Source organism: Ipomoea nil, unplaced genomic scaffold (genome assembly GCF_001879475.1).
Source record: "Ipomoea nil cultivar Tokyo-kokei standard unplaced genomic scaffold, Asagao_1.1 scaffold1421, whole genome shotgun sequence".
Lineage (NCBI taxonomy): Eukaryota > Viridiplantae > Streptophyta > Magnoliopsida > Solanales > Convolvulaceae > Ipomoea > Ipomoea nil.
The window spans coordinates 959,720-1,081,773 of record NW_017617849.1 but is presented as its reverse complement, the minus strand read 5'-3'; the positions used below and the strand labels follow the sequence as shown (position 1 = coordinate 1,081,773).

The 122,054-nt window shown below is 36.3% G+C and overlaps 11 protein-coding genes, 1 long non-coding RNA gene and 3 other non-coding genes across 19 annotated transcripts; 5 read left to right on the top strand and 10 right to left on the bottom strand.

The window, feature by feature from the left end:
- Positions 1–3,739: 3,739 nt before the first annotated feature.
- LOC109187871 (trihelix transcription factor ASIL2-like) lies at positions 3,740–5,363 on the bottom strand. Its single transcript, XM_019338240.1, has one exon. The coding sequence runs from the start codon at positions 5,163–5,165 to the stop codon at positions 4,002–4,004; it is 1,164 nt and encodes a 387-aa protein (XP_019193785.1). The 5' UTR covers positions 5,166–5,363; the 3' UTR covers positions 3,740–4,001.
- Positions 5,364–9,514: 4,151 nt separating this feature from the next.
- Positions 9,515–28,556, bottom strand: LOC109187868 (UPF0505 protein). 4 transcript variants are annotated; one of them, XM_019338233.1, is made up of 23 exons: positions 28,229–28,555; positions 26,783–26,989; positions 26,677–26,707; positions 26,331–26,515; positions 18,386–18,545; positions 17,748–17,844; positions 17,063–17,232; positions 16,541–16,704; positions 15,452–15,640; positions 15,248–15,337; positions 14,795–14,875; positions 14,500–14,643; positions 14,174–14,256; positions 13,874–14,018; positions 13,685–13,768; positions 12,967–13,128; positions 12,805–12,892; positions 11,874–11,951; positions 11,126–11,192; positions 10,937–11,036; positions 10,286–10,399; positions 10,082–10,138; positions 9,515–9,924 (listed from the first exon to the last, which is right to left on the bottom strand). In XM_019338233.1, the coding sequence occupies exons 1-23, from the start codon at positions 28,340–28,342 to the stop codon at positions 9,781–9,783; spliced, it is 2,754 nt and encodes a 917-aa protein (XP_019193778.1). In that variant the 5' UTR covers positions 28,343–28,555; the 3' UTR covers positions 9,515–9,780. The 4 variants fall into 4 exon arrangements, with proteins under 4 accessions (XP_019193778.1, XP_019193780.1, XP_019193779.1 ...); XM_019338235.1 differs by lacking the exon at positions 16,541–16,704 and adding an exon at positions 15,969–16,030; XM_019338234.1 differs by lacking the exon at positions 11,874–11,951 and having other exon boundaries at positions 28,229–28,556.
- Positions 28,557–33,494: 4,938 nt separating this feature from the next.
- Positions 33,495–35,332, top strand: LOC109187870 (cytochrome b561 and DOMON domain-containing protein At2g04850-like). The gene is made up of 3 exons (XM_019338239.1): positions 33,495–34,209; positions 34,425–34,679; positions 34,790–35,332. The coding sequence occupies exons 1-3, from the start codon at positions 33,547–33,549 to the stop codon at positions 35,141–35,143; spliced, it is 1,272 nt and encodes a 423-aa protein (XP_019193784.1). The 5' UTR covers positions 33,495–33,546; the 3' UTR covers positions 35,144–35,332.
- A 2,396-nt stretch (positions 35,333–37,728) lies between these two features.
- On the bottom strand, positions 37,729–38,428 carry LOC109187365. Its single transcript, XM_019337554.1, has 3 exons — positions 38,215–38,428; positions 37,972–38,095; positions 37,729–37,887 (listed from the first exon to the last, which is right to left on the bottom strand). Exons 1-3 carry the CDS (start codon positions 38,421–38,423, stop codon positions 37,729–37,731), a joined length of 492 nt encoding a protein of 163 aa, XP_019193099.1. The 5' UTR covers positions 38,424–38,428.
- A 10,746-nt stretch (positions 38,429–49,174) lies between these two features.
- On the top strand, positions 49,175–58,371 carry LOC109187872 (cell differentiation protein RCD1 homolog). Its single transcript, XM_019338241.1, has 9 exons — positions 49,175–49,524; positions 50,585–50,656; positions 55,451–55,540; positions 56,057–56,099; positions 56,379–56,485; positions 56,710–56,805; positions 57,199–57,389; positions 57,486–57,558; positions 57,764–58,371. The coding sequence occupies exons 1-9, from the start codon at positions 49,336–49,338 to the stop codon at positions 57,869–57,871; spliced, it is 969 nt and encodes a 322-aa protein (XP_019193786.1). The 5' UTR covers positions 49,175–49,335; the 3' UTR covers positions 57,872–58,371.
- Positions 58,372–64,660: 6,289 nt separating this feature from the next.
- Positions 64,661–88,050, top strand: LOC109188254. Its single transcript, XR_002055373.1, has 3 exons — positions 64,661–64,671; positions 65,351–65,354; positions 87,920–88,050. It is a non-coding gene; the product is annotated as an uncharacterized LOC109188254 (long non-coding RNA).
- LOC109188251 (ribonuclease 3-like protein 2) lies at positions 73,941–77,276 on the top strand. 2 transcript variants are annotated; one of them, XM_019338841.1, is made up of 5 exons: positions 73,941–73,956; positions 74,179–74,548; positions 74,651–74,803; positions 75,738–76,099; positions 76,793–77,018. In XM_019338841.1, the coding sequence occupies exons 2-5, from the start codon at positions 74,228–74,230 to the stop codon at positions 77,001–77,003; spliced, it is 1,047 nt and encodes a 348-aa protein (XP_019194386.1). In that variant the 5' UTR covers positions 73,941–73,956; positions 74,179–74,227; the 3' UTR covers positions 77,004–77,018. The 2 variants fall into 2 exon arrangements, with proteins under 2 accessions (XP_019194386.1, XP_019194385.1); XM_019338840.1 differs by lacking the exon at positions 73,941–73,956 and having other exon boundaries at positions 74,111–74,548; positions 76,793–77,276.
- LOC109188253 (ethylene-responsive transcription factor 3-like) lies at positions 83,535–84,672 on the top strand. Its single transcript, XM_019338842.1, has one exon. It carries the CDS (start codon positions 83,754–83,756, stop codon positions 84,393–84,395), a length of 642 nt encoding a protein of 213 aa, XP_019194387.1. The 5' UTR covers positions 83,535–83,753; the 3' UTR covers positions 84,396–84,672.
- On the bottom strand, positions 88,014–88,084 carry TRNAG-GCC. Its single transcript has one exon. It is a non-coding gene; the product is annotated as a tRNA-Gly (tRNA).
- A 3,474-nt stretch (positions 88,085–91,558) lies between these two features.
- On the bottom strand, positions 91,559–91,629 carry TRNAG-GCC. Its single transcript has one exon. It is a non-coding gene; the product is annotated as a tRNA-Gly (tRNA).
- A 5,537-nt stretch (positions 91,630–97,166) lies between these two features.
- On the bottom strand, positions 97,167–97,236 carry TRNAN-GUU. Its single transcript has one exon. It is a non-coding gene; the product is annotated as a tRNA-Asn (tRNA).
- Positions 97,237–97,416: 180 nt separating this feature from the next.
- Positions 97,417–101,125, bottom strand: LOC109187556 (phosphatidate cytidylyltransferase 1-like). Its single transcript, XM_019337783.1, has 11 exons — positions 100,678–101,125; positions 100,185–100,438; positions 99,916–100,067; positions 99,659–99,800; positions 99,358–99,514; positions 99,213–99,260; positions 99,050–99,136; positions 98,481–98,609; positions 98,340–98,396; positions 98,061–98,144; positions 97,417–97,743 (listed from the first exon to the last, which is right to left on the bottom strand). Exons 1-11 carry the CDS (start codon positions 100,906–100,908, stop codon positions 97,648–97,650), a joined length of 1,437 nt encoding a protein of 478 aa, XP_019193328.1. The 5' UTR covers positions 100,909–101,125; the 3' UTR covers positions 97,417–97,647.
- Positions 101,126–102,525: 1,400 nt separating this feature from the next.
- Positions 102,526–105,412, bottom strand: LOC109187364 (indole-3-acetate O-methyltransferase 1-like). The gene is made up of 4 exons (XM_019337553.1): positions 105,296–105,412; positions 104,601–105,038; positions 103,007–103,282; positions 102,526–102,879 (listed from the first exon to the last, which is right to left on the bottom strand). Exons 1-4 carry the CDS (start codon positions 105,410–105,412, stop codon positions 102,526–102,528), a joined length of 1,185 nt encoding a protein of 394 aa, XP_019193098.1.
- A 3,205-nt stretch (positions 105,413–108,617) lies between these two features.
- LOC109188332 (putative BPI/LBP family protein At1g04970) lies at positions 108,618–112,145 on the bottom strand. Its single transcript, XM_019338963.1, has 6 exons — positions 111,601–112,145; positions 110,469–110,608; positions 109,941–110,313; positions 109,558–109,806; positions 109,268–109,393; positions 108,618–109,111 (listed from the first exon to the last, which is right to left on the bottom strand). The coding sequence occupies exons 1-6, from the start codon at positions 112,123–112,125 to the stop codon at positions 108,908–108,910; spliced, it is 1,617 nt and encodes a 538-aa protein (XP_019194508.1). The 5' UTR covers positions 112,126–112,145; the 3' UTR covers positions 108,618–108,907.
- Positions 112,146–114,138: 1,993 nt separating this feature from the next.
- LOC109188333 (serine/threonine-protein phosphatase PP-X isozyme 2) lies at positions 114,139–118,295 on the bottom strand. Its single transcript, XM_019338964.1, has 8 exons — positions 117,902–118,295; positions 116,532–116,684; positions 115,946–116,008; positions 115,792–115,877; positions 115,210–115,285; positions 114,865–115,133; positions 114,697–114,775; positions 114,139–114,591 (listed from the first exon to the last, which is right to left on the bottom strand). The coding sequence occupies exons 1-8, from the start codon at positions 118,040–118,042 to the stop codon at positions 114,541–114,543; spliced, it is 918 nt and encodes a 305-aa protein (XP_019194509.1). The 5' UTR covers positions 118,043–118,295; the 3' UTR covers positions 114,139–114,540.
- Between the last annotated feature and the right edge of the window lie 3,759 nt (positions 118,296–122,054).

Below are 122,054 nucleotides of genomic sequence, written 5' to 3'. Positions count from 1 at the left end.
TGTTGGTCACCATTTTTTTGCCGGAAAATTCGCTGGAAGGTGGCCTGAACCCTAATGACCTGTAATAGCAGGCCATTAACTTGTTTTTGGGCTTTATTGCACCTAAATGAATTGTTGATGGGTGTAATTGCACCTTTAAAAAGTTTAGGGGCCTAATTGACTTTTAAGCTAAAGTTCGAGGGCCTATTTGACCCTTTGTGTATTATGTTAAGAATTTATGTGTATTATGTTAAGAATTTATGTGTATTGCATTAAGAGTTTATGTGTATTATGTTAAGAGTTTATATATATTATGTATTATGTTAAGATTATGTACATTATGTTAAGAATTTATGTATTATATTATATAATTATGTACATATGAAATAGGAGATGTTTAGGACGCATAATGCATTGTGCGCCCTGGTGCACGATATAACAATTAGGGTGGGCATTTCACAATCGTTATATCGTACACCAGGGCGCACAATCTCTAAAAATTGTTTGTTTCATATGTACAGAATTGTATATTAAAATACACTTAAACTCTTAACATAATACATAATACACATAAACTCTTAACATAATACACATAAACTCTTAACATAATACACATGAACTCTGATTTTCAAACAAAAAACACATGAACTCTTAACATAATACATATGAAGAAAAAAAAACTGTAACGGGATTGGACAGACGAAATGGTGTCCGTCGCGTCAACTCCCCCAACTTATAAACACGATGTCCTTTTGAAGCAGGGCGTATAATGCATTGTGCGCCCTAGTGCACTTGTGCGTCCTGGTGCACAATACAATTTGCCGACATTTCAGATTTCCGTTCATTGAAACATATAAAGGAGATGTCATTAAACCATAACAAAGTCAAATATGCAAGAAGAGAATATCCTTTCACATCACTCAAAGCTCAAAATTCGTGCTAAGGCATGAGCTACATGGTTTGTTGATCGTTGGACATGACAAAAAATAATATTCCTAAAACAAATAACTGAGACTTTATATATTGATTAATAACTGGATCCAAATAAGAAAAGTCACTAGTTTTACAGTTGAAACCCAAGAAAAGTGCAAGTTATCGAATTCGAATATGACATTGCTAGCATCCCTATTCCCTACCTTTCACCCAAGATAGTGCTTTCCTACTAGGGGTAGCACCCGAACCAATGTCTAAGCAATGGGTGATAGCAAGTTGTGGGCTACGACAAGGGTTTCATCACTCGTTTAAGGTATCTTGATTCGTCGATTGGTTGTGGAGGCTGGCCAGCAATGGTGTCTAAGCGACAAAAGCTACCGCCGATGGTGTTAAGTTTCAAGTTAGGCTTTTGAGTTCACAGTGTTATGCAAATTGGGGCGACGAGTGAAACCTTACAACCCTTTCGATTATGAGTAAATTTCGTGTTGTGACCTTAGTTACCAAAGAACTATAATGAAAAAATCAGCTTAAGTTAAGCATAATTGATCGGCTCAAATCAAGAGGCAATGGTTTAAACTCGTGGCCTTGTCATTACAAGCATAAATCTCTTGTCATTTTGATTGTGATTACCTTGATAATACGCAATATAATATAGAATTTCATAACACAAACACAAAAACTCACAATATAAAACACATACATATGCACCAGGGTCCACAATGCATTGAACCCTAATCCATAGTATAAGGATTGTACTCTGCATGATACCGTGTTTGGTTCAAGAAAGAACGAAAATACAATCATATACAGATTATTTCAAGAATTTAAAAATAATGTCAAAAATATTTTTTTGAATACTACCAACTCTCTATTACAATGCAGTATTTGTTTATAACTACTTTTTCAATCTAATGAAGTACAAAGAGTCAATATCGCATCTACTGAGCATCGATCCCACACAATTAGATTGAAACGCAATTTCATACAAATTTTGCTCATTTTTGTCGAACTTTTTAAAAATGAGTATCTATTATTGTGCATTCTGTCCAAATCTGCCTATTAGGCTATTACAGTTAATTTCCCTAACATCAAATTGTCCTTACATTTTGGGAGCAACTCCCAACCAAATTAGCCCACAATTGGCTTGATAATCACGAAATGTCATTCTTAGTTTAAATCGATCATCTATGAACAACCTAGACTGATCAACTATGAACAACTAAGGTCACAAGATGGACTTCAATCAAAATACACCTCAGGTAGCAGGGCTTTTCCATTAAAAAAAAAGTTGTCCTTACATTTTCGAAAAAAGAAAACATGTCAAGCACCTTGTGTTCAGATGGCATGTAGTGACCTCTCCCATGTTGACTCTTTGGGCATGTTTGAACAGATACTACAGCATAGTATTCAAAAAAGAAAAGAACACAAAAACTGAACGGACTTCACTAACACAAGCCTAATACAGGGAGAAAATTTGTTTGCAGTCCAATAGCTGGCTACTAATTACCTTCAAAGCATGAAGTCTGAAGCTTTTTCTTCCTCAAATTTCATCAAAATCATTTTGTTCATGGGTCAGCAATCTCCTCAATTTGTTCATCCTCTGAAGCCTTTCTTGCATAGTTGCATACAGCAATGGAAGAAAACTGAGAAGGGAGATTCTCTAGGCCTTTGCTTTCTCCTGTAAACACACAAAATATGCCCTAAAGATTCTATGGAACTTATATTGTTGCATAGAGCCAATAAAACCCTCCTCCCTCACTAATTTTGTGAATGTACATCGCATTGAAAGGAAAAATGCACCATTAATCAATAATCATTGATATTATGTGCACATAATTGATTGTGTTTCCCAAACTCGAAGAAAGATGGGATAACACATGCACCCAGTATTTCATTTCATCAAGAACCTGAAATCACAACACTGCTTCTGTTTTAGTAAGATTCAAAAAAGACAAAGACAAGTATATTGCATGCATACATAGATGGAAAGATGTTTAACTGTTTAAGATCAAGGTCCAACAAGTCATGATGATTGATGATCACACCCTCATGGCCTCATCTGTTGTAGGCCAAGGCCAGTATGAACTTCATCTAACTATCAACTTGTTTCCTAGACGAAAATGCACACCTCCTTCCTACTTGCACTTTCTTCTTTCCATTTTTCAAAGTTACTAACTCAGGTTCCCATGCATCAAGATCAAGGATCTCAACTATGGCCTTCTGAAATTACTATAAGGTAAGACAAGTTTTATTTCACTGGTCCATCATTACACACTAATGTTAAAAGATAATACTTCTCAGTTGTGAAATTACTCAAATTACTCCTTTATTTGTATGCAGCAGATGTAGTTTACATCAGAACTAGGTTAGGATTTTTCTTTAAATAATTTCAGAAGACCACATATGGGAAAACCAGAATATTGAAACACGTTTATAAGGTTCTAGTTTTTGAGTCAAGAATATTACCTGTAACTCAAACTTGTCCAAAGGACATGCCTTCATCAAGCAAATGTATCAAGGAGGCCTAGCTCACTGTACATGTTGCAATATAAAGATGCTTTAAGATTAGTAAGATCAAGAATTATAGAAAGCTAGGTAATTTCCTGGAAATAGAAACACAAGACGCAAAATTGAGATAAGTAATAAGTTCACAGGAAGGAAATGATTGTCCATGTTAACCTCCCCTACCTTCGAGTTGCAATGTGAAACTTTGCAGCTGAGGAAGACAGCAATGAAAATGGAGAAATTTCTTCACATGTCAATAAAATAACACACAAATTGTTAATGTATCAAGGACAACATGCAGAAGATAATCTTGCATACCATATACAGTAGAAAGCATGGTGAAAGTACTAAATTTCACTTGATCACTAAGGAACTACAATTTTTTCTCATCATTCTACACGAGTTGCAGTTTCACAAGTAAAATAATGATACAACAATGTTCAGCATTGACCATAGATCTGCCAAACTAAAATGATCCTACAGATTTCTATTCAACAACATGAACATTCATAATGAGTAAAAGAAACATGAGCATTAGTCATTTGCCTAAAATGCACACTAACCAACCTAATTTAAAAAGCTTCCTAGTTACTGCTAAAGCTGTTGTTGTTGTTGTTGTTGTTATTGTTGGTGGCTGTGGTGGTGGTGTTATTGCTATGGTGATTACTGCTCCCAACCCTCCTATTCTTCAATTGTGACAGCTCCAACTGTGTTTTCATAAAGAACTGCATTCTCTGCAACTCCAGCTCCTTTGCAAACTTCATTCTCTGCTTTTCCATCTCCACCATCTGCTGCAGCTTTGCATTCTCTGCTTGCTCGTAAGCTTCTCCGAATTTCAGAATTGCTTGAGTCAACTCTCTCACTGAATTCGCCCAATTCCTATCTCTCTCGCTGCCGCTTGCGTTGGCGGCGCCACCGTCTCTTCCTCTAGGCATTGCGTGTCTAACTACACTGGAATTCATCAGCTCCCTCTGCTGAATCCTTGGCCGCTTTTTCTCATAAGTGGGAGGTGGAGAGCTATCAGTTGAATCAGGGGAAGGCTCCGGCTCTGACTCAGACGTGTCTGAATCGATAGGAGGCCTTCTCCGAAATGCCTGTTTATGCTTCTGCTGCATCTGCAATGGCGGCTGGTGTTGCCGGAGCTGAGGAGCCGATCTAGCTCCCATAGGTATACCCATAGGAACCTTCTGGTTACTCGCGGAAGGTCCAGCAAAGCCACCGCTGCCGCTGGTATTGTTGCCCTTAGCTGTTGGGCCAATCAAGTGTTCCAGCTTCTCGAAGAATGTCCACCTGCTGGGCCCTTGGCCAGCCGCGATCTTCGCCTTCTCAAGCTTGTACTTCTTCTTCACGGTGTCGATCCTATTCTTACACTGAATATCAGTTTTTGGGGGTTTGGAATAATCTTCACGGCTGCTAACAATGTCTGCAACATCTTTCCAGTGCTGCTGTTTCAAATTTCCCCTACTCAGCTCCAGGTACCTTTCACCCCAGGCTTCAATTAGCACCGCCGTAGCACCTTCGCTCCAGCAATCCTCTCTGCCGCCGCCTCCTCCTCCGCCGCCGCCGCCGCCTCCTCCGGAGGTCTTCGACTGCTGTTGTATGGGTAAAGCCAAGGTCAAGGTATTTGTGTTCTGAGGTGGAGGAGCGGCGGCGACCGTCACCGTTATCCTCCCGTTGGATCGAGGAGAACCAGGAGATCCTGTCCCTTCCGAAGCCTGCGACTGCACCTCTTCGTCGTCTTCCATCATCAAAGCCGTATCTATATCCGCCGGAGATAAAGATTATCGCCGATCTGATGGTTGGTTGTAGAGAGAGAAAGTAAGAGAGGAGAGATAAAGAGAGAGAAGGGTATGGGCGTAGCCTGAGACGGGCCTGGGATAAACTAGGGTTTAGTTTGCTCGCCGGAAATTAGTGATCCATCAACGCTGGGAGCCAAAAACCGGCTTAAATTATTAATTATTTATATTACACATTTTGAAATGGATAAAATGAAAGTTTGAATTCGAACAAACTTAAATTAATGGTCTCTTGATTTGAATATTTAATAATTAAATTTAAATATCACAACAAATGAGAAATGAAAAATTGAAAACAAAATATGAAACTCGAGAAATGATAAAATTTAAAAATGTAAGACACTGAATATGAAAAAGAATGTATAAATAAAAAAAAGGTATATTTATAAATATTTTTCTTTAGAGAAAATTACAGTTTTAGTTTTTTTTTTTTTTTTGAAATAGAGTTATATTCATATTGTAAATTTAGTTCATGAATTATTACCACACACAAATTTTTTCTTTAATTATGTATAAAGTGATAATTTTTGTTCACTGCTAACAAATTATGTTAATATTAATAATGTATTTTAAATTTTTAAATTATTGAGGGATACTTTAGTCATTTTTTATTTATATCAATTTATATTAAATAATTAATTAATTGTTGAGTTTGACAGTCGCATTCTTTTTTCTTTTTTTCTTTTTTTGTCATTGGAGTGTAACTAAAATTTCGAAATTGTTTTGGTTTTCAAATTTACTAAATATTACTAGTTGAAATAAATATTATTAACTTTGTTGTTTTTATGTTGATCAGGTGAAGTGAGTCATCAATCTATAAGCACTTTCAATTCATATGTCATTTTCTTTTTTCTTTTTTTAAGAGTGATTCTACTACAATTGCAATTTTTATTTTCCATTTGCAATAAGACATCACAAAAAATAAACATATTGGATTATTAAAAGATATTTTAAAAAATATATTATGAAATACTTTGCTCACATAAAGAAATGAGCATTCATTTTGTATAAATGCTTTACAAAAATCTATGTAAACAAATAAAAATATTACAAATAAGACATATTGATCATATTTCACTAGTATAGAAATATGAAATCAAGCATATAAATATCACCTTGATTATTTAAAAAGATAAATTAACTTTTAACCAATAAATTGACATTTAACCTTGGAACTAGATAATGTTTATAAATATTAGAAAATTCTATGAAATGACTAATATGTCTTTCAATAATTTGAGAATTTGAAGTGCAATGTTAATTTTAATAGAATTTGTTAGTATGGATTAAAATTGTCACTTTACACATAATTAAAGGAGAAAAATATATATATGGTAATAATTAATGGACTGAATTTACAATATAGGTATAATTAATCATTTTCCTTTTTCTTTAAATATGAAATTTTTTTATTATCTTTGCACCTTGAATCCTTGATACATGTTGTCAATGTATAGAACTTCATCCTCTTCCCTTAGTGCTTAGCAAACCTTGAAACTTAAGTCCACCTTTTTGAAATTAGTTGCTCCCACTGTTACTTACATTGTCATCGTAGTAATTGTCGTTCTCATTACAATTTATTTGCATTTATAGATGAAAAGAAACTTTTCTTATTTCAACGAGTTTATGACTACAAATTCAACACTAACACCCAATTCAATTACGACAATAATGTAGTTAGTGGTGGTGATAATCTCCCCGCCCCCACTTAAAATTCATCATAACATGACTTATAACAATTGGATGTCATTAATTGAAAATTCACTAACTTATTATCAAAGACTAAATCATCAAATAAAAAATGTCATACACAGAAACAACGATGGATGCAGAAAACTGTACACAGTAAATAGGTTAACATTGGAGAGCCCTAAGTTAGTTCCTAAACTGAGAAAGGTCATTCTTGAACTAAGAGGGCAAGAACGCTTTTGAGAATTGAAGTTGATGTTTTGTCAAGAAGAAGGGGGGAATCAACATTCTACCATGCCATTACAACCCTCAAACTTACTTGGATATAGGATATTTCTCTTAGTTATGGCAAAGACCCTTGGGCTATATGTGATAAATCTTACTGTTGAACCTCATGTGATAGTGATTAAGGGGTTAATTAGATACAAGAGAAGGCTATATGTGGGCTCTACCAGTAAACTAAGGGGAAAATTGCTAGAAGAACTATACAACTCTGTTATAGGGGGACATTCTAATTTCTAGATCATTGGCTACTTATAAGATAATCAAGTCCATTTTCTATTGGCCTGCTATCAAAATGATGGTTAAAAATTATGTTAAAAACTATGAATGTGCCAAAGGAACAAGGAGGAGAATGTAGCCTGCCCCGGGTTAGGAACTAGTAGTCAGGAAAGTACAGAAGACACTAATTCAGGGCTCTTCAATGTTACAAGGAAAATTACTATCATGTAAGATGCTTGTACTCCATATAAGAGAGCTGCCACCTACTGCACCTGTTATTTTCAATTTTGTTGTTATTTCAAATGTGTCTGGTCTTAATTTGTATGCATTTGTCTATACATGATGAAGACAGTTGTATTTTGAAGATTATGGATGAATGAATTTCAATTTCTCTTTTCTCACTCTACTCTCTCTCTCTCTCTTTTCACCTCCCCTACAACCTTTGCTTTCTTCTGCTACTCTTAATATTTTTCTTGCTCTAAGGCTAAACCAGTATATGATGTTTGATTCAAAGAATAAAAATAAAAGAAATAGAATAGAATTCCAACCGAAATGGAATAAGAAAGAAATATAATAGAAATATTATCTTATTGCTTGGTTCACAATGAGTCAAAAAAATGAAATTATAAGAGGAGTCATATTCTTGTATTTGGTTGGACTAGGAAATTGAAAAAGAATATTATTTAAATAACTGAAGTATCCGGGTTGGACTTCCATTTGGAAGGTTGTGAGTTCAAGCCTCAGTGGAGGCGTTATTGGTTCTTTGTGTTTCAGTAGGTTGAGAAAGTATATGAACAGATACTACAATGTAATAGGGCCAGTAACATTCAAAAAAAATAAATAAATAACTGAAGTATCCATATTCAAAATAAAAACACAAACAAATATATATATATACATTCTCACAATCTCACCCACCATAAAATAACAAAATACAGTACAAAATATAATAAAAATTATTGTATTTTTTTTTTTTAAAAGAGATCGATAACAAAATAATATATTGAGTTAATTATCGAAATGGTCCCTTGACTATAGTGAAGTTATCAATTTGATCCTTGACTATTTTTTTTGACCAATTAAGTCCCTCAACTTTAAAACTCTTAACTAATTTGGTCCTCCGTTTGTTTGACCGTTAGTCAACCGTAAACTTGGGACCAAATTGGTAATTAGTTATAGTCAAGGGACCATTTTGGTAATTAACTTTAAGGGTGGGCAATTCGGTTCAGTTTTCTTCAGCCGAACCGTACCAAACTAGTTAGATTCGGTAATATACCGAACAACCGAATGGTAATAGATTCTTGTATACCGAACGGTTCGGTAAAAACTCGAACCGAACTGAACCGAATACCGTTTGAATTTTGGATTGCTATTTTGTTATATATTAGACTTTAGATATGGACTATGTAAACATCATACACATAATATAGAACTTTTGATAACAAACCATAAAGAAATCAAAAACATCATAACACATAATATAGAACTTTTGATAACAAACCATAAAGAAATCAAATAAAACATTTACGAGAGATACCCGTGAGAATATGAGCTGAACAACTGAGCCAACAGCAAGGGACTTGGATTTACTTTTTATTTATTTATTTATTATTATTATTATTTTTTTAAAAAAAATCAAATGATATTCGGTTCAGTTCAATTTTGCACCGAACAATTCGGATCGGTTCGGATCAATTTTTTTATCGAACCGTTTGGTATACAAGAATCCAATACCGTTCGGTATATTATCGAACCAAACTAGTTCAGTTCGATTTGGTACGGTTCGATTTGAGAAAACTAAACCGAATTGCCCACCCCTAAAGTTAATTACCAAAATGGTCCCTTGACTATAGCAAAATTATCAATTTGGTCCCAAGTTAACGGTTGACTAACGGTCAAACAAACGGAGAACTAAATTGGTTAAAAATTTTAAAATTGAAGAACTTAATTGATTAAAAAAGAATAATCAAAGACCAAATTAGTAATTTCGCTATAGTCGAGTGACCATTTCGGTAATTAATTCTTAGCTTAGCGAATAGTGATAATAGGATTAATCGTAAGACTTTGAAAGAGACTTGGAAACATTTTATGTAGGGTTTAAGAGTATTTTTAAAATTAAAAAAAAAATGTTATTCCTAATGGACTACTGGACTAGAAATAGCTAATACCAAAGAAGGCTTTGTGAATGACTATTCCTATGGCAAAGGAAATAACCCATTCGGTGAGATTCTATTCTTTGATGTAAAAACCAAACCAAACCAAACCAAACCAAACAACGAAATAGATCTATTCCACAAAATGACATTCCATTCCCATGTATTCCACAAACCAAACGTCACGTTAGTGTTATTCTATCACATCAAAAGCAAGCAAATCTCTACTTCGTGTGAACCTCCCTTGGAAGAAGTTGGCATTCATTAAGAAATTTCACGGTAGACTCGAGATACTTGTTGTCCACGCTCACAGCTAATTTGGCAGTATTTAAGAGTTGGAAACACATTTCTGATATTTCATCACACACCTGTTTAGAAATCAATACAGAATTAGACATAAAGGAGGAATTGTACTCTTAATAAGAAATGTAATGCAAAAATTGTGTGCAAATATGTTTTTCATTCAGACATCTCACAAGTTCAGCACACAATCCGTAGGACTAAGAAAGGCAGCCGATGGCTTACACTGAATGTTGATGCAATACAATTGCAGGCATCAAGTGCAAGATATCCACGAGCAGCCTAGAAGAGAATATCCAAAGTAAGACATATTCATTGGTCTTTTGAAGGTGTAAGAGTAACTAAAAAACAAATTTTGCCAAGTCAAAGGGGTAAAACAAATTTTGAAACTTTTTTAGTGTGGAAAAATCTAAGGGTTAAACAAGATACCTGATTTGACTCTAGTAAAACAATATTGTTAATGCTCTGAAGAATAACAGCAGATACTTGCAGAAGTTCTTCCTTATATGTTGGATCACCATAGAATAAACAGACATTATTCATCTGCATATACAAAAGAGTCAATAGAGAAAATATATGACTTACACTTCTGAAAATGTGCCTGATATTCCCATTCGATAAACAAACATTTGAGACCAGTTGGATATCTTGGTTGAGAAAATCAATTAGCACTGATGCTTAATAGCAATAAAGGAAGCTTCCATGCTCAGGAGGCTAGCAATGAAGCTAAGTGAGAGTACAATGTCTATGATGTGTGTCTAGGGTGAGTACAAGTAGTTGCAAGTGGTAAAATTCAACATACATTTGCAGTGCGTAAGATGTAGGTGCCTAGGTGGGGCCGGGGGAGTGCAATGGAGTAGCAGGCAGATAAATAGAACATGCTGTTAAAAGGGTGGTGCAGAGCAGAATGGAGCTCTGGTCACACTGCCCATCCATAAAATGTTGTCTTGTCAGTTTCAGACAAATCACCATTTAAAAAGTTGTTCTATAAAATTTGAGCTCTTCCATAGAACAAGCATATCTGATTAAATGTTGATAATTATCAGAAGTAGACTTCACAGCATAAGACAAAAGGAGTACCTTCTTGTGGAGTTCATGGTATGGAGGTGTATTCTGGCCCAAAGCAGCAGATGACTGGATAAGTCCACATAACACTTTTATCTTCATCCCTACTGTCAGCCTACAATATCGTGATAAAGGATGAGGGAAAAGACTAAATGGAGGCGCGGGGGGGGCAATTAAAACTAGTTATGAGGACTGAAGGTTCACCCAGATTGGGAGTTGAGGAAAGATAATATATTCTTGTGGATGCTTGTGACTCCTTGATCAGGATTACCTTCAATGAGAAACTGGAACATCAGACAATGCCATTACATGCAGGGAATCAAATCACACAATGCTAATGGCAACTCACACCATCAGGATACAAGCTTCTCAGATGACATAGATAAAGAAAACATATGCAGCACATATTATGAGTCAAACATACGAAGCCTCCTTGCCAAAAGCAGTAATCATTTGCTTTATAAGAGCACTAAAATTTTTCTTTTGTTTCTTAATCCAATTGAAACAGCGCTAAGAATTTTGGAGACTACTATTATTGTAGTACTTTCATTAGGGAAGTTTCAGGCAGCAATTTTCAGAATTCTAGAATCTGAATGGAAGGGTGCACAGAATACATACAAACGGAGATGACATAAGTCTTCAAGTTTTAAAATATTTTTGTGGATATGTATGACAAATGTAGAATTATGATAACAATCACCGAGTTTAATCTAAACATGTAATTCCTGATAAGAACAAGTCTATTCCAATCATCTTTTGCATGCGCATGTGGCAATTATTCTTCTACTTGTTCTAATACATGGGTCTCAAGCCCAGGATTAAAGTGAACCTTCCCCAAGGGATGCATCTTGGCATGCTCAAGAGCTTGAGTAGTAAGGCTAAGAGTTACTTTTCTATGAGGAAAAAAAAGGAACAAATATACATACAATGAAGAAGAAATGACATATCAGACCTGGAAGCATAACAAGAAGACTGCATAATTTGCATAATAAGTTAGTAACTCTATCGCCATAACTCAGGATCTGCAACTCTACAGATACAGTTAAGAACAAAGCAATCAGAAGGTATGCAGCAGAAAGAATTCTTCAAAGACATTGCTTAGTGGCGGACAAATAAATAATACAATTGAAATGCATTATGCATACTCATGCATAGTTGTAATTTAGTTTAAGTTTTCTTTCACTATCTACCAAAGTGGAAAATGGTATAAATACTGCATTAGAAAGTATGCAACAGGCTACCCACTATAACAAATTGTTACTATGAAAATAGTTTCCTTTCTCTACCAAATCCAGAATGCATTAGGTGCTGTGAATTGTGATCTTTTATATTACTATGCAAGGACCTGATACTAGATGAGATAAACATTTTTGCTATCTTTGAGTAGCATTTGTAGCTTTTGATTGACTAAAAATTAATTGATCATGAATTCATGGTGTCAATGAGTTACTTCAGGATTTTGCGAATTGATAGATGTTCAATTACATGACCTGCCACCTGCACAAGGAGCTTTCAAGTTTAATGCATTGAAGGCCATTGGAATGCAACTCTGGTTTGTGAGAGGGTTCTTGTCATGATTTTAGCATCAGACTTGGGTAGTTATTTCAATGGAAGCACGGATCTCCTTTTCAGGCTCTGGAGTAGTCTCAAGAATACAAGGATTCTTGTCATGATTTAACATCGGAATTAGGTATTGATTTCATTGGAAACAAAGGGATCTCTTTTTGTGAATCTGGTTTAGTCTCTATGATTCTAGGATATGAAATACAAACAGGCTCATTTATTTAGAAACCTGTCATGTTACTCAAATTGACTCTAGGACACTCAAAATTTAGAGAAGGGGCAATCTAAGTTGTCTACAGAAAAAGTTATAACCACCAAACCTTCTAATTGGTCAACATTGTGCAAGCATGTAAATACTGAATCTAAGAGTCCTTCTGAGTGCAAAACTAAACCAGCCATCAGTGCAACCTGAAACAGAAGATCTTCAGGAATATACCATAAAAATTGGTTGCCTAAGAAAAAAGCAAAACTAGAAATTTTACCTCAGCAGTTTCTAGATACAGGTTTAACTGTTTCAGACATGATGAAATAGATGGTACTGTAACTTCACAATACGCTACACAAGATTTGACAAAGCTTGGATGTTTGTTGTCATTTCTCATAGATTTAATTGCTAGGTGATTGCAGGAGTGTACCAAGGTTTCCTGCAAGTGCAATAAGATATTTTAACTGTCATTAGTAAGAGTTAATTGCTTTAAACAAATAAACAGGGTGGGGTTAATTGCTTTAAACAAATAAACAGCATTCACCCTTCGCTAGATGCTTTTTTCCTTGTTTGGGTTATTGAGAATGATTCTAATTTGACAAGATTTAATTGGTTAGCAGGTAGTCTTTAATAAGCACAACCAACCAACTGTATGAAACCAAAAAATCCCAGATGCAAAAGATCATAGAGACCAAAGCATTACCACCTCATCAACAACAACGAACTTCTGAATTCCTAAGGTCATATGTTTATAAACAGTGATAACAATAAAAAAGATTATTCAAGAAAAGTTGAGCCCGTCGCATAGGGTCTTCTTAGTATGGTTTGCTGGCTATTATACAGGACGACAGGAGTGGAGTTTACCCTGTGTACACCCTCGGGTAGTGGCTACGGGTTTTACTCGTCACTCCAAAAAGAGTTTTTTTTTTTTTTTTTTTTTTTTTTTTTTTTTTTTTTTTAAGTCATAAAAAGACTATGCAAGTTCGAACACTGACCTTGACTTCATTCATGCAGCCAAAAGCTCCACGGCTCTCAAGTAGAAATTCTAAATGGTGTTCAACTTCAGGTCCATAGTCAACCTGAATAACACAATCAGGATGTGCCTTAAAACATTCATGATATGTAACTTAGATCTAAGGATTTACTATTATGGGAAAATGTACTTCAGGGAAGCAATACTTTACCATGTTTACAAAACGAGAAATTAGACAAGCTGCTTCTCGATTTTCATCATCTCTTTTACTGAGAAGATTAATTTCATCATGCAAAGCCCGAGAAACTTCAAACAGAAACTGAATGGTCGTAGGATCTCGAATAGAAGCATTTTCACTAGATAAAAGAGAACTTCGATGAATATTCATATAGTAACTGTAAACAGCTTATAACATCTCTTTTTTTGAAATCCTGATTAAAAGAAATTTAAGTATAAAATGCCCACAACCAATAGTAGACACCAAGAAAAAACAGCAGCTCTCAGAATATACCCAGTGGCTATGCTAAGGATCTTCATATTAACAGTGTTCCTTGAGCTTCCATACATCGCATCTAAGATGTCAATAAAATGATTCTGCAAAAGAGTATAATAGATTCAGTCTACTTTATAACCAACAATTCATTGTGATCGCCCACCCGCCTACCCTGGAGGATCATTCATATTATAAACTATAACAGACTTAGTTATGATTAAAAATAAATTCTCTTTAGGTTCCCTATAAGGCTATAATACCAGATGGGTGTAGCGGACAAAGAAGAAAGGGAAGGAAAAGGAAGTAAATGTGATACAGTTACACCATTACTTCAGGCAGCATACCATATTCAATATGTTATCAATGTTGCCAAAATGATTAAGAAGCTTCATAAGTATCGATTGCAAACTTGTCAATTCAATGTCCCTAATCTCTTCACTGGAAGCTCGATCAAATATGCCATCCAATATTACATTCAGATAACTGTCCTGCATAATGGAATTGGATTAGACAAAAGGAATCCGCATAGCTAATATGAAGATTTTCTCATGTCATGTAGCAAAACCCCAGCATTGCTGAAATCAAAGGTTTAAACACATTGGGCCATACAATTGCGTGGTAAGAATTCAGTTAACTTACCATCTGCTTCTGAAGTATAATTTCTGCAAAAGCATCTACAACTTTAATGTACTCATCAAGGCTATCATAACGAGAAACAACCTGAAATCGTAGTAATAAGCAAAATGTTTTGCTGATCAGTACCAATCCTTTGAGAGCTAATTTAAAAAAGCCTTAATGCCAATGTTAAAAAACTAACTGAATTTAAGTCTAACATAATATGTAAATATAAATAAATCCTTAATTGGTAATCAAAGTTGTTTTCTGAAATTTTTTAGATAGCTCCTTCCCCATAAGAGATGACAAATCAGAGAATAAAATGATGAAACGTTCTCTCCTCAAGCTGAGCATTATTCCAATCAAATTTCCTCTACATGTGCAGCAAATCTCCCACAAACAAAGAATACAGAAATACTAGCTACCATAACTAAGTACAAAGGTGCCATGAAAAATGCAATGAAAAAGGAGTATTACCTGAATAACCTTCTTTATAACAATATCAACCTCGCTAACTTGGGATGTATTTTCACACAATCGCAGTCCAAGTAACTTATAATTCAAAGACTGCAAATTAAAAATGTTTAACTGTCTAGAGCAATACTCTTAAAACCCAAGGGAAAAGCAGATTAAGTGTTAGACATGATAAATACAACCACATCAGAATTCCACATAATATACCTGATCAAAAGAGTAATCATTGCTGCACTCAATAAGATGAAGAATGTCTAGGGCATTTAAGCAAATAATTCCTACAGGGAGTTCCTTTAATAAATGATGGAGAATAATTGAGCTGCAAGAAGAATTTCCAAACAGTTTTGATTGGCTCCTTCCCAGTCCAAGCCCCACAAGTATGTCACCAACCTGCAACTGTTTCACACAAAGAGTACGTGTGTGTATATCCAAAACACAGACTGAAAGCTAGTGTAACAATCTGAAACTATAATTTCTTAAACCACTAAGAAACATGTATAAAATCAATACCAACCCCATTTTAATCAGGAAACCTGAAGTTTCCTCAAATATGTTGTGATAAATAACCATGTTTAATAAGAACATAGTTTTTCCATGTAACCTATCATCCAAAAAGAAAGGGAAAAACAGTTTCCAAGCAGCACCAAACACTAGATTAGACAAACCTAATCAGTTCAAAAAGAATTTTTTTTGAAAGAGAGATTGTATTCATAGGGAAAAACACCTGGGGTAGAAAGGATGCACAACAAGAGCCAACAGCAAATGGAACTCCAAACAAGTTTAAACCTGTCCAAAAAGTGAGGTTTAAAAGGGGTCTTTCCTTGAGTCCAAGAAAAGATCCTTGAAATTATCCACAGATGAGAGTTGACCTTCAAAACAGTGACTATTCCTTTCATTTCTTATAGGAAAAGAAGGGTGAGGTTCCATTACTTATAGTCAGTTCAAAATTATTCTGACAGCATGAAATATCCAAAATTATACTTCAGCACACACTTTTAGACAAAAAATGGTAGCATCCAAAATAATAATCCCACCAACCTATATAACAGTTGAATGAAGTTTTTTTTGTTGTAAATACAAAGCCCTTCAGATATGAATTAAGTTTCAGGCAAACAGATAACTGATGTGGTCAAACACCAGATGCAAAAGAAGGTCCAGTTGTCAAAACCAGCAAAGAAATGATTTTTTGGTTTTCCTTTTTGTGAATAAACAGAGACCAGGAAAACATACACTACCCCCTCCCCCACCTTTCTCAAAAAAGGCGAGTACAAAAGTACCTTAACTAGTTTTACTAACCGGATTACAGTCTTTGAATAAGCATTTCATGATGTACTCGACAGCTGGTTCAACTAATCCCATGAGCATCTTTTTTTCTGAAAGACTCTGATATTTGGATTTTTCCATAGATGCGATATCCATGAAAAGAGTTTTCATGTCATTAATACAATTTACCAGATACCCTGTAATGAAGGAAATTCTATAATTTAGGAAGAACAATATCATGAAAATTTACTGCCAACTAATGCACCGGATTTGAATTTTCACAGAAGCATGAATAGAAAAGGACCCAGGCTAAAACAACACCTCCCTAGATAGCCCAGTGAAAAATGTTTCAAGTTGTATAAAAGGTCTCTAAATTCATAAGATAAACAAGGGTAGAGACAGTCAGCCACCCTGAGGTCAAGGGTACAAACCGCAACATATTCCTTGACAACTTAGCAACAAAATAAGAAATGAAAATTTAAGTATATAATAGTACCTACTGAATACCTTGGTAGTTTTTCATACATTAAGCTAAATAAATATACAACAAGATACCTATAGAATGATCTGGTAGCTTTTGCGCACAGTGGACCAAATATAAGCGACAATAAAATGATGCTAAAGGATCTGAAATGCCCCTTATCATCATAACTAATCGATGAATGCAATCCATGGGTTTGTCAAGAAGGAAACGCCAGCAAGGCAACAAGGCAAGCTCCAAATAACTGCAAAAAACATTTCAGACGACAAATAGATCTCTAAATTTTGTTCAAAACATATAACTAAAAAAGACAAACCATAGTCTCAAATAAAGCTCAACTTAAAGATGATCAAAGGATGGGAAATTACAAATAAAAAATTAAGCACTCTTTGATCATGTTTCAAATGGGAAAATTCAAATATGCTGTATTGCTGTCTTTAAATTATTGCCAAAAAAGTCAAGTGCAACTTTCACATCCACAAAGATACAAGTCCCATAAAATCCCCACAAAATGGAAGAAATAATAGGCTGCAGCAACTCATTATTTATTATCTATCCCAAATGAATTGGTCCATACCATAATTTTTTCTCCTATTCTTGATTTTATATAAAGGGCTAGGTAGAATGCAAGGCAACCTAGTCCAGATTTTGCTCCACTGAATTATTTTAGATAAAATTAAACAGCCTGCTGTTGTAAACAAGTACACAGAATCAACAAAAATGATGTGATAATATAATGGGCCCAATAATTTGATTTACATGCGTGGAAGAAGCTCACGGACGGAAGCAACTTTGCAGAACCAATTATAGCAAGTCTCTTTAGCATCAGTGCAGATATCACTAGCCCGAAAATTATCTGCCAAAAATGAAATGTAGGTTTTAGGTAAAAAAGGAACTTCAGAGAATCCAGATAACAAGTCTAAAAGACTCATCAAGATTGCTAAAATACAGAAGATAAAATGGGGGATGAATATAGCATGTCATTCTGTCACCAAGCTGCCTCCTATGATAACGATCAAAATTACTTCCAAAAAGAATCAAAGATTCCTGAAGTAATGGTGTTGAGTTTATCAATAAAATAATTCGCATAAGCCCAACACTACAAAATCATTGATTTGAGTTCAAGATCCACGTTGTATTTTTTATTCAACATTTTGAATTCATTTTGCAGCAGAATATAAAATAGGATGACACTTGTACAGTAAAGCATTTCCTAAGAATTCCTAAGTGAATGAAAAATAATCAACTAAGCAAGCAATAACCAACTGAAGAAAAAGTTTAATTGTCTTAACTGTTGGAAAAACCTAGAGACATTTATGTAAGAAACTGCAGAAAAGGTCGGTAAATGAATTAGTAAGTGAGCAAAATTATTGAGTAGGAGGATGTAAAATACAAACCAGGCAAAGAGTGAATAACCTTTCCATCTTCACCATATTTGGCTTTTTGAATGATGCGTTCCCAGACTAGATGCCCAAGCATATCAATTACATCTGTAGCTAGAACAAATAGAGTTGGATAAAATTGTGTGCCAGATGTGTCCATTAGTAGCCTAGCAACCTGTTGAAGAGAAGCAATATACAAATCTAAGACTCACAAAGAGTAGAAAATGTTGGCCAGCTGCCTAAAGTCACATCAAGTTCTCTTCAATTTTAATGATCTTTGTTAGAAGAATAAGGGTGTTAGTTAGAACTCTCCTCCCTACCTAGTATTTCTCTAGTTTGAATTGTGTGGTAGTGTTTTGCATATCTCTGTATATAAATAGTCTCCTGTACAGTAGCAGTATGAGTGAATATATACACAGTACGATTATTCTTCCTTCCTACCTTCAACAATCTTAATGCTCATAATTATGCATTCATTTAAATATAGAATTATATTTGAGTAACATATTATGCAACATTGTTAGAACAGAAAGAATTCTTTATTATTCATTTATTCATATGTGAAACATGTGTACACCACCCCTATCTATACATACATAACGTATAGGCCTGCCCCATTACTCAAACCCTACTAGGGTAAGGGTTACATTCCACACTCCCCCTCAAGTTAGAGCATAGATATTGATCATGCCTAATATTTTACAAATATAATGAACTGTGTTTCTATTTAGCCTTTTATAAATATATTTGTTAATTGCTTCCTGTTTGTACGCACAATGTAAAAATTAATCCCAATGGAACCTTTTCTTATATCATTATATGAAATGATGACCAATCTCAATATATTTTGTTTGTTCATGGAAAATTGGATTGTTAGAAATACAAATTGTGAAAGTGTGAAGGGTTTCATCTATTTTCCACACATAGAACTGTACAGATTACAATAATTTATACTGGAAACTAGCTATAACCTAATGGACCCACTATAACGGGCCTAGGGTTTCAACACTCCCCCTCAAGCTGGAGAGTATAGATCATAAGCTCCAAGCTTGTTACAAATATATTCAACTCTAGGAGCTCTAAGGGATTTCGTCAAGATATCAGCTAACTGATCTGCAGAATTGACAAAGCTAGTTTTAATACACCCTGACACAATCTTCTCTCTAATGAAGTGGCAGTCAACCTCAATGTGTTTAGTTCTTTCATGATAAACAGGATTTGACGCGATGTGTAGAGCTGCTTGATTGTCACATATCAACGTCATTTGGGCAACATTGCCACATTGCAATTCTTGTAGTAGGTGTTTAAGCCACATAAGCTCACATGTGGCAAGCGCCATGGCTCGATATTCTGCTTCAGCACTGGACCTAGCGACCACATCCTGCTTCTTACTTTTCCAAGATATGAGATTACCTCCAATGAAAATACAATAACCTGAAGTAGAGCGTCTGTCAAATGGGCAACCAGCCCAATCTGCATCACAATACCCAACAACTTGTGAATGTCCTCTATCTTCATATAATAAGCCTTGTCCCGGTGCTCTCTTGATATACCTTAGAACACGAACAGCAGCATCCCAATGAGAATCACAAGGCGTCTCAAGAAACTGACTCAACACACTAACTGCGAAGGAGATATCCGGTCGTGTGATCGTGAGATAATTCAGTTTTCCAATTAATCTCCTATATCGCTCTCGGTCAGGCAATGGCTCCCCCTGTCCTGGTAGGAGTTTAACATTCGGATCCATTGGATTATCAACTGGTCTACTGTCCAACATGCCAGTTTCTTCTAAAATATCCAAGGCATACTTCCTTTGAGAAATAACAACACCACTGCTAGATTGAGCCACTTCAATTCCAAGAAAGTATTTCAGCTTACCCAAATCCTTAGTCTGGAACCGACTAAAAAGATACTCCTTCAACTGAAATATGCCTTCTTGATCACTCCCTGTAATAACAATGTCATCCACATATACTACAAGGTATATGCATTTCTCATTAGAATGACGATAGAAAACAGAATGATCAACCGCACTTCTAGTCATACCAAACTCACATACCACAGAACTAAACCTTCCAAACCAAGCTTGTGGAGATTGCTTTAAACCGTATAAAGAACGGCGAAGTTTACATACCAGACCAGACTCCCCCTGAGCAACAAACCCAGGTGGTTGCTCCATATAAACCTCCTCGTGAAGATCACCATGAAGAAAGGCATTCTTGATATCCAGCTGGTGCAAGTCCCAATGATGAATGGCTGCCAAAGACAAAAGTAACCGAACTGAAGCAATTTTAGCAACCGGGGAAAAAGTATCAGTATAATCCAAACCAAAAATCTGAGTATAGCCTTTCGCCACCAGTCGAGCCTTAAGACGATCAATTGCGCCATCAGGGCCCACCTTCACCGTATAAATCCATCTACAACCAACCACAGTTTTACCAGCAGGAAGAGGAACCAACTCCCACGTGCCACTAGACTGGAGGGCCTCCATCTCTGTTAACATGGCTTGACGCCAACCTGGATCCGAGAGAGCCTCACGAGTGGATTTGGGTATGGACACAGAAGACAGATGAGAAATAAACGCAAAGTAAGGGGAAGAGACACGGTGATAACTCAGAAAGGTATATATAGGATGGGGGTTACGAGTAGAACGTGTACCTTTTCGAACAGCAATAGGTGCCTCAGCAAGATCAGTGTCAGATTGCAGTGGAAGTGGTGGAACCGCAGCCGGAGGATCGGACAGCACTGGCAAGTCACTAGGGACCTCAGGGACTGCAGGGTGAGGACGCCGGTGATAAACCTGAAGGGGCGGGTTAAGAGCAGTCGGTTGAACTGGAGGAACAGTGGACTGGACAAGAGGAAGTGGACCAAGATAAGGTACGGGGAGCACCTCAGAAACAGGGATCGTGTCTCCTGAGTTGGGCTGGAAAAACGGTGTGGACTAAATAAAGGTGACATCTGCGGACACAAAGTGGCACTTTAGTGCTGGAGAATAACACCTATAACCCTTTTGGACACGAGAATAACCCAAAAAAACACACTTGACTGCTTTAGGATCTAATTTGGATCGACCTGGAGTCATGTCATGAACAAAACAAACACACCCAAAAACACGAGGAGGAACAGGGAAAGGATCAACAGAAGGACACACAATGGAATATGGGGTGTCATTATTGAGAGCAGAAGATGGCATGCGATTGATTAGGAAACAAGCAGTAAGGATAGCATCAGCCCAGAATTGGGAATGAACATGGGAGTGTAACAACATAGTACGGGCAATTTCTACTAGATGTCTATTCTTACGCTCAGCCACTCCATTCTGCTGAGGTGTGTAAACACATGACCTTTGATGGCAATATACCACGAGATGTCATATATGACTGAAAAGAATTAGAGAGATATTCTTTAGCATTATCACTACGCAAAACACAAATGAGTTTGCCAAATTGAGTTTGTATTTCAGCACAAAAAGTTTGAAAAATCTGAAACAATTCAGAACGATCTTTCATAAGGAAAACCCAAGTGCACCTTGAATAATCATCAATAAAGGTTACGAAATAACGAAAACCCAAAATAGAGTTGACACGACAAGGACCCCATATATCTGAATGAACTAAATCAAAGAGGGACGCAGCCCGATTATTGACTCTTCTCGAAAAAGACTGACGTGATTGCTTTCCAAGATGACACGACTCACACTCAAAAGACTCAATAGACAGACCTGGGACCATCCATTTTAGTTTAGAGAGACTAGGATGACCCAAACGACTATGAATAAGTAAAGGAGACTCTGTAGAGGCAGAAGCAGCAACATCACCACCCCGCATGTAATAGAGGCCCTGTGACTCATTGCCGGTGCCAATCACCCTCCCCGTACTGCGATCCTGCACAACAACCGAATCAGCACAAAAGGTTATGGAACAATTGAGAGTACGGGTAATTTTACTCACAGAGATAAGGTTGAAGGGACTGTTAGGGACATATAAAACAAACTCCAAAGAAAACGATGATATAGGGGAAGCCTGACCAACACCAATTGCTGGTGTTTGATGACCATTAGCTAAGGTGACCATGGGTAAAGTCTTAGACTTAGACACATTATGCAAAAGAGAAAGGTTACCGGAAATATGATCTGAAGCACCTGAGTCCAATATCCAAGAATTTGGAGTATTGGTGTGTGAAAGACAAACCAAAGATGAAGTACCAGCATTAGGTGTGGAAGATTCAAGGCGGGATGCTGCTTTAAGTTGGAGATACTCTTCATATTCCCTAGAGGTCATCTCAACTGGGGTAGAGGTTGGCTCATGAGTCTGACTCTCGGATGCAGCGGCCTGGACCAGATTAACAGAACGGGGAGGCCGACCATGTAACTTCCAACAACGATCTTTGGTATGACCATCTTTGTGGCAGTATTCACACCGAGGACGTTTGCCACGACGAACACCACCACCACTAGATGGTCCAGAAGGTCCTCTATCCACAGCCCGAGTAGCTAGAACTGATGATTCTCCAATAGGTTCAATCGAGGGAGTTGAGGCAATACGAAGCAGTCTGGCAGCGGCTTCAGTGTAGGTAGGCACACTAGGACTAGATAGAATCTGATCACGAATGTGAACCTGGTCAGGCCGAAGGGTAGCCAAGGTCATCACCATAAAGAACTTATCATACTGCTTCGCATGATTTTCTGACGTCTCCTGATATGGAAGTAAATTATGATACTCCTGTTGTAAAGCTTCCATCCGACCCAAGAAATCCTGTGTACTCATATCAGCAGTGGAACGGAAATTAAGCATATTAGACACAAGGGAATATAGCCTTTGGATATCATTAGTATACAATGACTTAGCTTTATTCCACACATCATAACAAGTTTCATAAGACTTGTAAATAAGATAAAGTTTAGGGTCAATGGATTGCCACAACATATTGCACAACAACGCATCTGACTTTTCCCAATCTGATTTCTTCGATTCTTCAATTTCCCCAACCTTTCTGGTTAGATGGTCAGACATCCCCTGGCTTTTGAACCAGAGTTTTACAGAAGCAGCCCATGAAGTATAGTTTTCACTCCCAACCAACTTGTCCATAGTAATAGTAGGATACGAGGTAAAAGACGAAGCCATACCAACAAAATCAACAAACAGTGTAGAGGTTACCAACAAAATCAACAATCTGTAGTGTTTCACTGTTTCTGGCCGGCGGTGGTCGGCGGCGGCGGTGGACGGAAAACGGCGGCAGCGGCCGGAGCACGGCGGCAGGGAAAACAGCCAACACTGCCGGAAGCGTCTCGACGAGACGAGTCCAATGGTGGTGACGGCGTCTCGATCGGAGATCGGAGGAGAGAGATATGGCTGGAAAACAGCAGCGGATCCCGGCTGACGGCGATGGCGCGTGGCGGCGCGTGCGGCGGCGGACGGCGACCGGATTCTGGGCACAGACTCGCGACGAAGCTCCGGTGAGGCCTGTGGTCTCGGTTTGGGAGAAGAACCACCAGGCAGAGGTCGGAGAGAGAAGATCAGTCGCGGCGGCAGTGAACTCCGGTGGCGGCGGCGGTGAGGCGGGGAAGAGAGGGGAAAACCTATCTAGGGTTTAGGCTCTGATACCATGTGAAAGTGTGAAGGGTTTCATCTATTTTCCACACATAGAACTGTACAGATTACAATAATTTATACTGGAAACTAGCTATAACCTAATGGACCCACTATAACGGGCCTAGGGTTTCAACACAAATAACTGCCTAATTGTTGCACCGTAGATTCAATAGTACAAATGTCTTAATGGCAACAACCTTCAACAAGTTATATATCCATACTAGTTCACAAGTTGTTTAAACCATATCATTAAATTTGGATTCTGCACTAGACCTTGCAACCACACTTCGCTTCTCCGTCTTCCACGAGACCAAGTTTCCTCTCACATCACACAATATCCTGTAGTCAAGCTCTTGTTAGTTGGTGAACCAACTTACTTAGCACCAATGAATGTTATACCTGTGTGTCCATGTTCAGCATACAAGATCCCTTTACCTAGTTCATTCTTCACAAGCTTAACAATTTAATGGACACTTCCCATGCAGCCACTATAGGAGCCTCCAGGAAAAAGCAATGTTCGAACGACTGAAAGAGTGATGGTGGGATAATTGAGCTTTTTTACTAGGTGTATGTAATGTTCTAGATTCTAAAATAACTCTCTCAATAGCTAGAAGCTATCAGTTTGACACTGATCTATAGAAGTTTCATAGGGTTTTGGGTCTAGCAATCCAGTATCATTGAGCAATTATCAAGAAATACCTCAACAGACCAATATCTTTAGTGTGAAATCTTGTTAGAAGGAATGTCTTGAGCCCTTCAATGCCTTTAGCACCACTACCACAATATTAATAGAATGCAACCGTGATTAGTGTGTTTGAAAACATAGTATGATCGCAAGTACTCTTTTGTAAACCAAATTCCACTACTACACTGCTAAACCATCCAAACCATGCTCAGAGTAACTGTTTCAAGCCATATAAAGATTTCCTTAGTTTGAATACCTTCCTCACCCCCTCCCCTGAGCAATAAACCCAGGTAGTTGTTCCATATAGACCTCTTTTGCCAAGTCACCATGAAAAAACTCATTTTTGGCATCCAAGTATCCAACTAATACAAGGCCAATGACAATAGTAGCTGAAGATATAAAAATGCAAACTTAAGCTTCACTATAGGAAAGAAGGTTTCAGTATAATCCAAGCCATACATCTAGCCATAGCCATCACTACCAAACACATCTTTAATTGAGCTACTGACCCATCTGAATTAGTCTTGACTAACTACATACATCCATTCTTACCAAGAGGAAGATCAACAAGATCCCATGTACCGTTGTTTTCTTCCATTAAAATACTTCCATTTAACATGAGATAAAGCCCAATGCAATGTTTTGGGAACAAAGATAGAGTCTAATCAGGAAATAAAAGCATGAGAAGAAGCAATTAACTAACTATATGAAACAAAAGAAGTCATGGAGAGAACAAAACAGCGTCTATCTTTATTGAGGGCAATAGGAAGTTAAATTAGAATCAGTTGACAACGGTTTTAGTAAGGGAAGTGTAACCTTTGGCGCAGCTATAAGCATTGTTGTTAAGGTGTTGCCTAGGCGTCCGGTTGGTGGAGCCCAATCGCCTAATGATCTCGCCTCGCCTTACCAAAAAAAACCTACTAATATGTAGCTGAGACCCTGAGACGCTAACTCCCCCCCTCCCAGTCCCAGCCTCGCCTTAGTGGTTGTTTACTTTGTTTCATGACAGGTTATGGCTGAGAATGAAAATAACCACAATTATGATCCATCAATGGACCTAAAAGGAAGGCTAAATCTAAAGATCCATCACCCATGCCGGAAATGCTAAATTATTGCATAATTTAGTGCTTATTGTTGAGATATGAGAATATGTTTATATGCTAAAAATGCTAAATTATGAATTGATATATATATACACACACACACACTCATCGCCTAGGCAACTAGGCGGTCGGTGGAACCTAGCCTTGACACTCCGCCTTAACAACAATGGCTATAAGTAGGTCTACCCTGTCAGCATGAGTACACTTGTACTGTTGGAGGTTTAGGAAACTCAGTTAACGGTGAAGTAGTGATAGAATATTTGAGAAATTCATCTTCAATAACATAATTGTTCAGAGAGACAGATGTGGAGTTTCTAAAGAAAGGATTGTCTTCAAAGAAAAATAACATCTTGTGTTGCATATCGACCCAAGACATGAGAATAGCATCTGTAACCCTTTTTAGTACAATGGTATCCTACAAATTCAAATATCTTAGGAGGAACAGGGAATATAGGTGTGGAGGGCCATTGAATTGAGTATGGTGTTTGTCCTTGAAGAACTAAGTCAAGAAGGAAGTTCGGTAATAAGGAAACACACATAGGCAGAGTTCAAAAATAAAAGGTTTTTTATAAAAATAGTACCTTAATTGACAACTTAAGAGATGCTACACGGTTATCTGCCTTCCAAGCATGATTAATCTCATCTTTGAGTTCATAGAGGTGAGAAACATACTCCCGGTGGCTGATAACTTTAATCCCTTCTTCAGCAAATGTGTCAGGATCTTCAAGTTCCTCTAAATGTACATTTGTTGATGGTTTCTCATTCCCTGCCACCAGTAACTCATAAATCCCATTTAAGGAGAGCAGCAAAAGATTCCCGTGATTTAATAGGAGAAAATTACTATTGAACAATAGAGGGACAAAGAAAACCCCAAAGAAATTAGAGGTAAGAAGAAGGACAACAAGTTTTATGTGGAATATATCATACCCTTGGCACTCTTCATAATTGAACCTGACATCTGTAGAAGGTATGACATAAAGTACATGAATATTCATGTTCTTAGCTGTAAGAAGATTGAAGAAGGTTTACTTACTGAAGAAATAGAAATCATTCTTGAAATGGGAAATCTTTTCATCAAGAAATTCCTGAAAGAAGTCCATTCCTTCTCTGATAAAGGAGGAGAGACTTCACTGGGGGATTTAACTCCATCTGGTAAATCCTTTGAAGAAGCATCAGCTTTCACATCATGTCTCCTTAATGGATCAAAGAAGTCATCCTTCCCATAGTCCGCAACGTCACCCTACAGAAAGAAGTTCACCAAAAGAGCCAAGAGTAAAAGGAACGTCATACATTGAACCCAAATGATCTTCCATTGGCAGGGTAAAGGCATGTACGAATCACTACAGTTCTAGTTATTTGCACCATTAGATAGTAAGAACGCTTCCACCCTGAGCTCTAATGAATCAACTTAAGATTATTGAGCAAATTGACTACATTGGGTTTGCCATTTATGCACAACAGTGTACTACTTGAAGATAATAAGATGTTGGAATGTTGGATACCTCTTACAAAATTTGATTTTATAATTCTTTGATATGCCTTTATTATAGAAACAAAATACTAAGTATAAGAAAAGAATATCCAAACCAATATAAGAAGCTTAAATAATAATAATAATAATAATAATAATAATAATAATAATAATAATAATAATAATAATAATAATAATAAACTAACCATGAAACAGCCTGATAAACAAAAGTTCTTTTGAATTCTGAATAACCAATTGGTTTAATTTTTTTTTTTTAAATTGCAATGTACTCGGTTGTTATGCTTAATAAATATACTCCAATATATACAAATAAATGTGATGCATTATTTTGATGTTAAATTATGTAATCTTTTTCTATATCCTAGTTAAGTAATTTTTTGTTTGTTAATCCTATATTTTGATATTATTTTGTCAGTTATATTTAGGTTTTTTATGCTTATAAACATTAGTACAAAATAGTAAGCATAACAAACTAAGACTGATTATTACAAATAAAAGTTAATTTGCATTTCAACTAGTAAATTTTAAATAGTCATCATTTTTTTTAAAAAAAAAAATATTTAAATTTATAAAAGTAAATTACTATTAAACAAAAAAATTAAAATGTATTATAGATTATATTAACTTTTTAAGTCTTAAAACCAAAAGGGTGGCCGAGTTGTTGAAACGTGATTTTACTACAAGAATATCACCATCCCCCAAGTCTTCCTAGTGCAATCTACTCCTTTGCAGCTTACGAGTTATTCATCAATTTTTTTTTTATTTCACGAATTTCATTAGTATGCAATTAATTCCAAATTTATCTAGCGACGTTGTTTCAAGCATGACAATTTCCTTTGCTTAATAGGAACTATTCTTCACTGCAAATGAAAATTTGATAATAATTGATAAAACATCATAACTAGGTGCTTTGAGTGCAATTAAACCCTATAGTACGTTATTAGTACGAGAAAAAAAAATTGAAAATGCGAAGAGATTGATGTGGACCTGGTGATGCGGCGGCGACGGAGTGGAAAGAGGATGAATTGCTGCAGGTACGCGAGGGAGAGCGTGCGCCTCTGCTTCGCCCCTATAGTCTCGATCGCGGAAATTCAGCTCCATGAACAATTTTGTCTCTAAATTGAATTGAATCTACCCTTAACTATTAAAGAAAACACTCAGTTGAAAATTGAATTGAATTGAATCTAATAGAAAGAACTGCGGAGCAGTTTGCTCAGTGTTTTTAGTCGAACGGTCATTTTGGTTTCACAAAGGCTTTCCGCGATTATAACGATTTTAGGTATATTTAGAAATTTGGAAAATACTCCATAGACATAGTCACACACAAATCTCCCAATCGTATCAATAAAAACAAAACAAAAGTCTAATTTGATATAAAATGCATAATTCTTTATTTTTCCATCTTCTCCATCCTCCCATTTATCGACTCTCTCATTTCTTTTTTAGTGTCTTGCTCATTTCTTTTCAAGTTATAATTTTTAAACTAAGAATTTGATTTATGAAACTAAAATTTGGTTTAATAAAGTAGTTCAATATATAAAATTGAGTTTACTCCAACTCTAATTTTAATTCTATCTCTTAATTTTATAAATATTAAAAATTCAATATAATTTATTGGGCAAGTATGTTTCATTGATTTTATTGTGTAACTCAAAGTGTATTCTTTTTTCAACATTATTGTATAGCATGATCAATATTTATTTATTTATTTGAGTTGAATTTCATTCCATTGTTAGTGTGTGTGTATAAATTTGTGTCTGCAAAGAAATGTGGTGTGATGGATTTTGATTTATTTGTATTCTATTCTATGTTAATAGATGATTATGATGAATAGCAGTATTTTGTTTGAAGATTTTAATTTTGGTTTCATTTGTATAGATGGTTAATAATTATGTTCATGCAAGTATTTTGAGTGCAACAAGTATAACACTAACCACTATGATAGTTCTTGTGCAACAACTTAGGAAGAGGAAGACCGACAATGAAATTATAAAATAAAAAAAATCACATTTTTCCATGGACGGATTCAAAAATCCTCACAATTCTTTATCATTTCACTACCAACGTTTGAATCTATGATCATTTATTTGGAATGGTAATCGGAATGTCATCACACTATATGGTAGTTAGCAACCAATGAGATATTTAAAAACAAATAAAATAAAATACTTAGAGTACGAGCCAGTGGGGGCTGTAGATTCAAACCCCTAACATTTAGAGAAAAATCATATGTTTTACCATCTAAACTAATACACATCTTTGGTTAAATTTATGTAAATTTAGTATTTATAAGTTAACTATGTGTATACAATGGGCCTATACATACAATATATATAAAGAGGATAGGCGAGGGGAGTGGCCGGGGGCAGTTGCCCCCACTGTGAAACCACCAGTGATTGTTTCCCAACAACCCTCAGTCGTTATATACGCAAATGGTCAAATTGATTGATCAAATCACCCGACCCGGATCACCAACATGCATCTAACCCGACACCGCGTGGAATTCCAACAGGCAAAACTCCAACGGGCAGAACACCAACGGGTGAAAATATTATGGCCATTCATTACATTAAAGGGAGAGAATTAAAGCTTCAACGCCTCATTCATGACTCTTCATGTTATTGTCGTTAGCCTCAGCTCCTCAATTATGACTCTTAATGTTGTTACCGTTAGGACCTAGTATAAATAGAACTCCCCTCAGCTAGCAAGGGACACGCCATACACTGTATTTTCTATACTGAGACACTAAGGCAATACAACCATTGTACTTCCCACAACAATATTAGTCTCATAATAATATTCCCGGTAATATATTTACCGTCAACATGTGAGCATGTTTTCACCTGAATCTCCCTTTATAATCTTATATACATGGAGAGCGATCAAATGAGAACATGGTCCTTTTGCAAAAAGTGAGAATTGATCTTAACTAACTCATCAAGCTAAGGTTAATCAATGGCTGAGGGTTACATTTTAGTAATAAAAAAAACACAAGTCAATTTTATCATTATTGAGAAGTTTTAATATTTATAAAAAGAACCCTACCTTTTTCACAATTGTTTTTTAGCAACCATCAGTCGTTGATCTAGATACCTAGATGGATAGACTAGATCATTCCTCATTTTTTTACATTCTTCCATGTTCTCATGTGAACCCTTCCCTATATATGGTATTGGTAATTGTGTCATTGGTTCAAAATAAAAATCTCAATAGTTTAACATTCCACTATTCATAGATTATAATCTTATATATGGTGGTTAAAAAAATATGAAATAGCGATTCTGAAAGACCCAAATACTTTACCCTATACCAAAGTTTTATAAATAAAAACAACATGCACATACTCAATAGACTTAAGGTGCATTGGCTTAGTAAAAAATGTGAGCAATACTTATAACCAACTAGTTTATCATGCTTTATGTTCGGTTTCTTCTAGTTCAACTTTTTCTTTAATTGTTGATGATATTAAATAAGTGGCATTTACTATAAATGGTGTTCACTTTTGTTTTGCTAAGCGATCTGCGAATCGTGCTGCCCATAGTGTTGCTAGAGAAGCCGTTTATATGTCAAGCTGCAGGGAGTGGTTCAATATTCCTCCCCCTTTTTCTTGCTGATTGTATTTCCTCTGATTTAATGCATTAATCTTTAATCTTCAAAAAAAAAAAAAAAATTGTGAGCAATACTAACCAAATATTCTGGGAATTGGAATGGGAGAAACATGGTGGATCAAATAAGATGTATGAAGGTGAATTTCATTGTTTGGTTGGTGGAAAAAGAATTACTGTGAATATTAATTCTATTGATTGGTTAGATTTGGAATTGTAAGGAATATTAATGAGTATAAAGACCTATATGCCCCTACAAATTAATAAAAGTAATATAATTAAAAAAGAAAACAAGGGTAAAATAGGCAATCTATTCACTTTTTCTTCCCATCTTCCATGGAAAACAAAATCCTTGGTCCAACCAAGGATTTTGTTTTCCTCAAATTTGTGGAATTCATTTTCCATTGGAAAATGAATTCCATGAACCAAACACTAGAAAACAACATTTTCCTTCACTTTAAGGAAAATGTTTCCCTTTGAAAAATATTTTCCATGAACCAAACATCAATTTATCTACACCGAAGGAGTATAGTCGATTTATAAAACTATATATATATATATATATATATATATATATATATATGATCAAATAAGAACTTGTCCAAAGTAAAAAATTAGAAACCAATTAGAATCGTCCATCTATAAAAATCTAACAACTTTAAAGGATGAGAGATTAAAAAAAATGTGATGATATTTTCGTAAATAATTTGCGCTTTAAGTACCAGTGACAACACTATGGGGGAGCGTTATGCTGTGCATCCGTATGCACCATGCATGGTGCATACGGATGCAAAAACGACGCTGTTTTGGTGTATAACTTTAAAAAAAAAAAATCAGAATTGCATAACTACACATCCATAATTTCACTACACTTCCATAATTTCATAACTATACATCCAAAATTGCATAACTACACTTTCAGTATTGCATAACTACACTTCCAGAATTGCATAACTACACTTCCAGAATTGCATAACTATAATTCCAGAATTGCATAACTACACATTCATAACTTCATAACTACACTTCCAGAATTTCATAACTAAAAAATTCAAAATGAATGAACTAAAAATGAATAACATAATGTTGTTGCTGGGAATCGAAACCGATTTTTTTTTTTTAAGTAGGGCGCGCGTTTTATGCAAAACGATGTCATTTTTGCATCCGTATGCACCATGCAGGGTGCATACGGATGCAGAGCATAATTTGCCCACTATGGGGTACTGCAGTTAAAAACACCAGAGTATAAAGTGCACTTAATGTTATCATTAATTGCACAAAATGTAAAAATTAAATGTACTTAAGGTTCACCTTTTAAATTTATGGTTTTTCTTTTCTATTTGGTTTAAAGTTTTAGTTTAAAAAAAAAACATGTTTTTTTTTAAAGGAAGGAAATGAAAAAAAAAAAAAAACATGTTTAATTTTATAATTATTACAAACTTTTAAATTTATAATATCTATAGAATTAATCTTACTTTTTTTACTCTTATCTTTCAACAACCCTCAACTATTAGAGCATCCCAAAAGGGGATTGTTGTTGAATTTTCAAATAGTATCTTTCAACAATGGCAAATTATTGGTCCACACAATGTTATGTTGATCATAACAAAAAGTACATTTTTAATATACTAAATATACATTATTTTTATACTGAATGTATATTATACATTATAGTGTACACTCAGAACAAAAATAATGTACATCCCTGAATACAATGTACATTATTGTTGTATTGAATGTACATTATTTTTGTACTGAATGTACATTATTTTACAATAGACAAAATATGGTCCACACAATAATGATTGTTCAATTATCCAAATGAATAGATCACATAAATCTTCACTTTTTTTTTTTTTTTTTTTTTTTACCTTGGAGCATGTTCTCACCTACACACACGCTTGTTCATCATGTTACCACTAACGCGTCTGTGATTTTATTAAAAAAAATTATTATTTTAAATTTGTCAATAACTTTTAATAAAGTAAAAACACCTCCGTATCCGACATAGACGAATGAGTTTTTTAATTTATTAAAATAAATTAAAAATAATTTTATTTTAATAAAATGACTGACAGGTAAGCGGTAACCCGATGAACATGTTATTTTTTATTTTTTTTTGAAAAAATGTTATTTTTATTTAATTACATAATTTTAAAATGTTTAAGAACTCAATTGTAATTTTTTTAGTTGGATGGTCTAATTACATTTTTTGTGTGTGTATAATTGGATGGCTTATTTGCGTATTAATCCCTTTTAAAATTATTTTTTTAAAAAAAAAAAAGAGTAAAGAATATGTGTGTTTGCGACGAAGACGACGATGATTCAATTAATAGTAAATAACGCCCTATGATCCACAAGAACTTTTGAAAGAAATAAATAAATAACTTGGGTACTGCAGGCTTGGGAAAGAATACAAGTTAAGCACAAACAATAGTACGTACAATGCTAGTAAAGAGAACATTTGGATATATTAAAGAGATTACATACTACCCACAAACAGGGACAGATCAGAGAGATCGAACATGAACATATTCATTACTTCTTTTAAACTCCATTAGTCATGTCACTGTCACTGTCGTGAAAAACGTGATTCTCCATTGCCATAAAAAGCCTAAGAAGTAAAGAACCCCAGGAGCCAAAGAAATTACTCCGTATATTACTAAACACAAACACCTATCATTATCAAGCCCATCCAGAATGTTGTTTTCATCGTCTCATTATTCCTGCATCCTAACCTTTGTCGTCGTCTTTGCTTTATCTTTATCCACAATTAGTTTGGCCGCTGATTGTAGCCGGGCCTTCTATAGTGAAGTCCAGAACCTAATTGGAAAGATAGGAAGGTGCAAGAAGCTAGCCAGCGGAGCTGAATTCGGGTGGAACTACACCAACCAGACAAGACAGCTCAAAGTTTTAATCGGAGCCCGCGTGGAGGCGGAGACCGGGTGGCTAGCGTGGGGGCTGAACCCCGGACCGGAGCCCCAAATGGTGGGCACCCGAGCCCTCATACTCATCAAGACCGCCAATGGCTCATTGCTGTGTGGTAAATATAATGTTACGGCCAGTGTTAAGCTGGGCTGCACCCCTCTTCTACCTTCCGACATCGACCTAAACGTGACTAGCCCCAATTGCAGTGTCCTTGGAAAGATTGGATATTACACGATCCAAGCCTCCATAAACCTTCCCATGATCTACAACGTTTCGAGGCTGAACCACGTTTGGCAAACCGGGGATGCGGCGGACGGGGCGGAGCCCAAGATGCACCACACGAGTCTCAGGAACTTCGACAGCGCCGAGGCTTTTGACTTGAACACTGGCAAGGTTGCCAGTTTTGTCATGGAGAAACGCCAACAGATGAGATTGGTACGTAAGCACCGCTGGAAATTATGGAATTTTCGACCACCAGAAAGTGATCTTAAATGTTCCGACCACTTTTTACTTTTAACTTGATTTAAGATCATTTCAGGTGGTCGGAAATTTCATAATTTCCAGCAGTGAAGCTAGCTATCTAGTTTTTGATTACTATAGCTGCAAATTCAGACATTATTGTTATATTTATGCGAATATTATTGTTTTAGGCTCATGGGATATTTAACATTGTTGGATGGGGAACATTCTTGCCGGCGGGTGTGATTGCGGCGAGGTATTTCAAATCATTTCCATTTGCCGGGAGACACTGGTTCCCCTTTCATGTGGGGTGTCAGATAATTGGATATAGTCTGGGCGTGGTGGGATGGGGCCTTGGACTCTGGCTCGGCCATGTTTCCAAGTATTACACCTTTCGAACTCACCGAATCACAGCTATCTTCATCTTCACTTTCGCCACCCTACAAGTAATTAACTATATACCCTCTCAACTCGATCATATAACTATTAAAATCATTTTTGTTATTTGAATTAATGTATGTGTGTTGGTTTAATTTGAATTGAATGATATATTTAGATGCTAGCCTTAAGACTGAAGCCAGAAAAGAGGGACGAATATCGCAAGCACTGGAACAAGTACCATCATTTTCTGGGGTACGCGTTGCTGGTGGTGATTGCTTATAATATATTCAAAGGGATAAGTGTATTAAGACAAGAAGAGAAAGCGTGGAGATCGGGTTATGCCGTAGTGATTGCGGTCTTGGTATCCATTTTTCTGGGGTGTGAAGTTTACACATGGATAAGATTCTGTTGTTTAAGGAAGAAGGGTGATAAGATTCCTAAAAATAATGAAAAAGATCAAGATGACAAAGGCCTTATTCCTACAGGGGTTGGTTCTTCTACTCACCGCCAAAACCCTCCTTCCAGTTAATTAAACCTTCACAATTTGACGTAATTTCAGAATTTTATTTTTTATATTTATTAGTTCTGGTCAATATATTTATCTCCTCATTACTTAATTAACTGATGCTTCGTTAACGAATATGAATGTGCATGCAGAATTTTGTTTACGTTTAGCATATATTATTATCCATATAAACTTATTGTTACTCTTCTTTAATTTAATTCCTGGCCTGGACGGTCATTTTTCTATTCAGTGAATTTATTTAATTTCTCGATCATTTTTTTTTTTGTTATAACTAGTAAATATAATACTCGGTGTTACTAATATAGGAGTGCAAACAAGTCAAGCTCAACATAATCCTAAATTGATTAAAGTTTGAACTCGAGCTCAATTGAATTAACACTTTATGCTCAAATTTGGATCGAGCTTGGTTCGATTAGTTCAAATTGAATTCAAGTTCAACACACACACACACATATATATAGGGAATGGTTCATGTCACTGCTGGAAAACAGCGATTTTCCGACCACTTTCTCACTATAATCACGACGGAAAGCACTGTTCCGACCACTTTGGGGATTCGGAAAATCGCTTGTCGGAAATTCCGACCATTCTATCAATTGGACGGAAGTTCCGACCACAATAATAGGTCGTCGAACATTTTTGGTCACATGCAAAAGGGGGTTGACCATGTATTTCCGACCATATTACGGTCGGAAATTTCCGACCAACCACCAAATGGTTGGAAATCACAATCCGTTGACTATAAGGAATTGCAATTTTCCGACCACCAGTGGTCGGAAACCAAATGTCAAAAATTATTTATAAAAAGAATTTCACTGTTTTTAATTTACCCTGCAATAATAATTTTATAAAAAATAAAAATACTTTTATAACAATGTAACATCACCAAAAACTAGCAATTTTATAATAATGCAACTTCACATTTCAAAAAAAGTAGCTACTTCACATTTCAAAAAGTAGTAGCTACTTTACAATCCAAAATATTTTCACCATTTACATCACAAGTACTTAGTCAAAAGATTACACTGGAGATTGAGATTACATTGGAGATTGGGTATCACCATTGACATTGATATTATCTAAACCAATACCATCACTTTGAGTGTCATGAGCTGTAGGAACAGATTGTAACAATTCCGGATGTGCACCACATAACAACTCCATAATCTTCTTGTTTTGCTCCAAAATCTCCTTGTTGCTTTGCTCCAATTGTTTAATTCTCTCCTCACAAGCTGAATGTGAGGATGGTTCTCCATATGTAGATTTTTTTCGCCTTGCCACCTCGAGGAAGTAATGTTGGGTACTTGATCCAAACCCAAAAACAGAACCTCCCTTCTTCAAGCCACCTGTTGCCTCATACCAAATAGTTGCTGGTTCAAGTTCTGGTTGACTTTGTTATTTTTCATTTACAATCTCCTATATTAATAAACAATTAAAATCAGAAATGCAATTAAGCACAAATTTAAATTTTATTGAAAAATTTCAGTAAATGCAATTAATTCCACTAGAACTGGAAGGAATTAATTCCAGTAAGGAAACTGGAATTAATTACTTCCAGTTCTAATGGAATTAATTCCAGTGAACTGGAAGTAATTAATTCTAGTTTTCTTACTGGAATTAATTCCTTTCAGTTTACTGGAATTAATTCCACTAGAACTGGAAGGAATTAATTCCAGTTTAGTTTACTGGAATTAATTCTAGTTTCATCTTTCAGTAAACTGATTCTCACATTCAACATTTTTTCTACTGGTGGGAACTAATTTCCTCTATATTCAACATTTCGATCAATCATAAATAGAAGCAAAAATTCAAGATAGCCAAACAATAGAATCAAATCATTTTCTCGTTATATAGAGAACAACATACAAGTTATCAACCTTAATATACAATACTCATAATAAGCTAAGGTTACTCAATACTTATTGTGCAAAGATTAAAACCTAACAGTGAACCACACTTCAATACTTAACTAGTAGCTTATAATGGTCAATGGTAATCAAAGTTAGATTATAGGAATAGAGATTCTCACCACGACTTGTTGGGCTTTTTTGCACACAAACTCATCGGTGTTTTTTCGTTTGTGTGTAGCTTTGAACAGGATTGCATGGGATGGCTCCTCTCCAAGCTTTTCTTTCTATCCAACATCAATAAACAAAACATTAATGTTGTTGTTAAACTTTAAATTGTATTTAGATATTAATTATTAAATGACTTACTAATCTTTGTCTGTGCTCGGTCATTGGGATTGAACCTCCAGTATGCAACGAGGGTCCCATTCCACCGCAATCTGAATTTCTATTTTTCTTGTTCTTCTCGGATAACGCTTTGAATTCGTCCGTCTCCCAAAGTCTTTGATATTGAGCCAGAACCGCAGGATTCATCCATTGCGGTGGTGATTTACCTTTTTTCAAGTTGATGCACACTTAATTAAAAACTTCAATTCCAATATAAACTTTGCTAAATTACTAAAATTAATTCCCATACAAATTGAAATTAATTAAAAATTCCAGTTTTACTTAAATTGGAAATTCAACTAAACTGGAATAAATTGTTAGTTTACTGGATTCCAGTTGGTTAGTTTACTGGAATTAATTCCAATAAACTCCAGCAAACTGCTTCGATGATGATTTACCTTCTTTCAATTTTAAGCGCACTAGTCCCAACGTGTCGCTAAGTCTTTTGGAAGCATTTCTGTCATATATTTTCCTGATAACTGCTTCATCTTCTGGATTCCATTTACAGAATTTCTTTGATAAAAAAAAATAAACAAATTAAAATTAGTAAACATAAGTAAGAACTCTTGTCCCAATTGTAGTTATAATGTAATTTACCTTGTATTCATTAAACCAAATATCCTTTACACTTTGAGGTGCACTTCTGAACGTCTTGTAAGCCTCCGGGAAGTACCGAGTAATGCTTTCTATGATTTTTCTATGCCCATCGTAAGGTTCCAACCTAAAACAAGAATGGCAAACTCAAAATATTTCATTTTTCATTGTTGTAAATCATAGTAAAAAACATATTTTACTTGATATCTAAACTATATGCACACAAAAAATTTATTTAAGACTTACGCTTCCATGCCAATAGGACGAATGAAGATCATTTTGTCGGTTGGATCTAGATTGTGCGCTGGAGGTGTTGTTGTCATATTTGGGGTAGGTGATCCTCCTTCCAAATCAGTTGAGTTTGAAGTAGGCAATGCCGACATAGTATGCTCAGAATCACTTTCATGCACCTGTCGGAGTTGTGTCGAAGGTTGGGACATCAAGCTTTGCCTCATTTGCTTTGAGTTACGTTGTGACATAACTTAGGCTTCAGATAATGCAATGAACAAGAAGAGGCCAGTTTATTGTTTAGCAAAATGCAATGAGATAAGATAAGATTGGGAGAAGGGAAAATATTAACTAAATGCAAGATATATAAGACAAATAAGCATGCTCCAACTAGAAAACACATAAATAAAAGGCCAAAAGGACAAGGACTAAACTACAGTTTTAGAAATTGGGGAGAGGACACTGGACAGATTCATTAAAAAAAATGGGCACTTTCTTTTTACTTTTTTTTTTTTTTTAAACAATGGAAACTTTAAACCTCAGTTTTTTTATGTTGCTCCATAAAACTTAAGACTGCTAATTTATACATCTAAGGTTTCTACTCATCTTGTTCTCTTCTGTTATATTTCTCTCTATTTCCTAACTTAAGTTGTTGTTGTCCCTCTATCTTATCTCAACAACGAGTTTCATAAACAACTGTAATGGTTAATATACTCAAATATCTGATCCATGGCTAGCTGCGGTATATTAAAAGTTGTCTTGATATTCATCATCCTTAATGTATATGCCAACTCTGTTTCTTCACTAACATTCATTGATAAAGGTTGCCTCGCAGCATTTAACAAATCATAGAATTTTTGTGCACTACTATGTGGCTCTTCATCTTGGTAATTCTCGGCATTTAGTGGGAAAAATGATGGACCAGATGCATCAAAAATCATTTGTTCATACTGATTGTTTTCACTAGAGCCCGCATTCATATTCGGTTGTATTGAGGGGGGAAGCTCATCGTGACATGTCCAAACCCAATAATTCGGTTCAAAACCCTTCTTATACAAATGAACACGAACATCATCTGCAGGCAAGTGTACTCTATTCCTACACTTACTACATGGACACCTAATCAACATTGAAACCTCGTAACAATGAAGTCTGCTTGCATAATTTATAAATTCCTCAACACTGGCTAAAAACTCATTAGTGTACCCCCTTCTTCCTGGTAACAATCGGTTATACATCCATTTTCGATGTTCAGGTATATTAGCCATGTAAAACAACTGCAAAAGTATATACAATACAAATACAACTCAACATATATAAATAATTTAAATTATTATATTATGAACATACTAATAAAAAATACACAACATATAAATTAAAATTCAATATTAAAAATCATAAATATACAAATAATTCTAAACACAAACATAAATAAATAAACAAATTTTACCCACACACATGTATATATATGCACACTACATAAATAAATAAATTTAAAATGTACTCACAAAAATATATACAAAAAATTAAAGCTAGATCTACAAAACAAATTGACGTAAATAGAAATTTTAAAAACATATACACATACCTTAGCTCGATTTCAACACAATAGTGGAAAAACCTCCTGCAAAAAAAAAATTAAAATAATACAAAAAGGTTCAAACTAGCTACTAGATCTATAAAAAAAAAATGATATAAATGGAAGTTCTAAGTATATATGTACATACTTTACATGATTTCTACACTATTGTGAGTGCTTTAGCAAAAAACATCCACCAAACATGAAGAAATATGTGGAAAGAGGTAAGAAAAAAAAAAAAGTGTGGAAACTGGGCAGAAAGTCTGCTGCGCAGGGATAAGTATAAAAGAATTTCCGACCACGAACAAGTGGTCGGAAAAAGTCAACTTTTAAAATAATAGCGCAGTGATGTTCCGACCACTATTGGAAAGTGGTCGGAAACTTCCGACCATTTCGAAGATGTTGTCGGAAACTTCCGACCACAAAGGTGGTCGTAATCCTTCCGGACACGGGTTGAAAAATTTGTAATAACTTATGGACCACTTTTTTGTGTGTCGAAAGTTTCCGTCCACAAGTGAGAAGTGGTCGGAAATTTCCGTCCACTTTCCGACCACTCTAGCATTTGACGAAAATGGGCAAAAAAATCAACTTTTACGACCATTTTTTGAAGTGGTCGGAAAAGTGCTGTTTTCCAGCAGTGTGTGCGGGTATAGGCTTCCCGTGTGGTTGTGCGGTTGGCTTAAACATTAAAATGACGCACCTTAAACACACAAACAAAGCATCTTAAGAACACAAATTAAACCACGCACCTTAAGTATACAAACCAAGCACCTTAAACACACAACAAAACATCTTAATAATACAACCCACGCACCTAAGGTTTTAAAATGGCTCAACTTAAGTTTCACACAACTGATACACCTTAAGCATACAAATCACGCATCTTAAGAAGGAAAACAACGTACCTTAAGAAAGAAAACCATGCACCTTAAGTTTCAGCAACTACTCACATTAAGCACAAAACTCACGCACCTTAAGCACAAAAACCGCGCACCTAATTAATTAAGAAGGAAAATCACGCACCTTAAATTTGACCTAGATGCAAAAATTACTAAATTATCACCGCATTTTTTTTTTAAATGTTGATAATCCTGGACGTTGATTTAAGTAAGATCAATGGCTCAGATTTATCCGCACAACCGCATGGGAGACACTCAACCGCACCAGAACTGAGTTGTGTGTGTGTGTGTGTGTGTGTGTGTGTGTGTGTGTGAGATCAAATAGGAACTTGTCATCTGAGAGAGAATTAGGAACCAATAAGAGTTGTTTATTTAGGAAGATCTAATGGTTTTAAAACAAGGAGATAAGGTAAAAATATGGTGATATGTTAAGGGCATCCCCAATAGGGGCTTTTACTTAGATTTTGAAATAGTAAAAACTAGATCTTGGATTTTTAACAAAAATGTGGTGGGTGGATTGTAACACCCCCGGTTTTAACACCAATTTAAAATTTCAAAACTTAATTGTAAAGGATAAACTAGTAATTCATTTAAGATAAAGCGGAAGCTAATTAACCAAATACGGGGATGTCATGCCACATCTATCTAACCATAGATAGATGCTGTAACACCCCGAAATTTTTAAACTTCTAAAGACTTATATAATAAAGGTATTCTCTTATTAAATTCCAAACAGAGCATTACTAAACATAAGAGTATGGGGTGCTATGCCACACTTGAGCTGGAGAACTCAGGTGCACAGGCTAACTAACTAAATTCCTTAATAATGTCAATACATAATCATGGCACGCAGGCCGAAAGGAAAACTATCTACACTACGCCTCGATTCTCTAGCGCGCTCCAGTGTCTACTCATCAGTGCCTGAAAGCCAAAATATATCTGTTCAGCGAGAGATGCTGGTAACCCACTCCAACGCGTTGAAATACAATACGTATAGACATATATATAGATATACGAAAACCATTTTGAAGCATGAAGATATATCCTAAGAGACTCTAGCTTTTAAAACGGGGATATACTCGACAGATAGAGACAAGCACAGCCAACAGTCATAACCAAGCATGCCTAAGGAACAGACTCGACAGATAGAGATAAGCACAACTAATAATCATAACCAAACATATACAGTTTGCTAGCATATATCCTATAGTCACGTTCTCAAAACCCTCATAACATCAATCCATCCACATCTCATCACATAAGCACACTTTGATGGCGCCACAGGACCAATCGCATGCCCATACATGAGGGTCAGCGCATATAGCTCTGACACAGCCCCGCAGCACCCTGCCCCGTACGCAACACGGAGGGGTCGATCGCAACCGACCGATGAACCGCAGCTCATCATAATGTTTGATCGCAACCAAACAGTGGACCGCAGCCCAAGAGTAGTCATCTGACCGCAGCCAGGAAATATGAACCGCAGCTCATGTAGAAACGTTTGATCGCGACCAAACGGTGGACCGCAGCCCAAGAGTGTAAATCTGACCGCAGCCAGCTTCTGAACCGCAGCTCAGGAATAACCAATCCGATAGCAACCGAATTGGGGTATCATGCACACATAACATATAGCAAGCACATGCAACACACATTAACACATTGGGAAGGGGGAGAAAACGTATAACAAAATCTATGCGTGATCCTTCACATACTAAGAATAATCCTAAGGGGTTCATACTTCTTTCACCTAGGTCAACGGGATACCAATTCAACTAGCATGCAATATATAAGACTCATACAACCTACGAACGGTACCCGAAATATCAAACTAGACATAGGCACGATAGACGGAGTCCGTTGGGACGCCACGAGGATCGGGGGAACATCAAACGGGGAAGCCGGAATCCCGAATTGGGATATTTTCCAGCGGGTAGCCGGTGGGTGAGGGGTCACCCGCCGGCGACGCCAAAGCTGGCCGCGGGTAGGTGGTGGGTCCCCTACCCCCACCTACCCCCCACTGACTCTTTCATCATAAAAACGCCCCGCGAACCTTTGTGGAACCCGAAACCATGCTTAGACACTTTTAGACACAATTGATAACAACACGTAGACAATTAACGGATCAAAAGCAAGAAATATACGGCACATATCCTATCATGCTTTTCTAAACATAATTAACACCCAAACATGCGAATTCCCACCCAATACCTCAAGAATAACTCCGTACGAGTTTCACGATACAACCTAGGGCTCTAGACATAATCAATTTAACAAGAACGTAATTCATCTTTTAACATCAAGAACAACCAAGAATAGCACATAATCATCAAGAATCTATGTTTCATCAAGAATCACACAATCATCAAGAATCTCTTTTCATTATCAAGATTATCAAGTTCACCCATGAAATCATAACACCAATCATCAAGATCAATATAACGAATCATCAATACACAAGAATATGGGGAAAGCCTAAGGGGGGAATCATAGCTATGAAAATAGGTTTTGTTGAGACATGGGTTACCTCTTAGCCTTAATTAATTCCTTGGCTATGAAGGGTCTTTCTTTAAGCTTTCTTCTTTCTTGATTTCTCCTAAGGGGATTCTTGGAACTTCTTGTGTGGTGAGAGATTATTGTGGTGAAAGATCTAGGTGCCTCCTATATCCCTATTTATATATTTAAGACTCCTAATTAGGGCCTGAATGGTATGTGTTTACTAATCTTATTCCTTATAGGACTAAGGGCTTGTTTTAGGGATAAGGGTCCATGGTCCATAGTGGACCATATTAATTAATTAAAGGGAAACCTAACCGAATTAAATCATATTTAATTATTATTAAAGGGATTAATTAAATAATTAATCCGAGTTTGAAAGTCGTAACACGGGGTGTTACAGATGCACAGGCTAGAAATCTAAAGTCAAAACCAAACATCAGTTAAGTATTCATAAGTTAGGCTCACAGGCCAACAATATAAAACTATCACAATGAAAGACTACGCTATCTAGCTCTTCCACTAGCGCACTCTCCTGGATCTACTCAAAATCTGTAAAACAAGGGATAACACCCGTCAGCGAATAATGTTGGTAACCCGGCCACCAATACGCGTTGAGTATCATATATAATACATAGATATAATAAAAACCATTTGAGACAGTGGAATACAGTATATATCATTTAAAACGAGAAGAGAGAACATCAATAGACTCATCATAGCATCACTCTCAACCAAAGACCAACGTCAACAATACTCAACAAGCCAATAAAGACCACATAAGCAACATGCTTAACAATCATGACACAACATACGATAATCAATGAAGAAAATCACACTAAACATGCTCATAAGCAAAGAAAGATAAGGATTCATAATCCATCAACAAATATCAAGATTCAAGTTCCACGTTCCAACCTTATGGCTATCCCTGGCCTTATCTCAGTTCCAACCATTACCTCTAGTGCCACCCTAAACGGCAAGTCCGACCTTATTCCGCCTGGGACCCACCAATCATTACACGCAGTGCCATTAAATATCATAATAACAATACCATCGATCTCATGAGCAAAGCTCAGTAACAATACCACCAATCTCATAGTAACACATAATCATCATCAAGAGGATTGAGACTCATCAATAGCCCAATCAAGTATCAACAAACGTGTACAACATATGTACAAGATCAAGACAACGGATACAACCGATAGATATCAACGAAAGGCATAGATAGACCATCAACAATAGACTTTAATCCAACAATTCACATGATTGGCAACACAAGTTGTCAATCCTCATTAGGAACCAATAAGTAACACATACTAGTATCAACAACACTAGAACTAGCATGCACATCGAAAAGGGGAAACATAATGGTTCATCAACGACTTCACATTAATGCAACGAATCACAATGTTGGACCATAAGCACGATTCAAGATTCATAATCCTATCATAGATACTTAGGACACCGTTCTAGACGTAAGAAACATCAAAGGAGACACACAAATACTCAAGAATTCATAAAACGGAGGCCAAAACATCACGTACCAGAGGATGGAACCACGGGTGGACAACCACCCGCCACTCCCCTTACACGTTCCAGCGGGCGGAACCACGGGTGGACAACCACCCGCGGCCCTGCCCGCCACCACTTCACCATCCACCCGCGGGTGGAACGGCTGGTGGACAGCCACCCGCTGTTCCGCCCGCGGGTACACGTACCCTGGGGGAATTTTCCCTTCGGGGAAAAACATCAACATTGCCATGTCCAAGTCCAAAACACTCAAAACCTCACATTCAATAAGGAAATGACTTGAACACATGAATAGCTCAAAAGATAGCATTTAAGAACCCTAGATACAAGCTCTAACATGCATAAACACAAGATTATGCATCAAATCTCACAAGAACCTCAAGAACATCAAATAGAATGTCAAGAATCATCATAGCAAGTTCAAAATAGGTTTTGTATAGCATGAGTTACCTTTGTAGACCAAGATACATTTTCTTTCTAACCCCTAGACTTCTCCTTGAAGTTCCTCCTCAACCAAATCTTCTCAACACAACCAAGCATACAAAGAAATACCACAGCTTAGATAGAGACTATGCAAAGCTACTCAAAAACACCAACAAAGCTGAGATCTTACCCTTCCTAATGCTTTAATGGTGGAAATGTGGAATCTTGGAGAGTTCTTTTGCAAGGATGAAATGGGATTTTGATTGGCTTGGAGAGAAAACTAGCTAGCTTTTCTAGAGAGAAGGTAGAGTGACTAAAGTTTCTTGCCAAATGTATGAAGTGAAGTGTGATCTTGAATGCCAAGCAAGGGTGAAACGACTAAAATACTCTTACTTTCTCAAAAAGACTAGGAAGACCTCAAAAGGCTAGGCACAACCTATAAACCTCAAGGTCCTTTTCATTGACTAAACCAATTGACCAAGGAATTGGTCAATTCAAGTCCTCCGACTTTACAATTAAGAAATTGGAAAGAAAAATTCATATGGAAGACTTAGAATTAATTGCATCATTAATTCTATTTAATGATTGGATTTCCGGGGTGTCACACGGATTTTAGCTTGTTTTTTTCTCTTGCTATTTTGTAGTTTTTGTGGGCCCCTCAATGGGTGAGAACAAGGAAAGCGCAGATGCTCTTCTCTCTCCTGGCAGATTTTGGGAAATTTTGAAAGACTTTGGCAGATTTTTTTTTCCTTCTTCTTTTTCTTCCCTTTTATTTCTTCATATTCTCTCTCCTAGTTGGCACCTCAAAAATCACAAAAACCCCAATACTGTTGAGGATGTCCTAATAAATAACTAAAACTTGGGCGTTTGGTTCGGGTTATCTAGGATAACCAAGGTTATATTTGGCTAGTTATACAAGATTCCTTTGTTTGGTTGAAGTTATCCAACTTTCCCATGTAATGTTATTTACCCTCCACATCAGCTTTTTTTCATAATTTTAAGGGAATGTGATAACCTTCCTCTCCTTAGGTAATATAAGATTCCCTAGCTATTTTACAAAATTTGCCCTTCACTTTGCAAGATGATTTGTAATATGAGGGCATTAAAGTAAAATAACCACTATAACATTCCCAATAATTCATTAACCAAACGAGTTTATATTATATAACCCAGTTTTTACCAAACACATGAATCTAACATTCTCAGTAATCTAACATTCCCAGCAATCTAACATTCCCAGCAATCTAACATTTCCTAAGGTAATTAATCTAACATTCCATGAACCAAACGCTAAGTGCGCGTAACAACATCATGGAGTACATTTAACAATACTATAGAGTCCATTCCGTAATATATGAAGGTACAATAGAAGTGTTGTTCCCCTTTTAAAGTTAATGGTTTAATTTTATTTTTTATTTTTAAAATTTGATTTATTAGAAGTTCATTTTAGAGATTAATATTATATATTTAGAATGCACATAGCAATATTATAAAGTACATCTAGGACAATTATAAAGTACATAGATTACTCTAGGATCTATGCTATTTTATTATCATGATCCATTTTTTCCCGTTAAAGATTGCTCTATTTTGCCATCTCCACATCCACCATACAATGATGGAAAAGATTCTCTTCTGGTCATTCCCATATGCCATGGGAATGCCCTCAGCCAAATTGATATTGAGCTAATCCTGAAAACTCAAGTTATCAATTATTCGAGCCTTTGATATTCATGACCTAGATATTCTTAGCCGTTGGGCAACTCCATACAATATGTTTAACGATTTCACTACTAGCAATGCACACATGGCAACATTCATTTATCTCAATATGTCGTTTCTTTCTTTCAACGTTACAGAGTATTCGTTCATGCCTCACCATCTAGAAGAAATTAAATCATTTATTATGTTCGATACTTTCAACTTCCAAATTACTTTCCAAGCATTATCATACATAGATCAGACGTTCAAATTAGTAGCATGATAGGTCGAATTAACAAAGAGCGTATTTGAGTGATGAGTCTTCAAGCACCTAGTAAGTCTCATCATTTGTCGTGAGTGTTTACATCTCTTGAGTTGTTAGTGTTATAGATTGATTAGAACTTCATATGTAGTTGGCTTGATTATTATGACAAAATTATTATAAAAGAGTCAATAGAGTCCATATTATTTATATAGAATATAATCGATTGATGGACATACTGCTTCATGAGTTGCTCTAATAGAGGAAGTCTAAGTCAAAGAAGGAATCGGTTATTGACTCAAGTACTAATGACAACAAATTGAATATGGGACGCATGACCTGATCAAGACGTCATGGAATGAAGCATCCAGATGAAAATTGAAGAAAGGAAAAGAAATTAGTTAGATGGACTAACAAATATATACTTGCTCTATTATATGTATAATTCAGAGAACGAAATCCATAAAAATGAGATTACAGAGAATGATATAAGAAAATTATTCAATAGCGATTATACAGAGAAAGATTCTAAAATAATACTAATTTTCTCTCAGTTGAAGTATTGGATATTTCACTCAAAGCAAGTGTTTGACTGAAATGTGCTAAGCTGATGTTTTGAGAAATTCGTGTATTGTGTACACAATTGGGCATGAACACCATTAACATAATAACGATGCGGTGAGTGAATCCACACCAAACAACTTGGCGGTCTGAACAAGACTGTTTGCAGATGTGGCACTTCATCTTTAACGTGGAAGTCCAGGCACCAGGCCACACCTCCTTCAAAATTCCTTGGATAAGACGTGGAGCCAAATACGAGCTATGACTAATACCTGAGACACAAAAGAAGTAGTATTTTTTATGGAATTTTAAAATCATCGACACTCCAATTTACTAGGAAATTAATAGATAAACAAGTCATCACAAATATAATAATTTATGTGAAGTCAAATAATACATGATTGTTTATTGTCAATTATATTATGGTATGTCGATTTTCATTCCTTGTCCACTCTTTTCCGACAAACTGCAAGAAATATTAGCAGAAATAGAGATTTTAGGCGCAATAGAAAGGAAGGAGATTCTACCTCGACCGGAAGAGGTGCCCCGTACCAGAAGAGCAAGTATCTATTTAGAAAGGAGACCCGCGTTTCTTCTTCGAAACATCAGCAGATATGGAAAAAATTTTATAGGACGATTTGTCCAAAACAGGTACTCCTTTCTTCAAAGGAATCCAAGATTATAGAGTAGTCTTCACTGAAGTAGTGATTAATCATGAGATTATTTATCTTATCACCGGGACAAACCTTCATTAGACCAGCAGCATAAGGCTTATGAATGTTATCAAGATACACTAAGAAGTAGGGCATACAACAATGGATCAATTCATTCAACAAGATCTGTTCGGATCAGACCAGGATGAATGGGATTGGTCACAAGTTGGTTTGAGGACCCGTTGGTCAAAGGAGAGGTCCTGATTCCGGGATGGAGCCGTATGAGGCGAGAGTCTCACGTACGGTTCCAAGAGTCTCCGCTAGTTGAACCGCGTCCAGTAGACGGAATGTTCCGCTCATCGGAGGTTCAGTCAAAAGTATTTACCCCGCACTCAACTCAATGATCAAGCAAATAAGCAAGACGAATCCCAAAAATTGAAAAAGAGAATTGTTCCATTTTCCTTGTGTTCCCTCATCCCCGATTCTGAAACCGAAGAAGAGTGGCCCCGCTGTCTCCGACATGGACCCGGTGAAATTGAATTCTCCGTGAAGACCTTTTGTATAAAGTTCGAAATGGTGAATTGAGGTAGAGTAGACTGATGATCCTGTAGTCATTTGGCCGTAAATTAAAGGGTTAAAGCCTAATTCCTATCGAGCTTGCATCTTAGTATGCAAAGGTTGGGTCTTCCCGCTTTCCCCCCCCAAAAAAAATTATATTATCAAGGTTTAAGGATACAAAATGTGATTAGAATTCTAGTTACAAAAAGCATTTAACATGTTCCTTTTTTGTTCTTATTGTATTTATGTATTTATTTATTTTGTTAAAAAGGAAAAAAATCAATGCTGGTCCGTATTTAATAGAAACCCAGTATAGTCCTAAAGAAGAAAGCCAGGCACGTGTAACAGCAGCGCAACGCCACTTTTGAATCAAACTTCACTGACATATTTGCCTGCTTCTCCGTTCAGCCGTTTCCAGATTTTCCTCCCATTCCAGTATTGGACAGAAGTAGAATCTGAGTAAAACTGAGATACATGGCTAATCTCCCTCCGAATCTCTCGATGGGCGCCGCCGCCGCTTTCGGAGGAGGTCCTGGCTCTTCCTCCGCCACCGCCGTCGGCGCTCAGCCCAACAAGGAACGCAAAATGCAATCTGCTGAGCAGCTCGTGCTCGACCTCAGCAATCCTGATCTCCGAGAGAACGCTCTTCTCGAGCTCTCCAAGGTCTAGACACTCTCTCACGCCAAATTTCTATTGCATTTCAGTGGCCTTCTGTTGGTACCATAGTTTTATGATTATTTGTTTGTTTCTAAAAGTGAGATTGGCCTGCTTTTGGTGCACCGTTTATGAATGTTTATTTGTTTCTGGAATACGTGAGGTTTAGGTTTTATCTAGAATTCTATACCCCATGTGATTAACTGTTTTGAGACTGATGGGTGGGAGAATTTTGGATGAGGGAGCTATTAGGTATCACGGGGGAATTTACTTGTATGATTCAAAGCGTTGGATATCAAAACTCAGAATTATTTGTCTAGGGATGAGTCACTTATAGAGGAAGTGAGAACAATATTGTTTTTTTTTTTTTTTTTTTTTTTTTAACATGTTTTTGTTCATTACTCCAACTATTTTGTGTTGTTAGAAAGTGGGGAAAAAGGTTGTATTTTGACATGTTATTCTTCATTATTCCAACTATTTTTTTTTATGTTTATTAATCCTTTGTTGTTGTTTTTTGTTTTTGGTGTGTGTGTGTTTACTGAACTCACATTTTATATTGCCAAATGAACACTGAACTTGCTTGCGTGTTTTCCATTATGAGAAGAAATAAGCAAAAAAATTGTCACTGCATCCGAAACAGCACAGGATATTTAAGCTATTAAAAGAAAAAAACAAAAGACATAAGGATATGCATTGCAGCATTCTCATTAAGTGTAGGAGAATATGAAACAGCATTTGCTTAAAAATATAGGAGCCACAAAACTGCATAAATGTGGTATATGCAACATTATGGTAGTTGATGATGTTCATTGTCTCATAAGGTACAGATTAAATATGGCAATGATATTAACAATAACTCCAGTTCAAATCGTATATTCCTTTTTCCTTCTAGAGGTTTCACCAAATATCATTATTGAGATTGCTATTTTTTTTTTTTTTTGAGAAATATTGAGATTGCTATTAAAACATAATTCTGTAATGATTTATAATTCTTGATTGCTGCAAATTCTGAATTGGACTCAACTAACCAGTTTGCTCTTTCCCAATTTAAACTTTTTTCTTTCCCCAGAAGAGAGAACTATTTCAAGATTTGGCCCCACTACTATGGAATTCATTTGGTACTATTGCTGCACTCTTGCAGGTATTCTCCCAGTATTTCCTTGTAGTTTAAACATCCTTTAATCTGCACTTCAAATTGCTCTTCCATTTTTCTATAATAATTCACTCATTCATATGAAAAGCATAGACACCTGTCACGAATTTACAAATACACTGATCTAGTGGTCTGACTAAAGGACCTGGCCTCACCTTCTCTTCTTTCAGACATTGGATTTAGGATTGTTTAGAAAAGAATGATATGTGCGTTCAGATTTCATAACTGAGTTGAATTTGGCTTGATTAGAATGGTCTTGTGTCAATATCTGATATTTTGATAATTGAAGCACCGGAGTCGAGGCTGACAATAGGCATTACACCATAGCAGAGACAATCTGCTACTAGTTTATGATGTAAATTTCCCAGCTTGTGGCAAAGGATTTTTTTAAGGAATCTATTTAGTGTATTTCTTTTCCCCCCTTTAAAATGCATGCATATGAAATTATCAAATAAGTTGTTCAGAGAAATAGCCAAATAGCATTGTTGTCAAGGCGGACTTTTTGGGCAAGATGCCACCGACCGCCAAGGCGATGAGTATGTATGTGTGTATAAAGATGAATGAAATCCGAAAGAAAAAGAAAAAAGAAAAGCCAGTTGGCCAAGAAGAAAAAAAGGAAGAAAGAAAGAAGGCCCAGTCGGCCAAGAAGGAAAAAGGAAGAGAGAAGAAAGAAGGCAGAAGGCTACCTGGGAGGGCAGGAGTCCACTAAGGGTGAGGTTGGGTCAGCTGCAACGGCGATTTGGTGGTGGAAGGGTGAGGCGCGACGACAATTCGGCGGTGGAGCTTGGAAGTCGAAGGCGAAGGAGTAAGATGCGTTTGGCGAGGCTGGGGCCTGGGAGGGTTTTCTTTTAATCGCAATTTTTTTAACCCGGGTTTTAGTTCGGGTTAGGCATCCAAGAAGTCGCCCCGACGCCTAGGCGCCTAGGCGACGGCCTTGATAACCATGCCAAATATAGGCAAGAATTTATTCTTCATCATTGACCATACATGTCAATGCTCTGCACATTGGCAACATACCCTACCTAGTGATTCAATCTTATTTTGAAAGAAACTCAAGCCTATGCTTCATAAGTGATTTGAGTTTTCTAGAAATATAAGATATTTTTGTGATACTGATACACCTTAAAAGCAAAAGAATAAACAAGATGCTTGATTAGTGGAGAATTAATCTTATTAGTAAGACACTTAGGAATTATTACCTTTGATAGTCTTTTTAATGTAGTATATATTAGGCTTACTAATTAGTAACACAATTAGGAATTGTGAACGACTGAACATCAATCAGACTATAATAGCCACAAAGTTCCCTATGCTACATTTTCCAGTCATCTGCATCTCCCCGTTCCTCCCCTTGTTTCCATCACAAAACAAACCCCCCCTTACCACCCAGAGCATTATTGCTCAGCATCAACGTGAATAGATCAGACTCCATCACTCAGCAGGTTTACAGCACCACCGTTTTTTTTCCAGACCACATACGTCTCCACTATTTACTATCACCAACATCCAACAAAAAAAAACATACAAAACCTTATGCAAAACAGCTTCCTGGAACATCATCTACACAGTCAAAGCTCGGAGCTCAGCTCAATTTAAAAATAAAAGCTCGAGCTTGACCAAGCTTTGATTTTGTAAGCTCGAGCTCAGCTCAAATATACACAACAATAAGTTTTATTACTTTCATTTTCTATACAAATTTTAATAACAAACATTTTAGAAACTAAACCATTCTGATTCAACAAACTTCTAATTAAAATTAAAAGCCAGTTGGAATGTGTAAGTGTAACAATAATTGCCTTCTAAAGCATCAAGGTTCTCAGAAACAATCATTACACTTCAATGTTTCATGACGAACTCCACTTTAGATGAAGTTCTTCCTATCACAAGAATAAAGAACTGTGATGTGGTCAGGAAACTAAGGGACCATTCATCAACAGATTATGGAGCATTTTCAATTCATGTAAGGAGAACAGACAAATGTTCATAAATAGAAAATAATTATATTCAATAAATAGACATAAACAGGTAAAGTGCTCATAAATCATAAATAATCATACTCTCTATCCCATTTTACCTATCTTGTTATTCATTGGTCAAACCAACTATTTTTTTTTTTTTTTTTTACTTATTTTCTTTAGTGTTTTCTTATTATTGTTTTTGTTGTTGTTTTTTTTTTTTTTTTTGGTGTTTAATAGTACTTTTAATGTAGTTTCTAAATATATAAACTTTATACAAATACTAAACTTGATATTATGAAAATTAAAATTGTAAATAACTTCAGTCAAGTCTCGTTAACCGAACAAAACACATAAAATGCAATGGAGGAAGCATTTAATAGTTGATGTGGAAATCTGGTATTTAATAGTTTGCTATTATGCAGCCACCTACTTGAAGCTATATCATCCAGAATTCATAATAAACATGAAGTTTCTCTAGAGGGGCTTTTAGTTTTGTCTTATTTTTATAAATTAATAATCCATAAATATAAACAAAAACAATAAAAGCAAGAAAGTATTGAAGAATATAGAATGCCAAGTTCAACATTATCTTTAAAGATGTATTCAACTTCAGAACAAGCACTCTGCTTCTCAAAAAACATTGTTTTCTTAATCTTGTCTTTCTTGCTATTTCTATCTTGAGCTAAATGTCTCAGCATCGGCAACATCAAAAACCTCTACCAGAGGTTGAACCAGTACTTTTTGTTTGCAAATGGCCTAAGAGTTAATACAAAACTAAATCATTTTATCTAAAAATAATTAAATTCAGAATACATAAAATTTCTAGAGTCAATAGTAACATTCTGTACTTGGTAGTTCCATGCATTCTCAGGAAATCTATAACAACCAACACCAAAATAAACAAGCTATGCAAAAATGAATTGAAAGAGAGCAGATCTGTACCTTACATGGAATAAACTAGTGACACTCGAGCTATAGAAATCTATTGATACATTAGGGCTGTTTTATAAGTATATACATATATTAGTTGAATTTATAATATAATACTTATATTATATATAAAATATATTAAAAATAAAAAGCTCAATTAGGCTAGCAAGTTGCTTGAACCGAATGTTAAGATACTAAAATTCCACTTGATTCATTACTCAAGCTACTTGGGCTCGGGCTCAAGTAGCTCATGAATATTTGTCGAGTCAAGCTCGAGTAGCTCACGAATAGCTTGATTCATTTACACCCCTAATCATCAATGCACAACCTTCACCACCAGTGACGCCTGTGATGCCCTCAGACTCTACCATCTTTTTTTTGCTAGCTTCGTCGCACCACTGGAAATAGACATACGGATACTATCTCACCTTTTCCATACTTAATAAAAAGAAAACACACAAGTCCATAGTCCATCATCTCTTGCCGCCAAACATCACCATTGCCATAAGAAATCTAGATCCGCCACTACCGCTCATATACACAACACCATATCTGCAATTTCCCTTGTTCTTGCCTACCATCACTGTCTACAATCTTGGTTTATAGAAGCACATATATCTCTCTCCCATATATACTTTGTCCAATATGCAAAGTGAGGATAAATAAAAAGAAAAAAAATCCTTTCAAAAAAAAAAAAAAGAAAAAAATCTGATAAAAAAGAGTACTGAAGTGAGAAAAAAAAACTGATAAAATGAGAGACAAAAAAAGGCAAAAAAGAGAAAAAATAAGTTTTAAAAACCCTACGGAAAAATAGTTTTGCTTTCTTTTCATAATTGTCCTGAATTACCCAAATCGATAGCATCAATCTCCATAGTTGGATTTTTAAGAATTAAGATAGAAGAATATTATGAATTTTTTAGAGCCATAGGTTCTCAAAGGGTGTGTCTCGCAACATTCACAATGAACAGTGAAGCCTCTGAGTGGTACCATGGGTTGAAACCTATGGGGTCATTGAGCACATGGGCAAAATTCCTAGAAAAACCCAAGATGTGATTCAATCCTCCTCACAATACTTTTTCTGAGTTGCCAGAAGGCAATTTACTAAAAATTGACACCAAAATAGAAGTAGAAGTTCAACCACAAATTACGGGGCCAATGGACATGGTTGATGGTGATAATACTAATCACAGTTTCGTGCAACCAAGTGTAGCAAAGAATGTATCCTGTGTCAAACCTCCTCAGATGTTTCAAGAATTGGTTTTCTTACAAGATGAGCAGTTAATCCAGTTGTGGTTTCACAAGGGGATAAGCGATGAACAAGCCCAGGAATATTTTATTTTTAGTTGTTTTCCATCCCACGGCATTGCACACGGCGCTATAGGTACCGGCGAAAGAGATGCTCATACTTTATTCTACTCTACACCTTGAGGGCAATGTTTTTTTGAAGGGGTGGAGAATGATACACCTAAAAGGAAAAGAATAATCAAGATGCTTGATTAGTGGAGAATTAATCATAATTAGTAAGACAATTAGGAATTGTTACCTTTGATAGTCGTTTTAATGTACTATATATATTAGGCCTAATGTATTAAAAATCATTAGACAATACAATATTAATATATTTTATAGTTATTTAGTTATTCTTCTTGGAGCTCTCACATGCTGAAGTGTGAACAATTTGAGCCAGTATCTCCTAAGGTACATATCCGTTACAATCCTATTTAGGTCGTAATAGATACTTATGCTACATTCAAATCCAGGTGTACTCTCATGTAAATTATCAGTCTACCATGACAAGAAGTCTTGAACTGGTTTATCTTTAAGGCTGAAGAGTTTTGATCAACTTGTGATTGCTCATCTTTTGTTGTATGCGTCTGTTTTGCCATGCCTGCAGGAAATTGTCTCCATCTACCCAGTTTTGTCACCACCAAACCTCACTCCTGCTCAATCTAATAGAGTTTGCAATGCACTCGCACTTCTTCAGGTATATGCAACCATTAGCTGTCTATTATAGTCCAACCTTTATCAATCATTGTCCAAACAAATATGCAATGTTCTAGTTTATATCATATGATGGATCCAAATAATGTGCAATTGTTTTAATATATATTATCTGATGGAATTTTCTGTGAAAGTGAATGAAAAATATTCTGTTTTTTGCACTATTATTCACATTATAAGCTATAACTCACTGCATCAAGATTCAAAAGAATGAATGGAAGGAGATTAAAGGAACCTCTTTTGGAGGGGCTTTCACCATTTTAGGGATTTAGTGTCAGGTTGCAGGTTTTATTAAACTTTCTACAGATGCCTGCTGATAGCAAATTGCTATTCGTAATTCACACGTCACATATCTATGCAGACATAACATACATTGTTTCCTTTGCTGTGGGCAATGATCTTATCCCAGCTATCTGCAGACCATGTGTCCTTATCTAAAGACTCATCTTTTGGCGCTTTTATTTCTGAAGCTAATCAACCATTCCATTATGGTTTGCAGTGCGTAGCCTCTCACCCAGACACCAGAATGCTGTTCCTTAATGGTAAGTTTCTTTAAAAAATTCCTGAAAGGTTTTGTTTATATCACATATTCTTGTTTAAAGTGTATGATAAATTGAAGAGGATCACGAATCACTGTAGAAGGTTTGGTTATACTGGGTGAATTACAGTTTTACTTTATTTGATGAAAATGTTATTTGTGTCTGAATTCCCACAAACTCCTAGTTCACCACCAAGATTTAAGATTATCACATGGTGAGATGCTTGTGAAATTCTCTTTGAAGTTAAAGAAACTTTTCTGACTCATCTGTTCTCTTTCACAGCTCATATTCCTCTGTATTTGTATCCTTTTCTTAATACAACAAGCAAATCAAGACCTTTTGAATACCTGAGGCTTACTAGCTTAGGTGTCATTGGTGCCCTGGTAAAGGTAACTAGTTCTTTATCCATTTGCAGTGCATCTCTTCTTCTCACTTCTTCCCTTAATGATCTATATGTACTTATCTCCATCAAGAATAGATAGCCAAGTGAAAGCATGAAACACTTTTCCATAGCAAAAAGTTTATCACATCTAATGGTTCTCCAATGTTCTTGGGATGAATGTCATAGTACAGTTTTTTTCCCTAATGTTCTTTCTTGATTGAATCATTACAGGTTGATGACAATGATGTTATCAATTTCCTTCTATCAACTGAAATAATTCCACTCTGTCTGCGCACAATGGAGATGGGCAGTGAGCTCTCAAAAACAGTTAAGCACCCCCTCCCCCCAAAAAAGTTCTCTGTGACAGAAGTTATGGCATATCTTCCTGTTAAGAGTCCCACATTGATAAAATAAGAGAGAATATATGGATTTATAAGGCCATGGGTTAGACTAGCTAATTGGTTGGATTCATTCTTTTAGTGTGGTTTGGCCCATGTGCATTATAGCCCAATTGAGTGACCCTAGCCCAATCTAAGATTATAACACTTCCTTTATTTCAGCAGCCAGCTGAAAGACTTCCCATTTCTTCCTCCAAAGATATTGTAATTTATTGGTTTACATATTGGACTACACTCTTGGATGTTGTGTGAAGTTTTCTGACAACACCCTTAACTTGATAATCATGAATTAGACTAAAGTGCTTGTGCTGACTGCTGATAGGTTGCAACTTTCATTGTGCAAAAAATCCTTCTGGATGATATGGGTTTGGAATACATATGTACCACGGCGGAGAGGTTTTTTGCTGTAGGCAGGGTGTTGGGAAACATGGTGGTTGCACTTGCTGAGCAGCCCTCGTCTAGGTTGCTCAAGCATATCATTCGGTGTTACCTTCGGTTATCTGATAATCCAAGGTTGGTCATTTGCTGCTACGTTGTCTTACTTCCTTTTAATGCCTCGGATTTTCAGAAAATGAGGCCTCAAACTCCCTCCTCACTTCTTCTATACAGGGCTTGCGATGCACTCAGAAGTTGTCTTCCAGACATACTTAGGGATGCCACCACCTTCAGCAATTGCCTTCATGTATGTATGGTTTGCATATTAAATTATGTTTTTTCTAGGGGAGCCAAGAATCATATAGCTTATTGGTGGATCAAAGAATGGAATAGACACAGAACCAGAGATCGCTCCTGCTCTTCCCAGAGTCATACCCTTATATTTAAGTGAAAGTACACCTTAGATTTCTTTTCTCAATTGGACAAATGTTTATTATGTTCTAATATGTCAGGAGGATCCAACAACAAGGAGGTGGCTTCAACAGCTGCTTCAGAATGTGCAAGGTCCTTGTGCTTCCCTTCAAGCAGGCGGAGGATTTGATCGTATGCTGGTGAGCTAAATTGGCTTGACCTGACCTCGTTGTGAATCTGCTGCATATAGTAAAGCCTGAACGTAAAATCCCCAGAGAAGTTCTTTCGCTCTACATTGAGGTTAAAATTTTTCCCATTGATTGTGCAGTAACCTCAATCTCCAGGAACGTAAAAAGTTCAGATATTTGCAGACTCTATCGACTTCTATTATTTATGTTACCCAATAACAGTATTTAAACTCTTTTTCCTAGCTTAGGGTTCACATATTTCAAGAGCTAGGCTCTATTTGGCATATTTAGCTTTTAAGCTAGTTTAAAGCTAATAGCTACTAGCTTATTTTTTAAGCGTTACTTAGAGTAGTGTTTTAAGATAAGTTATTATTTTAACATCTTTATGTTTTATAAAATAAAACTTATAGCTTATTTGTAGTTTAAAATAAGCTCTACCAAATATTGCCGTATTATACTTACAGTCTGATTGTTGAAAATAACTTGCAACTATAAATAGTTGAATTGTTTAGTTGGTTAGATTTGGAAATCTTGGCTGGGTCAGACGGGGAACTGGGGCACATTAGTGTTGGATCAGCCCCAGAGGAGATTAAGGATGTGTTGCTTTTTGACGTTGAGGGTGTTTCTACCCAATTGGTTAACAATCATTATTGTGTGGACTATATTATTGTGTGGACTATATTTTGTATATTGTAAAATAATATATATTCAGTATAAAAATAATGTACTTTTAATATATTAGAAATGTATATTATTTGTGTACTGAGTGTACATTATATTATATAATGTACATTCAGTACACAAATATATAATGTACATTCAGTACACAAATAATGTATATTTATTATATTAAAAATGTAATTTTTGTTATGATCCACATAGCACTGTGTGGACCATAATTTGTCACTGACTAAGGGTTAGGGTTAGGGGTCTATCCTTTGGGGTTTATATTTGATGTACTAAAAAAATGCAGGTGTACATATTGAAAACTTATGGCTTGAAGTGAGATAAAGATTTTACTTAGTTATTTTGATTTGATTTAAGGGGATCCAAAAAAAAAAAAAAAAAAAAAATTGAAGTTCAATTGAACATTATTAAGTAAATAGGTGATATGTGCAATTGGATAACAAAATGAAGTTCAATTGGATTAACTCAAGGAACACTATCTTTATTTAATTAAAATTCTTCGATTAGTTGAACAATAATATAGTTTACTACAGCTTTTGAGCTATACAATTTTGTGCTTTTATTTCGTCCAAAGCTATCCCATTTCATTAGTAATTTATGCTTATAATTCAATAGTTATATCATGATTAGGGTACATGAGCATCATGCACTCAAGGGAGTCCTACTGTTGTTTGTTTTGTGTGTATCTTGGATGGATAGATATATTAGTTGAACAATAATATAATTTGCTATAGTTTTTTGAGTGATGAGAGAAATCCATAATCATTACTTGATAGTATATACTGGGTAAATTTCGCCACCCATAATTAACTGGTTAAACTAATGATCCATTTGGAAACCTGTAAAATGATTTTTAGAAGCCATTTTTCGGATTTTTCAGTGTTTGGGTACAAGGAAAATGAAGTCAAAGAGAAATATTTATTATGGTTAACAGAAAAAAGGTCTAATTGAGGCAAATAGTGTGTATATGTAGGGTATCCCCCTTTCTTATAATAAAAAAAAAAAAGGTCTAATTTGGCAGAAAATGTCTTCTTAATTTTTTAGTCGAAAGACATTTTTCTAATTATTTATTTTTCATCTCTCTCCCCTATCTTACTTTATATGTTAATTTTTATATTATTATTTTTACCACCACCACCTACTAACACACCAGTGACACCACCACCGCCACTATCACTCCCACAACACCACCACTGCCACTACCACTGCCATCAACACCACCACCATCACTACATATTATCATTACTAGTACTAGTAAATACCTGTGCTATGCATGGATTAATTTTTTTAATATATATTTAAATAATAAAATTAAAGATGAAGTTATCAATAATTATAATATTTGAAAGTGTACATTATTTGATTATAAGATTAATGCAAAAGTATCAATAATATATGACTCGTTTGATTGTATTTATTTTAGAAAAATCAATATGTAATATGATTTATGTAATTATATTATTATTAAAATAATAAAAATGAGAAAAACGGGAAATAATTTTAAAAGAGTATTAATATGATTTTTTTTTAAATTTTTTTTTATAATAAAGATAATTTTATTACCATTTAAGTACTATGTAATTACTTGTAATTCTTTAATTTTTTTATTCTCCATTATTAGCTTAATTATAATTAATTCCTCAATTAGTATAATAATAAAAGGAAGGAAATGACTACGTAATAATATTATAGTACACTAATTAAGTTTTAAAATCTATTTAATAGTTTTCCTTTACAATGATTTTTACCTTTTCTGTATATTCATTAATTAAAAAAATGATTTTTTGATTATAAAGACAATTTTATTACTATTTAAGTACTATGTATTAAATATTTTTGATTAGTATTAATTATCGTTATAATGATTATTTTGAAAATATTTTATTTATTGCAAATATCAATATTTTGAAAGATTTGCGTATATTCATTAACTAAAAAATAATTTTTTGATTATAAAGATAATTTTATTACCATTTAAATACTCTGTAATTACTTTCAATTGCTTAATTTCTTATTCTCCATTATAGCTTAATTACAATTATTTCCTTATTTTACTTAATTCCATTATTAGCTTAATTTCTTAATTCCGTAATTAGTATATTAATTAAAATATTTTAATTATTGCAAATATTAATATTTTGGAAGATTTGTGCATATCCATTAACTAAATCAGTATTTTTTATTATTATAAAGATTATTTTATTACCATTTAAAAACTCTGTAATTACTTTCATTAATTTCTTAATTTAAATATTTTTTTAGGGGAAATCACACTTTCGGTCCCTCAATTAGTGCCCAATCTACAATGTCATCCTTAGTTCTCAATTTGAACACATTTGGTCCCTCAATTATTCGACCATTAAGCAGATTTAGTCCTTCTGTCTGTTTGTCCGTTTAACTCCGTTTAAATAGGGGTATACTTGGAATTTCACATAGCATGATTTATAATAAGTGTATTTCCTCTCCTTCCTCTGCCGATCTGCCATTTCTGCCACCAAAATTTCGACACCGACGTTATCCATCTCGGCGATCTGATCCGATCATCATCTTCAAAGAAGGCACCAGATTATTAACATTATGAGAATTATTTAAAACAAGACTTATGCTACTATTAGGATCACTTAATGTCATGGCCGATTGAGACCTTTGACCACCAGTATTAGCAAGATTACCACTATCATTAGCAGTCAAATTAGACACATCATTTGTGAATCTAACCGTAGCATTAGTTCGAGTATTAGCATCAAAAGAGTTACTAAGTGTTGGCAAACTGCTTTGAGAAACAAGAGTAAGACCATTTTGAGCATTTTGGGCATAATGGTTTCTACTAGCAGTCTCATTCCCATGACCAACCGTAGTAGTAACTACACCAGAAACCATGGCCCTTTGACCAACACTTAGAGAATTATCAGACACACCACTATGGGCAGAAATAGAAGCAGAGTGACGAAGGGGATGAGGAACCTTACCTAGCAGAGCCACAGACTCTTTCACTGACGTGGTAGCAGAAGACTTAGCCATAGTTTGACCATCACGAGACCAATATGGCTTGGACCTCTGCCTTCTCTGTTTTCATCGACGCACCGCCATGCTAGCTACATTCGCCGCCTTCTCACTGGAGTCCCACCAGCCAACGACGAGGGTGCAGGAGCTGAAGACAAGCCCTCATCCACCACCATCGGACGAGACCTAGTTCTCGCCCCCTCCGTAGGGACTCGGCCAGCACCAACAGATACGATGAGTCCAGCCTGTGGCCGAGAAGGCAGTGCACTAGCCTTCGCCTCTCCCGCCAGCAAAGGCACAGCAGGACCACCCCTCTCTATTACGAGACCACCAGGCGCAGTCGCGACCAACGGAGCGCAGGAAGCTGGGGCAAGACCATCGCTTGGGAGCCTTCAAATTGAGTCCAAGTCAGATGAAACAGCAGCCGCAACCACCCCGAGACCAACTCCACTAATCGTTCTGGACTCCTCAAGTCGCCGGAGACTCGTCGACAACGAACCAAATCTCAAAAATTCCGGCGATCGCCGAATTACAATCTGAGCAGCCGGGGTTGATCGAGATGCATCCCTGGCCTCATCCATGGTTTCCGATCGTCCATGCAAGGACTCAAACACCGGAGAACTGGAGAAGTCTCTAACGATGGGTTCTAGATCGTGACACAAGACTTCGCAGAAGGTTGTTGATAATGAAATTGTTGATCGCGACAAGGACTCAAACAATGCTATGTGAAATTCCAAGTATACCCCTGTTTTAAGCGATGTTAAACGGAGTAACAGACAGAAGGACCAAATCTGCTTAATGGTGGAATAATTGAGGGACCAAATGTGTTCAAATTGGGAACTAAGGATGACATTGCAGAATAGACACTAATTGAGAGACCAAAAGTGCGATTTCTCCTTTTTTTTTTTAATAAATAATTAGAAACATAGAAACATTCTATGCAATTATATTTACCATAATAATTACATACACTCATCATATCGTATCATATATACGTGTTGGATTTTAAAAAGGAAATTTGAAATGAGTTTAGAAGTATACGGGTTGTGCATTGATCATTACATACATACAAAGAAATTTTGATTGGTAATGCTAGGAAGTATACATCTTGTGCATTGATCGTTGCAATATACAATTTGTTTGTTACCTCTTACGGTGTACGAGGTATTCGCTTTTTATGCTTTATGATTTTGTGAGGTTTGTCATTGAGCTTTCACGGGCTAGTACACGTTTGCAGACTCTACAATATGTATACCAATGAGAGCTCCTTCCCCCAATGGTCTTCATTTATTTTCTAGAATTACAGGAGCATTGGTAGATGGAGGAAGATGAAGATTCCTCTGAAGGTGAATCATCAGAAAAGTAAATCAGAAAGGAGGAATAAAGATTCTAAACATAGTTACGTTTCTACTGTATTTATAGGTGTAAAATGTGATAATAATTTGTTAGATTTTTTAAAAAAGAAAGTGTAAGTAATTATTTAAAGTTTTTAAATACTAATTTTAAAAGACATTTTTGTCTAAATATTTTTTTTTTTTGAATACTACTAACTCTATTACAATATTTAATATTACTAAAACGTCCTTAATTTTGGGTGGGAAAAATTGGTCAAGCACTTCTGTTATTATATATATATATATATATATATATATATATATATATATAATATAGATTATTATTATTATTATTATTATTATTATTATTATTATTATTATTATTACAAATAATAATATGTTCATTTTCAGGAAAATGAACCAAACAGAAAAATATAGTAATTTTTTAACTTTCAGCCAGACAAAAAAAAATAATTTTCTGACATTCAGTCAAACACCGGAAATTAAAATATTTGTAAGAAAATGACTCATTTTCTGAAAATCATTTTCATGAAAATATTTTTCAAGTTTTCAAACGGACTCTTAAAAAAACAATTGGCTACTCTTGCCGAGAGTTAAACTTGTAACATTATGATTATAAATCTAACAGCCTCACCAAGTATTTGTGATTCTATTTCGTCCCTAAGCTATCTCATTTCATTAGTAATTTATACTTGACGGTAAATATGTTACCGGAAATATAATATAAGAGTAACGAATAAGAAAATGACAATAGTTGCATTGCCTTTGTCTCAGTATAGAAAGTACAGTGTGTCCCCTGCACAGCTGAGGGAAGTTCTATTTATGCTAGGTCCTAACGGTAACAACATGAAGAGACATCCTTGGGGAGATGAGCTAACGGCAAGAATATGAAGAGTTATGAATGAGGCGTTGAGGCTTTAACTCTCTCTCATCAATGGTGGCATCAAAGGTGGCTTCAATGACAATAAAGGTGACACCTGTTGGAATTCTAACCGTTGGAGTTCTGCCCGTTGGGATCCCATGTGATGCTGAGTCAGATGCTCATTTGTGATCCGGGTCGGGTGCCAGCCCTATTATCCTGTCACCAGTCCCCCTACTCCTGAGTCAACGGATGTGTTTGAGTTGACTTGGGAGTAAGGCTGAATCTATCTTGATCCTGTGTAGAATCCTGCTTGATTTAGGATATGTGATTTTATTTGATCCTGTGTATGTGATTTTATATATATATATATATATATATATATATATATATATATATATATATATATTAAATCACATATGATTTTATTTTATTTCTTATGCTAGCCGAGATAGGCTTTTGCCTAGGTTGGCAGAGGTGTGTGCCTCCGGCCGAGGCGTCGCCTCGACTGATCGTGGTCGAGGCGTGCGCCTCGGCTAACCGTGGCCGAGGCGTCGCCTCGACCGATCGTGGCCGAGGCATCGCCTCGACCGACCGTGGCCGAGGCGTCGCCTCGACCGACCGTGACCGAGGCGTCGCCTCGACCGACCGTGGCCGAGGCGTCGCCTCGACCGATCGTGGCCGAGGCGGCGCCTCAACCGATCGTGGCCGAGGCGTCGCCTCGACCGACCGTGGCCGAGGCGTGCCGACCATGGCCGAGGCCGGCGCCTCGACCGATCGTGGCCGAGGCCGGCGCCTCGACCGATCGTGGCCGAGGCCGGCGCCTCGACCGATCGTGGCCGAGGCGTCGCCTCGACCGACCGTGGCCGAGGCGTGCGCTTCGGCTGATCGCGGCCGAGGCGTAGCCTCTACCGATCGTGGCTGGGGCAGGCTCCGGCCTATTTTTATTATATTTTTTATTTCTTATTCATTTTTTTTTTTGCCGAGACGGACTTCGGCGTTGGCCGAGGCGGGCGCCTCGGCCATCCGAGTCGAGTCACGTCTCCGCCAACCTGTGGCCGGGGCGTGCGACTCGTTCCTTTTTTTTTTTTTTTTTTTTTTTTTTTTTTTTTTTAAACAACATGGGCGGACCACAAGCACGAGATATTATTCCAAAATATTTCAGAATGCAAAGCGGGCGGACCGCGATTACCAAACACTAGTCCCAAACGACTACTAGAATATTAAGGAAAATACTTAATCAAATGTTCCTAGCTCCATACCCGATCGATTATCCTTACAGATGGTGTGGACTTATGGATCATTTCTGCCAATCTTTTTGCATGCTTTAATGTAACAACTGCGAGCCGCTCGCTGGTCTCCTCTGATGACCCCTATCCCGCTCGGAGTGGGGAACTTCATACACAAGTGTTCCACCGACACTATGGCCTTGAGGTTCTCCAGTGCCGGTCTCCCTAATATGATGTTGTGCGCACAAGTGAGTCTTACCACGATGAATTCCAAGTCAAGTTTGTGAATGTTAGGGCTCGTGCCTATCTCCACTGATAAGACCACTGACCCCTCCGTCTCTACTGAAGCACCCGTAAATCCAGAGAGTGGGGTACGTACTTCTTTGAGCTGGTTCCTAAGTATCCCTAACTTGGTGAAGGCATCGTAATACATCACATTGACTGAGCTTCCCGTGTCGACTAAGATGTGGCGGACAATGACATCGTTGACGTCCATCTCAATTACCAGGGCGTCACGATGGGCTAACGGGCCCTCTGGGAGGTCATCACCAGAGAAGGTGATGGCCTCCTGTCTCTGTTTCTTTTCTCTGGGAAGACTCGCCACTTTTCCCACGTATAGCCGCCGGCTCCACTTCTTTCTTTCCGCGGGCGTGTCGCCCCCTGCAGGTCCACCATAGATAAAGTGTATGGTGTGCTTCTTTTGTCGTCTAGGCGCCACCTCGGTTTCTTTCTCGCTATCACTCTGCTCAGATATTTGGTCGTGTTCTCTTTTTTTCAAGGTGGACGGCTCGGTGACATCCTCATTTCTCCAGACATTTTTTGGTGGTGGATTTTTTGATGGATCGCGCTGCGGCTGCTGCTGCTTGGATCGCTTGACAAAATGCCGGAAGTAGCCCTGCTGGATGAGTTCTTCTATTTGTCTCTTCAGCACGTTACATTCATCCGTGTCGTGCCCAGGTTGCCTATGGAACCTGCAATACTTTGCTTGGTCTCCTTTTGGGGAGACCTTCATGCATTCTGGTGGGAACTCGACTATTCCCATCTCCTCAGCCTGTTTTAGGATGACACTAACGGGATGGGCAAGTGGAGTTAGGTTACGCAAGGGAACCAGGCGAGGCCGTTCATGGTCCTGGCCTTTCCCTGCGGCCGGGTGGTTCGAACGTGGTGCTTGGCTGGGCGGACCCGCTTTCCCAGGTTTCCCATTTTTCCTGCCGTCCTCCTCATCTTTCTTCTTCTTGTCGACATCCTCCGCTTCGGCATAGCGGCTAGCCATCCTCATCAAATCTTCGTAAGAACGGGGGTGGTGGGCGTTCAGTTGCTTGTGAAAATACCCCGATCTCAAGGCATGGATGAATATCGGGATCGCCGCCTTGGAGTCAAAGTCGTAGACATTATTGACTTCCTTTTTCCACTTGATTAGGAAGTCTTTGAGGCTCTCGCCTCTATCTTGCTTTACTACGCAGAGGTGAGAGAAGGGTTTCTTACGCTGTATGCTACCGGAGAAGTATGTCAGGAAGCTTTTGGACAACTCTCCAAAGTTCTGGATCGACCCGTCCGGGATGGTGTTGAACCAATCTTGGGCCGTTCCATCCAGGGTGGACAAGAACGCTCGGCACATGATGGCGTGCCCTGCCCCGATCATTACCATGGCAGCCTTGTACCTAGTCATGTGGACACGTGGGTCAGTGGCTCCCGTGTACGCCTTGATGGCGGGTAACCTGAACTCCCTCGGAAGAGGTACGTCCATGATGCTTGGGGAGAACGGTGCTGCCATCCGTACCTCAGGTTCCGGCGACTGCTCCCGTGCCTCCACCCTTCTTGCTAACTCCTCGATCCTTCTCTGCAGCCTTTCGACCAGGGCCGACTCGTCAGGGTGCCGGCGCGGAGCCGGTTGCCGCTCCTCCATGTGTCGGCGTGGGGCTAGTTCATCGACGTGCCGTCCATCTGAGTGTCGACGCGGAGCTGGTTCCTCGACGTTTTGTCCATCCAAGTGTTGGTGTAGAACCTGCTCATCAGCGCGTCGTTCGCCCACTGAGTGCTGACGCGGAGCCGGCTCATCGCGTCGCTCCGCCGAGTGCCAACGCGGGGCCGGTTCATCGAAGCGTCGCTCATCCGAGTGTCGACGCAGGGCCGACTCGTCATAGTGCCGGCGCGGGGCCGCCCCACGAGACTCGCCCATCCTTTCTATGGGCGATCTTTCCGCTTCCCTTTCCTCGTGTCGGCGAGGGCCTCTAGCGGAGGACCCCTCGGCACGCGACTCCGGCCTTTGCCGAGCGGGCGCCCCGTGTCCCAACCGTTCTAAGGCAGAGTGAGAGGGCCTAGGTTGCCGTCCGGCCGGTCCGCTTCTTTGGGTGCCCTCTCCCGGACCCCCGGTTCTAGTGCGACGCCCTGCGTCCCTCGCGGCACGGGTTGCGTCCTGGGCATCCTCCCTCCGTGGGGATTCTACCTCTATTTCCTGAGGCCGCGGCGGGGGCACTTGGCCTTGTAGTCCCACCGCCACTTGGTTTAGTGCCGCCGTCACTGCTTGCTGAATGGTCGCCTGGAGGTTCACGACTTGGTTCGCCCCTCCATTGTGGAGTTGGTCTCGGCGGTCCCCTCCATTGTTGAATTGGTCTCGAAGGTCTCCTCCATTGTTGAGTTGGTCTCGAAGGTCCCCGGGCCTCCCGTTGTTGAGCTGTTCTTGGAGGTCCCCTCCGCGATTGTTGGTGAGTAGGTCACGGAGGTCACCTGAGGCGTTGCCATTGTTCACGTTGCGAGAACCGTGGGAGCTGCGGGACGCCATTCTTTCAAGCTTGCTGTTGAAAGAGAAAAAGAGTTGTGTTGTAGCCTGCTTGAGTATTGGACTCAGGCTCTCAATGAAAGCACCAATGACGGTAAATATGTTACCGGAAATATAATATAAGAGTAATGAATAAGAAAGTGACAATAGTTGTATTGCCTTTGTCTCAGTATAGAAAGTACAGTGTGTCCCCTGCACAGCTGAGGGAAGTTCTATTTATGCTAGGTCCTAACGGTAACAACATGAAGAGACATCCTTGGGGAGTTGAGCTAACGGCAAGAATATGAAGAGTCATGAATGAGGCGTTGAGGCTTTAACTCTCTCTCATCAAAGGTGGCTTCAATGACAATAAAGGTGACACCTGTTGGAATTCTAACCGTTGGAGTTCTGCCCGTTGGGTTCCCATGTGATGCTGAGTCAGATGCTCATTTGTGATCCGGGTCGGGTGCCAGCCCTATTATCCTGTCAATACTTATAATCAATAGTTATATAAGGAACCAGAGTGAATGTATCAGCATGCATTCAAGGGATTTATATTTTGCTCATTATTTTTTTTCCTAACTTAATTTTTTTTTTTCAAATAAAATTAACGTGTAAAAAAAATTATTATTAAAAAGTTCTAATTGAACTTTGTTAAATGAGATTCATATTGATTTTTAAAATATTCTTTTTAACAAAATAAATCTATAGATATATAAAGTCCTTATTTTAATGTAATGTTTATGTACATTAAATTTTATTTTTATGAATATATAAAAGAAATATTATAAACTTATTAAATAATGAATAGAAATAGATATAGTGATGTACTATGGTTTAGTGTTTATGTATATTATAAGATTCAGGTCTATAAACATATAGAACAAATATTATAAACAACTTAATATAAAACATCATCTCGGATCATGATCTATCATGCAAGTTGAATCCTAATCCACTATATAATTTGTGCTTATAATTACCCTACTAGTTTGATTTGTATATGTATAAACAAAAAAAAAGTAGTGTAATTGATGATGGAAAAATACTACCAGGGGCCCAATAATAAAGGGCTTGGCATGGTCCAACCCCAATCCTTCTACCATGGACTAAGGTTCACAGTTGACCTTGGTGCATGTATACATGTCTTATGTTGTAAATATTTTGTTTTGTGTTATGAAATTTTGTAGTACCTAAAATAAATTAGTAATTGTGTTTTATAGTTTTTTTTTTTTTTTTTTTTGGAAATATTATATTTTATGTTATGAATTTTTGTGTCTGTGTTGTAAAATTATGTTTCTATGAACATAAATTATGTACCTAAATCAGATTTGAAAAATAAGTAAATTATAACATGTGTATGTATCTTGTATTGTGATTTTTTATGTCTTGTGTTATGAAATTCTGTACAACGAAGGAAACAATGTTTCCAATGATGTTGCGTTAAGGGACCCAGTGAACAATATTTCGCAAATTGATGGCGGCATCCAATGTATATCCCTACGATACAAGTACCAGTGTTGGTATCAAATGACTCAGTTAAAAATTGGAGAAGATCAAAGGATCGAACTTCAAGAGATGACAACAAAATATGTTGTTCTACTTGACTACTTTCAGCTTGACAAGGTTCTTGACTGATAACGTTTCCAATGTGAATGAACCAGATATAGATGTGCAATCTGTGAAATAAAGTACATTTTAAATAAAACTCCTTACAAGTTATGGAAAGGTAGGAGACAGTCTTATCAATACTTGAAAGTGTGGGGGTGTCTTGCCAAAGTATTAGTGCCAACACCTAAGAAAATAAAAATAGGTCCTAAGATAGTGAACTATATTTTTATTGAATATGCACATATCGATAATATTTTTCGGTGCTTAGTACATGAATCCCATATTCTAAATTTACATAAAAAAAATGTATCGTTTCTTGAATATGTATTTCGTATAGGTCCAATGATGGACCTAGTACCTCAAAATGAATATCCAACAATGAGAATTGTTGGTTGGGGGGGGGGGGGGGAGGTCTTAAAATGAACATTAGTCCGAGCCTAAACATAGTAAGCAAGCTAGAATTGAAAAGTCATTTGCTCCACATTTTTTAGCTTACTTGTTTGAATATGATTCTAATACTCTAACATGTTTATTAGAAAAAAAAAAAAAAAAAAAACTAGATTTTTCTAACTTGTTTGTTAGAAAATAAGTCACGAACGTATGTAGAAGTTGTGACTCCTATTGAAAGACCAATGTAGAAAGAAGCTAATAAAAACGAAGTAAATCTTATTCTATATAATCATACTTCGGAACTAGTTGATATTCTTCCGTGTAGTAAACCATTAGGATCTAAATGGGTTTTTAGACGGAAGATGAAACCGGCTGGTTCCAGTTTGAAGTACAAGGCAAGACATGTAGTTAAATGTTACAAGTGATGTGAGTGTCATGATTACTCGACACTTATTCTCCCCTGACAAGAATAAATTTCATTAGGATGATACTTGTTATTGTAGCGTTGTGAAACTTGGAAGTTCATCAAATGGATGTGAAAACTGCTTTCGTAAATGGCGAGTTAGATGAAGATATCTATATGGAACAACTTGAAGGGTTTATTGTTTCACGTCAAGAAAGTAAACAACTTGAGCATTACTTGTTTGTATGCTTTCTACACTCAAATAACCTGAGCATTATTTGTTTTCTCACAATCTCAAGGCAGTGTATCGATGGACTGTCTCTTGCATCCAAAATTATAACATTGAAGCTTTCAAAGATATTATTCACAAGCACATCACCTAGATCTATCCTGCCATGATACCTTAACTTAAGATTGAAAATATTTTAATCTTGACCACCTGATTTAAAAAGTATATAAGATGAACTTTAATAAGTTAATAAATAGAGACAAATTAATCCCTAGTTGCATACGACTTGCATTTCCAGTAAATGGTGGTCCCCATCCATGTGCTTAACGCTACTCAGTTTTTATGGCACAATGGTCCCCATTACAGACAATATTCAAACCAGACAAATGCACACGCGGATTTACAGTAAATGGTGGTCCCCATGTGCTTAAAGCTACTTCAATTTAATGGCACAATAGTCCACATTACAGATAATATTTAAACCCCCCCCCCCCCCCCACACACACATATATATAGTACAATGGAAACAACTCATTACAACCACACATATAGCACAAACGTACAAAGCGATGCATCCCAGTCAAAAGACACCCATTACAACAAAAAATATGAACATTATCCTACTCATTACCCAAAAATCTAAACATTATCACGCATACAATGCATCTTTTATTACAAATTAATACATATGGAACTACAAATCGACTTACCTGGGTATGTGCGACTCCCACTTGCAGGCGTGGCTCTCGAACCACTCAAACATTGCATCTTGCTGGTGACCCCTTTCTCTAATTAGGTTACAACAATTGGGAATGTTAAGCCTTTTCTTGGACTACGTCTCGAGCCAGCCCTTTTTCTCTAATTAGGAAACTTGGTCAGTCTGGGAAGCAATGTGAAATTCCACCAATACATTCGAATTAAACAGATGTCTGACGGCTAAACAAACGAAGGACCAAATTAGTTAACATTTTCAAAGATGATGAATTAATTAGGCAAAAAAATAGTCGAGGACTAAGTTGATAATTTTGCTATAGTCAAGTGGTCATTTCGATAATTAGCTTTATTTTAAATATAAAAGTTAAATTAAATAAAATTGTATATTATAAAAATCTCAAACACATACTTACCTTTTAATGATGGTATGCTACAATGTGTGTATAAATCTTAGGGAAAAGGGTTAAATGAGTCCCTAAACCTTACATGAAAAGTCAATTAGGTCCCTAAACTTTTAAAAAGTACAATTACACCCTTTAACATGTTAAATTGGGGCAATGAAGCCAAAAAACTGATAAATGACTTGCTATTACAGGTCATTTCAGTTCAGGCATTATATCCGGCGACCGGCGATGGTTGAACCGTCTCCATATACCAGAGAAGGCGACCGCCTTCTGCCGGAGAAGGAGAAGGCGGTCGCCTTTTGCCGGAGAAGGCGACCAACTGGCCGCCTTCCCCAGCAGAAGCGATCACTGGTCGCCTTCTCTGGTAAATGGTGACCGGCCCTGGCTCTGGATATGACGCCTGAACTGAAATGACTTGTAGTAGCAGGTCATTTATCGGTTCTTGGGTTTCATTGCCTCAATTTAACATGTTAAAGGGTGTAATTGCACTTTTTAAAAGTTTGGGGACCTAATTGACTTTTCAAGTAAAGTTTAAGGATTTTTTTTTTTGAATACTACTAACTCTATTACATTATAGTATCTGTTCATCTATACTTTCTCAACCTGTTGAAGCACAAAGAGTCAACACCACCTCCACTGAGGCTCGATCTCATGACCTCCCATATGGGAGAGTCACTACATGCCATTCGACTCTTTTTCCTAAATCTTACATATTAGGGGCAAATGCATCAGGGAGGTAGGTCACTGCCTATAAAATACAACTCCAAAATGACATAGACCAACAAAATGTAATCTCAAAACGATGTCATTTTGGAGTTATATAGGTCAGTGGCCCCCATTGCCAATAAAATACAACTCCAAAATGATGTGACTTCTACTACTAACAAAAAGAAATCCCAAAACGGTGTCATTTTGGAGTTGTATAAGTTAGTGGCCACCACTGCCAACAAAATAAATCTCGAAAATAATGTCTTTTTGGGTCTATATAGATTATAGAGTAAATACTTAAAATGGTCCCTCAACTATAACTAAATTCACAAATTGGTCCTCGACTTTTAATTTTAACCAATGAAGTCCTTAACTTTGCAATTTTAACACGATTTGGTCCTCCGTCTATTTGACCATTTGTTGACCATGATCTCTGAGGATATATATGTAATTTCACCGCCGCCCGCCCTCATCCGCTGCCGTGACACAGTCTATCGCCCATGTAACACCCCACTTTTCTTAACTCTTCGCTCTGGTACGAACTCAACTACATTGAATCCAAAGAGGGGATGAAGAAAGGCGACAGGATTTGGCAGATTGCTTTCGACAGTGGGTTCAAATGTAACAGTGCAGTCTGAAAATGCAACCGGAACCTTAAAAAACCGACGATGGACCATGAAATTACATATATATTCTCAAAAATCACAGTCAACAAACGGTCAAATAGACGGAGGACCAAATCGTGTTAAAATTATAAAGTTAAGGACTTAATTGGTTAGAATTAAAAGTCGAGGATCAATTTGTGAATTTAGCTATAGTCGAATGACCATTTTGGATATTTACTCTAGATTATAGGATAATAGTCCCCACTGCCAACAAAATACAACTCTAGAATGATGTAGCTTCCATTACCAACAAAATAAATCGCCGTTTTGTGGCTCTATATATCCTTTTTTTTTTGTGATCCCATGACACCATCCCAAGTGTAGCGATTTTCATCTTGAATTAGTGAATAGCTTCCCTAGTGTTGGCAGTTATCCATTAATCCACTCTGAGTCTCTTAGCAGTTGGTAGCTCCTCAGGTTTGAACCTCAGACACTCAAATTTCAACCCTAATTTACTAGATAATCAAGTGTGATTGTATTTGTTTCCTTTTATTAGTGTTTAATATTTTGTTATGGAGTTTTTGATTCGTTCAACTTTGCACTTACTCAAAAAAAAAATTTTTCTAACCCCACCCTTGCTTACAAGAATTATTGTATTATACCTATTTTCATTTTATTTCTTATTTTTTGATACGTTTTACTTATAATGAAATATCTTTATTTTTTATTTAAGTTTACGATCGATATTAGTGTTATCGTTTTTAAATCATAAAAAACGACTTTAAAATATATTTATGATTTTTCTTTTTATCAATTAATATATGTTTTTTATTAAGACTATGTGGTCTAATGGTATTCGGGTTGGACTTCCATTTGAAAGGTTGTGAGTTTGAACAGATACTATATTATAATAGATCCAGTAGCATTCAAAAAAAAATAATAATAATATATGTTTTTCTAACTTAAAATTTTGCTTTCCTTACATAGGTGAGAATGTCCAAAAGAATTTATCAATTTTCTATAAATACAACTTATACGGAGTATATATATACAAACACAATTACACACAATCCTTTATAAATTGTTTCGATAGCTTCCTAAATCTAAGAAGTCTTCGCCTACTGAAAAGTGAAAACAGAACTGAAGAAAAGGTTTTGTCATCTTCGTACCCTTCACGCGCTATCATCTTTTTTATACTTTCCACGTCAGTTTGACGGCTTCTATGAATATGAAAATCTCTCCCTCCAACACATTCTCTCTCTCTCTTTATATATATATATATATATACACACACACACACGGAGTATAATCTATTTATGCATCGTTACATACAACTGTGTATAGTACTGAACTGGAAGCATGAACCCCTTTAGGTTGACGTGCGCCTACGCGCTGCCGGAGTTGGAGTCGGAGGAGGAGGAGATGGCGAGCATGGATGCGTCTGTGGCGGCGGTGGAGCAGCTGCTGCAGTATCAATTCAAGAACAGGAAGCTTCTAGAAGAGGCTCTGACTCACTCTTCCTACACCGAATCGGCTTCTTACCAGCGTCTCGAGTTCCTCGGCGACATGGCTCTGGGCTTAGCAATCACCAATTTCGTGTTCTTAGCTTATCCCGAGCTTGACCCCGGTCAACTCTCCCTCTTACGCGCCGCCAACATCAGCACCGAGAAGCTCGCGCGCGTCGCCGTCCGCCACAGCCTTTATAAATATGTCCGCCACAATGCCACCGGTCTCGATGAAAGGGTACGCACATCGATCATTCACATTCATCTATCATCGTCTTCGTTGATTTTGATTCATAAGTGGAATAAATTGATTTTATTTTATTGAAATTGGATTGTATAGGTGAAGGAGTTTGTGCTTGTGGTCCAAGAAGAGCAAGAAACTGAGTTCTATGGCGGCGCTATGAAAGCACCCAAAGTCCTTGCAGATATCGTGGAGTCCATTGCCGCCGCTGTATATGTGGATTGTGACTTCGATTTGAAGGAGCTATGGGTGGTCAGCCTCTTTCTTTCTTCTACAATTCCATCTAATTGGTGTATAGGTGATAATTGATAAACCCGCTAAGGACTGATAAACCAGTTTAAGTTGCCCATAACTGACGGCTCAAATCCCAAGATGGTTGGGATTCGAACTCGTGACCTTGTGTTATAAGTTTGGCTGGGATTGCCAAATGTTAGATCTAAATAATAATCTAACTATACTGAATAGTAATCTACAAGAAACCTGACCTCGTAGTAGCAGAAGTGGAAGCAATCTCTAGCCACAGTTGATATGTCATCTTGGCTGGGATTACCCCATCCGAGTTGTTCCTAATATTTTGATTTATGCTCTTCAGTGACATCATGTATATGAGTAAAGTTTTGCAGTTATCAATTCTTTTCAATTTCATGATTAAAGTAGGGGTCCCAAGTTTTAACAGCCAAGCATATTCTATGTTTTGGCTATGCTTTTATGTGCTCCATATGGCCTGGCTAACACAAATTGGGAAAGTTCTAATGCTTCACAGCCAACTGACACATTTGTGTTGTTTCATGTGGGGCTGATATTTGTTGAACTTCTTTAGAAAGAAAAAGAATCAAATGTTACACGATAATAGGTTTGGTACTTATTGAGGTAATACTTTCATTTTCGGCAGGCACTTCAACTCCACTTTGATTGAATAAGACAATTAGATTGAGTGGTTCACATATGCACCAGTTTGTTTGAAGTTCTAATAAGATTCTGATTTATATAGGAAAAAAAATTGAATGGCTTGAGATTTTCTCCTCCTATTTGATTCCAAAAGTAACACCTTTTGGAGATGTTCCGGATGAAGCTTGGTTGATTTTATTTATCTTGCTTCTTGACTTAAAAATTGCTGTGCAAATGCAAATCATTGGTGTATATTTATGTACATTGCTTTTTTTTTTTTTTTTTTTTTTGGCGCTAGATCTTTAGAGGCCTACTGGATCCCATTATCACCCTTGAGATGCTACAACACCAACCGCAGCCTGTAACGATGCTTTATGAACTTTGCCAAAAAGTCGGGAAAGTGGTGGATATAAAACATTGGAGGAATGGGGACAAAAACATTGCGAGTGTATATATCGATGGAGAATTCCTAGTCTCATCTTCTTCAGAGCAAAAGGAAAATGCGAGGCTTCATGCAGCAAAGGCTGCACTGGAGAAGATGGCTTATAAAGTGAGTAACAAATACAGTATTGAGTTTGATGCGACAAAGGGAAATGATGGAGCAAAGCAGAAGCTGTATGAACTTTGTGGAAAAAGGAAATGGCCCAAGCCAACTTATAGGTACAAACTTCTTTTTCTGAGTAGTTCTACTTCTCATTTATTCGGCTTTATAAATTTCTTATTATTCCATGGCATTTTGCACTTCAACACGAGCTAGGGAATCAGACACTAAATTTCCCTCTATAGCATGGGAAGACTACTTTGATATTCCTAGATTCCACCATTTTTATTATCTTTGCATCGTTTCTGAATCCTACAATTAAGGACCTTGCTAGGGTTACTCAACTGGGCTATAATGCATATGGGCCAAACCACACTAAAAGATTGAATCCAACCAATTAGCTAGTCTAACTCATGACCTTATAAACCCATACAAGGACCAAACTCTGCACTTGCTGTAGTAAGAACATCCTAGTCGAACTCATGACCTTATAAACCGATACAAGGACCAAAATCTGCACTTGCTGTAGTAAGAACATCCGAGATAGCAGAGCCAATTATATGGTAATTGGAGCTAAAATAAGCATGTGTAGATGTTTGATGTTTCCCGAGAATTTTGGACTAGTTTGGTATCGGTGATGCTCTTTGTAGCAACACAATCACATATACGCTGCTTGTCGTGTTAGAAATCAGGGAGTACATAAAGAGTCTTTGTAATGTTGCACTTTTCTATCGATAAAAGACATCTAACACCTTTCGGTCTAGTGACAAACTACTGTCATTTCTTCGCTCAACTTTAGCTAATGTTTGCAGAGTTGAGAAGGAGCTTGGCCCGTCCCATGACCGAAAGTTTGTCTGCTCAGTTCAAGTAGACAGCGGTGATGATGGTGTGGTTTTCAGAGTAGGTAAGGAAAGGTCTCGGGTTATGTACGCGGCTGGAGACGAAATGCTTCGAATTAAAGATGCAGAGAACTCTGCAGCCTTTGCCATGTTGTGTGGTCTGAAAGACGCAAATGTCATATGATGTCTTCCCTGCTTGTTGGGTTTATAGATGGCTTATAAATCTGGTACTTGCATAGATTCATAGAGAAAATGGACACCATCACCTTATATGATTGTAACTTGCTTCATCATTCTTACCCTCTTTACTTAAGCTCTGTTTGTGAAAAAGACACCGCTGTCTTTAAAGTATAGAGATATAGTGAGTTTTGTGTCTTAATTATGGATTTTGGTCATAAAGTATTAAAGATGTATAATGAGAAAATTGCAAAGTGGAGTGTCTTTGAATCCAAGCTCATTTTTACTAGCCATTAATGCTGTCTCTTTACACTAATTTTGTTGTAGAATATTCATTCGGCATGATAAAAAGACCACCTTAGTTTTAACTTGATGACCTATAGTGAAAGTATCAAAATAAATGTTCTGCTCTCTAATATTCTTCCCAAAATGTTGAATCCCTAATCCCAAGGCCCTCACACCTTGGTGTGACAGAACATCTGGAAAGATGTAAATCATGATAACTCAACTGAACACAAATGCTAGATATTTGCTTACGGAGCTTCTCGATCACTGGTCATTCTTTCCAAACTTCACATCTGTGACCAACTGAGCTGTGCGGGCATTCTACTCTCTAATATGTGACATGCTTTGATTGCTTAACATAAGATATGTGGCATGCTTTGATTGCTTAACATAAGGGGGACATGATTTTTATCTATTATTCTTGTTTTGCCTCCGATAAAATTTGAACACTTAGTGGGGGTAAAAGTTAGGACTAGGTTTTTAGAATCCAAGTAATATTTTTGTTAATAAAATTTAAACAAATGTGTCTAGATTTTCTCTTATTTATAGATATACCCGTTTGTGTTATTAAAAAAGAAACAAGAAAAGAAAAAAAAAAAAAAAACTATGTGAAAACTGTTGGAAAATTTGGCTTAGAATGATATTTAAAGTGATAATTTTTCGGTATAATTTTTTGTGGGTTCACTCTCGATTTGAGTTAGGTCAAAGTGAATTCAGATTTGTTTAAGTAAGAGGTTTAATTTGATATATTATACGCACAAAATTGATAATAGGTTAATGAAAAATTGATTCTCAAAATATATCCATTTAAATTGAGAAAAATAAAGTTGAGAATGGACTTTTATCCCACATTGAAAAAGATATGATGGTTTTAACTAATATGAGTAATGTCAGCCAGGGTCCTCCGAGTTTGGTGGTTTCACCACCTTTAGTCATAATCTTTCAAATTGACCACCCGTGGTCCTCTGAGTTTCGAATTTGACCTCCTTTCATTAACTGTTGTTGTCTACACCGTGAAAAGTAAGGGCAAAACAATCTTTTTATTTCAACCCCAACCAAAACAAATCATTTCTCTCACTTTGGGTAGAACAACAGTTTAGGTTGTTGAAAAATATGGGAAAAAAAAGGTTGGGTTAGTTTTCCCAAAAAAAAAAAAAAAAAAGTTGGTTTAGTGTTATAAATATTTTCAAACTTGAAAATTTGTAATAATCATAAAATTGATCTTATAATTTAATACTAAAATCATCAACTAATGTTGATGAATCCTGATAGCCAGTTGAAACCATTTATTATATATATTCAAAATTTTCAGCTTATTTTTCAACAATCCTCAATCATTGATGTACTCAAATGAATGGATCAAATTAATCCTAATTTTTTTAAAAAAAATATTAATCCTAAGTTTTTTTCGTCTGAACACACACACGTGTATGCCTACATTGCCAATTGACATTGATGCCACTTGTACGAGACACAAACCAAAAGTTTTGAGAATGGCTTTGAGTTGTCTTCAAAAGGAGCGAGCCACTATAAACTCACAAGTCACAACCTTCACCATTTGTGAATATATAAATTTATTAAATGCTACTGACTCTATTTTTTTTTTTTTTTTATTACTAGGAAGGGGAATACTTTATATACACATATTAGTATATTACTTGCTTCAAGTGAGGTTCAAACTTATCACCTTCTACTTAAGAGAGTGGACCAAGTACCAGTAGACCACAAACCACTTGGTTGTTACTAGCTCTATTACATTGTAGTATCTGTTCAAACATATTTTCTCAACCTAATGAAACACAAAGAGTCAACCACGCTTCCACTGAGCCTCAATCTTATTAAGTAATATTTAATTAAATATCATAAAAAATTAAATTATACGATTAAATAATTTATTGGAATCTTGAGAGCATCTACATCTGAGGTTATTTGGGGGTTCATGTCAGATTAAATAATTTAGGTGGAGATCTTTCTAGATGTGGGGTGAGACTATTTCATGGGTGAATCTCTTGCAAAAATAAAAATAATGTCAGAATTTTTTATTTAAAAAAAAAAAAAAAAACGAAAGACAGGTGGCGCACACCTTGCGCCCACATCGGGCGCGTCAAAGTGCCTGCCATGGCGGCCACTCTGACTTTTAATAAATGTCAGATTTTTTTTTTCTTCACATGTTTATCTCTTTCCTAATTATATTTACAAAAATTTTTCAAAAACTGCACTGAGATTAAACTATTATGGATGCTCTGAGAAAATAAAATATTTCAAACAAATATTATAGATTATTCACAATGGAACACACCAACAGTCCAACCTATAAAATTGAAGGTGCAATGGGGAAGAAGAGTATAAAATTGAAGGCAATGGAAGATTGGAAGGCAATTACCAATTAGGCACGTGTTTCTGTGTTTCACTTCACAGTTCACATCCAACTTGCTTACGCGTTAATCATCCAATCTTCCACGCGCCTAGCCCACAGACTCTCCAAAGCTGCCCGGTTTGATGTTGGCAAATTATATCTTAGATCAAGATTTATAATACATAGTGGATTCTGATCAAAATCGACATTGTTTTATATTAGGTGCTAATTAGTATATTATATTTAATGCATTATGCTCATAATATTTGTTTTATATGTCCATAAAGTTAAACTTTAATGTTTATAAATATTAAATTAAAGAGTTAATTTCACTGGAGATTTTTTGTCTTTGGTGGCAATTCTAAATTTATTCAGAGACTATCATTTTTATCCCTTAACATCACAAACTATTATTTTTTGGACACTTTTAGTCATTCTCATGACTTTTCCTATTTTTAGTAAGGACGTTTTTGTCCCTTTATATTATTCTTTTGTTATTTTTTAATTTCAACCGGTTTAATTGGTTTAGGACTTTACTAAAAATCGGTTAAAAATATAGTTACTAAAAATCAGAGGTTACCTAAAGTTCTAAAGTTCTAAGATTTTGTAATATTTATAAAAAACGATCCCACTCATTTTTTACTTGATTTCTCATCCATCAGATCATGAGAGGATAGTGATCATATGAGAACCACTCTCCCCATGAGTCGATAAGAATCAATATGGTGCATTAAAAAAATTAAATCTATGGATGAGATTAGTCGGGTGGGGTTCAAAATTTGCATGTGCATAAGGGATGTGTGTTATACGTGTGCATTTCCTCTGTTGCACACAACGCAGGTTTAATATGCACACACGAATTTTGGATCCCCCAATTAGACACAATACATGATTAATATGCACACGCAAATTTTGGACCACCAATTGATCTCATCCATAGATATATATTTTTAATGCACTAGATTGGTTCTCATAGACGGGAGGGTGGTTCTCATAGAAACATCCGATCGAACATCACCCTATATATAATTTTTAAATTATATTAATTATTTGAGAACGGGGCAGGGCAGGGAGGGGTACGTATCCCCGTCCCCGACAAGAAATTACATATATTTTCTGTTCCCGTCCCTGTTTTCTAAAAATTTTCTTCATCTCCGTCTCCGTTAGAGCGGGAAACGAAAATGGGACAAATTGCTATCTTTACCAGGGATCCTAAGGGTAACCCTTCAGCCAAAGAAGAAGAAAAAAGAGGAATTAGTTGATTAAGGCTCTAACTTAATGTTGAGCAACCAAGAGGAGAAGAAAGAAATGAAGTTAACGAAGATCCTGATCTGTGCGAGGCCACAAATGGTGCTAATGCTCCTAATGTTCAAGGATCTAATTAAGGAGGTGATAGTGACCAGGGTATTATTAGGGTTGTTAACGAACTAAACATGAATGAAAAGATGTTGTTTGTTATTTTTAGAGTGTTCATATTTGTGTTTGTTTGATAAGATTTTTAAAAATTTTGTTCGTATTTGTTTGTTAAGCATTCATTAGTGTTTGTTAATATTTATGAACGTGTTCATTAACGTTAACGCAAACAAATGTGTTCAATTCGTTATCATTCGTGAACACTAAACAAACAAACACATGTACATGTACACCGTGTTATGATTGTGAGAGGATCAACTAATTAATATGGAATCTAATCCATAAGATTATCATCAGGGTAATACTAACAACCAATATGGCAGAAGGTATAATGTACTTAATGATATATATCTTTTACAAGTTGACATGAGTGGAGGATAAAATCAGTAGAAAAATCTCTAAGCTATTGGGCTTTGTAGAAGTGATTAATGTAAACAACACTGCCTTAATTATAGTAGTGAGAACTTTGAGAGATAAGAATGAAAGATTTCTATCAACCGTACCCTAACTACCTAGTACAGCAAAATCCTCAGAGAGCAAGAAGATCAAATGCAAGCTTATGTGAAACTTAGTACGTGATGCTAATATGCAACTGTACTCTTTAAGTGCACTAAAATTAAAACTAATTTTGTGTTCCAAATCTCTTTAAGTTTTTTATCATAATATATTTTAACAACTTGTTCTACATTCTCACTTGAAACGCTCAAAACTTATCCTATCTGATCTCTAGCATCAGCGTTGCATGCTATTTATAGAACTTATTAATACTATACCCAAGCTACTTTACTATAAATTAGTGCTCCAATGGCAAAAGTATTGCTTTTTAAAAAAAAATAAAATAAAATTGTTGAAGTGCACTAAGGTAACCTATTTAGCAAGTTATTGTTGATTTGATGTATACATGGCTTTATTGGAATAAACGTGGATCCAAGTGTATAATATATACCGGAGTATAATTTAATTTTATCTCTTTAAATTTGTTAATACAATCTTATTTTTTATTTAAAATTTAAAACAATAACAACAGCCACCAGCAAATTATTGTTGATGGCCATCTACCTCAATCTTATACATACAACCATGGTTGTTTGAAATAATGGTCTAGATCTAGACCCTTTATGATGAAGGTACGTAGTTGTGGCCGCCTTTGGCGTCTTTCACTACGACAATCATAATTATCTGTAAAAGATAATGGGAGATTGACAGCTACTAGTAATTTGTGGGTGACCTTTGTTATATTATTTTTTTAAGTCAAAGATATAATTATATTTAAAAATTGTACACTTAGATCCACGTCAGCTCTAGAAAAGTCATGTATACGTCAAATAAGTAGTGGCCTGCTAAATAGGTTACCCTAGGGCTCAATTAAACATATTTATCAATTTAAGTGAGTGTGATTGGAGTTTTTTTCACTTAAAGTACAGTGCTTAATTGCACTATTATACTAACTTAAGAGACTTATTATTTGACCAAGTTTTCTTTATATATTGCTACCATACATAATACATACAACCATGGCGATTTGGTGGCTATCTACTTCTATCTTTTACATACAATCATGGTTGTTTGAAATAAGGGTCTAGAACTAGACCTTTTATGATGAATGTTGTCGTGGCCGCCTATGTCGTTTTTCAATGCGATAACCATGATTATCTTTAGAAGATAGAGGGAGACAACCACTAGTAGTTTGTTGGCGGTCTTTGTTTTTATTTCTTTATTTTTTTAAGTAGAAGATATAATTATATTTTTAAAAATTGAAAAAGATAAAAATAAATTTAAAAATTGTACGCTTAGGTTACGTTAGCTCTAGAAAAGTTATGTATACACTAAATAAACAGTGACCAGCTAAATAGGTAACCATAGTCTCAATTGAATATATTTGTCGATTTAAGTGGTGTGATTAGATTTTTTTTTTTTTAATTTAAAAGGCTCAATTTCACTAATATATCGACTGAGGGGGTTTATTTGATTAGTTTACCTTTATATAATAATCGAAGAAAAATATTATTCTATTATTACTAAAAAAAATAATATTCATTACTTAATGTGTCATTGATAAAAAAAAAATAAAAAAATAAAAACTCTATATTTTCACAATATAGCTAATCCCGAAATATATCTCATAAGTAAATACATAAAAAAAAAAAAAAGGTGATGAATAGAAAATGATTTATGTAATGATATGTAGCGTTGGGCATAATCAAACCCAAATAAAAGAAATTGTATGAATAGAATGTACAATGATTCTTTTTGTATTTATTAAAATGCACTTGAATTGACCAAAATGAGTTAATTCAAGGGAAAGTATAAGATGAAAAAAACAAAAGAAAAATAATAATAATAATAATAAAATCCCCAATAATGTGAATATGTGTTTTGGGGATACACAAGCCAAACACGGTTTTCTCCTTTCGTCCTCAATTCCTCGTCAACGAGAAGAAAATTCCAAAAGGAAAACGTAAATAAATAGCAACCACCGGAGTTCACATTACTCACTCCACAATCTAAAAGCTTCTCTCTAGTCTCTACTTAGGTACTCATCCACAAACGCCGCGCACGGCGGAGACAGAAACTGAGTTTTACTGTAGTGGGGGGAGGAAGAAGAAGAAGAAGCAAAGCAAAGCATAGAGTTTCTTCTATGGCGCTGGATGCTTGATTATATCTTTGTTTTCATAATCTGAGTTTGTTCTTTGGCTTTGGGTGATGGCCAGAGGCAGAGCAGCCGCCGCCGCCGCCGGAGGTGCCATCGGATCCGGTGAGCTTAAAGAGGTAAGATTCCGCGGGGTTAGAAAGAGAGCGTGGGGTAAATTCGCGGCCGAGATCAGAGACCCGTTGAAGAAGACCCGTCTATGGCTGGGGACCTTTCTCTCCGCCGAGGAAGCCGCTCGAGCATACGACGCCGCCGCCAGGAAACTAAAAGGCCCGAAAGCCAAGACCAACTTCCCACCTCCGGCGACTTCTCAACTACCTCCTTACAACCAGACCTCAATCCCTAAAAATCCGTTCATCGGTTCCCTGATGCACGGTCAGGATCCTCATACGATTTCCCAGAGACCCCGACCCGCCTCCAGCAGCATGAGTAGCACGGTGGAGTCTTTCAGTGGGCCAAGGCCGCCTCCGCCGCCGCAGACGGCGGCGACGCCTAATCGCCGCCACCCGAGGTCGCCTCCAATAGCTCCGGATGATTGTCATAGCGACTGCGATTCTTCGTCGTCTGTTGTCGACGACGGGGACTGTGAAAACATCGCTTCATCGTCTTTCAGAAAACCATTGTGTTTCGATCTCAACCTGCCGCCGGCGATGGATGACGTCTGCGATCTTCACTCCACAGCTCTATGCCTATGACCGAAGATCCTTCATCTCCCCAAACCAGTTTTATACCTTAACTTTAATCTGTATTCTTTAATTTGTTACCGTGAAGAAAAAAAAAAAAAAAAAAAAAAAACTGCAAAGAAGAAACAAGAAAACAGAGAACATAATCGTGAATCAAAATTAGATCAAAGACTAGATATGATCCTTAAAAGATGAGAACATCTAGTACTCTGTCTGCTATAAGATTTTTGTCTATAAAAAAAAATAAAAAATTGCATATATAGAATTTTAATCTATATGTTTACTCTGATACTCTGTTTTTCTTTTTAAAATGTCAAATAGGACACTCAAATGAAGGCTTTTACTAATATAGTTAGTTTTATCGGTCAATTTTAATTTATTTGATCATTATTAGTTATTTGATTTGATTAAATTGTTAATATAAATATTTGATTAATTAATTTTTTTGTGTCTTATTGCTTTAAAATGTAAAAATTATTAAAATAACTTTTTCGATCAACTTATTAAGAAAGTTATTTTTACATATAATAAGTTAATAATTAATTTACTAAACATATTTTTACAATCAGTAATGATATTAACTAGTTAAATTTATTAACTCAATCAGTTAATAGTTATCAATCGACAGCTATTTACGAAATATTTCAAATTCTTACATCGCAGATTCTCCATCGGAGATGGAGTTGCCATCTCAACAACGTTTCCATCCGAAGCCTGTTTCGTTCCGATTTCGTCGAAACTTCACCAATTTTCAATTCGTCTTTAATTTCATGATATATTTATTTTTTTCTAAAGCACGGTCATTTGGTTGATTCGTGCAAAATGGGAGCAAGGGGCGTGAGTAGAGGTGACGATTACGGTGGAAATTTCAGACATAGCGTCGGAGTTTCTGGAAATTTAGATGGAGAAGTTGTGGATGTGGTAGACTTGAAACAGGGGAAATGGAAAACGGCAAATTATGTCCTGGAAACGTGTTCACCATTCATGGTGAACACGGGTTCAAACGGCGCCGTTTTTACGTAAAAAAAAAAAAAAAAAAAAAAAAAAAAAAAAAAAATTGTGGTGTTAACAGCGCGCGTTTGGTCAGATTATGAATTTTCTGTTATGATATTATGAATGTACTGTAAATTTATAATCTCATAACAGAAAATTCATAATCGCATAAAAGAAAAACATTTATTAAATTATGAATTTTCTGTTATGAGATTATGTAAATTCATAATCTTATAACAGAAAATTCATAATCGCATAAAAGAAAATTCATAATCGCATAAAAGAAAATTCATAATTTATGAATGTTGAAGAAGCTTGCACTACAGAAGAGCAGTCATGGTTTCGGACGAGAATGTGTAGGCACGGGTCCAAAGTGAATGTGCAGGCATGAATTCATAATTTATGAATGTCCGAAATCATCGCTCACCTCAAATTAAAGTGAAACCGCGAAATGTGAAAATGAAGAAGAAAAGTCACGCGATTAATTAAGGGAAAAACAAATAATAAAAATAACGGTGCATTAACACTGTTAGAACCGTGTTCACCATGGATGGTGAACACGGTTCCATTAAGGGAAAAGAAATTGTAATTTGGTGGGAACAGAATAAGGTGAGAATAAAATAGAAATTCAAATTGCAGTGTTCGATATGCAGGAATAGGGTTACAGGGAATTGAAAGGGAATAAGTAATACAATGACTGAAATGCCCTGATGTAATAATAAATGAGAGAGTGAATGAGAAGAATGATAGGGGTAAAATTGTCTTCACAACAACATATTTCTCCTATTTCACCACTGAATTAGAATTCCTAGGGGGGAGGGGGGGGTCATGAATTACAATTTGGTGAATGGAGAGAATTGCAATTCCCTCCAACCAAACAACATAATTGAGGAAAGAAACAAATTGCAATACAAATACAATGAAATTACATTCAACCAAATGGATTCTGAGAGTAGAAAATGAGAGCACACATAACATTTTTTATTTTTTGATATAGAATTTTTTGGTGAGTCTCCTAGCTAACTAGGAAAAAAGTGTTTAAAATAAATAAATAAAAAGTGTCAATCGAACTTTCAAAGTGTGCAACAAACGTAAGTAAAAGACGTCAACGCGCATTTTTTTCTTGTATAACCAAAAACTCAAATACTATCTCTCCTTTATTCCCTCTTCCAAATCAACAAAAACTTAAAGAATTGTTAGTAAAGTATCTGATTTTATCAAATTAAAAGGAAAAAATGGTTAAATTGGTTTTTATTACATTTGTTTAAAATTAATCAAATTGTGGGCAAAGAATTGATATTTTTTATTTTTTATTTTATTTGGCTTGCCTGTAGCCACTATTGTTAAAATTATAGTAATCCACATTATTATCTATAAACAAATTAAAATAACTACGAGGCAAAATAATTCCTCTAGTGGGCCGACCACGAGGAGAGTTCAGTGAGAAAGATCTAAAAAAAAAAGGTCAGAGAAGTTGCCCTCGAATCTATACCGTGACAATGTACTATTTTACCACTAAACCACTAGTGCATTTGACATGGTTTTCAAAATAATTACTCCAAATAAAACAACATTTCAACTTGGATGTCCCTCCCATTGGTGGTCTAGTGGAGTACAGTTCAGTTGAGGCATAGTTTATGGGAAAAATCAAACATACAGAAGAACATAATGGACTACATATGAAAATTGCAAGTATTAATTGAGGGCTAAAGTTGTAACCCACTTAACCAAAGTAGGATACCGACGTTTGAGGCAAGGAACAACGAACAGGGATCAAAGTTTAAACATCCTATTGTCAAACTGATGACAAGCAAGTGTACTGGGTAATTTTTCAAAATCTCGAAATAACAATCACAAATATGAAAGGTTAAAGTTTTAAATTCGAGTCGTGTGTTACACACACTTTCCTTAAAATTTTATTTACTACCTCCCAGATGTGATATGAGCGGTGTAATCTAGGTTTCACAGGATAAAACGAGTTTCTATTTAAAATTTGAGTACTCAACTATTAAATCACACCAAACAATTTAAGGGTAGATTGGTAGAACACCGAAATTTTTTGAGGAAGAACAGAAGTTCTAGAGTCACTGATTTAACATGAAAAGAAATTTTTTGAATGTATTTAAGTCCATATACCCAACGACAGTATTTATAGGAGATGTGACCAAAATTAACAATAAAATATCACTTTAACGCTCATACGTAACCTTCATAACACACCAATTAATATGAAATCGCTCATACGTAACCTTCATAACACACCAATTAATATGAAATTAACACCGTGATTACAAATGCTAATTTTTCAAAATTAAAATCATAATGTATTTATGTGTTGTTTCAATGACTATAGTTTTATTAGCTATCCGAAAATCCAATACCATTTGTCATTTAATTGTGGAGAATAATGACAAAAAGTCCCAAAAGATAGAAGCTCAGATACGTTGTTTCAATGACTATAGTTTTATTAGCTATCCGAAAATCCAATACCATTTGTCATTTAATTGTGGAGAATAATGACAAAAAGTCCCAAAAGATAGAAGATCAGATACGCTGTTTAGTCATCTATTTTTTCAGACAAATCGTGGCGACCCAATCACCACTCAAGCGCGAAGTTCATCACAGCTTCTCACAACGTGCACCAGCCGGGAATCGAACCCGGGTCTGTACCGTGGCAGGGTACTATTCTACCACTAGACCACTGGTGCCTCTTGTTTTGAGCTACTCATATGTTCTTATTTGGCTTATATTGTTTACATAGTAATACTAGATAGTAATAATATCATTGATTATCAAATTTCTATTTAATTAAATCATTTGAGAGTACTATTCTATCTAATGTTATTTTAGAATACCTAAAAGCAAAGAGGTTAATCAGAGATAACATTAGTATAGTTAAAAATTTGATGGGTTGGTAGTGCTAAATGAAATTATTTAACATAACTTTGCACACATTACCTTAGTTTTTTTTCTTTTTTTTTTTAGCCCAAAAGTTAAACTACATGCTTGACCAAGATGATATTGCAAAGAATTAACCTCTTGATCTTTAAGTACAAGAATTATATTTACCCACTCAGGCATCCCCTTTTGAAACACATATTACCTTAGTTTATCTCATATAACTTGAATCAAACGAAGTATTCCATTCAACAATTTTAACACCAATAATTAATTTTTTTTATTTAAAATGTCATCAATGTCGATATAAATTTAAAAATTTTAAAAATTAAAATTAAAATTATCACTAAAACAACTGTGGAGATTGATAATTTTTCTCTCTAATTATTTCTAGTTATATATCTGCAAAGCAAACGTTAAATTTAGTTTAGGGAAAATATAGTGATTAAATAATTTGAGAGATATGAAATAACAAAAAATAAAAAGAATATAATTATTATTCAATCTTCTTTTTTACCCATAAAGAGTAAATTCTCTCGTCCTAAAAACTCTCACACTTCGACCTCACATGATTTTGGTTATTCAATATTTTTCTAACTATTGCCAATAATGTCTCTATTTACATGTTTAAGAAAATGAGGGGGAATGAATTAGTAAACATTATAAAGGGAACATCAAAGGAGTTAAGTTATAATTTTGAAAAAGTGACTTATACACAAAAATCAATGATATATATACACAAATACATGAAATTTATTTATTACATATTCTTATTTTTGTTTACAAAGACAACTTCTTTCTTATAATACATTTGACGATGGTTCTTAAACACATATTTTCAAATGACATTTTGGAGTTTAAGGCAATTGGTCAATTTTTGTAATTATCACAATAGATAATTACTTTGTAAACAACACTTCACTTGGAATTTGGAGTCATGATTTGATTTAGTTTATGAGCTACAATGGTGGAAGAAATGAAATTAATGGATATATAGAGATGGACTCGAAATAAACCAACTCAGTGGAGCGGAGCAAGATGTACGGGTCTGGTTGGACTCGGGATCTGGGGTCAAGTCTCGTGCTTGGCCTAGAACTCAGCCTCGAGGCTGGGTATGGTCAAAGTAATTGCAACTAATTCATTTTATTTTTTTTGGTGGCGCTTAGGAGGCGCGCTCATTAGTATAAATATATCCATGTAGTTGTCTTGTTAAGACATCATCATCATCATCTTTATTGTCCAATTATATATTTTCACTTATAATCGCCATAAAACATACGGAGTACATCAATACAAGATTTGTCTCCGTGACACAGATTTCTTATCTTTTTATATTATTATTCATTTATTTGTCCTATTCTTGAATTATCGGGATTATTAATTCGGGACACCCAAATTAATTAATTAAAGCAAACTGCAAATATCTAAAAACATAATAAGTGTGAACGAAAGTTATACCCTTGATTTATGTCCATTTTTTTCGTTAAGTTTTTTTGTACATTATGCTATAAAGGTTGTACATTAAAATATTTTGAACAAACATACCCCTACCGTTATAACTTTCGTTATCTTTTCCACTATTGTTACCATGCATATGCATCCACCATATATTTTCTTATCTTCTTTCATTAATAATAATATATACACATTAAATATTTGAGTTATATATTAATTATTACATAAATATAAATATCAAATTTATAAAAATGATTTACATTATTATTATTATTATTATTTAGAATAATTTAAATATCTAAAATCTAAATAAATTTAAAATTTTAATATAATGTATTAATATTGGGCACCTATTTTTTGCACATCGCGTATAAAAATACTAATATATATGATAAGGGGGATGAAACTTGAAATTACAATTTCAACCCTTAAATTTTTAAATTTTTGCTCTTTACATTTAATATTTCCATCTCACTTGTTAAATTTATCATCTCGGTGTCATTTTGAAGACGAAATTTAAGTGCATGTATAATTGAAGGACTTAAGTCCACTATATGCATATATAATAATAGAACTAAGGGTCTATTTGGTTCGCACGTGAAAATGTGAATCAAATACTTAGTAATGATAATAAATTTTGGTGAAAGTATGTTGCATGTTTGATAATATGTTGGAATTATATTGATTATCAATATTGATGTTTGGTTATATATGTATGATTCTATAATAAAAATTTTAAATATACAAAAACAAAAAATTAAGACAATTGATCCTAATATATATAATCACATCCAAAGCACTATGAACAAAAAATCAAAACAAAAATTTAAAAGCACTAATTCAAACTTACAAATCAAATTACGAATATAAGATGGAATGATACAATTTTTAATTAGGGGATGATGAGGTTCTTAATTGAAGGGTTAATCAAATCCCATAGTTGTGTCTTAAACAGTTGTCAACCAAGTAATAACTATGATTTTGATTCTAGAGTGTGAACCCATGAACCAAACACGCCTTGAATATATTGTTTTCTCGATTTTAGAATACTTAAACTAACACAATATAGCCCAAGCACTTTGTGCTCAGATGACACTTATGTGACTCTCCTTGAGGGAAGGTCAGAGGATCTAATCCTAGTGGTGGGATATTGACTCTTTGGGCTACCGTACTTAGAGAAAGTGATAGAATATATCAATGTTGCAAAAATCTCTCCTAGGCACCGATTAATCGGTCTAGGCGCCTGACCGGTCAATTAACTATTTCTTTTTTAAATGAGTTATTTCACTCAAAATGACATTGTTTTGAGGGAAAAATTCTAAATTGTTCAAACTCTAGATGTTTTTTAGGTTAATATTTAATATTTTAGTATTAACTATTAAAATATTAAATATTGTATAATTATCAAGTCTTAAAAAATTAAACAAATTTTTTACAAATAAAAAATAAAATAAAAATACACGAGCGCCTATGCGCCGATTAATCCCCGCTTAGGCCCCTGAGCACCAAGCGATTTTCTCAACCATAGAATATATACTACATTGTAATAGACAAAAGTATATTGATATTATGTTTCTTTCATAAAAAATAGACATCTAATTTTAAGAATATAACTATACTTGATTAAACCAGTTTGGTTATATTACTTTATATTCCATTCATTTGAAGTTTATCAACAAATAAAATAAGTTTTGGGGTTGGTGTCAAAATGCAGAAGCATCCAAAATACCAGAAACTCAGATGCGCTTTAATCATCCAATTTTGGTCAGAATGAAGCGGCGACCCAATCACCACTTAGCGCTCACGTCATCACTGTTTCAGGTGCGCCATGCACCAGCCGGGAATCGAACCCGGGTCTGTTCCGTGGCAGGGTACTATTCTACCACTAGACCACTGGTGCTTCCTGATCAATTATGTTAAAAATTCTTATGTATTTTTATAATGTACTCCGTAATTAAAATTCAATCTCAGAAATTTAAATAGTGTGAAATTGAATGTTCAATTTTGGTCTTTTGGTTATATATGTTTTGATCTTTTGATATTTTGTAAAATGTAAATAATGATTTTTATAAATCTGTTATTATTATTATTATTATAATACTGAACAACAGCAACAACAAAAATAATATCAATAATGATAACACAATAGTTGTAGTATTTAGGTATATTACATTTAAAAACAATAACACTTATCTATATATATGATATTAACATAAAGTAAAAGGAAAATTATCAAATAAACCGTTAACGATACAAAATAAATAATTAGACCCTAAACTTTAAAACGTTGTAATTGAACCCTACAACTCTTCAAGTTTATTCAATTGAATTGATAACTTGTTAAATTGATACAATTAGATCAATTAGATAGTAAAATTAAAGGGATAACCAGTATTGGATTTTTTTCAAAAAATTAATTAATTAAAAAATAGATAGCTTCTTGATAGAGAAGTTGGCCATTTTTCTATTCAATATAATTAGACAGAGTACCAGCGGCAGTGTGGGAGCAACCTCTCAAAGTGAGGGGGTTCCTTGTGCGCAGTAAGCACCGGTCTAGCCTCTGTGGTTCATGTTCAGTTGAGTCACCATGATTTACATCCTCCCAAATGCTCTGTCGGGCCGGGGTGTGGGGGGCCCTTAGGGTTGGGGTTCAGCCTTTTGGAAGAATAATTAGACAGAGTAGCAATATGTCTAGCTAGATGGAGAAGTCATGTCCAACTAGACGAAGAAGATGTCCTAGCTTTTTTGTATAGATGATGAGGATACGATATATCTGAATGAATAATAATGAGTCTGTACAGGAGTATATATAGTAGTGAATAGTAAACCTATTACAAGACGAATACTAATAATAATAGGTAACGAACACTAATTACTAATAATAATAGGTAACGAACACTAATGATGATAGAGTCCTAATACTCCCCCTCAAGCACAAGGTGGACTAGCAACAACATTGAGCTTGCCACATAGAGTAGAGAAACGCGGACCAGGGAGAGCTTTAGTGAACACATCAGCGAGCTGATCCTTTGTGGAAATGAAGCTAACCTGCAACTCCTTCTTCGCCACTTTGTCACGAACAAAGTGGTAATCAATTTCCACATGCTTCGTACGAGCATGGAACACCGGGTTGGAACAGAGATAAGTCGCACCCAAATTATCACACCAGAGAGTGGGAGGAGCAGCCAATGACACTCCAAGCTCGTGCAACAGAGAAACCAACCAGGTGACCTCCGCAGACACATCAGCCAGAGCCTTGTATTCAGCCTCTGTAGACGAACGAGCAACCGTGCGTTGCTTCTGACAAGACCAGGAAATCAGATTGCCACCAAGAAAAACCGCAAAACCACTAGTAGACTTCCTGTCAGCTGGATCACCAGCCCAGTCCGAATCCGAAAAGGCATGAACCGCAACAGAGGAGGAAGGACGAATAAAAAGACCAAAGTGCAGAGTTCCTTTTACATACCGCAGAACACGCTTGAGCATAGCCCAATGCTCAGTGGTTGGAGAGTGCATATGCTGACAGACCCGATTCACGGCAAAAGAGAGATCCGGACGAGTAACAGTAAGATACTGTAGAGCCCCAGCAAGACTGCGATACTGCGTGGGATCCGCATAGGGAACCACAGAATCAGAAGAAGGTCGGGACACAGGAACCGGAGTAGCCAACGGTTTACAGTCCACCATACCTGCACGGTTCAAAATATCTCGCATGTATCGCTGCTGAGAAAGAAACAAACCACCATCCTTGGAGACCGTCTCAATGCCAAGAAAAAAAGACGGAGCACCCATGTCACGAATCTTAAACTCCGAGGCTAAGTCAGTAAGAAGCCGAGTAACACACGAAGCATCAGACCCCATAACAAGGATATCATCAACATAGACAAGCAAATATAAACAAATAGAGGCACGAGTATAGATGAATAAAGAAACATCAGTCTTGGAGGGTGAAAAACCAACCGACACCAAGAAAGCATGCAACCTATTGAACCACGCTCGAGGAGCCTGCTTAAGACCATAGAGTGACCTCTGTAACAAACACACATCATCCGGCCGTGACTGGTCTTCATAACCGGGCGGCTGTCTCATGTAAACTGTCTCTGCACGATTACCATTGAGGAAGGCGTTGTGAACATCCAACTGCCGAATGACCCAACCGCGAGAAACGGCTAAAGAGAGAAGAAGCCGCACGGTGGTGGGTTTGACAACAGGACTGAAAGTCTCAAAAAAGTCTTGCCCAGCGACTTGATTGAAACCCTTTGCGACCAATCGAGCCTTGTGCCGCTCAATCGTGCCATCGGCCTTGCGCTTCGTTCTGAACACCCATTTGCACCCCACAACGTTCATGCCAGGTGTACGACTAACCAGACGCCAAGTGTGATTCTAGAGCAAGGCATTAAACTCAAGATCCATGGCCTCACGCCACTCCGGATACCGAACTGCCTGAGAATAACAAGTCGGTTCAGGAACAGTCATAAGAGCCACATGCTGCGTCGGTCCTTGAGAACGGGTTGCCATGACATGAGACCGAGGCTGAACAGGCTTCGCCGTACGGCGACCTCGCTTGGGCGCAGTAGGAGCACCCGAGACCGCCCCTTCCGGAGCCGTAGCAGTCACGGTGCGAGAATCTGAACCAGCTGCGGCAGCCCCGGAATCCGCGTCCAACTCTGGATGATGATCAGGTCCAGTGGGACAAACATCGGAGCCAACACCAACCCGAACGGCACCAACACCCCACGGCTCAACTGGGCGAGAGCTAGAGACCTGAGAAGGCATAGAAGAAGCAAACGGATATACGGTCTCATCAAACCGTACATGACGACAAATGAATACCTTGTTAGTAGCAGGATCTAAACAACGATAGCCACGAAACGAAGACGGATAACCAAGAAACACACACGGGGATGACCGATACTGCAACTTGTTACGATTGTACGGGCGCAACAGAGGATAACAGAGACAGCCAAACACACGTAAGAAGGAATAAGAAGGATTAGAATGATGCAAACGATAATGAGGACTGACATTGTCTAGAACTCGAGTAGGCATTTTATTGATGAGATAGACCGCAGTCTCAAAGGCATAATCCCAATATCGCTGTGGAACCGAAGCCTGAGCCAAGAGAGCCAGACCTGTTTCCACAACGTGACGATGCCGACGCTCAACTCTGCCATTCTGCTCATGGGTATAGGCACAAGATTGCCTATGATTGATACCCAAAGAGACAAAAGTACGGTGCAACCGTTTATACTCTCCCCCTAAATCAGATTGTATAGAGACAATCTTACGACCATATGAATGCTCAACTAGTGACCGAAACTGCTCGAAGATAGCATACACCTCAGTTTTTAATCGCATAGGATAAAACCATACATAGCGTGTGTAGTCATCAACAAACAAAACAAAATAACGAAAATCATTGACAGAAAGAAAAGGCGTTGGGCCCCAAATATCAGTATAAATAAGCTCTAAAACATGCGACGTAGTAGTATTGACACGAGGCAAGGGAAATCGAGATGATTTCCCAAGCATACAAGCACGACATGACACCGAACTATTACTAAAACTAGAATCAATGGAACACGAATTCAAAATCTGTCGCAAGACACGAGGATGAGGGTGACCCAACCGACCATGCCAAACGTCAGAGGAGACACGCGAAGCCACTAACGCAGCGGGACTCGAACGAGAAACAAGCCTGCCCTCTATACAGAACTTCCCTGGTTGAACGATCCTTCACAAAGAAACAATCAGGGTGAAATTCAAAGAATACATTATTATCACGGGCAAACCGTTGCACGGATAATAAAGACGCAGAAAGCCCAGGAACAAAAAGAACATCAGACAACCGAAACAGTGTTTTAGAAGAGGCTACCGAAGACGAACCAGTACCAACAATAGGTAAACACTTACCGTCACCAACACGAAGATGATCCAGACCGTCGAGGACATCAAAGACGGATCTGGGGTGGCATGGTTCGACGCACCAGTGTCGGGAAACCATTGCTGAGTGCTAACCGAAGCCGCATCATCCACATGATACGCAACATGCGCTCTCGGCCCCGGAGCTCCATCGTACCGGCGAAAGCACGAAGCGGCCGAATGGCCCTCGCCGGAGCAGATCTGGCACTGGACAGCCCCGGCACCGCCACGACCACGGCCACGCCCTTTGCCGCGACCACGGCCGCGGTTGCCGCCTCCACGCTGCTGCCCGCCCGAACGGCCTCCACCTCACTGAGCCGCCATGGCGACCGGAGCAGCAGCAACATCACCAGCATCATCGGCACATATAAAAGCCTGCGAAACAAGAAAATCGGATAGCTCGGGCAGAGACACCGGAGCACCCCTTGTGAGCGACGCCACCAAAGGACGATATTCGGACCGCAAGCCTCGAAATATATACATATTCTGATCCTCTAGCGTCACCGGACGACCGGCAAGCGCTAAATCCTCGATAAGCACCTGCGCACGGCCAAGATAGTCCGGGATCGAAGCATCCCCCTGCCGTAATCCTTGCAACTCGCCCACCAACCGGAGGGCACGAGCCCGTGTAGTCGAACCAAGAACCTGTTCGATTGCCAACCACAAATGCCGAGAAGTGGACTTACCGATTGCGAGGTGCATCATCTCGTCGGACAAGGATGAGATTAATAAGGAGAGCACGGCCTTATCTTGACGGAGCCATGCACTCCGAGCAGCGAAAGACGAAGCCGACGAAGGCACGGCAGGAATAGCTCCCTCGGCAGGCGGCACGGCAAGCGCGGTGATCGGCGGACATACCGAAGTACCATCGACAAAACCCAACAACCCTTGGCCATCCAAGAACAGAAGAAGCTGAGTACGCCAAAACAAAAAATTGCGGGATGTCAACTTGATGGAGACGAAGTGATGCGCCGAAGAGAAAGACACCCCCGACTGCAGCGGTGCAACAAGCGCGGCCTCGGAAACGGTCCGTTCAGAACTACCAACAGAGCCGTCATCAGATCCGAGGTGCGTCATTAGAGAGAGAAGAGAGAAACCTGCTGATACCAGATGAGGATACGATATATCTGAATGAATAATAATGAGTCTGTACAGGAGTATATATAGTAGTGAATAGTAAACCTATTACAAGACGAATACTAATAATAATAGGTAACGAACACTAATTACTAATAATAATAGGTAACGAACACTAATGATGATAGAGTCCTAATATAGATGACCGAGAAGCCGCTGACCTCTCTGTATATATATATTTTACATAATTTTTAATTTATTTTATTTATTGTACCAACATTTTTACCTGACAAAATGGAAAGATTTTAGTGAAAATAATGCAAAAATCCCAAAAGATAGGAGCTCAGATGCGCTGATAGTCGTCCACAGTTTTATTCAAACAAATCGTGGCGACCCAAATCACCACTCATGCGCAAAGTTCATCACAGCTTCTCAAAGTGCACCAGCCGGGAATCGACCCGGGTCTGTACCGTAACAGGGTACTATTCTACCACTAGACCACTGGTGCTATCTAGCTAAATATCTCGAATATATTAGAACTATAATTTTGAGTCTCTTCTTCTAAGAAGAATATAGGTTGCAATAGTTTGTATTATTTCATGAAGTTTCCAGGTGTAGGTTATATGAAAGACCAAGAGAAAAGAAATTGTAAAAACCAATGTCTTCATCATATCCTTTATAAAGAATTGAAGAAATCAAATTTAGCTCATGAGAACATGTTTAAGTGCGTGCATGTATGCATGCCCTTCTACACTGTTTTACATACAGAAACAAGTAATATCAGATCAGAGGCGATTTCTTTCTCAACATCAATCATTCCATACACCATCCCTTCAAATCTCAGGAAGGGCTGGTATCACAGTGGCATAAAGCTAATTAAGGTTGATCCAGGACAGTTGTGTATATATATGAACTTCCATCAGGCTAATGAATTCCCAAGCTGCCTCTCCTTGAATATCTGGCTCAGCCTAATGTATAGTGTTGTCTGGTCCTCATAGCTCAGGCCCCTAACAATCTGCACCATGCAAACTTAAGTCATACTCCCTCATAAACAATCATGTTTGTGGGCCGGAGTGTTCTCGAGACATATATAGCTCAGTGGTCAAAAGGTTGAGTGTGGGTGTAGGGAAGGATCTCAGCCAACACGCCGTGACGTAGAGATTCAAACCCATGACCTTGGTCTGGCTCTGATACCAAATTGAAGCATGTGCTCCATCTCAACTCAAAGCCTAAGCTGATAGTTGGATTGCACATTAATGGTTATATGCTCGACAGCAAGCCTAGCTATGCACTAGTGCCAAAAGCTAGAAATTTTTTTTGAGTCTTAGGTACCTGATCCAGTATCATTTCAACAGAGTCATATTGTGGGAGAGCAAATGATTGCAGATAGATATAGGAAAAAATTGCCATCACCATCTGCACATAATATAATATGCAAAATCTTGGTTAATTAGTTCAGAAAATGCATAATATATCCACAACAACTCTAAGTATTCTTTCCTTCTATTTTTGTTTATTGCAGAAGAGTGAGCCCATCGCGTTTCCAGCAATCTAGAGATGTAGAGAATGATATATAGTTATTTGTAGTTATATATGTCAAAGCTTAATTACCTGGCAGTCCATTCTATCGGTAAAGCCACCATGTCCAGGGATACTATCTCCAAAATCCTGAAACATTTCAAGGGGATCGGAGATAGTCATAACATATGCACAGACTTAAATAATGAATCCAGGAATCGTAGTAGAACGAACCTTGAATTTAAAGGCTCTCTTGAAACCACTAGCGAAAAATCCTCCAAAGGGTGCTATAACTGATGCGAATAACCCAAGGCATAAAGAATGCCACTGAACAGGAAGTACCGATATCTCCTTCCAGGGAAACTATAGGATTCACCGAATCACAACTAGTACTTATTTAGCAATACAAGTAAGAAGATACCCAAAGAAATACTGTAGGAAATAATCTAAATAATGCTGTTTGGTCCATACCTTATTCAAGTTAATATGCTCTAAGATGCGAAAAGTTGGTCCAAATTTTAACTTCTAATCAAATAAATGCATGGCTTTTTACGATAACTTGTATCAACTTTAATACAAAAAGATTTTTAACAGTCAAATATGCAAACAACTTTTCTGTTTCAAAAAGAACTTCCAAAGTGTATTCAGCCAAACACACTGAACTTTTTCAGTAGGTTCTTTTTGAAATCCCTTATCAATATGTATACAAAATCATTTTTTTTTTGGAAAAAGTTACAGCTTTAGTATTCAATTCTTGATCGTCTAACCATATGTAGATCTATCCAGAGAAGGCCTCAACTCACCTCGTTTGGTAGCAAACTACCCAAAGAATAGTATTCTGGCTTGAATAACGGACCAGGGTCACACTGAAGCCAACCGGTTGATAAATCCTGCATTAATGGTTTTGGGTAAGTGTTATCGATCAAAATATGAAGCCAGGGAACTGTATACGACCAAAAAGTTCACCTTTCTTGGGCATGTCAACCATTGGAAACGGCCTAAGAGATTTGCGAGCTGCATATATAAGAAATATAAAAATTAATCTTGTCACACTTGGACACAATTCTATGATACTACAAACAAGGGACTATAGTTGAAAGTTGAAACTCACCAAGAATGCTGATATCATGGTCGCAACAGATGCTCCAATAAAACCTTCCCATGTCTTCTTTGGAGATAGTTTAATCAAAGGAGTTTTCCCAAAGAAAAACCCAATCAAGTAAGCCGCTACATCATTGACAGCGATAAGTGATGCTGGAAGAATGAACCTGCAAATTACCGCCTGACTAAATATAACGCACTGCAACACTAACAAATCAGATAAACAATCTGGAAATACACTAATCATGGCAGTAGAGATCCATTAAAGACGTCTCGAAAGCATATAACTAGTATCAGTGTGTGTGTGTTACCAGAAAATGCCTTCGAAGATGTTGGCTACAGTGAATGAGGATTGTGTGAAGACCAAAATAAGGATCATGTGTGTCCATGCAAACTGTCCAAATTGATACTGGTACATCTTCTTCTTTAAAGTGAGTATGAACCACATAACTCCTGCATATATGCCGGGTAAACAAAATGTAATTTGTGCTAGTAAACAGAGAGCTAGCTAGGAACTAATGAACAGAAGAAAAAGAAAGAAGACAAAAATAGTTAGCAATATAGAAACCTGCTATGTATAAGAAGTAACAAATGACCATCTGATACTTGATAAACATGCCCACTAGCTTATACGAGAACTGATCAGAAATTACAGTATTCACAAGCTGTTGGCTAAGAATCCTTCCATACAAATACAGCATGGCAGTGAAGAAAAAGTGCCTGTGAGTTAATAATAATATATACAATTGGCAACTCGTTAAGATGCAAATTTCAACCGTACCATTAATGGAAGATCATATCAATAATGGTTCTTGAATTGGGGGGTAGCCCACTCACCAATTCAGAAGCCTAAAACCTGGAAGGCGCCTACTCTCATGAGCCCTTCTGAGCAAATTGAAGAGCTCAGAAGTCATGATTATTTGAATAACAACCACCATTGCGCAAATATAAAGATGACCCAAGTAAATAACGGCGATGAAACCTATAACCATCCACAGAGAAGAACATGCACGGATCCACATAGACCTGTATTTGTCTTGATCGTTTACAAGTAAGTCGATCCCATTTATTTTGCTTTCACCCGGAATATCCTGCCGGCGATCAAGAACGGTAAAAATCATAACTTTTTCATTCTTACCGATTCATTGCATTCAGAATAAGCTCAAAATTAAACAGACTAATTAATTTTACCACCTAAATGCAAATCTTTGTCCACGAATTTGATACTATTGGCATCAAATCTAGATATATATATATATATATATATATATATATATATATATATATATATATATATATATAACGCTGGAAAAACATGAACTTTACAGACCTCTTGATAGCGTTTACGGTGGCGGAGTCGAGGGGTTGACGGCGAAGAGGGGCCATTATCCCTGTACATTCGAGGTGTGGATAAGGAAGGAAGAGCGTGAGATTCCCTCTGCGTTCGAGGTGTTGACGGCGAAAGAAAGGCGGCCTGGGCGGCGTGGGTGGATTCCCTGTGCATTCGAGGGGTGGACGACGGCGAAGGATGATCATCCCTATCATATTCTTTTGTATGCATTGATTTGTTGGTGAATGGTGATCAGCTCTTCAGCTGCGCGTATTATTACATTTACATAAACTCGCAGTCTCTTCTCTGAACAACATACATCAAACGCATCAAATCAAAACCAAACCGACCAACGGTTTGTTTCTGGGAGAAGAAAAAACTGTTGTTACGTTGCTTGTAGGCTCATCCTCGTACCAGTGTTGACACGTGGAGTTGCTCCCAACGAGATTGGTGGACACCAAGAATATGTGTCCTCTTCTTGGACAATCGGAGAAGCCAGCCCAAAATACTTTTGCATGCTACATCAAATATTCAAAGCCTAAAGGCTATAGCATTAGCTACCCATTTCATAAATGGATATAATGACATCATTTTTTGGCAAATTCTACACAGCTGTGGACCACGGTCTACGATGTGATTTTTATGTTTAAAAAAAATTCTTATTCCGCATGCATGTTAAAATAATAAATTTTTTGATGTAAGATAATGTATTTTATGAGTTAGAATAATATACTTTATATGTTAGAATAATGAAATTTCCTATATGTGTTAAAATAATGTATTTTATGAGTTAGAATAATATATAATGTATTTTATGTATTATAATAAAGAAATTTGTGGGGTAAAATAATGTATTTTCTGAGTTAGATAGAATAATATAATGTACTTTATGTGTTAACAGAATGTATTTTATGAGTTAGAATAATGTACTTTATACGTTAACTCCAAAATTGATAAATTAAACCAGATGAACTAGTCCGAAATTTAGTGGGCTAGCTCGATAGCCCGAGCCACTTAATTAAGACTATTCTTTATTTCATAAGTGATGTAAAACAAAATATATAGGGAATTTATATGTAAGCTATCTTTAGTATTTTTATTAAATTTGTAGATAAAATTTTAAAAAGAGTTTATTACAAAATAATTTTTATGAAAATAAACAATGAAACAAAAATTATTATAATTATTATATTATATTGTTAATATATATATATATATATATATATATATATATATATATTAGTTAGAATGTGGTTTATATTGATTGAATAATGTATAAATTTATATTTATTAGTGTAAATGCACTAATTTATTAAAATTGAAAATTTTGAATATTAATTTTAAAATGTCAAAAGTTTTAGTTGAGCCTGTCCGATAAGCTTGACAGCCCAATCTGGCTAGTCCGAAATCGAACGAGCTGTCCTAATTGACATCTCTAGTTGAGTGGCATTTCAACGAAGTTTGGAATGGACTTTAATTTGGCTTAGACCTAGCTGAGCTGGTTGAAATGATTGATCTCTAGTATAACTATCATAAGAAAATAATTTTTTTTAAAAGTATTACATGGAGAGTCACAATAATAAATTAATAAATAAATAAATAACCAAAATATTATATAATATGAAGCAATATATTTTTCTTTTGTAAATATATAAAGTGAACATGAACGAAGAGACTTCAAGATCGCTTTATTTTGTGTTTGGAACAAAGCACCAAAATATCAAATACCATATAGTCTTGTTTTTCTTTGTAATAACATAATCCCCCCCCCCCCCATCCCCATCCCCACCCCAAACCAAATTATTTTATTTGTCTGATCTCTTTCAAACCAAATTAATTTTTTTATCTCTATGCAAGAGAAAGAGATGCTACTATATGAAAAAACTGAAGTTGCTCGTAAAGCTCCTTTGCATGGCTTGCACCACGACGTGCCACTCTAGAAAATAGCTCATTGCTAAGCTCTTCACCTATGTGAGCATCAACCAAGACACCACTGATGCTCCTACAACTATTGGCCAAGGCTTGACCCACCTCGGTTGCGTCCTCGGGGTGGCTAACCACTAGAGGGCTTCCTCCTTTGAAGATTTGGAGCATGTCGATGTGATATGAGCCCTCGGCTTCCACCAACTCCTTGAACTCTTGAACGCTCGACGCAAACACAGGAATGTTGAAGCTATCCCTTTCCTCACTGGTAATTAATCCCTATAAGTTATAAACGTACACACAATTAATAGTTGAAAAATGATTAGTTATCCATAATTATCAATATATTGATACGTCTCTAATTGAAAAACATATCAAACTAGCTAGGGATGAGATATAATATTACTTCCTGGACAAGATCATCCCAAGCATCTTGATAATGAGAACCAAAGATGAGGCCGGCCCCACCTTGGTCCGTAGGGTCCTCAGAGGTCCTCCCTATGAAAGCCAAAAACATGGAACCTCCTATCTTCATTTCAACACTCCTAGCCCTCAGAAACGCTGTCATATCGCTCTGGAATTGCTTCCTAAATGCAATTGCCGTGCTCTCACTCCCACCGTGAATGTATATCTTTCCCTTGTTGTACGCCGGTGATCTCACGTCCACCACACTCTCCGGCACCTGCATGCCACCAATTCAAATAAAGTTTACTTATAAAATTAATTAAATAAACTCTGTTTTTATATAATAATAATTCGTAAATTACACATAAAAACATAAAATATACTAGAAATTATGTGATCTTCAATTCAGGTATAATATCTACGCTCCACGCTTCCACCTAATCACTCACCCTTTTTAAGGACAATAAAAGTGATAGAATGTATACATTGGAAGTAATAGACCAAAATCAAGGAATAATAAAGCTCTCGAGCAAAACAAATTATTGGCCTGGGGCATTTAATTGGAGGATTTCAAAGGTAGCAATAATTGATAATAAATGACTTTTAGCATTTATGAGTGTGAATCAAAGAAGGAAGGAATGAGTTTGCCACATGCCCCAATAACAATACTTTCAAGCCCATTCCCATGTAAATCCAAGAAAAAGAAATGGCAGGTGGATTCCAGTAAATTATTTTGTGGACCCGGGTCCAAAGATACACAATTTACATATATACTAAATATTCATAATTTATCTTTTAAAAATTTACAATTTGTGATGATTCTATTTTATTCATAAATTTTCAATATTTAAAAACAATTTCAATACTAAAAATACACATTTATGATCAAAATCACCCTGGTCCATGGTATAACAACTATAGTACCAGCTACCTAGTTATTTCCCTACTAAGCCTGTTATATATTTGGCAGAGTTTTTTTTTTAAGAGAATTTATAGCTTATTCGGTTGTTTAGTGAACAAAGAATATATTAAAATAATATCTTATTTTGAAATGTTATACCCTATAACATTTCTTTTAAAACGACAACTCCTAACTTTTAATTAATTTTTTTACTTGTATCCTTATTACTTTTAAAAAATTAGCCCTAATTCAGGTCAGCCGGCCGGCTATCATCTTAAACCAATATAATTAAACTTCCCTGAATAACGGTATTGAAAATTACGATGTAACTTCCAACTGAAAAGACCAAGTCAAAAGCAATAATATTGATCGAGAACAACCAAAAAGGGGAAATGAAAATTAAATGAGCCAAGAAAGTCAAAGAAATTTGAGTGGTATCGGAAAAACTAGGTGCTTTTGTTGTTTAAGTTTTTATCTTTTTGACCAACCACTAATAATTTTTTTTAATCTATATTTATAGCTAAATCGGATTTTAATTGCTAAAAATGTAATAATTCAGTTACATAAATTTGATCTTTTATAGAATAAATTTTGATATCAACTCTTACCATCTGGCCCCTTGTATGTAAAAACCATGTAGTAATTTAGGGAAATTAAAGGTAATTAAGTAAAGAAAATCTAATCCATAATTAACCTGAGAGAGCCAATGCAGACAAAATGTGGAGTAGAAAACGTCGATGGACCTCGCCGGGAAAAGACGCTTGTGAAAGGAACCAGGAACGCCGGCGGCGAAGTAGGAGCGGTGGTGGGGGATGGGAGCCGTGTCCAAGCCCTCCACGTCGCCGCCACGTCCGTAGTTGGCGGCGAGAGGTGGGAGGAGCTGGAAGAGAGTGTTGAAGTCATTGGACTGGAGATCGGAGAAGAAGACGGAGAACTCCGGCGCCGCGTAGTAGGAGGCGTCATAGCGCTCCGTCATGTGTTTGACGATAGCGTCCGCCATGTAGAGGGCGTTGCTGCCGGAGGAACACCCCAAGTCAGCGATCACGAACGGCGCGCCGTCGTGGGCGGGCATTAGCCGTAGCCCATCCAGGGTTTTTTTCAGAAGATGAAGCATTGATCGAGCATGCTTAGCCTGCATATATACATACATACAATCAATAATCCATAATTAATGTACTGTTTTTTCGGATGATGCAGAGATTGAAACCCATGACCTTTGACATGACTGATATCAAATTGAAGTAATACTTACCCTGCACATTTACGTTTATATATATTATATGATTGAAACCCATGACCTTTGACATGACTGATATCAAATTGAAGTAATACACCGCACATTTATGTTTATATATATTATATGCTAAGAACATATTTATGTGTGTGTACCTGGGCTTGAGAATTGTTGGCATAGCTATCTTCACCATTGCCTCCTCGCATGGCAAACACCTTTTCAAGCTTCGTGTTCGACACAACAACGTTTTCCTTGTCTGAAATGTCAGCCATATATATGCTTACAATCAAGCTAGCGATCGAGTACAGTGTGGATCGATGGATCAGACAACGAGAAATAGGCCAAGAGGGCTTCAACTTTATAGAGGGTATGGCCGCTCAGACAAAACAAAGCAATAAAAGTAATGAGAACGCAAGCAAAAACTTAAAGCCAGAGAAAATGTCTTGTGCTCTTCGGAAATGGGAACCCCAAGAAGGGGTATTTATAAATAGGTGCAAGGCTAAATTAGGAAACAAAATATGTCCAAATTTAGCTCGCAAATCTAGGACCAAATTGGATGAATCTATGACCTAAAATAGGTAGAAATTTTATTCCTAAAATACAAGATTATATCCGTTTGGGGTGGGTGTGGAGCGAATTTGAGTAAATTTGAAATAAATTTAATCAAATCCGTTAAAGGTGCGTGGATTTTAAAATTAAAATCTCATTTACGTCAAAGATTTTTTACTTTAAAAGCTCACGTCAAAGATTTTAAGAGATTTGTTTCTTAATTTGTACTATTTTCCTTTTGTTTTATAGAAGTGTAATGTTGTAGTTTAGGAAGATTTTTATGCGATTTAGGAAACTAAATCCGCCCAAATATGGCCCACGAATCAAGGACTGACTCATGCTTCAATCTTTTAAAATCTAGTAGAAATCGCCTTCTTAAAATGCATACAAGATGGATTTTAAAATTAAAATCTCATTTGCGTCAAAGATTTAATTTTATTTTGAAAGCTCATGTCAAAGATTTTAAGAGATTTGTTTCTTAATTTGTACTATTTTCCTTTTGTGTTATAGAAGTGTAATGTTGTAGTTTAGGAAGATTTTTACAAGATTTAGGAAACTAAATCCGCCCAAATATGGCCCACGAATCAAGGACTGACTCATGCTTCAATCTTTTAAAATCTAGTAGAAATCGCCTTCTTAAAATGCGTACAAGATCCTTTCGGAAAAAAATGCGTACAAGATTACATCCTTAAAATACAAAGTAGTACAAATTAGAAAATAAATCTCAACTCCTAGCAATTGAGACTTCCAAATCCCGTTCATAAAGGCTCATTTTATACGCCTATTAGCCCCTTCAAATTGTCGTCCCAACGTTTAACCTCGGGTCCATGGTCTGAGTAGTTCCTCTTAGCTCCGATCGATCGATCATCGCGGGACCGACAGTCCACGCACCTATACCTCACCCAACATCTCTTCCACTTTCTTGTGGCTCGCGAAATAGATGACACAAGAAAATAATTAGAAAAACCTTGATCAACCACCTTCTCACATTTTAAGAGTAAATCAATGCGTAGGCAACATCCTTCCCTCCGGACCAAGTGTTCCTCACTCCCCTCACTCATTAGTCCCCGCCTTTAACGTTTTCGAGCAGTTAGCTTGCCAGCCACATACAACCACTTGTTTAATCTATAGTTTTGACCGTCCACATTCAAGACCTCACTCGCCTATTGTTAGTCAGCACTATTTTTGATAGCAGGACTACTGAACTTGGTTCTCCAAGTTGCAGTTCAAATTAAAATTAATTCCCCTCCTAACATCCACTTACATGTTGTCAATCAATGTCATTTTTCAACGATAGGATTGCTAAACTTGGCTCCAACACTTGTAGACTTGCTCTGATACCAATTGTCAGGTTTCGTGTCTCCCAGCACTTGGGAACCTCAACTGCACAACATCTTTCAATGGGATTTGAAGTCGTGACCTACTCTGATACCAATTGTCAAGATCAAACACTTACCACTATACCAAAATATATACTTGTAGTGAATGCGCAATTTTATTTCCTTATATTTGTGTAGCGCGCAATCGACGTCGACCATATTTTGATAACAGAATGCTAGACTCAACCCACTAGGCTTCTACACAATAATTGCTCATCGTTAGATGGCCGCCATGTGTTAACATCTAGTCCACTACATCCCCTTATAAATATTACCCCTTTCCCAACCATTTTTCCTTTCCAACAACCAAGTTTCGATCTTGAGCATAATATTCATTATTCGAGCATATACAAATTGATTGAAGATTGATTATTTATGGATCCATGTGTATTCTAGGCTCATTTATGTTGTACATGAGGTTCATTATTTGTAGAACATAACATTTAGAGATAGTATTAAAGATAACGAGTTAATCATGTAATATATTAGTATTATGCTAATGGTTGTGGATCCTTGCTTAAGGCATGCTTATAAGAATTTAGAGATCATATAATGTACATGGAACTTATTGTGTGAATATATTGTACGTGCATTCATGTTGTCACTTCAATGTGATTTGGATGTTTCTCTTATGGTTATGCACATTTATTTTGAGGAACATTCATAAGGTTGGACCAAAAATAAATATAGGGTTTATTGATAAAAAACCTAAATTGGGAATCAAAATTCAAAATGCATGCGATACATAGAATGTATTACGTACTCGATCACACTTTAGAGGGCATATTGCGATGACTTTTTTTTTTTTTCTTCAATGAAGGTTGTGTCAATATTACATCAAATGGAAGATTGTAATATTTTTCATTAATGTTATACAAATTTAGTGGTGCAAGTGTGTCTAGACCAAATTAAGTCATTGTGACAGTAATTTAAATTAGTTTTTGAAAAATTACGAACAAGAATAAACTTAAAATTTATTCATTAAGTTTTATTACCACATAAAGTACTTAGAAAACGCGTTGCATTTTGATCATGGTAAGCACTACTCACATTAACAGGGCGATTGGTTGGAAGGAATTTAAATTCCATTCCCACATAATTCTCACCTAATTCCAAAGGCCAATAAATTCCTTAGTTTGGGTGAAAGGAATTGCAATTCCTTCCTTTTCATGGAATTAGAATCCCATGGTCCCCTTGGAATTTTAATTCCATTGATTTTAGGAAGAAAAAAAAGATAATCATGAGACAAAATTACCCCTCACTTTTTTAACTTAAAATCGATGTATGACATTCCCTTCTAGATGATAGTCGCGTATTATTCTTTGATCAACAGATAGAACGTCTTTCCTGAGCAATAATCATTCTAGGTCAACCTTAATAACAACAACAACAATGGGCATTTTGGATTTTATACCAAACATTGAAATTGGAATTAAAATTTCTAGTAATTTTATTCCTGCAAACCAAATTTAAACTTCACTTTATTCCCATATTATTCTTTTCCATGAAATTACAATTTCTTTCCTCCAACCAAATGCCACGTAAGAGAAACTATCTCTATGATCCATGTTTTCTGTTTCTTTGAGTTAATACTCGCACCAAGTGGGAGAATCTAAAATCTTCTATTATGACACTATTAAATGATGTAAGTTTAATAGGTCATTATGTTGTGATTTGAAACGGACATAACTATTTCCGGTGATGTAGTCTATAAGCTATTTAAGCACAGTCCTCCCCGTACTTCTGTTACCGTTTTTACACTAAATCTAGTTGCACAAGAGATTAAATAGTAAAAAAAACTTCTATAGTTCTTTAACCAACACTATAAAGATAACAACTTTAGCTGAAGGTGGTCGTTCTTATGCTTCCGCTATCAAGGTTAGTTGGTGCCACGTCGCTGCTAACCATAATCCAGGAATCGCTGCACAAAATTTCTGTATTTTGGAGTGTATAACCGTAAAAAGCTGGCACTGAAAATCCTTGCCCAAGTCGAGAATTCACATATGGTAGCACCCCAGTCCTCAGTACATTAAGCACTATACTCTGCAAAATGTTTCAAATTCTTGTAATTTATGTAAACATTCTGAAACCTGGGCACTACCTAGTACCTACTGTCACTCTTGGAGCATAGAAGTAAGCAGAATTGTCGAAATTTCAGTGAAGAATGTGAAAGAGGAGACAACAATATAATGTATGTACCTCGATTGCAGGAATGTTAAGATCACCAACTTTGCTCCATACCAAAGACATCGCGAGCTCGTGTAATGTAATACTACCAGTCACATCTTTACTCGAAATCTCTGGAAAAGCCGAACCAGTGATCTCCTGCAACCATCAAAAGTTTCACCTACAAGTTATTGCTCGAGCATAGCATATGATGGGGAAGACGACTATTATATTGAGTGATAACACATCATTAGAGTTTCTAAATTTTCGCAAACTTATATACTAGAAAAAAAAAAAACTGTGCATTTAAATCTTAACCTTACCACTGAAATGCAGGCAACGGGAACAGCTTCAGTGTCGTTCAGAACATTAATAATCACATCTGCAGTAACCGTCACATCAATCTGCTGTTCTTTTATTTCGATATTTGGTACAGAGGATATGGAAATATTCAAGTTCATGTTATCATTCGGGTATTGCTTGTATAGGTTTGGGACGATGAACTTCCACCGAGCAGTGTTTAAAAGGAACTGATCAGGTACTTCATCAACAATCCAATGCATCTTACCGGCCTGAACAAGGAACAGCAATTAAATAGCAATTTAATCAAAGTCAAGTACAGAAATGCAAGTTAAATGCCCTTTAGCATCATACCAATAGAGTTGAATTTGAAGATATAGAGCCAAGGAGATGATTAAGAACTTACTTTGTAATAAACGGATAGTACTGATTTTATAACAATTTCATGCAGAAAAATTGTAAACATATAGTCCGGACCCTTGGAGGGAATCAGATTATATAGAGCTCTGTGGTGATTCTGGAAAAGAGTATCATCTTCATCTTCATCTTCATCTTCATCCCTCGCACTTACTAGCCCATTGATTGCAAGAGCAATGGAAGATTTGTTTATCACGGGGTCACCAACAAAAGTAACATTCAAAGTGGCAATACTAGTGATTGGAACTTCCTTGGGAAGGGACTGCAACAATGAATCGAGTTTTGCAACTTCCTCGTTTATTTTACTCGAAATAGCATCTTCAACAGCAGAGGTTAGTTTACCTTCAAAAGCATCAACTACCCTACAGAAGGAAGGACAAAATTTTAGTAGTGTCAGAGGTTTATAAGGGCGTAGGTTAGACTAGCTAATTGATTGGATTCAATCAGCATTATAGCCCAATTGAGTGACCCTAGCCCAATCTAAGATTTTAACAGGAAGTAAAACATGAAATAATACCCTTGGTATAGCCAGGAAGCTCCACCTTCCAAATTTATTGATATATCTTTCACAGAGCATTTGTTTTTCACAAGTGAAAGTGAAAGGGATCCTTGTTGATTCTTAAGACTGAGAGTAAGTCCAATTTCCATGCCACTAACCTGTTAGATAAAAGACAAACAAGCAAAGGAATTCTATAAAGCCTAGAAAACATGTTAGATAAACTGCTTCTTCAATATAATTGTGAATTCTTTTGGCATCATCTGGCCCCTTCCTGCAACTTTTCTGGGTTTTCTGTATGAAAAAACACTCTCTCTTATGGTGTACTTGTATGTAGCTTGTTTACTTAGAACACACTTTCTAATGGATTCTCCCCACCAAAGGTCCAACAACCCAGCTCAAGTGGCAAACCAACTGACTTAAAGTCACTTATCCAGCAGCAGGGTAGGGATTCGACTCCCACCAACATCTTGAAGCTAGGGTTACCCGGCTAGAGTTTGGGCCATTGAACTCCCTATCCCCACCAACCACATCTTGGCAATAGGTATTGCGTGGACCGTGGTCCACACAGCTATGAGGATTCGACTCACACCAACATCTTGAAGCTAGGGTTACCCGGCTAGAGTTTGGGCCATTGAACTCCCTATCCCCACCAACCACATCTTGGCAATAGTCATTGCGTGGACCATGGTCCACACAGCTGTGGTGTGTGGACCACAACATCGTTTTGCTTCTTCTTCTTTTTTCAAGCGACCGACTGCAACATACATTTTTATAACTCATAAAGTACATTATTCTAAAGGTACATTATATTACTCCAGAAGTTTCATTATTCTAACATACATTATTCTAACACGCAATATTCAACGATGTCAGAACGTAGTCCACACAGACCACGGTCCACACAATAATTTGTCACATCTTGGAGTTAAGGCTCTCGTGCTAGAGTTTGGGCCCTTGGACTTCCTAGATTGGAAATTGGACTCCACCGAGACTACTTAGACAACTCAAGATTTACCTCCTCTATGGACAAAACAATTGGTCCAACCCAGCAAAAACCAACTAGAAAAATACAGCACATTTGGGGTATGTTTCACCAATACATTAAAGAACACACAACAGAGTAAAAAAGTTGAGGGGTGTGAGTACATACCTGAACAGAAGCTTGGCCGCTGTCGGATACTTGAATTGGAACCAACAACCATGTGGAATATGAATACTTCCAGTTCATGCTCAAATTTGCAGTGGCGCCATAAACAGTTAAAATTACACCAGAATCTGCAGTGCTAACAGTTGAGGAAGTCACCTGAATTGCGTTTATAGTAATATCAGAAAGAATCATATCAACTGTTCCCAAAACTGAGATATCCACAGACTTCTCAATATCAGGCAGTTCAAGTGGAACTAAAGAAGATTCCGCAGTGTTAATGAAGATGTTCTTGGCAAAATCAAGACCCTTATTGGATATCTCCACCCAGATGAACCCTTCCTCTTCTGCAGAGGACTCAACACGATGGGTACATGAAGAAATGAGTAGTAAAGCTAAAACGGAACTCAACATTGCGTCAGCCATGAAAATTCTGGAACTCGAAGCAGACCCAGAGAACAAAGAAAGAAAGAAAGACTCGATCTTTGGGCTCAATTTTGCTGAAGCATAAAAGAGTTCTACTGTTAGCATTTTAGTATATATAGGATTAGAATTTTAGTATAACAAGGATCGAATTATAGTCTAACACAAATATACAATAACAGAGTTCTAATAGACTGGTAGGTAGCTTGAATTAACGTGGGTTGTTGGTTGGGTCGTTTTTACTTTTTAGTTTAGTTTATCAAGGTAACAACATTTTACCGTGGAGTTGCACGCCACTACTTCTGATCATTCATACAGTTGATTTTAATGGAGTTGGCCTGGGTCATTTCCAATCCAAAATACCAAATTCTGCGCTAAATTTTATATTAAAATGAATATTTTTAGCATATTTTTATACCAAATTTTATTCATATCCAATATATTACATCAAATTTTATTTCAACATTTCATAAATTAAAACTTTAACTTTTTAATATAAAATTTAATTGTAATGCAAATAATACTTTTTTGATAAGCAAATAATATTTTTATTCCACAATAATATAACATATAACTACTACATTTAATTTTCAAAATTAACATATTGTTCCCACAGATGCTCAATCAATGCATTACGAAGTACATAGTGCGTCTTGGAGACTATTAAATCTAAGTATGTTTTGTTTAATTTCGGATGTATTAAGTTTATAATTTTATGAAAATTATGTTTTATGTACTTTAGTTTTTAATTAATCTATATATAATATTAGTCTTGTTTTAATCGCCTTGGTAAGGACTTTCAAATGGTATACTTTATTTTTAATTATTCAAATTTTATGTGTATGTATTTAACAAAATATATAAATTTATAAAAACAAAATAAGGATAAAAAAGAATTAACATAAAAGACAAAAGGCAAACTTGGAATAAAAATATTAACACCATTTTGGCGTTAGTGTAGCGCCATATATGGCGCTGCACTATAAACATACGCCAAAATGGTGGAAAATGGCGCGCCTTCGTTGGAGACGATTATGCGTCATTTCTTCCACCATTTTGCCGTTTACCATCTTCATTGGAGACGGCCTATGCCCCTAGTAGCTTATGGTAACAAAGATCTGACTATGCACTTGTTAAGTTGTTTGGCAATCAACGATTAACGAATTAATTAATTGTGTTAACGATTTTAATCAGCGAATTATAAATAGATCTAGATGATAATTCAAGTAACATTTTTTTCAATTTTAATGATAAATTTAATCATATAGCAATATGATATAGTTTAAAAAGTAAGAGTAAAATCTACTTTCATGTAAAAAAATTATTAATTTACTTTTGTTCCTAACCAACATCCTGGGTCTCCACGGTGTCCTGAACCCAAATGAAGGTAAATATTATATGGGCTTTGATTGCTTTACAGAGAAAAAAAATAAGTTCATAATTTTTTGTTTTCAATTATTATATTTTAGTAAAATCATATGACGTGACAAAAGTAATACTTTCTAAAAGTATTATCAACCTTTTGAGGATATGTGGTAAAATGCGGTCAAATCTTGGCGCAATTGAGATCACTTTGCCCCGTTGGCAGTGTATGGATGGCGGCATGGCGTTATCAATGTATCAAATCATTATCTTTTAAAATGTAACAGTACAATGTGAAATTTGAAATTTTGTAATTCATATTACGTAAATGTTTGTGTCTGACCTAAATCTAAAAACTTGGTAAATCATTAGTGAAATACAATAAACTACCGGCCATCACTTTGCTGTAACTTTTTTTCCTGCTCAAAAAAATGGTTACAGCTTAACTTTGGATAATAAATCAATAAATTTAAATAATTACATTATCAAATTCTGAATATATTTAGTTACCAAAAGAACAGATTCAAACCCCCAAAACAATGAAACTTAACATATAACAATTTGAAATAACTCTCACCAAAACATGCTAAAGGAAAGGAACCCAGACTGTCATTTTTATTTGGTACATGTCATCTAACGTGTTAAGAATTATACTAATATAATAGCACCTTTTTACGATTTTCATTGTATAGTTAGTAACAAAATTTTGTTTTATTTTTTACCTTCTTCATTGGGGAAGAGGAGGTAATATACAAATTGTAGGAGAAAATAATAATAATAGTACAATGACAAGTAGTGTATGACAGACAACATACCTTGTAGGAATGATATCAATTTAAATTTACCTAGTCTTCCAATCAACGGGTACAAATTTTCATCTTCTGTATTCGATGGAGAATAGTGCATATAACACGCAGAGTCAATTATCACATAAATATGAGGGCGGGGAACTTGGTAAAGGAATCAAGAATACAAGAAATCTCATTCTATGCAACAGGCTCATCATCACAGGGCAGAGCTGGTTATAGGTGCCCTATGTATTCTGAACAGTCCTCAAAAAGAAATTCACCTGAATACCTTGTGCCATACAAGCCATTCAGCCAATCAGAGCCATGTATTTGATGGTAAATGACATAAGCAAGCCCCATTGTGATCCAGCTTCTACAGAAAGTAATCTGGAGGAGGTTTTTTGGCAGGAGCCCCTCTTGATTCCTGCATTTATTGCAAGAACTTTAGAGAAGTTTCATTTCACTTACTGAGTTGCTTTAGTAATAAAACAAGTCCTGAATGGAGAAGGATTATATAAGAAGAGAGGACCTGTGGAGCTGCTTCAAATACACGGAACTGCTTATTAAGATTCTCATCTAGTTCAAGAATTGCTGCAACGTTCCCGCATCTGCAGTACCACAAGGAAACAGTGAGTATTTTACTAGTTTTCTTCTAGGATAGATTACGAAAGGATCTAAGCATCATTACATAACTTACCTGTAGCAATAGTTTGGAGCAGACCAAACAGTGACTATCTGATTATTAAACATCCATTTATATCCTTCCATTACCAACTGATGAGCACGGCATATGTAGTCTATGTTGTTCGCATGATTGAATGTTGTGACAACACCACCACCAAATAGGAAGCCTGCACCTCGAGGACTCAAACCCCAACCATCAACAATGTCTTCTGGATCAGACCATAGTAGGTCACACATGGGACCATCATGGGGCACTTCTTGCTTCCGATCAATTGTTCGAATCTAAGGCATGGATCATGTCAATGCATTTTCAGGTTCTCAAATATGTATGTAATGAATTCAAGTTCAAACTGCAAACCTGGTCTATTGTATTTATATTAGGAGAAAGACCACCATGAACACAAAATACTTTGTTCTCAATTAGGGCTGACAGGCTGCAATCAGAAGTGTAAGACAAGTTAGGCAGCATGTAACCGAAAACATAACAGTCAAGCAAGCATTATGACTTTAGGCATTTCAAAAGGCCCATCCCCAGGGGCATTAATGTGTCAAATTCCGAAAAGTTCAGCATGCAGGATACTAGTCATTTTATATCCAGCTATTCATCAGAAAAATATATTCAAGTCCATGTAACTAAAACCAAGTGGCAGGATAGTACAAGTAAAGTTAGTATGTAAATTAAAGAGGTAACCTTATCTCATCCAAGTACCTAGAGGATTATGTATCATAAGCATGCAACATTGATATGATTATTTTAACAAATCTACAACTGATTTTACCACATAGGAATTCACTAAAGACTAAAGAGATCTTGTAAGCATGAACTAATAATCAGGTAATTAATGATGTTATTAATTCAATGCCACTCAGTTTCTATTCAATCTCTTAAGTTGTAAAATTTCAAACAAAAAATGCCACCATTATCTTGAAAGAAACAAACCTTAAGTAATCAAATATATCTGTGCAATATCTCCATACGTTTACCGAGCCATACTTTCGCAGGCACTCATCATAGAATCCATATACCTGAACAATTTAGAAGCCATTTAGTTACCACCATAAGTTAAGCTAGAGAATGATGGAGGAAGACCAACCTGTGTGATCTGGCGGCTCTCATGGTTACCTCTGATTAAAGTTATTCGATCTGGATACCTAACCTGATTTTTGCATCGTCTATTAGTAAAAATGATAAAAAAAAAATGGTAGTTAAAACAACACACAATAGAATCATATGTTCAGCCTAAGTTTATGAGAGCATTTTTCTTCCCATGTATTATTGCCATTAAGAACTAGTAGAGTTACCTTTTGATGCAGTTGTATAGATTTTAAAGAAGGAAAGGCTCAATGTTGATTGAAGCAGACAACAGACATGGAACAAAAGGAAATAGAATATTCAACTTGGATGGTACACAACTTACAAGTGGTGAGTAATATGTAAAATGGGTAAAGGTAAAGATGAACATTGATAAGATGATCCTAGTGCCAAACCCAATTATAAATTAGAAGCTTATAGAGGTCTTGGTGGTAACACTTTTACCATAAGACATAAAGGATATTCAAAATGTAAAAGTAGTCTGGACCAAAAGCTCATAGTTGTTATAAAAGTAACAAGAAACTCCTCATAGATCTCCCAACAACCACATAACAACTTTTAAACAAACAGACTTATAATATTATTACCTTAAGAGCAAGCATAAGCAGAAATGTCTCAACAGAGTAAAATCCTCTGTCAACAAAGTCTCCTAGAAACAAATAATTAGTCTTGGGGCAATCACCTCCAACTTTGAAAAGCTCTTTCATGTCATAAAACTGCCCATGGATATCACCACAAATCTGCATCAACAAAAAACAGAATAGCTCAACAAATAATTTATATCTATCATCATTAAATCAAGTACATCAGTGAATGTCAAAGAACTAAAAATGCATACAGCAATAAGAAGCTTCATCAGGTGTGATACTTGTTTACAATTTATCCAAAACCCATATAGTAAAAAATAACTGCATTAAAAACTTTCATCTTGCTCTAAGTTTGTACCATTCAAATGTATACTGGGACAATTTAAACACATTATCCTAAAAATCTTTCTGGCAATGTGTACAGAATAACAACTACAGTCACGAAGTGATGTTTCTACCCCAGTTTTCTACTTCCCAAGTGAATCTTGCCCATCCTCCATCCTCACAAACTTACACAGTGCCAGATATCTCTAAGAAATTGGCATTAAATTATGTAGATAAAATAATTCTACAAGCAAATGTCAAATCTCATTAAACCCTATTCAAAGTACATTTACTAAAACCATAAAGTGACCAGAGTTTGAAGTTAATGAAATAAAAATACATTGATGTTAGCTGTATTGTTTTAGTGAGTGTATAAATTGGACACAAATGTAAATCATGTGGCTCATACTTCTATTCTTTTTGTTTTAAATTCCTAATTATTTGCATCCTGCTTCAGAAAGTAAGGAATATTCCTTTTGCTTGAACAGATACTGATATTACTGTATAAACTTGTGGCTGAAGGGTGTCAGGCCAAATTTCACTAGGCATAAGATTTACCAAAATTGCTACGCCAGCATTATCACAAAGCTATATTTTCTAGTGCAAAGAGATAGAGATAGTCAGATAGAGTACTCAAATATACCAACATCTTGAGAATGAATTAAAAGGCATATGGTTTGACTTAAGGCTTCCAATAGCTCCAGTATATTTTCTGTCCTCAAATTCAAAATCACTCAAAAACAATAAAGCATAGAGGCATACTTCTAAGAGTGCACGGGCTGAATGCAGAAAAGGTCTCAAATTTAGATTTTCAGCACAATACATAAAAATAACAGAACACTAAGGCTCAAAAGAACCCTAACTACATCTGGACCTAGCTCAAAACACAAAATTAGAATAAAATTGAATTAAGAATAACAATGTAGCGCACGTAACTGAGCTCTCTATAATCTATACACAAGCGTAACAGTGTCTATCAATCTATGCATGTTAAGAAAAGCAAGTTTTTTAGCCTTCATTTCGGCGGGGAGGGATCTAGGTCTTACAGTGACCGGGGCATCGACTCTCTGAACGTTGCTTTCTTCAACGAGGATTTCCATGGCCTTGAGACAGAGAGCCTTGACTTCTGACTCCCTCAACGGCTCGCATCTCTTGAGCTGCTCTATTTGCCTGTCTAGGTCTGACATCTTCGTCTTCTTCGGTGCTCCTTCGTTTCAACTTTCGCTCCCTAGACTGGCAGTTCTGACTCGCTCGGCGGCGAGAATTTGCTGCCTGTTGGAACGGAACAGAGCTCCGCAGGTGCGCCGCGGGCGGTGAGCCGTGAGCGAGCTCCGTTTTCCGGCCCACTCGGTCTCTCTCGCGGAGCAGTTTGGACGGGAGGGTTTTCGCGATTCGCGCTGTCGCCGCTTAAATTTTGATCTATTTTCATTTTCCCCCCAACTCCTTGTTTTATTTGCAAATTTCCCTCCATTGTTCAGTTTGGTGGTTGTAGTTAACTCGTTGTTGTTGTTTCCCTCCCTCGTTAGTTGTTGACTTGTAGACGTTGTAGTTTAACTCAATTTAAGTTTAGAGTATATTTTGTTTCAGTTTTTTTTGCAGATTTTGTCCCACGATTATAATGTCATTAACAATTTTAATTAACGATTTTTAAATTTTGCAGAATTAGTTCATGATTATTATTTTTTTTAGTAAAAATAGTCCTTTCGACGAACTCTCGGTTAATTGTTTATCAAAAATTTATTTTCTCTTTTGGCTCTGTTTGGCAAACCTAGCTGAAAAGCTATAAGCTAGGAGCTGATAGCTGAAAAGGAGCTGAAAGCTGAAAAGCTATAAGCTCGGAGCTGAAAATTGAAGAGCTGTTAAGCTAGCTGTTATGATTGAAAGTGTTTGGTAAATTTAGCTTTTTGATAAGCTGATAAATGTAAAAAGACTAAAAAGGACATCTTCATAAAATTTAAATTAGTTTGTTTACATATTAAAATTTAACATTTCGTCTTCCAAAAAAAGTAATCACTTTTTAAAATAAAACTATTAGCATGATCATGATCTAGCATCGCATAATGAAGTAGCAATATTGTTGCGAATATCCTTCATCTCCATAGAGGTGTGACTTAAATTTTCGTTGATGGAGATATTACTACTTGAATCTTGAAGTTCATCGGGCGGTATGTAATCTGGATGCTGCTCAAGCACATTAAACATCATGTCATCTTGTGAATTCTTCTGAATATAATTATGTAGTGCAAATGTAGCCATAATAACATCAATTTGGGGCTCCTCACTAAACTGCGGCATTTTAGCAGGAAACAAGACTAAGGAAGGGATTGACGTGAAAGTTGGGATAGGGGAAGAGAAAGGGTTTTAATTCATAAGGTTAAAATATGTCATTACTTTAAAATAATAAGGGTAAAGATGGAAAAAAAAGTTAGGAAGCTAGTAGCTTATTTTGAAAAGCTACCTAAAGTAGCGTTCCAAAATAAGCTCTTATTTTAAGCTAGGAGCTTATTTTGGGAACATTACCAAACAGAGCTTATAGCTTGTTAGTAGCTTAAAATAAGCTATAAGCTCCTAGCTTAGCGTTGCCAAACAGAGCCTTTGTTCACAAGAATATAATGGTCTTTTCATTTACCTAAACTAATGACCATAATAATCCTTTATATAATAAAGCTATATGGTTTTGGAAATATTTAATGTTACAATTAATGCAACAACATCCTTTATTATATAAAAAATCAAAAACAAAAAGCACAACATTTAAAAAATAAAATAGCTATTATATAATCATATAAAAAATATACTTTTGAAAAATAAAATAGCTATATATTATATTATATAAAAAATGTGTTCAATTAGAGTTTAAATTTACACCTACAAAATTTGAAATTTGCTTTCCAAATGTAATTATCTTAGTTATTATTCGTATTGTGAAAATTATAATATAGATGAAATACAATTAAGAATAAATCAATGTAATTATGTAAATTCTCTCTATAAATTTGTTTGAATATGCACATAATTAGAGATTATATTAACCATACAAAATTTTAATTTTAATTTTAATTGTAATTTTGTATTCTATAAAAATAATAAATACTTGACCAATGGAAACTCAAAAATATTATTATATTAAATAATTTAAAATATTTTAGTTTTTCTATTTTTATTTATATTTATAATACCATAATTTTTTTCCGTGCATCGTGCGGGTGAATTACTAGTAATAATAATAATGATAAACTTAATCTGAGCATAATGTGAGTGAATGTGTACTATGTGCGTAATCTGAGCTGATTAAGTTTATTATTATTTTATTATTATTATTATTTAGGTCATTAGTTAAGGTAAATGAAAAGACCATTATACTCTTGTAAAAAATGATAAAAAAAAATAAAAAAAAAATTTGCGGTGAATAATTGCCGGAGAGTTTGCCGGAAGGATTATTTTTGCTAAGAAAGTAATAGTCATGGACCAATTATGCAAGTTTTAAAAATCGTGGATCAAAATTATTAGTGACACTATAGTCGTGTGACCAAAATAGCAAAAAACTTTATTTTGTTTGCTAAAAATATTTGAAGATGAATGAAATTAAAGTTTCAGCAAAAAAAAAAAAAAAAAAAAAAAAAGATTAAACAAATTGATTCAATATTTCAGTAGTGAAAATGAAACTATTAAAAATATAAAATCTACTGTTGGAATGATAATGAATTTTATATATTAATATAAAGGTTAATATGTCATTAACAATAATAATGATAATAAATTATATTATTATATAACTATATAATAATTAAGAAACTTTTATGAGGGTATAACCATTTATCATTTATTTTTAAGTTATGTAGAAAACAAAATACCAATATTTTATTCATAATTTGTTTTCCTCAACTTTCATGAACTCCGCTTTTAATGAAAAATATTTGTTATCTTATCAGACAACATAAAACAAAAATTTTTCTTAACTTAAAAAATATTTTTCAGCGAACCAAACACCCTCTTAGACTTTTGATTTGTACTATATTTAGACTTTGAAATTAGACTATGTGATGTTTGGTAGGATGTTTGAATTTATTATCGTGTTATGTAATATTTAGACTTTGATGATGAGATTTGAAAAATAATTATAATTATTAGTAAAAGCAAACAATTAATTAATTACATTAAAAGACAACGAAATATTAAGGAGAGGTTCTTAAATCGAATCAAAATCAATTATTTTTTTTTTTTGTTGAAATATTCATAATTTTTCACAAGGTAGTATATATATATATTTTTGAAAGTCAAATGAATCATATTGTATTAGCCATATCAGGCACTAGAAAAATAGGAGGTTCTTCCCTCCAAACTGAACGTACCAAACTGGCACTTACATGCTTAGCTAGAGCGTGAGCCGTCCGATTAGCATCCCTACCAACATATTTAACCAACGAATTTGACATGAAAGAAAACAAGCGATTACAAGAAAGCAAAACAAAACCAAGATAGTTACGAAAAGAACTAGCTTGTCTTAGACTCGATACCAAAACCAAGCTATCCGAAAATAGCGTGACTACTGTGTAACCATTGTCTTTTAACCACGATAGTGTTTCACACATTGCCAGTGCTTCCGCCAAGAGAGGATCATACGAACAAGTAATTGGCCCATTTGCTGCCGCCACAAAAGTACCATCCGCCTCGTGAACAATAAACCCATACGTGGCTGCATGTTGTAGACCGTGGAACCCCGCATCTACATAGCAGATGAGCAGCTATCAGGGGATCCGAGTTTGGGGCCGGCGGTAGTTGCCGTTCATGAGAGGAGTTGTGCCGCTGCTCACAAGCCGTCCACGCCTCCCATCTAGCCAAACTGTCGCGAAGCAGTATGTGCAGTAATGGCAGAATACCATCCCACACCGCCGCATTCCTAGACGTCCAGACATCATATAACAATCCACAAATCTGCCCCTTTGTGTCTGTAGTGGAGGTCGCTGAGCCAAGCCAATCTTCCGTCCATTGCACAAAACTCCTGCCGTTAAAAGAGGGGATAGGCAATTGATCGAGATAAATTCCAAACATGTGATGCAAAAGTACAAGAACATAAAGCATGCACGACATTTTCCTCATCCAATCCGCATGACGGGCAAACATTAATAAGATCCACCCTACGCTTAATTAGATTATCTAACGTAGGCAAGATGTTTGATAGCAAATAACCATTATCAA

What these genes read in the sequence shown, in the direction of transcription:
- LOC109187871 (XM_019338240.1), bottom strand. Translation starts at nt 5,165, where the DNA reads ATGATGGAAGACGACGAAGAGGTGCAGTCGCAGGCTTCGGAAGGGACA.
- LOC109187868 (XM_019338233.1), bottom strand. Translation starts at nt 28,342, where the DNA reads ATGGAGCTGAATTTCCGCGATCGAGACTATAGGGGCGAAGCAGAGGCG. An exon ending in GAATGATTTCTATTTCTTCA is followed by an intron (nt 26,708 to 26,782) that starts GTAAGTAAACCT and finishes TACCTTCTACAG; the next exon opens with ATGTCAGGTTCAATTATGAA. An exon ending in CGTGAGCTTCTTCCACGCAT is followed by an intron (nt 17,233 to 17,747) that starts GTAAATCAAATT and finishes TGTTTTTTGCAG; the next exon opens with TTATTTGGAGCTTGCCTTGT.
- LOC109187870 (XM_019338239.1), top strand. Translation starts at nt 33,547, where the DNA reads ATGTTGTTTTCATCGTCTCATTATTCCTGCATCCTAACCTTTGTCGTC. An exon ending in AACGCCAACAGATGAGATTG is followed by an intron (nt 34,210 to 34,424) that starts GTACGTAAGCAC and finishes TTATTGTTTTAG; the next exon opens with GCTCATGGGATATTTAACAT. An exon ending in TCACTTTCGCCACCCTACAA is followed by an intron (nt 34,680 to 34,789) that starts GTAATTAACTAT and finishes TGATATATTTAG; the next exon opens with ATGCTAGCCTTAAGACTGAA.
- LOC109187365 (XM_019337554.1), bottom strand. Translation starts at nt 38,423, where the DNA reads ATGAGGCAAAGCTTGATGTCCCAACCTTCGACACAACTCCGACAGGTG. An exon ending in CGTCCTATTGGCATGGAAGC is followed by an intron (nt 38,096 to 38,214) that starts GTAAGTCTTAAA and finishes TTCTTGTTTTAG; the next exon opens with GTTGGAACCTTACGATGGGC. An exon ending in TTTGGTTTAATGAATACAAG is followed by an intron (nt 37,888 to 37,971) that starts GTAAATTACATT and finishes TTTTTATCAAAG; the next exon opens with AAATTCTGTAAATGGAATCC.
- LOC109187872 (XM_019338241.1), top strand. Translation starts at nt 49,336, where the DNA reads ATGGCTAATCTCCCTCCGAATCTCTCGATGGGCGCCGCCGCCGCTTTC. An exon ending in TCATTGGTGCCCTGGTAAAG is followed by an intron (nt 56,486 to 56,709) that starts GTAACTAGTTCT and finishes GAATCATTACAG; the next exon opens with GTTGATGACAATGATGTTAT. An exon ending in CCTTCAGCAATTGCCTTCAT is followed by an intron (nt 57,559 to 57,763) that starts GTATGTATGGTT and finishes CTAATATGTCAG; the next exon opens with GAGGATCCAACAACAAGGAG.
- LOC109188251 (XM_019338840.1), top strand. Translation starts at nt 74,165, where the DNA reads ATGAACCCCTTTAGGTTGACGTGCGCCTACGCGCTGCCGGAGTTGGAG. An exon ending in CCACCGGTCTCGATGAAAGG is followed by an intron (nt 74,549 to 74,650) that starts GTACGCACATCG and finishes TGGATTGTATAG; the next exon opens with GTGAAGGAGTTTGTGCTTGT. An exon ending in ATTTGAAGGAGCTATGGGTG is followed by an intron (nt 74,804 to 75,737) that starts GTCAGCCTCTTT and finishes TTTTGGCGCTAG; the next exon opens with ATCTTTAGAGGCCTACTGGA.
- LOC109188253 (XM_019338842.1), top strand. Translation starts at nt 83,754, where the DNA reads ATGGCCAGAGGCAGAGCAGCCGCCGCCGCCGCCGGAGGTGCCATCGGA.
- LOC109187556 (XM_019337783.1), bottom strand. Translation starts at nt 100,908, where the DNA reads ATGCATACAAAAGAATATGATAGGGATGATCATCCTTCGCCGTCGTCC. An exon ending in ATCTTCGAAGGCATTTTCTG is followed by an intron (nt 99,515 to 99,658) that starts GTAACACACACA and finishes GGTAATTTGCAG; the next exon opens with GTTCATTCTTCCAGCATCAC. An exon ending in CCGATAGAATGGACTGCCAG is followed by an intron (nt 98,145 to 98,339) that starts GTAATTAAGCTT and finishes TATTATGTGCAG; the next exon opens with ATGGTGATGGCAATTTTTTC.
- LOC109187364 (XM_019337553.1), bottom strand. Translation starts at nt 105,412, where the DNA reads ATGGCTGACATTTCAGACAAGGAAAACGTTGTTGTGTCGAACACGAAG. An exon ending in GTCTGCATTGGCTCTCTCAG is followed by an intron (nt 103,283 to 104,600) that starts GTTAATTATGGA and finishes GGTGGCATGCAG; the next exon opens with GTGCCGGAGAGTGTGGTGGA. An exon ending in GGGATGATCTTGTCCAGGAA is followed by an intron (nt 102,880 to 103,006) that starts GTAATATTATAT and finishes TATAACTTATAG; the next exon opens with GGATTAATTACCAGTGAGGA.
- LOC109188332 (XM_019338963.1), bottom strand. Translation starts at nt 112,125, where the DNA reads ATGCTAACAGTAGAACTCTTTTATGCTTCAGCAAAATTGAGCCCAAAG. An exon ending in GCGGCCAAGCTTCTGTTCAG is followed by an intron (nt 110,609 to 111,600) that starts GTATGTACTCAC and finishes TTTATCTAACAG; the next exon opens with GTTAGTGGCATGGAAATTGG. An exon ending in TACTATCCGTTTATTACAAA is followed by an intron (nt 109,807 to 109,940) that starts GTAAGTTCTTAA and finishes TTCCTTGTTCAG; the next exon opens with GCCGGTAAGATGCATTGGAT.
- LOC109188333 (XM_019338964.1), bottom strand. Translation starts at nt 118,042, where the DNA reads ATGTCAGACCTAGACAGGCAAATAGAGCAGCTCAAGAGATGCGAGCCG. An exon ending in GATATATTTGATTACTTAAG is followed by an intron (nt 115,286 to 115,791) that starts GTTTGTTTCTTT and finishes TTCTGATTGCAG; the next exon opens with CCTGTCAGCCCTAATTGAGA. An exon ending in GCTCCAAACTATTGCTACAG is followed by an intron (nt 114,776 to 114,864) that starts GTAAGTTATGTA and finishes GTGGTACTGCAG; the next exon opens with ATGCGGGAACGTTGCAGCAA.